The sequence below is a fragment of the Numenius arquata genome, chromosome 8, assembly GCF_964106895.1.
Source record: "Numenius arquata chromosome 8, bNumArq3.hap1.1, whole genome shotgun sequence".
Classification (NCBI taxonomy): domain Eukaryota; kingdom Metazoa; phylum Chordata; class Aves; order Charadriiformes; family Scolopacidae; genus Numenius; species Numenius arquata.
The window spans coordinates 10,067,800-10,211,978 of record NC_133583.1 but is presented as its reverse complement, the minus strand read 5'-3'; the positions used below and the strand labels follow the sequence as shown (position 1 = coordinate 10,211,978).

The 144,179-nt window shown below is 40.5% G+C and overlaps 2 protein-coding genes across 3 annotated transcripts; both read right to left on the bottom strand.

Annotated features, from left to right (window-relative positions):
- Positions 1–10,275: 10,275 nt before the first annotated feature.
- Positions 10,276–14,961, bottom strand: FAM3D (FAM3 metabolism regulating signaling molecule D). The gene is made up of 9 exons (XM_074152161.1): positions 14,949–14,961; positions 14,088–14,195; positions 13,778–13,798; positions 12,984–13,107; positions 12,685–12,743; positions 12,258–12,308; positions 10,846–10,930; positions 10,576–10,702; positions 10,276–10,365 (listed from the first exon to the last, which is right to left on the bottom strand). The coding sequence occupies exons 1-9, from the start codon at positions 14,959–14,961 to the stop codon at positions 10,276–10,278; spliced, it is 678 nt and encodes a 225-aa protein (XP_074008262.1).
- Positions 14,962–40,817: 25,856 nt separating this feature from the next.
- CFAP20DC (CFAP20 domain containing) lies at positions 40,818–110,655 on the bottom strand. Of its 2 annotated transcripts, none has more exons than XM_074152322.1 (16): positions 110,629–110,655; positions 108,303–108,392; positions 107,702–107,795; positions 105,792–105,864; positions 92,889–93,003; positions 89,870–90,026; positions 87,046–87,210; positions 83,622–83,784; positions 82,316–82,461; positions 81,610–81,756; positions 76,224–76,555; positions 70,887–71,300; positions 65,564–65,710; positions 60,195–60,256; positions 46,368–46,459; positions 40,818–40,930 (listed from the first exon to the last, which is right to left on the bottom strand). In XM_074152322.1, the coding sequence occupies exons 1-16, from the start codon at positions 110,647–110,649 to the stop codon at positions 40,818–40,820; spliced, it is 2,331 nt and encodes a 776-aa protein (XP_074008423.1). In that variant the 5' UTR covers positions 110,650–110,655. The 2 variants fall into 2 exon arrangements, with proteins under 2 accessions (XP_074008423.1, XP_074008422.1); XM_074152321.1 differs by having other exon boundaries at positions 65,507–65,710; positions 82,316–82,493; positions 83,648–83,784; positions 110,629–110,649.
- Positions 110,656–144,179: the final 33,524 nt, after the last annotated feature.

Sequence of the window (144,179 nt, the reverse complement as noted above, 5' to 3'; positions counted from 1 at the left end):
TGCTGTCATGCTGCAGAGAGACCATTAAGACACTCTAGAGTGCCTTGAAGAATGGTATTTTGCAAAAACAGAGGCTTATGTTACATGAATAATAGGGACAATATTTATTTCTGGCACTGTGCCATGCTGTCCTAGAGCCACCAGGCTGCAGTGGCACCATTACTCCATTTCACAACTAGGGACTATATGTTAGGGGACAAGGATAGTGCTGCCATCAGAAATCTGCTTTTCTGACACCACCTCGTTGATCTCTTCACCTGGATAGAACTGGTCCTCAGTTTGGAAAAATGGGTTTTTGGAAAAATAAGGGCAGAAATGCCCCGGCATCCCCAGGCACTGCTGGTAGCCGGCGGGGAAGGCACAGAGGGACGGTCTGTTCCCTGAGGGCAGCACGTGCCAGCGGCAGCCAGCTGGGTCCTATGTGGGGGGGATCCTGAAGGGAAGGGGCCAAAAGGGAGAAGGTTAGGCTGTTATCTGGGTTGAGATGCCACCCACCAGGCTGCCTGCTACCACGGGCTGCAAAGGGAGGAGGCAGCAGAGGAAGAGGTGAAGTGTCCCTGTTGTCGCAGGGTTCATGAGGAGGCAGCAAGCACTACTTGAACAAGCCCCCCAGGAGCAGAGTGATGCAGCAAAGCAGTGAAGCCTTTAATTGCTTTAATCTGTTTTTATTTGAGGACCACTGAGCCATCCCAGACCTGGCAGCTGCTGCATTTCCCATGCAGTGATCTTCCTGGTCTCCCCACAAGAGCATCAGGAACCTTCCTTCAGTCTGAGCCCTCTTCCATGGCTCCCTTGCAGCCAGGGATGCTGCAGGCAGCGTTGGCTGGTGCTGGCCTCTGCCCTTCCTTGGGGGGGCTGGCAGCACACTCCTCTGTGTCCTGCTCAGCACCTTCAACCATGGATCTAAACCCCTGTGATACATCACAGCTTCTCGTGCACAGACTGGTGAGAAGTGCTCTGTTGCCTTACTGGGGCTGCATGTCCTGTGCTCGTGTACACACCCCTGTGTCGCCTCAGGACAAAGTCAGCTGTCTCCAGAGTCGGGATGGATATCGTGGTGGCTGGTTTTGCACCGCAATGAAGGGTGCAGCACACAGGCTGCTGATCCGGTGCAGCTGCAGAAGCAGCAGGGCAGGTTGGGGAAGACAAGAGCCTTAAACTGGGGCAGCTGTGCCCAAATTAGTTCCCTGCCTGCACTGAGCCCCTGTGAGCCCTCTCAGGGGCTCACATAAGCCCAAAATAACAGCTTCTCTGGAGGCAGGGAGTGGGTTATGTTAGGCATTGGTTTACCTGTGCTGTCTGGGTACTTGGGATGAAAAGGTAAGAAATAAAGCTGTGATCTCTCTCCAGGAGCTAGAGCAACTCACTGTAATGAGTTTGGCTTCTGAGGGCTAGGATGCTACAGCATTTTATTTTCCTTTCTTTGAAAGCTACAAAAGCCTGGAGCAGTGTCTCTGCTTAATCAGAGTCCCCAGATGTCACTACATGTGGGACTTTAAAGGGTTGAAGAAGAGGAAGGCAAGAAGAGGCAGGATAAAGTCACCTTAGAGAGCTTCTGTGGAGGTTTTGTGACCGGCCCTGGCCCGGCTCTCCCGCTCTGGGCTGTGCTGTGTCAGACCGATAGAAGAACTTAGAGGTTTTTGCTGTCTCATGAACCAGAGCTATTATTTTCTGGGTATATGCTATTTTTCCCCAGAAATGGGCTTTTCATCAATGATCTCCCCGCTCTCATGAGGCGCTTGGGGCTGTTCTGGTAAGCAAAGTCACAGCTTTCATTCCTGTCCCTCTGAAGCAAGGCTTGTTGCAGGCAGCACTCGGCAAACCCTTCTCCCCGAGCAGTGCAACACTTCAGGACACTGAGTAGTTGTGATTCCCAATTGCCATCTGATTTTTGGATGTGCTCCCGGGGCTGGTGCCACCAGACGACTGGTGGCATTCAGTGACTGCTGGTGGGACTTGTTCTGCTCGTGGGCCTTGGCGCCCACAGCCCCTCTTGCTGAAAGCGGAGCGGCAGCCCCGGCCGGTGAGGGGGGATGGCTGCTGGTCCAGCAGCAGAGCAGGCAGGGTCCCTCGGAGGGCTCTTGTGCTGCCCGGGCACAGGGATGATTTGAAAGAGCTGGCAGGGACACCAGCTTTCTGAAATAGCTGTCAGGGAGAGCCAGGAAAATCCCGCTGTGCCTGCCAGTCTGCCGAGCAGGATGGGGCAGCAGTGTCCCAGCCCACTGCCTTGGAAGGCTGTGTCCCTCTCACGTGAGAGGGGCTGCTGGACCACGGAGCCTCTCCTGAATGTCACAAGCTGCTGTGTTTCATGCCTCTTCGTCTTTCTGTGGTCAAGCTCTTCCATCCCTTCTGGGAGCAATTTAGGCCTTATTTCTCATCTCATTTTTGAAGTGGTTTCAATTCCAGCTGCTGCCCGTGCCGGTAGCTGAAGGAAAGATGCTGGTGATGACAGATCCTGGGGCTGCCTCCTTTTGTCTCGTGCTATCCATGCCCCTGTACCAGGACAGCCACCGTGCTGGTCCCTTCGTGGCTGTTTCTTCCCTGTGCTCTGCTGCACTGGCATGAAACAGCTCTTTTCTTTCTTATTATAAAGCTGTCCTCTGCCAGCCACAGACAGCTCCTCTTGTTCATCTTACTTACTGCTGTGCTTCCCAAAACAAGGGCCCAGGATTTTTGTAGTCGGGATAAGAGTTTCTAAGTTCTTGAATGGCGAAAACCAGCTTTTTTGGTCAACCTGGATCTTTCATTTAATAATATAGACTTTTAAAATTTTCCCTTTAAATGTTGCCTTGGCATTTTGAAGCTCTGCTGCCTGTTGAGCCATGGCTTTTGCAGCCAGTCAAGAAAAGTGATGGTGCTGAGCGCAGTGGATGCTGCTGTAGCTGGAGTTACCCTGCATGTATGGACCTGGTGCTGGGGTGATGCCGAGCAGGATAGATGCATGCACAGGTGAACTGTCAGGGTCAGTCCCACAGGAGGGATGTCCGCTCTTGGGCGTTCACCTGTGTGTGGGGAGTCTGGGAAAGGGAGTCCCTTGCGCAGCATTAAGTGATGCTGGGAAAATATGACTGCTGCTTCCTGCCTCCTTCAGGATGGGTGGAAATCCCTGAAAATCACAACTTTTATTGCTTATTATCTCCCTGCCCTGTGGCAGCAGCGGACAGATGCCTTTTTAAGACTGAGACCATTCTCCTGACAGACAAGATGACTGACTTCTACACAGATGGTTAGTGGCAACATGACCCTGCTATTACCCACGGCAGAGCTGCTGGAAGGGCAGTGGCGCTATTTACCAGTTTGAGAGCTGCCTCCTGCTAACAAGGATCAGAGCAAGAGGATTATTCGGCCTCACACCCTTTTGCAGGAGAATTTTTTTTAGGACTTGCTTTTTATTCTGGAGCTGAAGTGTTGATTTTTGTAGCCTTCACCTCCCTTATTGTGTGAATAACATGTGTGATCGCTGGTGAGGAACTTCATGAAGTGCAGTTAAGGGTGTTGGTGGCAGCTTGGCAGAAGCCACAGCTGGTCTGAAATGGGGCTCTGCTCTGGGCCAGGTGTGCTGGGGCAGTTGAGGGACACGGTGCATGTCCTGGGCCACCTCCTTTGTGCCCTGAAGAGAAGGGTGGATGAAAGACCAGAGAGTGTGTCCTGTGTGAGCTGGGACTTCTCTGGCCAGGTCATGGGGAATCCCTCACCAGTGGGGTGAGTTGTGCTTGTGGGAAAATCCCACGAGCAGCTCCCAGAAATGCTGGTCCCGTCCTTCTGCAATGCTCAGATGAAGGAGTTTTAAAGGATGCTCTCAAAGCCCCAGTTTTCAGCATGGGGAGCCAGGTACTGTGGGTTGCCTGAACAAGCAGAGCCTCTCTCCCTGGCGCTGGCGTGCTGCCTCTTGTTGTTCTAAACCAGCGGCAGAGCAAAGCTCCCTGCTCAGCGGCAAGGCTAATCCCGGCTCATCTGACATTGCTGTAAACTGACACTCTTGGGAATTTGGGGACAGAAAACTTTCCCTGGGGAAATGGCTGCTATGCAAACCCTGCCTTGCGAAACTGGGGAGAAAAGCAGCGGAGAGGGGCAGGTGCCTGAAAACAGCCCCCTCCACTGCCTGGGGCTCCCGGAGCATCTGCCTGGGCACCCTGGGGAGCTGCTGCTGGGAAGGCAGCATTATTTGAAGGGGTTTTGCTGTGGTTGGAGGGATGTTAGCTGCATTCATGTGCCCACCGGAGCTGGTGCTCTGCAGAGCAAAGGGATCACGAGGGAATTGGCATCGGCTCTGCAGCATCCCTGAATCAGTGGCCCCTGTGGAAGTCCTTGCCTTGCAGCCAAGGGTACCCCAGCAAGGGACTGTGTCCTGCTGGAGTCTTGCTGTTGGCTTGGACCCACGGGACAGTGGTGATACCAGAACGGGTTTTCTGGGAGCAGATGCAGCCTTTGAAAGTAGAAATGTCCTTGGAGCCACGCTGGCAGCTTTTCCGGTCCCTTTTGTTGCGGAGCTGGGGATTGCCTTGCACTCCACAATCCACTACTGTAATCCCCTTGGAGTGCTGCTCTGGTCTAAGCTTAAATGGGGTGCAGCTGAGACTGCTAATGCAGGCAGTGCTGGCGAGGGGTGCCGAGCCTTCCTCTTGCTCTCTGCTCCTGTGCGGGTCCCCTCTGGGATGTAGCTGGTCGATGGGGTTGTGCCTAGCAGAGCCCCTGCCCTGCCCTGTGCCCTGAGCTGGGCTGGTTCTACAAGGGCTGGGGGAAGGAGAGCTTTCCTGCCCATCGCCTGGACCCAACCTGGTCTGGGAGCACTGGAGCCTGCTGTTCATGCCCACCCTGGAAATGTAGCAGAAGGAGCTGTCTTTTTTCCATCCCCCACCGGCTTCAGCTTAAGGGTAAAGCACTGACCCAGGAGATGCCAGTCAGATGTCCCTGCTGGGTGCCAGCTGGGCAGTGGCACAGGCTTTTGTTAACCCGGGCAACGTTTGGGAGGCTGAAATGGGAGTGAAATCACTGACCTTTTGGTGCCCATGAAAGTAAAACTGTCTCGGAGCTTTTTGGGGCTGCCAGCAAGCTGAGGGTGAGCTGGCGTGACAGGAGAGCCCGAGCTCCAGGGAGCATTTCAAAGCCAGGCCATTCAGTGCCCGGCTGCAGTGGGATCCTGGTGATTCAGAAAGAGGGGGAAAGAGGAGAGCGATGGGGAAAGCCGTCCAAAAGCTGTCCGGTCTGGGGGTCGGGAGGCTGGCATAGATCACTTTGAATGCAGCAGGGCTGAACTGGGTGGCGCTGAGCCAAGTCTGACCTAACCAGCTTATTTCCCTGCTTTCAGTAATGCCCGTACAAATGCGCTGAGGCCTGAAGGTCATGGCCACGTGATCAAAGGTCTGGGGATTAGCGGTGGGCAGAGCATGGCTCCTGCCGGGTCTGCTGTCGTAGCCCTGAGCCTCGGGAACCACCGCCACGGTCCCCTACGTGCTGGAGCCAGCGTGGCATCGGCACCTCGGATGGGTGCTTGAAAAACAGAGGGCTGGCTGGGAGCAGCATCTCCTGTACCTGCTGCTTCTCTGCAATCCAGGAAAATAGATAAATGCTTGCTTGTCCCACATCAGCGCTGATTTTCCTCCTGGGTGTTGGTAACACTGGTCAGTTGCTTTTATGCATGTTTCCCTTGCAGCTCTGTCTAGCTCAGGTTTTGGAAGAAAGCCCAGCAGGTTCGCAAACTTCTGCAAGGCACCTGCTCTGAATGTGCCCACACCTCTGAAGGCCACAGACTATGCCCAGCTGAACATTCAGGGTCCCACCTGGGGCAAAGGGTCGCTGCTGTCCCCATTGCAATAGAAGTCACTCACCTAGTATGGTGCACGAGTGCATTTCTCTTAGCACTGGGAGACAAGCTACATAAGTCTAATACCGGATCAGGGCATCACAGCTGAATAGAGATGTCATCAGACATCAGAGCAAAATGACATCTAACAGCATCCTCAGCATAACCATCTCTAGCCACCTCCACATGGCTATGGCTCCTTAAAGCCCCATTTCCTTTTGGAGCTGTTTGACCGCTGTCCCTGGGGAATTTGGAGGAGAGGGAGATGCACGTGGGTGCCATGGGACCTGGCCTGGATCCTCCCCACCCTGGGAGGGAGCTGGCAGCAATTCACAGGCCAAGAAATGAGATCCCACCTGGAATACTGTGTCCAGCTTTGGAGTCCTCAACACAGGAAGGACATGGACCTGTTGGAACGGGTCCAGCGGAGGGCCACAAAAATGATCAGAGGGATGGAGCACCTCCCCTATGAAGACAGGCTGAGAGAGCTGGGGTTGTTCAGCCTGGAGAAGAGAAGGCTCTGGGGAGACCTCGTAGCAGCCTTCCAATATCTGAAGGGAGCCTACAGGAGAGCCGGAGAGGGACTCTTTGTCAGGAAGTGTAGTGACAGGACAAGGCGTAATGGTTTTAAATTGGAAGAGGGGAGATTTAGATTAGATATTAGGAGGAAATTCTTTACAGTGAGGGTGGTGAAGCACTGGAACAGGTTGCCCAGGGAAGTTGTGGATGCCCCATCCCTGGAAGTGTTTAAGGCCAGGCTGGATGGGGCTTTGAGCAACCTGCTCTAGTGGAGGTGTCCCTGCCCATGGCAGGGGGGTTGGAACTAGATGATCTTTAAGGTCCCTTCCAACTCTAACCATTCTATGATTCTAAATACTTAGGGCTCACTCTGCACCACATCTGTGGGACACAGCCTGCAGGCTGCCAGATGCGCTCGGAGCAAGCCTGATGTTTCTCCCCAGAAAACCAAACTTTGCTTGTCCTAACGCAGTGCTCTGATCCCCTCCTTGCTGTCCTGAAAGCCCCAGCAGGCCCAAATGCTGAGCCCATCAGGTGGAATTACTTAATCCAGCCCTGACAAGTGACACCCCCACCCAGGAGCAGGTCCCTTCCCTCTAATCCCTCACTGCCATCAGCCACCTTAGCACGCGCGGGGCAAAACAAGCAACACGTGAGCAGACGGTGCCTTCTCCACCATCCCGCCACCGCTTCAGCAGCCCCGAATAAAACTGCCCTGTTACCTTTTTCCCGTGAGCCGCCCCCATGGTCCGATGTGTTGGCTGTGCCCTGCTCACCCGGGATGCAGAAGCGGACCGTTCCCCGTGGCCACCAGCCCCGTTACTCCTGGGGGGATGCGCGGTTGTACAGCTCCCAGCCCCTTGGCCGCCGCTGAGGGGAGACGTGGGTGAAATCCAGCCTGTCTGCAGCGGGGTCGGGCGGGAAAGCTTGCTTTTCCTCCCTTCTCCTAGCACGTGGAGAACTCATTTTCTTCGTGCACCTAACGGCTGGCTTGCGCCCAGGCTCTGCCCGGGCACAAAGGCAGCTTTCATGCTGCGGATGCCCAGTTTCTAAGCCAGGATCCGTATTTTGAGAGGCTGTGGAAGATTACAGTAATTGCACTTGACAGGGCAAGATGTCACAGGACATGGATTTGCCTGGCTGCGGGGCCCCGGCACCCATCGGTCTTCTCCTGTGGCATCCTTCCTCGCTGCTGCTTCAGTGTTTTGCTGAAATAAACCCCTACCCCCCAAATAAGTCAGGATTATCCCTCTGCTACCCGCCTGCGTCCTGGCTCTTGGCTCCTGTTGCAGTACTGGATTTTGCAAACTTTGCTCCTGCGAATACCCTGGGCTGCCTGTTTGCTGCCGGAGCCCACCCTGACCCCTGGTGAGCCCCGGCTACCTGGAGCTGTGTCCTGGGAGGCTGGGCAGGTCAGGGCTTGTGTTTGCTGAAGTCTCTGGGGGATGCGGCACTGTGAAAACCAGCCAGGTAGGTGCCTGTTTCTGCAGTAATACAGCTTCTGAAATGCCAAGGCACTAAAAAAACCTCATTTGGGGATTGCTGTCCCTGCACCCACCACTGTTTTCAGACCCTTTTAAAAAACGAGCAAGTTAAATTTGGCTCCTGATGCCATATTTATACCCCTGCCTCCCAGATTCTGGACTTTCGAAAAGCTTTGATTTATTTATCGGGACACAGTGACTTTGGCCGTAATGACTCTTCAAAACACTGGCTGCTGATTAAGGTCCCTGCACAGGAATTGCATTTTGAGCTCTACTTATTTATTGAAAGTAGTGATGTACCATAGGAACAGCTCTGTGATGGATTCAGAGCTAATTTTAACTGTCTGTAGCATGCTGAAACATAAATTTCCTTTATTTTGGCTTTAAACCAGCTTTCTAATGTGCGTTGCAGAAGGCTAGGAAGAGTTTCCTGCGGCTGAAAGGGGCCGGTTGTTTTCTGGGCTGTAGCTGATGCTGTGTGCTGGTTTACCCCATGCAGCCGCCTTTACAGCTCTTAGGCTGTTTTCAGTTTGGCTTATGAGTGAATCTAGATCCTTTGAGGGGGCTTAAAATACTTGGCATATTTATGCTGGCAGCGCGGCGGGGCTGTGTGGTGTGAGGGCTGTTGTGTCTGTTGCGTTGTGTTATTTCTCGCTGCTGCCACGGGTAGGGATGATTCAGTGCCTGGGATGAACCGCTGCTGTTGCAGCAGATTTAGGGATCGATTTACGGCAGAGGCTTCCCTCGGTGCGATCAGGTGCACATTAAGAGCGCAGGAGGATAAGCTGGGATAAAATACTCAGCTATTGGGGAATTCCTCTGTGATGAAGTTTTGCTTCAGTTTTGCCTTTGGAAGTTCTTATAGGTGTTACACAATTTATTCTTGGATTATTCCTTGGTTAGGGAAAACCGGTTGCCTCACTGTTTTTGGATGGTGGTGCTGGGTTTTGGATCCTTAGGGTTTCATCCCTAAGGTGGCTGGCGCAGGACAGGCTGTGTCTCTTCCTGGCCTTATCCTGCCAATGTTCCTCACTTCTTCTGCTCCCCTGGGGTGACCTGGGGGCTCAGATAACTGATGTGAACTGCCTGTTAGAAGCTGTGCTGGGGCAAACCCTGCTGTTAGAGGCAGAAAAGGCTGTGCGGGATTGCCTTGTGTTACCCTACGCAGCTCCAAGCGCTCCAGCGGAACTGCTCCACCCTCACGTTCTGCAAAACTGCTTGTCTGCTTTAAAGAATGGGGGAAACCCAGATACAATCAATCATAGGAAATCAAAGTCCGTGTATGATGCAAATTTATTCGTGACTATGATGACAGATAAGCCCAGGCCATTGCAGCTTACCAGATCTCAGCAGTGCTGGCACTTGGGGAGGTTTTGGGCACAGGTGATGTTTGGGTGAATGCACCTAGACATTGGTAGGGGGGTAGATGCTCCTCCAGGACTTCCTCGGCGCTGGGCAGCAACATGGGAACTACCCTAGAAGGAGGGCTGTGGGGCTTTGCCGGCCTGCGTTTGGGCAGAGATCTCCTCTCCCAGTGGAGTTGGCTGGCCCTGGGTCGGGGTGCAGCTCCTGGAGCAAAGCGGGTGTGTGGGTGCCCACAGGAGGGTGCCAGCCCGGGTGTGTTGTCTCGCTCCAGACTGATGCTGGCTCTGGCTCTCCCGGTAAAAGGCTCCCACCTATTGGTTGTGCTGCATAACTTCAGCTGCCTGAGAATCTTGCACATCCGTCCCTCCCTCTTCCAGGGCAAAGTCAGGTTGGCACATCCCTGGCATTACCCCAACCTTTGATGGGGACGTGCCACATAGGATTTAGCTTGGATTTAATCCAGGATAGATGCAACCGGTGGCAGAAATGCTTTGGTCTGCAAATATTAACCTACTTTGCTGCAAGCTATCCCTGTGGCTTTCTGCCCTTATTGTGGCTGTAGGAGACAGTACGGGGAGGGTGGGGAAAACCACCAAGGTCTGAGCATCCTCAGGGATGACTTTGCCTTGTGTTATGTGGGGAGGGGGAACACCTGTGTGCAGTCCTGGGGGGTGGGTGATGGTGATGCCCAGCTGGGGGCAGAAGATGTGGCATGCTGTGCCTGCAGGGAAAAGCATGGTTTATGCTTGAAAAAAGAAGTGAGAAGGCAGAGTTTTGTAATTAGATATCTTATTTAAAAAAATCTGAAAAACCTTCTTACAAAGTTCTTTAAAGACATAAAAATTGAATGCTCCAAATTGACCCATAGATGAGGACAGCTTGTCTGAAATCTGGCTGGGCATTTGCTCAGGCTCTGCAGGCACTCGTACAGCTCTTCTCCAAGTCCTGTGCAGCCCCTGCTCTGAAATGGCCAGTCCCTGGGAGCAGGCAACTGCTGTTGGGCTGTGTGACCGGGTGATGGTGGGGCCTGGAGTCGGTGTGATGGGGCTGGTGTCCCTGTGAGACTGGTGGCAGTTGCTCTCCATAGCAGGCTGGGGCTTGATGCTAATCCATCTTCCTGGGGGTACAGCCCTCCATCTCTAGCATCTCAGGCCAGCCATCATATTTATTTGTTTTCCTATCATTTTTGATGTACTGCAGGAAATAAAGAGAGAGAAAAAATGAATGAGGAGGCTGGTGGCACAGCACAAGTTTGCAACGTGACAAAACTTGCAGCTTGGCTTGATATGGGGGATAACACCATCGGCCTACGTCTTCTGCAGAGAGTTAGGCGAGACGTGGCTCAGGAGGTGCTATGAAGAGGATGGGAGCCTCCAGAGCTGGTGGCAGGGGAGGGCAATGTACCTCTTCAAAGGGGCTCTTGTCCTTCATCCCTTTGGCTCCCAAGAAGACCCAGTTGTCCCGGAAGCCCAGCTTCTTCACGTGGCTGCTGCCCAGCCCCTCAAAGTGTTCCCGTACTTTGACATTCATCCTGAAAGCAGGTAAGAAGGTGTTAGTGTGGTGCCAGGTGGGTGTCCTCTCCTGTCCCCTCTCTGCTGGTGGCAGCAGCATCTCCAGCTCCCCCCAGCTGTGGGTTTTTGGGGAGCCAGGTGTTGCTTCCAGGGTCAAACTCACTTTGTGGCAGGGTCATCATAGCTGGCTGTCAGCACGATGGTGCCAACTTTGATCTCTTGGAGGAAGGCATCCAGTTTGTTAACGTCTGGGAGAGAAGAGCATTAGGAAAAGAAAAAATGATTTAGCAGGAGCTGCTGCATGGCAGCTGGGGGAACCTCCTCTGGCTCCGTGGGAAGTGTCCTGGCTGTGCTGGTGCTAGCCAGGATTTGGGGTTGTGGGCCTGGGGAAGAACAGGCTCCCAGATGTGGCATTCCCCATCTTGTGTTCCCACCTGGGCTGTCCCGCAGCGCCCGGGGCTGGCGCTTTCCTCCTGCCGGTACAACTGCAGGGGGAATTTGAGTCTGAAGTTTTCTCACTACTGTGAAATCTAGTTACCTGAGTTTACTTCCCAACACAAGAAATGAACTGGCTTGGCCGCAGAGCTGCCTGCCCTGCAATCATGCCTTTGGCTGTGCTGTGGGAATTATTCCTCATCCCGTATCCATGGGATGCTCGAGTCCAACGCCCCATCTAGTGGCACAGGAGCCGACTGCTGTCTCCTTCCCGGTGCCTCTCCCACCGCGCATCTCGCTCATAAACTCAGCCTGAAATCTCATGATATTGGTGTTTCTCCTTAAAACTCCAGAGTTACTAAGAATAGGTTGCAAACCCAAAAAGCAGAAAGGGTGATGGATCCCTGGGGAAGGCTCACACAGCAAAGCATAAATCAAAAGCACCATAGTGGCGTCTGTAGCGTGTGATTTTGAGGAGTCCTGCCATAACTCTGGAGAGTTTGGTAACAGCTTTGCAACAATGATGGGATTTACAGTATCCTGAAGGTCAGCGCCAGCTGGGCTGTGAGTGGGAGCTGCCCCAGCTCAGGGCATCTTCTTGCTGTTAGGAAGATTGTTTGAAGCTGGCAGGCACAGGGATGTGGTCTTTGCTGCCGCCAGACTCTGCTCCCTGTGCCTAGCCTCACTGGGGCTGGGGGCCACATCTCACCTGCCATGCCCTGAGCTCCTCATTTATCCTCCTGCAAAAGGCAGGCAAACAAGCTGCTGCTCAGACACTACTAACGTTGAAAAACTGCGTTGAAAGTTGCAAAATCTCAGGATTAGTGTAACCACCTCATCTCAGAAAGTAACCTCTCTCAGCTCTCAAGTGCCCTGGTTTATTCAGGTTAGTGGAATTATGTTTTTCAGGCTATTACTTACATGTAAAAGGAGCGAGAAGCCAAGCTTGGATGCAGATGCATTAGGAGGACTCCAGGTTTAATGGCCTCAGGGGAAGCCGAAGCTTACCACCTGAGCTAGCAATCCTGGTCAAAGTCCACTAGACTTTATCTTAAATACATGACAGAAGAATAGCCTAAGTAGCCGGCAGCCAGCAGTGCCGCTGTGAGCCCTGGCTGGGAGCAAAGTGACCACACTTACCTCCAGAGTACATGTCGAATATGCCCGTTTTCAAGAGCTTCCCATTTGTTCCTGAAAGGTTAGAATTCAAAACAGAGCACAGTGAGTTTGCACCGGGGTAGCTCTAGGCTTTGCCTGGCCACCAGCTTGGGGTTCCTGCTGCAAAACGCTTTGCTCTTCCCTCAGTGTGTCATATTTGCTGCGACGGCGAATGTGCTGCTTGGTGGAGTTCATGGAGCCGTGGTGCACGACCCGGGGGAGTTTGTTCCCATCTCTCCGGCAGTGCTTGCAACCATAGCTGTGGTTGTACACCCCATGCAACACTGGACCGATGTGCTTTTGGCTCAGCCATGGTGCCTGGGACAGGGTCCCTGGTGGCCTGTTCCCTCCCTGGGGAGGAAGGGACCCCAGGTGTGGGGAGAAGGGGGTTAGTGCCCGCCCAACTCACCATTCACCAGCGCGATGTTCAGGCCTCTGCCAATGTTGTTTCTCACACTGCTCATGAGGCTGGAAAGGAAAGCAGAGAGCACCAGTAAGTGCAGGGATGCCCTGGAGATGCTGGTGCCAGTGAAACTGTGACAGGGCAAAGTGGCTGCAGACAGCAAAATAACCCCGAGAAGCGGTAACAAAGGAAACTCTTTCAAAATTTTTTTAACGACAAATGCACTGTGATGGCCATCAATGTGCTTGGCAGAGGCCAAACTTGCCCTATACAAGCCCAGGCCGTCCCTGCCACATGCTGCTTACATCACATCTTCGAAGCAGATGGAGGGTCCCACCACATTTGCGGCGCCGCTGATGATCTTGAAGGCAAAATAGTTCTGGGGGCAGCTCTGCTGGTTCCCACACTTGTGCCGGGGTGGCTGCTCAACTGCAAGGGAGGAGCAGAGTTGGAAGCCATGGCATTGGCCCCAGAGGGGGACACTAGCTGTGTCCCCAAGGGACTGAGCAGGGCTGTCACTGGGGCACGTTGGGCCACTAAGGGGGCCAGCCCCCTTAGCTTCTTGCATGAAGGAGGCTTATCCTGGGGCTGGGATAACTTCTTGTTTGAGGTTTATGGTGCCAAGGCTTGGGGTAGGGTGGGATGGGCTGTCTGGGGTGCTGGGTGCTGCTCCGGGTGTGAGCGGCGGGATGACACAGCTGATGCCATGGGGACTGCAGAGGGCTGTGTGCCAGGGATCATTTGGAGCTTGTTGAAGGTCAGCCTCGTGTGGCTTGTCTGCCTGGAGCTTCCCTGTTCTTGGCCAGGCTAGGGACCTGTGCCACACTGCCCAGACCAGGGCCCCTGAGTTGCGCCCTGCTGTAGCCTGTGGCCCAGGGGTGATTCTGCTGGGGCAGGGGAATTGTGTGAAGGTTCATGTGCTTGCAGAGCCCACCAAAGACACTGCTGTTGTGTGCAATAACGGAATTCCCCTGCGTTTGGGAGGGTGGGATTTTGCCTTGGGAAAGGGGCTCTCAAGGGCAGCTATTGCACTTCCACCATTGCCCTCGGCCCTGGACCGGTGTTGCACGATGGAGATGAAGCCAAGAGCAGTACTCACTTCTGGCCTTGTTGGTGACACCTGTGGGTACCAAGCGGGAGGGTTAGACACCCCAGAGAGCTGCTGGGTCTTCCCAAGCCATCCATCCCAAACCGCTCCCCATGGCTGTGAGCACCTCTGGAGCCTCTGCCCTGATGCAGCTTCCCACTGTGCTGTTCCCTCCCTGCCCTGATCGTCAGAGCTGGTGGCTACAGCCTTGGCCAGTGCAAATATTTGTGGCAACTCTATGCAGCTCTTGGGTCTGGCTTGCAATGGAGCCACCCACACCCTCCCTCTGGACCCATCCGGAGCCCCACATCCGTTGCCTCACCGAGCCAGCTCCGCAGGCTGATGACTTTCCAGCTGTGATCAAAATATGTCTGCGTGATGAACCATGTGCCCAGCAGCGTGACGAGCAGTACCACCGACCGGATCACACCTGCGAGGGGTGGGAGAGGAGCCAGGTGAGAGCAACAGCAGGGTGGGTCAGGGTCTGGGCCATCCCTTTGGCTTCTTGGGGACTTGATCCGTGTGTCCCCAGGTTACCCAGGCACAGGGTGAAAGCCAGCACTTGTGTGGCATGCTAACACTCCTCCTTCTTCCTCTGAAAGAACTCAGATCTCTTAATTAGTATCTCTGGGGTGCATGGAGATGTTCAGATAGGCATTGCCCTTCTACTGGGAAGCACTATTCCTATTTCTCTCTGCATTAAAGTAAATCTGATAATTAGTTACAAAGCTATGTAAATCCAAATTTTTCTTACGTTCCCAGCTCTGGGAAGGCTGCTATCCCCCAATTAGTCACTAACTACAGCTGAGCAGCTGTTAATACAAACGTGATTGGCATTTGGCTTTAAAGCAGCGCTCATCAGAGCAAAACGTTCCAGTCCTGCATGGAAAGAGAGTAGAAAAATATACTTCTATTGCATCTGAATGGCTCTTATGGAACCAGGAATGTCTCAATAGCCATCTCTTCCCAGCCACAGAAGGTTTCACTGGGAAAAATACAACAGGCTGAAATCTACACAAATCTTTTTAAAACCTGATGTTTATACAAAGGCCCTTTCCCATGGCCCTGGCAGGGGAAGGGCAGGGTAGCTGGGCTTGCAAGCAGTCATGTAAATGAGAGAGAGGCAGAAAGAACTGGAGAAAAATGGACAGAGCAAAGTAAATCTCTCTGTCTCCCTTCTTACCTGTCACTCGCATGGCGGGGAGGGGGGACACAGCACAACCGAGTGGGTGGCCAACGGTCACGAATCACCCTGAGGACAAAGAAGGAAATACTATACCTGTAACCCTCCCAAGCCAGGCAGATATTGAATGAAACAATAATTGCTATTTTTAGGCATATTTGCAATAACTAAGAGGTCACAAAAGATGTATAAAGTCCTACCAGGCACGTCCTTCGTCCCACCCTGATGTTGAAATCCTGGCTCCCGTGCAGTGGATCAGGCTGCTCTGACTGAGCTTACTTAATTTTTAAGCCTCTGAACTCCTCACTGTGTTGTCTGCTGCCCTGTGCATTCCTGTTTCATGTCCTTTTCTCAGTAACAGATCACACTTTTCTACTGTGATGAGCTCAAGGAGCACATTTTCAATCACGGCTTTGCTGCATTTTATTCTGATTTCCTTCTGGGATTATGCAAAACAGGTTTCAAATATTAGGAGCTGCAAAGTGCTGTCTGAGGACAAGCTGCGATTTGGCCCAGCCCAGTCAGAGGAATCTGAGGGAACAGGCTTGTCCTCCTTAAAACCAGAAAGGGAAAGGAAGAAGGGCAGCGCTGCTGAGCTGGGCAGAGCAGTGCCAGGTTTGGGGACACCTGACTGAAGAACAGAAACGTTTCCACTTGTCCAAATCCTGAAGCATCTTCACCCACATAAATGGGGAGTGGTGGTAATTTAGAGTGTAAACTATGGGTTGGAGAACCTCTCCTATGAAGACAGGCTGAGAGAGTTGGGGTTGTTCAGCCTGGAGAAGAGAAGGCTCCAGGGAGACCTTATAGCCCCCCCAGTAAAGAGGGTCTACAGGAAAGATGGGGAGGGATGCTTTATCAGGGAGTATAGTGATAGGGTGAGCAGTAACGGTTTTGAACTGGAAGAGGGGAGATTTAGATTAGATATCAAGAAGAAATTCTTTTCTGTGAGGGTGGTGAGACACTGGAACAGGTTGCCCAGAGAAGCTGTGGATGCCCCATCCCTCGAGGTGTTCAAGACCAGCCTGGATGGGGCTTTGGGCAATCTGGTGTAGTGGGAGGTGTCCCTGCCCATGGTCAGGGGATTGGAACTAGATGATCTTTAAGGTGCCTTCCAACCTGAGCCATTCTATGATTCCACAATGATTTCCTACGTGAGCGAGTCTCTCTGCCCTCCTCCCTCCCACTGCCAGCCCCAATGGATGGGCACCTTCCACCCGTGCACTGGGTTTCTGGGGTCCCCCTCCTACCTTCAAAATTCGGGGATGCAGCCTGGTAAACGTCCGTCCTGGAAACCAGCCTGGAGTCCTAAGGCAAATTGTGACCTGTGGGACGTGTGCTCAGAGTTAAAGAGCCTAATGTTATCTAAAGCAGCCCTTTAATGAGGCTTGACATAGAAAAGTTGTAAAAAAGCTATGCTAAGAGTTGCTTTTCCTGTTTGAAGAGTAAATAAGGAGCAATGGGTTGTAGCAGGGCTGGGCTGAAAGTTCACTTCAGGCTGCTGCGTCATGAGGAAGAAGAGAACATTGCCTCCTGCCCAGCCCTGCTCTGGGTCCCCTCCCAGGGCTTGAGTTCAGGGAAATTACCCATGGACGTGTGGTTTACCATGGCCACGGTGCAGTGTCCTCCCTCGGGCACATGAGTGGGATGCATCCAGCATCTCCCCTGGGTGCCATGGTGGGATGCTCCCCCTTTGCTTTCCCTGCACCCTGGGCTAAGTTGCAGCATCACCGTATTGGGCTTCTAGGCAGCCTTAAAAACAAGGAGGAAGCCAATCTGCACTGCAGGAGGAAAGCTGCTGCTTTCTGGTGGAAAGGCTGTCCGAAGCTGGGGCCCAGCGTCGCTCCCCACGAGGCCCATCCACTGCACCCGGGTCTGCCGTGGGGCTGCTGCAAGGAGGAGCTGCCGAAGCCGCTCCAGCAGGAGCTAGCGGCTTCCCATGGGAGTGTGGCCTCATGGCTTATCTGCATTTTAAAGGAAGCCTTGGAAGGTATTTGTGTACCCTCCTGTATAACGGCAGTGTGTTTCTGATATCGTACCAGCTCAGCACATGTGCTTCCAAGCGGCATCTCACTTCTCTCTGCAGCTATTCCTCCCAGGGGTGAGTGGCCGTGAGCAGGAATCTATCTCTGCAGGAGGGGGCACAGGGGTTCACAGCACCCACAGCGCTTCCCTGTGCCACCTTGTCCTGGCCTGTCCCAGCCCCCCAGCATGGTATCCCTGAAACGGGTTTTAACCTTGTGTCAGAGCTGACATGAACAAGCCCATTTCACTGAGCCAGTGGAAGAGTCAGAGACCTGAAAATGGGCAGTTTAAAGGTTTTAGAGCGCAGATGCTGCCCATGGCAGGATCTGGCTGGACGGCACCGGGCTCTTGCCTTTTGCTCCTTCCAGCATGAGGTTTTGCTTTTTAAGTGCAGGGGGTCTCTCCCACACCTGGCTCCCCAGCCCAGTGCCTGATCTGGTGGTGGGTGTGATGGGAGCAGAAGAGCAGTCCTTAAAATCCCATATCGCAAAGCCTTGTGAACTGGTATTGGTTTGCTTTTGGACCTTGTCGAGTTCCCTTTCGAATCCCGTGAGCAGAGCCAGGAGCTGGTGAGGATTCGGACCTGGGCTGTGATTTGGGCACTGAGTGGAGCAAAACTCCCCTGGGTTTGCAAAACCGTCCCTGCCGCTGCGGGGGACACTGGCCTCACCGGGGCCCGTTGCACAGTGCTCTCCTTTGCCAAATTTATTTTTTTTCTATGCATGCATTGATTTCATTGCCGAGGGAGAAAAATGGAAAAATAAAACTATAAACTCTCCTGCTTTAGGGAAGTAATTTAATTATTGGGCTATTTATCTTCACCTTAATCTCAGGTAAAATTTATTGGGAAAAATCCCTGGGTGGTGAAATTCCTGGAACCTGATTGTGTTACAAGAGGGTAGCCCTGTCCTGGGATTTCTATGATATTCTCTTTTAACTGTTCAGATTGCTTTTTTTTCCTTCTTTCTTTTTCTCTCTCTCTTTTTTTTTCTTTTTTTTCTTTTTTTTTTTTTTTCCCAAGACTGTGCCAGAAAAAAAGACTGGCACCTGCCAGAGAGCGACTTGCAGGAGAGGGAGAAAGGAAGGAGCTGCGGTGGGTGATAAACAGAGTTATTTGTCTAATAAACCTGAAATTTATTTGCATAAAAACCATCCCAGGATCAAAAATGTTCTCAGACAAATATTGCTAAAGAGTTCCATGGCGTTGTAAGGCAGAGGCTCCACCCTGAGTCTGCTGGGGACTGAGGTGCCGCTTGGCAGCGCTGAGTTACTGCTGCGAAGAAGAAACCCAGGCAGATCACTGCCCTCACAGGGAGGCTTTCCAGGATGTGGTGGGTGAATGTTCCTGTTCCCTCCCAGCACCAGTGGAAAACTTTACTTCTGTTCCCCAGAAACTTCTGGCATTGTTGGTTCAGTTTTGTTTTTGTTTTTTTTTTTTTTTTTTCCTGCTTTCGAGCCCCACACATCCCTCTCTCTCCCAGCAGGTCCCTGACCACAAATGAGCCCTCATTTTGGTGCAGGGTTGGGATGCGGCTCCAAAGAGGGCGGCTGCCAGATGTCACCCATGCCCACACCCAGTGAGTCACTGCTCCAAAAATCAGGGTTTTTCTGTGAAACTGAACAGGGGGGTGCAGAAGAGGGGCTGGTGCAGGATGGGCTCACATTCACTGTGTGTCCAGGGCTGGTCCCACCAAAAGGAGAATGGAGGATGCTATGATGCAATTTTTGGTCTCAAAAGGTGACAATCCGATGGAGCTTTCCTGAGTTACTCAGCCGGAGAGCGCTGTTTGCCAGAGGGCTTATAAATTCCTCAGCTCATAAAAAAGCTTGGCCAGCTGCTGCACCCACTAAATGGCTGCAGAGGGTGAAACTGCCTCCAGCACAAATCAATCGTTAACCAGTATGAGGCCTGATCCTCAAACAGAAGCCAAACAGGATGCGCGCGGTGGTGGACAGGGATGCGGGGCTGGGGCCAGCTGCGGTGGCAGGACGGCAGCCAAGATGGGACGTGACACCTGGAAGTGCCGCTAGGGAAGCCGGGCCATGGGGCTGGTGCAAAGGGCACGGGATGGTTTCGATGCCTGCTGCAGGTTCATCCCTGCCCACTGCCGGGCACGGGATGGTTTCGATGCCTGCTGCAGGTTCATCCCTGCCCACTGCCTGCCACGGGGCTGGCATGGCCCACCCTGCGCTCGGCTGCCAGGGGAGCATCACCCATCCGTGGCTGCCACCGATTTGGTCTCTTGTTCTTTTATTTGTCGTTGGCAGCCACTTGTCCAGTTCTCTGTCACTGAGCCCAAAAGCTAAATCATTATCCACTCGCCTCTCCGGTGGGGTTTCCCTGAGCAGTGAATCAAGACCTGTGGCAGTGGTGAGAGATGGAGGTGAGCGATGGCATCCCCTCTGTGGTGGAAATGGTGGCCAGCAGCTCAGTGGCCATCCCCGTGCTGTGGATTGTGCCTTGTACCAAAGCAGTCCGTGACAAAACCCAGGGCAAAAGGAGGGACACGAGTGCCGGTGCTGGGGGGTGGCAGCAAGCTGGCTGCTGGGAAGAGGATGAAAGCCCAGGGTAAGTGTGGGCCCTGCAGGAGTCCTTCCACAGGGCAGCTGTGGCAGAGGATTCTGGTTTTTAGTGATAGCACATATGGGAGGACCTGAAATGCATTTTTGGCAGCTAGAAAAGCCCTAGGTGCCAGCACCGCGAGGGCTCCCGGTTGGCGACTGGGAGGTGTCCCAGCAGTCGTGGCTGTGTGCTGGAGCATTGCATAGTGAACACCCTGCAAATTCATCTAAAGCTGTGAGAGATAAAGAGGTTTGACCTGGACACATCACACAGCTGATTCTACCACATATCCCGTAATGGGTGGAAACACGGATTTAACCCTTGCTGTTAATACAAGTAATTCATTAATTCTGTCTATGAAACCGGCACAGCTGCACTCCATGGAAAGGATGCCAGCGCATGGGGTCTCCCCTTCACCTCCATGCTAGAGAAGGAGGAACAACTCTTCCCTGTGAAACCCTCTAACCTGCCAGCAAGTCAAAAGAAAAGCGCTGCAGAAAGGTATTATTTCTGTCATGCTCTAGAAACCCCATTTCCACGAGGCAGTGGGGATGGGACAAGCCTACCTGCCGCTCAGCGTTCCGGGTGTGCTGTCCCTCTCGGCAGATTGCGTGGGTGCCAGGGCATCCCAGGGAGCTGGGGCACCATGTGCTCGGCAGTGTGGCAGTGTGGCTGCCTAACCTGGCACGGCCCTCCGTGACTCACGGCACCTCCCCGAGACTTATCTCACTGCCTGGCACAGGGCTGGGCACCCCAGCGTGCCACCCCACGGGCACAGTGACCGGCAGTGGTTGGGAGCAGCTGTCCCAGGGGAGGGGACAAAAAAAGTCATTGCTGTGGCCGTGAACTCATGCGTTTCCTTTGGAGGCTTTCCCTGCTCTGGCACTTGCTTTTTTGCCATATCAGAAGAGAAAAACCTCTCCCAGGGTGGTCACCAGCCTGACCCTCTGCACTCGCACAAAGCCAGCATGTTGGGCAGTGTGGCTGGCAGAGGGTGCTGTGACAGGAGCGGCTGGGCACAAAGGCAGGACTAGTGTTCCCCGGCACGGGGTAAATGCAGAATAACCCGATCCATTGGGTTTCCCCCTGCCTGTGCTGTACGCGTGCAGGCTGGCCCCGTGCGCCACTTCACTGCCTCTCGTTGGCAGGAGGCTGGAGGTTTCGTTTTCAAATAAGCATTTATTTATCCAGCAACAGTCCTGAACTCCAGAGGAGTCCTGAGTTAACTGTACATATAGATGTAGGCCTTTTTCTTTTTAATCATTTATTGTTATTATTATGTTTCTGAAGGAAGAAATCACTCCTTGGAGACTCCAGCTCTGCAGTCAGTGCTAGAGGTCCTATACATTTTCCAAAGCTGAACCTCATTTACCTGGCATCCGAGAACAAAAGCGTTCCCATTCCTTTTTCCTTTCTCTTTTCTGTCCCCATTGCTTAGACGAACCAAATGGTTTCGCTTCGAGCTTTTAAAGCAATTTTCAGCCAAGAGCCAGCAGAGGAGACTCAGGGCCGGCAGTGGCAGGGCTGCCTTTGGGACTGCAGCTTGCAGAGGGCTGGAGCAGAGCCCCAGTGGGACCGACACTGCTCTGTGGTAATTAGTTTAATACCCGAGGGTGCCCTCTGCAGAAAACTGCACCGAGCTTTTCTTTGCCTGCCCCGCTCTCCCTTCCCTCCCCTCCCCTTCCCCCCCCCCCCCGGTGCTGTTCCCCAGTGCTGGGCCAAGGGTGCGGGATGCGGCCGGAGTGCTGGGAAATCACAGCCTCCACACCGAAACCTTCCAGGCAGGGAGCAGGAAAGCAAACACAGGCCTGGGCTTTGCACTGGGATAATTATTGCCCTCGGAAGGAAATTTTAGCTGTGGTGAGACTCTGGGCTTAAACAGCGCAGTCTAAATCAGAAACCTCCTCCCTCTCCGGGGAAATATCCTTCCTATTAGTTTGTTTAGCTGCCGGCAATAGCTGGCTCGGCTCAGTAACGAAGCGCCCCGAGCCCTGGCGTGCTGCAGCGTGAGTCTCTGCTCCATCCCCCTTCTTCCAGCCCCACAGGAGCCATCCCACGGCGAGGGGCTTGCAGCACCCTGAGGGAGGCCCGTTTTGTGATGAGTTTGTCCTCCTGCTTCAAGAGACCTGAGGTCTCCTGGGCTGTCTCCAGAGATGGAGACGTTGCTGCCGCTTGCAGAGGAAACAAGCCAAAAAACCATCAATGGGGCCGGGGGCCTCGTCATCCCAGTGAAGAAACCTTGCGTGAACAGCTTCTGCTCTCTGCAACTGCACATTCCACCGGCTGTTTTCCCTGAAAACACAGAGGAGGAGGAGAAGCTGTGTGCTTTTCTTGTGGGACGTGGCTGCAGCACAGCCCAAGTGCTGGTGCTGGTGCAGGGAGCCCTCGTGTCCTGTCCTTGTGCCCTGGGGTATCCCAGGTTTTGCCCATCCACTGTGGCACATGGCAGAAAGGTGCTTTTAAATCACACATAACATTAGTGAATACAGCAAGTGCTGGGAACAAGGCATCAGATTGGTCTTGACTTGGCAAATAATTAACTTGTGCAGTGCAATGGAATTACATCAGTCTCATCTGCAGGCTCCCCCCGGGAGGCTTCTGCATGATACTGAGAAAGAGAAGTTAAGAAAAAAATAATAGATGTGATATCAAAAAGCTGCCAGGCTGGGGGATGAATAATCTGTGGTGCAAAGTCACCGCACTGTGATGAGCACCATGGCAAGATCGGTGGGAGCGAGCTGCTGGACAAGGAGCTGCTCTCCTTCTCCTCTTCTTCCTCCCTCCTTTTGCCAGCACTGGGTGCACGGGCTCCTGCGGGACCTCAGCGGGTGGTGGCGAGGGCTGGGGCACTGGTGGCTCCTGCCCAAAAGCCCCAGTGGCTGCAGGACTGTCCCTCCCAGGAGCTATTTCCTATGAGAGCTCAGTATCGGGAGAAGGGTCCCCCCTGAAGATCCCTTTTCTGTGGGGCTCTTGTGTGCCTGCAGGGACACGCTGCTCTGCAGGGAGGTGCTCGTGGGGACAACTTCATGGCAAATTCTCTTAGGAAAGGTTTGGCCACTGCCACTTTGCAAACTTTGTCCTGAAAAGTGCTGTGGCTGTATGGTTTCAGATAGCTTGTTCTGGGCTAAGCCACATACCCCAGATGTTAAATGCAGCACCTTTAAAAGGAAACAGTCCTTTCCTTCTCTGTTTATCAAGTGTTAAACCCCACCTGCATTTCCTGCACACCATCTGGGAGAGGGCAAAGGTTTTCCCTGCACTCCACGCCTCCCCGCCTGCGTCAAGCAGGGGATTATTCTCCCACCAGTAAACTGCAGCCTGCTCCCGTACGCACCTCTCCTTCCACTTTTGCCCAGGTTAACAAACAGCAGTCTATCACCGACCAAAGAGTGAATCACGCCAACACACCGATAACCCATACCACAGGTTTCACCTGCATCCCGGTGACCGAGCACAGCCCGAGCATCGGGGTGAAACACCAGCGGGGTTACTTTGTGCCAGATGGGCTGGAAGAAGAAACGTGTGGGGACAAAGTCTGGTAGGAGGGACGATAGTGCAATATTGGACAAAACAATGAAAAAGCAGTTTCATAAGAGGGGAAGGGTGGTGTTTGGTTGGCAAGGGGGTTTAGTGTGCCGGGTCTCCCCCGGCAGCACGGCGGTGCCGGCTTTTGGGGGTGCTGTTGTGTAGCACATCCACTGCGCCCGCTGCAGCCCTGGCAGCGCAGCCCACTGATGCCGGCTTTGCTGCTAGGAGAGAAAAATAAATAAGGCAAATCATAACCGCTTTTACCATTGAAAAAGAAATCAGCTCGTGCAGCGTTAAGCCCCCGGTCTGTGGGCCCAGCGCAGCCAATCTGTTTTTATTGTTTTGCAGGACTCCTCTGCAACCGAATGATGACAAATACCAGGAATTAGCACAGCGTAATTACTCCGTATTAGCTGAATTCACAGTATAGACACAGATCATAAACAGCCATTGATTATTTCTAATTTCCCATTTTTAGCATTCTGAATTGCAGCAATTATGCTTGTCCGAGGGAATTATCTTCTCTTTCAGCCCCTCAGGTCTCCAGTCACTGCCCTTCCTTTAAGATACTTTTTTACTGCTGGAAAAGAGGACATTGAACACAAATCCCTCCCTATTTCTATAAAATGCCCCCCTCCCTGGTTCCCTCAAATCCCTCTTTTGCTGCCAGCAGCCTCAAAACACAGATCGGTGCCCAGTGTGATCTGAAACCCCTGGGCTCGTTTCACCCAGGTTCGTTGCAGAGGTAACTAATAAGCAATTAACAGCCCCGGCTCTCAGTACGGGTGTTGCAGGGATGCCCACAGGAAGGGGCCTGGGCAGCACGAAAGCTCCCTGTCCATCTCCTGCTGCTGGTTGGTGCCATGCAAGCAGCGCTTGTGTTTTAAGCATCATCTCTTTTTCAAAACAGGGTTGCAGGCCAGGACATGATTCCCAAATGCTAATTTTCACCTCCAGTGAAATCGTGCTGGGGGCCTCTATCTCCAGCCCAGTAATGACTGCACCTTCCCTGGATAAGATCTTTGAGAGGGGCTGGTAGACCTCGGTATTTTCTTGTTAGAGAGCACATGCAGTATTAAAAAAATGAACGTAGATATAAATTATTAATATTTGCACGGGAAATTTCTAGCCCTATTAGCATCACATCATTAAATTTGTTTCTTACACACAGGCAGTGATTTCATTACAAAGCGTAACGGAGCATAATGCCAGCTCCGCAACACTGGTTCGGCCAATTAATGATTAGAGGGGGAAAGATCCTGTCGTTCACTGATGGCAGAGCCTTTGGGACTTTTCCTTTTGCTTTGCCCCTAGTAAATACTGAGGGATGGTGGGTGACCACCACCAGAGGCCGCAGGCTTCTGAGTTATTGCAGACACTTTGGTCTGACCTACACAGCAATTCTGGTATTTTTATCTATTTTGAGATGATTTGCCCACCCTGGGCTGTGGCAGTGCAGAAGGGACAAGGGTCCGAGAAGCCTCTGGTCCGAAGAACTTCCCGCTGCTGCATTGGGCAGGGAGTTATTTATTCCAGGCAGTGGCTGTGGCCACTGAGCAGCAGCAGCAGCAGCAGTTTTTTATTGCACCCATTCTTAGGACACTGAAGAAGGATTATGCATGCTTCCACCACACCAGCTCTTTATTAGATTGCAGGCAGGGGTTAAACTGATCCTTGTCAGCACAAATATAATGCCCAGGGTGATGGGAGCAGCATAAATTGAGGACAAGAGGTGGCCGCTTTTACCACTGCTCTCAAGAATGCTCTGCTGTTTTACTGCATTGTTTGACTTTTAATTGGGACATTTCCCTCTGGCCAGGGGATGTCTTTCCTTTTTTGCCAATGAGGTGCAATAAATAAATGTGCTAAGACACAGACTCTGAGGGGAGGTGAAGCGCAGAGGGCAGATCTGTGGCTCCACCAAAATCCCTTGGATCTCCCCGGTTTGCTACGATGGCACTGATTTTGGTATAGCTGCCCCTAGCTGGGGACACAGGGGCTGTCCACGGTGGCAAGGGGTCCACAGTAGTATAAATTACACAGGTGCTTCACCTATCTGTCACCTCCATTTTTTCCAGAGTACTCATGTGTTAGCAGAAGGCGATGGTCCTCGGTGCTGGGTCAGTGGGGTGAGTTTATTTTTGGCCAGTTCTGGTACGTCAGTGTCACTGAAAAGCACTATTTGAAGGACCATTGGGCAATCCTGCGTGCTGGGCTGCCCAGATCTGCTTATCGGTTATGGCAGAGCAGGACTATCGGGATGTATCACCTGGATGCTCCAAAACTGCCTGCTATTTGCTGTAATTAGGCAGAGTGAGCCATTACAGGCTGCCTTACGTGGGGAACAGCAGTGGGAAACACAGTGACATCCAGTATGTGAGCCCACAGGTGGGGATGTGGTTTGGGGGGTGTGTGTCGGACACTGTCTGGGCCCTTGGCTGCTCTCCTGGCCCTGCAGGACCCCTTGCTGGGGTGATGCTGACCGGCTGTCAGAGGGGGCTTTGGGGGAGTGTCATTTGCTACATTACAGCTCCCCCTGGAACAGCTTGTGCAGGCCAGGTCTGGTGTATGAGACGGGGCTGTGTTGGGGCTGGTGGCAGCAAATTGCAGTAAAATATATTGTAGTTGTTGACAGATGTATCTTTCATGATTTGGTGGATGATGTAGAACAAAGTCCTCGGAGCTGACCCATCATCCTCGCAGGGACTTCTCTTTTGGGGAGAGCACTGCATCCTCGTGAATTTTGTGTAAGCAGCCCATGCTGGTGTGAACACCCTCCCTTGCTACCAAGGTCAGGTGGGGGATATGGTTTCCAGCTACAACACTATTAAAAAGACAACACGTACAAACATCTTGCAGAAAACCAGAAAAGCCACCTCGTTGCAGCTACCAGGCACAGGTATAGCTCTTTGGGACTGTGGTGAATTGCCACCCTGCTCAGATGAGTAAAGAAGCGTGGGTAAGCAGGAAAACCCACTGGCACAGGTGGTAGGTACCTTGGAGCAATATAACAGCTCTCTTGCATTCGGGAGCTGTCGCACAGACTTGGGATTTGGAGCCAAAGCCAAAGTACTTTGACTCTGGTCTCTCTGAATCTGGTTTATGCTAAAGCACAGCCTCAAAGCCTGTGGCTGCCAGCCCGGGTAAGTGCACCTCCAAATGCCTGCATGCCACCGGGGTCTGGCACACAGCTTGGGACTGCAAGACAGCTGGGGGGGGGGGGGCAGGTAAATAAGGTACTCATTCAGCTGTCCTGTTATTTTATTTCCCTACAGCAGTAGCTGATTAATTAGATATCTTCTACCCCCACTCCCGCAGCCTCCCTGTGCTCGCAGCAGAAGAAATCCTGTCTTTGTGCTGGTAATGGACATCACCGATCCAGTAAACCGTTACGGTGCAGACAAAATGTCTCTTTAAAAAGTGCAATAGAAATTAAAACTCTCCACTGAGAACAAAACCAGTGGAGCTTTTTGCATCTACTGTTTTTATTGTACTCTGTAACATTTGTAAAGTAGATCACTTTTATCGAGAGAGCCTATCTTTTCTCCCAAGCTGTAACTCCTAGACTTCTTAAAGAAGATTTCTGCTCACAAAGGAAATAAAAGATAGAAATAGGATGCTCTCTGACATTTGAACACGCTACTGAGAATCTGAATTAAAAGAAACAGACTCAGAAAGTATCATTTATACAGCAATCAACTTTAAAAAGTCACCATCTGCTAAGAGTTACCACCCGGTGTAACTGTGTCTTTATTGCTAGACAGAGACTAGGAAATAACTCGGGGAACTTTTCTGCACCTGCTGGGTTTTTCTTGGTGCCGTACACACACTGAACTGCGGTGGCCGGTGTGCCGCGGGGGGCCTATTGCAACTCTCCTTTTACTTCAGCTCGCCACAGAATATAAATCTGAATACAGGTGCCATTAGGAGGAATGATTTGGGGTTGTTAAAGTTATAGCATAGTGTCAGCTTTTTGAAAAGTCTAAAGGGCAAAAGAAACAACCAGAGCTGGAACGTGGGACCTGGCTTGGGTTTATATATAGAAACCTGATTTTTTTCTTGCTTGCTCCTCACCTCCTTGCTGCCCTCCACCCCAATGACACTTCTTGGCCTCTCAGAGCTCTTTCTAGTTTTTTCTTCCTACTTCATTATAATTGATCATAATATTACAAAATTCTTTGCCCTGTGCAACTTGACTAGTGCTCACCTTGCAGTTTTGGGGCTCATTTTGATCTTCCACTGCTCATAGCCTCCTAGAAAGGTCGTGAACTTTTTGATATGAAAATTTCCCATCAAATTTTATGTCTTCCACCAAGCCCACTCTGTATTCAGGTGATGCTTAGCATAATTTAATCCTCTCTGCTGCTACTGCCCAGTGTCGCTCTCTCTGTCTCAGCAACTGTGATGGTTTCCCTCCTTCCTCTCACGTGCAAGACTCAACTATGGCAATACAATTGTATGCACCATTTCAAGTCTTGGTCTTTCAAGTTTCTTGTAGCGAACAGGGAACTGAGCTACATTCACACAGCATATCAGCTGAAAAAGCATGGAAACACTTGTGCAAGTTATGTTTTTATTTTCTGACTTGAATTTCATTTTTCCCCACCACGTTTCCCATAACTGTGCAACATTTATGATAGAATTTGCTTGGGTCAGAAGCAAGGAAGAAAGGCTAGGCCTGAGATGTAAATAATAAACATGACAGGAGAAGCAAACCGATGCCCAGTGGTTTGAAATGAATAAAGAAAAAAAAAAAAGTGTACTTGCAAATTTCCCTTCTGTTTGTCCCATCACTGAGCCCCATTGCCGATGGGGCGTGATCGTGTTTTGAGCTGATGCACCAACACAGACCATGGCAGGCAATCATATTCCTCTTCCCTTTCAGGACTTTTAAACCGCTCACCCCCATCCCTCAGGAGGCCACTGTGTCCTCTCTCCTTTCCAAGGTCTTTGTCCTGTTGCAGAGGATGAGTCAGTGATGGTAGAAAGTCTTTGCTACCATGTTGTTTTGTGCCTGGTGGGGAAAAACGTCTTTTGCCATCACCCTCAGTTACCCATCGCTGTGTGTTCATAGCGTTGTGCTGGGCTTTGGAAATGAGAGTGCCTGCAGTCCTGGTTGACTTGCTTTAGGGGTTTTAACTGCATTTAATTACAATGGTCTAATTAAAGTTTAGAGACTTTATTTGAGGGAAGTTAAAAGATACATTAGTTAAATTAATTGTGGTTTGTTGTTGTACAGACATACCCTTGGTTTGGCAGAAGGACAGCCAACACAAGCTCTGATGAGAAGTATTTCCAGCCTGACTCATGGGTCTGGAGTGCCCAAACTCCTGGGGCTTGATGGCTGGTGTTGCAACATGTGGACCTGCGAATGTCTTCTGCTGGCTTTCCATCATCATCATCACTCATATAACCTATTTATTGTGAAAAGCTGAATGGGAATCTGGTGTGAAGCACATAACTAACTTACATGGGGCAATTGCCAAGTGCCTAAATGGTCTGTTCAAGGTAATTTTTACATTTTAAGCTTCTTTTAAGTAGAGGATAAACCTCAGGAAGTTTCAGAAAGCAGGGTGACTGCTTGAAGGACACCAAATAACATCTCTATTTTTCCCTGTAAATCAGCTGTCTTGGGAACCCACACTACCATTTCATTGGTGACCTGCTTTGGATTTATCACCAGGAAAAATCGACATGCACTGAATTGTCTGTAATCTTTCCTCAGACAGAGGGGGTTGAATGAGCTGGGATTTTGTTTCTTTGTTGAGATGAAATGTAATTACTTTATGGAGTTTGCATGGTGTGTTAAACTCTGCCAGTATTAAAGCGTGATACAAGTTATAGAACTGCCGGTTGCTGGAGATTTATGGAATAAAAGGTATAATTTCACACTTCACTGCACTTTATTTTGAAGTTGGATGTTGATGTGCTTTTCAGTTGTTTAGATGTGTTTATTTAGCCTTTACTCTTGGTTAAGACAAGTACACTGAGGGATTTGATGAGCGAGGGGCTGGAGTTGCCTTCCTCACTTTCCAAAGGAGGTGCCCGAGAGAGCGGGAAGCACCGTGCTGGAGCCCTAGCCCCAGCATCCCTCACAGTGAAAATGCACCAACAGTTCAAGCATTATGGTCTTAGAGGGTGAAAAATCTTTCTTCTGCTTGCTGTCAATAGTTTATGTTTTCCCAATAGGTTTGTTATATGCAGAAGGATGTTCATCAGCAATGCAGTTCAAAGCCATCACAGCAGCAGTTTGGTCCCAGAGGGAATGGCTGATGCTACTAAAGGAAATGGTAAAATTTGCAAAGGTGAAAATTCCTCCAGAGGTTTTCACGCCAGACTGGCCAAACACGAGGGGCACTTGTGTAACACACCTTAAAGAAATTCCCTCGTGACTGAGGCAGTGCAAGATGCTGTTCTCCCATCAATAAATGGCAGCTCTAGAGCATCCAAAAGCTCACCACTGGGCTCTCCTTACAGCCGGTCTCCCGTGTTTGGCTCTGCAGAACCAGTGCCAAAGCTAATGACTCTCCTTAATGAGCGCACGTGCATGTGTGTGGGTGCACACATACACCGTATAGCTGCACCAAGCAGGTTGCAAACTGCCTGCACTTCTGTTGGCATCTCTTTGAAAACTGCGTGCCTTTAATATCCATTAACTTCTATGTAGGGCAGCACCATGACCAGTTAATTTTTAGGAACAATTCCACGTGCCATCTGGTACCACTTACTAATTGCCTGAAAAACTCTCTAAATAAATTTTTTTATGCAGCTCCAGAAGAAAAATCCAGCTTTTTTCTCCCCTTTTCTTCCCAACACCGACAGTCACTGAGTATCCATCTAGGAGCTGCGTGGAGAAGTGGTGCAGCTCCTGAGGCAAACTATCCCCACCAGGCGAGAGTCAAGGCCTTTGGGCTGCCAGGGGTCCCTCACCACAGCTCTGTCATTCTCGGGAGGGGAAAGTGCTAATATGGACTAAAGACACTCATATTTCTTCAGCTCATGGAATCCAAGTAGTTTATATTTCACACACTATGGTGAGCTGCTGTTTTTTAACACCTTGACAATTCTTTCCCAAATAACCTAACTTTTAAGACACCGTCAAACTGTGACGGTGAATAAGGTCAAAAGGTGAATAACTGATGTCCCAGCACATCAATGATGTGTGTTAGGGAGCAGCTCTGTTTGCACCAACGCTGCTGGCTGTGGCTGCACGGCTGCATCAACATGTAGCACTCCAGGTTCACACCAAACCATTTCCCCCAGGCTCAGCAGCATCTTTGTCCTTTGAGCGACTCTCCCAGATCTGGCTTTAAACAACTCTTCCAGGAGGAATGCCTGCTATTTCAGGGAAGGCTCTGCTTTTGGACAGGTTTGACTAAAAAAAGCCCATATCCAAGCAATCATTGGTGAGCTTCCAGCATGCCTCAGCCATAAAGCTTGAACACGAGGACATCGTTCCTGGAAGAGCCATCTCATAATGCAGTGCTGGAGGAGAGTTACAGGAAAGGGCCACTGATGCTGCCCTGTTCCCGGCTCTGCATCTGCAGGAGGGCAGCAGGGTAGGAGACAGCAAGCAGCTCCCTGGCCCTGCCAGAGCCTTGGATATGCCTTTGTACGGTGTTGTGGGGCTTTGTGCCCACAGGGGTAGGTACAGAGTGTCAGTGTTGCCACCTGGCCACCAGCACCTCCCCTCCAATGCTGCATGTGCAGCTGAGCAGCTCCTTCAGAGCATCCCGGGGCTCTCCCGCCTGGCCCACCGGCACTCACACACACTGCGCTGTATAAATATCTATAGAGACACAAATCTATAGATTACTCTCTCCTGGCAGTGGCTGCTGGGTCTGACTCAAAGAGAGGTCCCTGATCAAACCCAGCACTGAGTTAAGCTGAACTGAAGCTGCTTTAAAATAAGGGGAAAGGCTTCTGTGAAACAGGTGCCGTGACCATGGGTGAGTGCTGTGCTCCGTACTCGCTCATTAGGGTGTTTGGTGCCTCATTACAGGTAATAAACAACTATTATTAATATAATTTTCATTTTTTTCACCAGTAATTCCCTGAACTCATCAGCTTTTTCTGGTAATAGGATTCCTCCCTTGTGCCCTGTTTCACCTGATTTAATATGACATCATGGGGTTTGTTATATCCTGGAAGACCTTAAACTTGGAAGGCATTGCAACGCACCGGAAAAACGTGGGGGAGAGCTCTCTGGGGTATGTACACACACAGCCCGCTGGCGTGCTTCTCCTACAGGGATCCCTCCAAGCTGACCCACACATGATGTGCTAATGCTGTGTTTCACAGCAGCATCTTGATTGCAACTATTTAATGAGGGCTCACAACTGTTTTTTTAGAGAGTCTGCGGCTGCAATTATCTTCTTCAAGAAGTAATTTTGGTTTCACAGGTAAATACCAATCTCAGCAGTTTCTACTTTTAATATGCAATCTGATTTAGGGCTAAACATCCTCTGCCTGCTAGATAGGTATTTATTACAACCAAGTCTGCCTGACACCCCTCCTCACCACGCAGTTTTTCCCCCTATATAATAATTATCATCTGGGGGGAAGGGGCGGGGGTGGGGGAAGTTACACCACATGCCTGAGGGGGACCCGAGCACATTAACAAGGTTTAATTACAACATTAGCAACGTGGGTGAGACATCCAAGTAAACAAGCCATAAATCAGCCCATAAAATGAGCAAAATAAACCCCATCCATCCATACTGACTACAGATTGCACTGAACAAATGGGTGTCCTGGGTGTTGCTATATGCTGACTTGGGACACCCAGGAAGTTTGCAGACATGGGTGCTGTTGGGCTGGTTACAGCCACAAATGTCCCTGCGTGCTGGGTGTCCCCTCCTATCTCCCCAGGACCTGACCCTCCTGCTCTTGGGAATGGGGTTGTTCCCACTCCCTTGCACCACACGAGACCAAGGCTTTTCCTGCAAGCTTGTGGGGTGCCACTAGGACTAAGGGGTTTCCATCTGCTCGGCTGTGGGCTATTCCATTCATCAACCTACTGCAAACGGCGTGACCTCCCCGGCTTGGTTTTCTTATGGAAGTGGTGACAGTCTGCAACACACAGATTGGTTTTTCAAGAGGAACTTTGGGAATTTCCATGGAGACATGGTAGCAGGTGGCACGCTGCCCATGGGAGGGAGATTGGCACCAGATGCTCATCCAGAACCACTGTGGTCAATAAACCGTGAATTAAGAAGGATTTACATGATAGTCCATGAGAGCTGCTTAAGAGTTGTTAGAGTACGCTCAGTAATCCAGTTACAAAAATATGCCAATACATGAGCCTGATAAAAGACTGTAACTGCTTTAAAATATAGTTATGGGCTATTCATACTCACTTAACTATTCACAGGCATTGAATGTGCTTGACTTTATCATGTGTTACAGTGATTTATACAAGACATAAAAACCAATTGTCAAAAATGTGGAAGAAAAATTTAAAGCCAAAAGTACAGCCATTCGTTCTGAACAGTATATGCTAATGCAGGGGAAGAGAAACATCAGTGCAAGAAATGGAAAGGGACCATTCAGCAAACTAGAGTCTTCACTGGGAAAAAAATTCCACAGAATAATAATTATCCATTAGCTTTAAAATAACCTCCAAATTAATAGCTGTTTTCCTAGCATCACAATGTTGCACATTTTTCCAGAGAAAACAAATCTATCTCTAAGTGCATCTGTATCTCTTATGCTTTTTAGGTTCATGATTGGGTCAAAATAAAAACTTGTTGCAGATAGAAAAACAGATGCCTTAGAAGAATAAAAGGTTATAATTCAGTCAAGGTTCCCTAATGGCACTGCATACCCACTGCAATGGAAAGAGAGCCCCGAGATTGAATTAGTGCCTGAAGATTTTGTGCAAAATCCTTCATTGTTAAGGGCCCTTGCCAGTTCGTATTTACGTGGTTTATAAGGTGCCACATAGTTGTACCTTTTAATCTCACAGCACTGAGTTTACAGCTGAGAGGACTGCAGAGCTGGAGGTATCAGAGGACCGGCAAGGGGCAGCAAATTCATGAATTACATCGTTATCCTTATTTCGCTGGGCTGCTCCAAGATGCATGGGAGCTGTTTGTGCAGGAACCTGCAAACAACCATGGCTGAGGCTTTCTAGGCTGTGGGTGCCCGGGGTGCACATGGATGGGGTCTGGGCTAGCAGAGCCCACGGAGGAGTACAGTGTGTCCCAGGGAACGAGGCTGGGGCAGCAGCTCCCCTGGGCCACCCGCCTTGCTGGGGCTGAGCGTGGCTTCCCTGCCACAAGCAATGGCTCAGCACCGCCAGGACTGTGCCTGGGGTTCAGTGTTGCAACTCCAGCTATAAATTTCATTATAAACATCTCCTTCCCATTTAAACAACGCATCAATAACTTCTAGCAGTGGCAAAGTGTTCCCGCGATTACATTTAACATGATCAGTGCACAAAGTAATATCAAGCCCCATGTTTCATGTGGAAGAAGGTATAAATACCTTCTGTCTGTGTGCGCGGCTTGCAGGTGGCTCTGGAGGGGACGTCGCAGCAGCAGACGGAGTGATGGATCATTGCGGGCCAACACGCTCCTCTCGGGTGTCTCAGCACCTGGCGTGTGTTGGCTTCGCTCACGAGCTGGAAGTTAACAGAAGACGCCAGTAAAAGATGTGTCCTTTGAGCACTTTACAGAGGGATCAGAGATTTCCTTCTATTGGCACATGAGGATTTACAGGTCATATTAAATTAGGTGTAATGCACTGCAAGAAATCAGGGCACTGTGGAGTAATGTATCAACGGCACAATAGCTGCCAGGCACTCACCTCCAGCTCCGCAGCAGCCAGCCATGGGCAGGATGAAGCCATTTCAGCACAGAGATGGAGGAGTCTCAATGTTTTGCACGAGGCTGAGTGTAAGAGTCCCAGCTTTGCTGTAAGTGTGCACGGAGCAGAGGAAGGGTCTGTAGCTGAAGTGACTCCCTTATGAAACATGTCTCTCCGAACAATACATGCCATTGCTGCTCGGGACACGATGCCCTGGGCTCGTGTCTGGGAGCCTCTCAGCAATACAGACGTTTAGCTCTGGCCCCTTCGGTATCACCCCAGAGAAGGCAGCTCTGGGGCCGGGTACCCCAGGACCAGGATGGAACTATGTGGCTCTGCAGGGGACCAGCAACTCGCTTGGGATGGCAAGAACCCTTCCTGGGTGTCCGGGCTCTCCCACACAGGTCCTGCCCAGCCCCAGCAGCATGGTGTGCCGGGGAGGGACAGCCCTGCGCAGGGACATGCGTGTGCACACAGACGGCATGCCTGCATTCTATCACACTAACACTTCAGAGCAGGAACCTGCCCTCTCGGTTCACCCTCCATCATTCACCAGAGTACTGCCAATGAATTGCAAAAGCCTAAGCAGCAGTAGCAGTCTGGCCCTGGTGGCATTAAGCACCACCAGACTCTGACAGCGTAGGGAAGAGAGGCCCTGGGGTGCAGGATGCGAGCCAGGCACAGGGCGGCTCTCCTTGCTCCCAGGGATTTACAGTTCCAAGTAGGAGAACAAGGCTGAAAACTCTGAGCTGGGATAGAGCAAACGGCTGGATGGTACCTGGAAAAGTAGCCAAAGTGAGAAGTGCCAAACCCGCCATGATCTGCGTGTCTCTGAACACAAGGCACTTACCTCAGCGCTGAGGGTGATTTTTATCACAGCTGCTGGTCTGACCCTGGCTCAGTCCCAGAAGACATGGGGATATGTTTGGGCCACAAAGGGGCCACAGTAGTGCCAGGCTGCGGGCTGCACTGGGACTGTGGATGTACATGCGCTGTGGAGGCTCTCCAGTTACTAGAAACGACAGCAAGGAGACCCCAAAGCTGGATCATCTCCTGGTATTCTTGTGAAGGTCACACAGCTTGCCCAGGCACTGGCTGTTCCTGTAAAGCTACTTGCCTTTTTTTTTTTTTTTTTTTTTTTTAAATTCCCCTTGGGAAAACAGCAGCTATTTTAATTTGGGCTTCACATGGATACATGGGAAATGCCATACAGGTATCTGCCTGGCCCTCCAGCCAGAATCCATCTTATTGGGGATGGGAAGACAAAAGGCAGTGCCACCCAGCTGTGTGTTCAGCACAAAACACCTATCGACATGATGGGATTCCTCCTCACAGGCCCCTCTCAAACCCCAGCGAGAAAACAGCAGCCTAATGGAAAGGAAACTCCAGCATGGGACATTTCCTGAACTTTATGAATTCATTAGAAAATTATTCAGCACAATAATAAATGCATCCAGAGCTTTGATATTTTGCACATCGGGTGGTAAAACAGTAGCTGTGCATAGATTGCCTGTACGAGGATTTTGGCCTTGAGTGCTGCGGTAGCAGATGGCCTAATAAACATGCAGTGCCCTAAAAGGACGTTCGTAATTTGCGTGACTTAAGGTTTTTCGGTCTCCCACGCAGATAAAATGCACAATCACCCAATAATAAACTTTTTAATAGATAATTAAAGCAGTGTAATGTAATCATCATTTGAAGTACACTAGCACTACTGGTGCAGTAACAGTTGTACTAGGAGCCCACCTGGTTTTCCTTATGGAAAGTATTTTACTGTGGCTGTACCCGGTCAGCGCAGAGGACACACTGTAGGCATAGCCCGTATCTCTTCTCTGGCAGTGGCCAGGGGAGGACATCTGTGGGGACTGGAACAAGGACACGCTGTCAGTCCCCAGGAACACTCCAGCCACACTGCAAAAGTAAAACTGAATGGCCCTTGATAGCATTTTTTCTCAGTTGTTTTGCAACCACATACCTTTCAAACCTGTCTGCTCTTCAAAACTCCTGGCAAAAGAACGTGGTAACAAAGAAAAAAGCCTGAGATCTGCTGAAGAGGTCACAGCTGCAGGGATGGATCACCAAACGCTCTGGCTTCAGCAAAATGTTCAGCCCCTCTGCAGCCACGCCGGACCATTGTGCCCGATGGCCAGGAGCTATCACCAGCTGTTCAGGTGTCAACATCTCGTTTTCTCTTCCAGTGAGGAGGGTACTTCTGTGCAGAGAGGTTTTAGGGCACCAGCACAGGGGCTGCACAAGCAGAGGGACATATCTGGGCCACATTTTGACAAAACTAGAAAAACAACCTTTATCACAAGCACCATTTTCGTGCCCTTTGAGCAAAAAAAGAGGTGGAACTGCTGGAGAGCCATGCTCAGCTGGGGCAGCTGGTGTTTGCATTGGCCTTGAACTCACCTCCAGAATTGTCCCTCAGCTTTCCAGCCCCCCCCAGCCTAGATCCACTCCCATCTGCCATGCACACTGGATAGCACAAACTTAGAAGGGGATTAAAAGCATCACAAGGTTGTTGATTCACTACTGATTTACCTCAGGAACCTTCATAATAATTCTCACCATGTAGGTGTAATGTCCACAGATTATTTTTCCTCTTAAAAACTGTCAAGCTTGGAAACAGAACTGATTTTAGAGTGGCATGATAAGAACAAAATCCTGCTCAGGTCTTCGCATGGTGGGCGGCTGCAGGTGATCCCTTGGGAGCTCATGGCTGTTTCTGGGGTTTCATCCAGGGCATTTGTGCGGGTTATAACGCCTGCAGCAGGATGCCAAAACATCAGTCAGATCTGCCTGTACGGCTGCTAACAAGCAAGTTAAACACCAAATAAGAAAAAATTCCAAGCATTGTTGTTACACTTACATACTCCCATGGGTACTGTGAAGCCAAGCTTTCAATTTATCTGGGAACTGAATTTAAATAGTTTTTTTCAAGGTGCCAAAAAAGGTGGCGGATAAGGATGCCAAGTTACCATAGTAACCATGAGAAAAGCAGTGATTATCACCAATACCACACAAAAAAGACAGGCTGGATTGTCTTTTTACATGTAGCCCATTGCTTAAGAAATTAAGCCCTTCTCTAAAATAGCAAAACACCATGGAAAAATAACTTAAATATGAAGCGCATTATGCAAAATTACTTTCAAGAATTTTTCAGCCTTTGCAACCTTGCCGTTTGACCCATGGTTTAGAGGATGTGCCCCTAAACAGAATGCTTTATGGCTGAAGGAGAGATGAACAATAAAGCATGACTTTCCATGTTTTCTTACCTAGTAGCCACCACAGCAGAGGGGAAAAATCAATATTGATATCCTACTGTAAGCTCCTTAGGACAGAGTATGTTCTTTGTTTGGCATAATGAGGCTCCCATGTACACACAGCACCTGGGTACAAGTGACAATACTGCAAGATCAAAGATTACAAAAGTCCTAGCAGCTGCTTGGAGGGATCCGTGCTGGTGCTCACATGTACCAGGTTGTCTGTGAGCTGCAACTCAATGGTGCTGCAGCCCACAGAGACATAACGGCTGAAACCTGGTTATTTGGGTGGGCTTTGGAGAAAACCTCTGTAGATGGACCTAAGGCAGAAAGAATGAGAGAAACGAGGAGAATCATTCCACCAACACAGAAACACACTGCTCTAGGCTGTAGCTAATAAGTCTTTTAAAGATTTCTTTTTTCTCCTGAAGTGTCTGAAAGCTCGTTGACAGTGTTTTTTAGCAACTGGAACCAAAGCAGAGATGTCTGTCACACCTCACGTGTGTAAGGAACACAGAAAGGCCTGAGAGACCAATTGATTGATTTGTGATTTGCTGACTCCAGCAGCTCTACCAAGCTATCTTCAATTCCTCTACTTCCTCTATTATGTCTAAGAAACATTAAAGAAGCCTTACTAAAATTTATTGCATTTCGAAATTTCTCTTGTCAAAAATTGTAACTGATACTGGGTCTGTAGAAATAAATCCCTGCAGACAGCTTCATTAACCTGAAACTTTATGCCCAGACACAGCTCTATTTACCTGTTGGAACGCACACTCTAGTGAGAACTACGTGATTCTCACAGACTAAAACATTGCACATGACTGCTAGGAGCAAATCTCCGTGTTCTTCATCACTTGCTACAAATGCTGGCTTTGACAAATTGGCTAAACAAAAAGCATGCTGCGCACCAGCAGTGCTTTAGTTCTAGGTTCACAGGATGATGATTAAGAAAAACGTTGTGAGCAAAACTCACAGTCCTTGTAGCTAAGCCTTTCGTGCCGCTCAACTCACAGCTGTTGTTCCCAGCATTACAGCAATCAATCCCCACGGATGTTGAAGACACAAAGCTGCTAAGCACAACACAAAGGGCAAGGATCCCAAACTGCTGATTTTGAAAAGCAGGACTTAACCTGTAAAATACTACTGTGCTAATGACAGGAAACCCGCAGGTATCTGGACTTGTCTATGAACCTGCCTGGAACGACACTAACCCGGAACCTTAGTGTCACTACCCACCTGCCTCATTATCACATTGAAGGTGGGGATAAGAGCGTGGAGTCTCCAAGGACTCCCTTTTGTCCAAGCTTTGGATGTCCACTGGTACACTTTGATATATGACACATTGGTGATTGCCTGCTGCGAGGCCAGGACAAGCGTATCTACCTGGACAGGCATTGGCCGGGAACCCGCTGGACCTTTGCAAACTTCTGACTCGTGAACAGCACACACCAGTTTCCAACCAGTTTTTTGTTGGTTGTTTTTGTTTTGTTTTGTTTTTTTTTTTTCCCCAAAGTGAGCAGTTATCTCAGCAGGGTCAGTGACCCAGTCTGCATTCACAGTGGTGCCTTTGGACACCCAATCACTCCTGTGAGACATGGAGCTATGAAAGGAAAATTAGTAACGCATTTTAAATAGCGCTTGCCACAGATACAGGGAGCACAGTCCTGATCACTAAACGATGCTAAAAAGGAAGTGGTTAGATATGCCCAAGCATGTACAAGCCAGCATCTGATTTTTGAAGGTCAAAATTATGATCTCATTGAACTTTTAAACTGATTATGGCATTAGCAAGAACAAGTACAAATCTTTCTGGGAGAAACAGGCTAAGGCAGGGTAAGTAAATTATCTCAACACAGTATCTGTCTTCCTGTGGATTTCAGTGCTACTCTTACTTGAATCACTTTGTGATGATATGTTTGTACCTGCCACAGAAGCCAAATACACAATCTGATCTTATGCCAAGTCACTATTAACAACTGCATTTTCAATTGATTCTAGGATATTCATTAACTGGGATCCATAATTACATATAATTTACAGACATATCATTTTAAATCACTTGCCAGTGAGCTTACTAAGCTCACTTTATGACATTCAAATACATTATTCTTAAAAATTCACTGAGTAATCAGCTTGCAAATAATTACAGTGGAATAGCACTGGATATAATCAAGTAGATACTTAGAACAAGAATCACCAGACATGCCTGTAGATCATTTTGTCATGTGATTTTGACATTCCCCTCAACTGTCTCCAGAAAATTGTTATGTACTGAACTGGTGGAGTGCAAAGCTGTTCCACTAACCCCCAGATAGAACTACAACAGAACTCCTTAGACTTCTTGTTTCATGGGCAAGCCCTGCCTGACACCTTTTCTTCAATACCAGGCAGCTGATTTTTACGTTATTAATTTACCCTTTAAGCAAGTGTCCTCTTGGTTGTAGGGGGGAACGCTAGAGGCAAGCAGCACTACACAGTGTTGCAGAACTTCCCTTGCTCTGGGGTGGGAAATGTTGGGCACTGCTTGGAGCCATGTACCACCCATGGCAATGCAGAAACATCAGGATCAGGTCAACTGACTTTTAGAGCAGACAAAGCTCAGCATGTCTCCATGCATAGTATTTTATTCATTTCATATGCCGATTTTATTTTTGAAGGCTGTGTGCGGTCTGGTTTATATCTGTAGTCTTTCTCACTGAACAATAGGGATATTTTATGTACCGTAGAAAAAAAAAATTGCAGTGATGCAGGCAATTTAAATCTCTAAGTTGGAACTTTAGGACCCTCACTGAAAACTGCACTGAAACCCAATACAGATGGGTCAAATAAATCACATTCTTTTATTGCAAGGTTTAAAGGAAAAACTAATACAAACAGTAAAACCTGGACACTGAACACAGCTTCCCATATGAACCATATACATACCTTCTTGCCTTAAATGAAACAAGGCTCCAATTCTTGAGTGTTGAAGGACTCACGCTTAATTGCTCTTCAGTCTTATGTTAAATTACAGCAGTAGACAGTAGCTGATACTCTCAGAGCCTGCCATATTTACTCTTGTGGTTTAGATTTATAAACTGCTCACGTACACCCCTTAAAGTGCACTGCACTGTACACACTGTCCCAACCTACAGCTCTGACATCATCCCATTACTGTAATACGCAACAGTAGAAAATTTCTTGAAGACGAGGAAAATACTGCTTTATCTGGTGACTAAAGGGAGAGAGCGAGCTTATGAGATGGAGGCCTTTGAACAACACACTGCATATCTGTACAAAGAACAAAACAACTCAGAACCAATTAAGAATACACAGTAAGTAATGAAATTTTTTTTTCTTATTTGAGTAAAACCATAATTTACAGACAAACACCAAAAACCTTGATTCAACTTCATTTGTTTCCATATAGAACTTTTCAATATTGGAAATAAATTAGACTAGCAAATAAAAGTTCCTTGTGACTAAGACATTTATGTTATGTGATCTTCCACTGCATTACAACTTAATACAAAACTATAAAAATAAGACACTATTTACAAAATATATTCGTTTGCAAAAGTGTTGGTTAATTCAAGTTTTAAGTTACATGATAAATTATACAGCTCAGTCACACTTTACAAACAGTTAAAAGATAAACGTACTCTGAATACAAAATGATATCCTCTCATGATCTGACTATGCCAATTCATAGTACTTCCCTGAATTTGGATCAAAGTAACAGTTCAGACATGGATCATACAAAAGAGTCAAAACTTCCTCATCTTCTACAGCATTGAGGTCATCTTCACCTGTGTCAAGTTGGAAAAATAAGAACAAATCACTCTTACTCAGACAATAACATGGAAATATTTTTCTTTCAGATGTGACATTTAAAGCGTATAATCTTTTGACTTCTGAATTGTTACCTTCAAGATAACAGCAATTCACCTTTTCATTATATTTCTGAAGACTTCTATTTAGTTGAGGTGAAATGATGTCAGTCAGAGTTTGCCTAACAACCAAACTTTACAAAAAAGTTCAATGAAGCAGTTCACCAGAAGTACCTTTACTGATAGTGGATCAAAGTATCCCTAAGTGATATTTTTCTCAATGACTTTCTTAAACAAAAAAGTTTTAGTATGAACAAAGGCAGCCAGTGTGTACTTAAGGCCTGTGAGAATGAAAGAATTTGAGTATATGGTAACCAACATGTTACCTAAATGGCCAGTATAGGTAAATCTGTACAAAAGAGCTTTCAGTATCAGAGAGGAAATAAGATTCTTTTAGACAATAAAAATTTTAAAACATGGTTGCCTAAAGTTATTTAAAATGCAAGAATGTTTTCAGGTGTCAGAAATGAATCCTTAGCCTAAAATACACTGATAAAGACATACAGAGTATTACAGATGCTTTATATATCGTAGTTCCTTTTCTAAACCTGTCTGTCTTTCATATAAGCTAAATCTAAGTTATGTGACCTATAGCTTTTTGATAGGGAATAATTCAACAGTTGAACACAATCTGTATCTTGAATTTCATCATAAATGTTCATCTCATTCTCAGACTGCTAATACAAACCAAATGTTTTATATGTCCTAACACTTCATAACAAGTAATGGCCTGTTATGCTAACAGCAGCAGTTTCTCAACGCTCAGAATCTATTTACAGCCCAGATCACAGAACGATATATAGGTTACATTATCTAGAGACCAGAAAGTAGGTTGGTGCATTTAATGCATACAGAAGAAGTGTGCAACTTTATCGTTTGGGAAGAGATTTCATTTTTGTTTCCTCAGTAGCATTAACAAATGCCATTACAAAGAAACTGTCTCTTACTGTAACCACAGGTAAAAAGGTAAAGCTAAATTGTTGCTCTCCTTGCTGTGGGTACTTCATCAGGCCTGGTATGTTCAAGGAGGGTAACAGAGATATTTTGTTTGGACAACTCTGGGAAAAATGATGCAGTGCAGAAAGAAGGCATAGAACTGAACGTCTTTTTCTACACTTCAGATCACAGTAAACAAGCAAATGGTATTTGTGCCTCATTCCCTCACATAGCCTTACATTTTCACCTGAAACCATATTGTTATTTCCAGTGAATTCTTCCTTTTATTATTTCACTTCCCCCTGCCTGTGCTTCTCTTCAAAATGATTCTCTTTTCTTCTCTAAGCTTAAATCTTATTCCCTCTCTACCTCAGAACTGGCCTCTCAATATACTACCTGGTTTGATTTAGGAATAAGAAATTCTTCAGACTCTTCAGGGGTGTACCTCTTGGAATTCATACCAAATCAGAATTAGATTGCATCCAGGACTAGCTGGATTTATACATTTATAGCAATAATTCCCTGCACGTATTTTCATGTGAACAAGAAGAGAACCTAGTTTTCCAAATGTATCCTGTTTTTAAAGTTAGGCTTCTTTCTATTAGCATCTCACAATATCCTAAAATGCATTTAAGGCATCTCTAGATGTTGCAACAGATTTCTGGTGTCACCATGGAGTATTTGGTTTTGAATGGACTAAAAAACATACGAAAATCCCAACTCTGTTGTTCTACTTCCTAAAAAGAAGTACTAACTAAATTAAATGACATTCTTCTATAAGACTCAACTAATGTGTAATGGTTGTGTTAGAAGGCATCTTTCTACTTTCAAATGGTATATTGTGTGCAACCTGACCATAGGCAGGAATGAAGTGTCATGGCCAAATTAACAGATAAACAAATCACTTTCAAAGAAAATTTCCATAGCTGTTTATGCTGCCACCATTCATACTTTTGGGTTGAAGCTACTCAGGATTGCATGAAAAAACCTCTTGGCAGTTTAATTTGAATATCATGGTGAAAGCAAAATCAAAGCTTTTGTTCTTGGATCACTATAAAATTAAACAGTATTTTAGGCTAGAAAATAACTTGATTTTAAATGAAAACTGAAGCCTGGTGACATACAATATAGAGGCCTGAGTATTTTTCAGTTCTGAGCTGAAAGAAGACTGAAGATAGATAGTATTTCTGGATAACTGTCATATTAAATGAAATGCTGCCCCACTGAAATCAGGGGAGCTATTGTTTTTATGAAAAAAGGTTTTTACTCAACGTGTCTAAACCTGGATAACAAAGAATGGAAGAGGCATGTAGCAGCTTTTTCTGAACTCTGAAATAACTGTACAAATAACTGTGGTGTTACTTGGGTTATGTTAACACTGTTTACATAGTCACCACAGTCTGGAGAACTAAAACAGTTTCCCTTTTCACAGAAATATATTTTCACTGTATTCTAGGTTTTAATATTAGCAAATGGCTTGTAGCAAATCTCATGTTAACATACATGGATCATATTCTGACCCTGATGTAAGGCAACTGCATTGGATCAGCTGTCAGCAGAAGGGATGCTGAAAAGAACACTGCTAATATTTTTTCTGATATGATCCTTGAACACTGAAGTACAGTGCTCAAATCTATACTGTAATTATGTACTGCAGGGTTACCAGATGACTACTGTCAACAGGTGTACTCTGAGAAAGAAGATTGTTCCTTGCTGTGGTTCCTAGAGCGCTATTTTAAGACAAGCAACTGATACAATAAAGTAAGTTACAGAGAATTTATGACTCTGCCTTTGTCACTTACTGTGAAAACTTTCTTGTATGACTTGTTATTTCAAGGTAAATGAAATTGCCTATAAATCAGAAATATCAGTGTTCAATATGGGAAAAATCTATGGAAATTTATCATATTTATGAGTCTAAATCTTCCTCTTAATTGTCTTGTGAAACCTGTTAAATAGAAGGCTATTTCTCATTACATCTCCCTATTTATGTATGTACTATGAATAGCGCAAACATTAAGAATTGAACTAAAGAGTTCAATTTCATTTCTTAGAAATGAATCACCTTTTTTTCCCCCAAAGTTATGCCCCAACTTAAAGACTTTGTTCTAAATATAAGAAATAATTTTTATAAATATTCGAATACTATCTATTTTTCTTTAAGGATACTTTTAGATAACATTACTATCTTGGATACATTATGACTCACTGCAGATTTTCAGTACTGATAATATGCTTTTGTAATCCTGTGCTACCTGGAACACTGGTACACTGCACACACACACAAAATAATCTTGTGACGCTTAAGTCACTTCCCAACATGAGAAATAACTCATTTTCTAATGTGATATCTAAAAAAAGAAAAGTGAGTAGGGCAGCTGAATTTTCTGGAATGAATTTGAGCATTCTGTTTGTTGATCAGATCTGGTACTTAATTGTCAGTTATAAAACAGTTCTTTCATCACACAAGTAACTAACCTCAAGTAAAGCGATAAAGAAAAAAAAGCTTTTTCCAAAGTGCAACAGATGTATCATGGGACTAGACCTATTTAGCACCTCTTTCAAAAACGATACTCCAAGCCATTAAGTTACCATCTTCCATCAAGATTATTCTAAACCAAGATACCCAGGAAAACACATAGATTGTAATGTTTAATAGGTACAATCTAATTTGATAGACATGTATTACACAGTACTGCACTTTCACACACCACATTATGTCCAAAGATCTGTGTTTCACTTAAGTGTACCTTTTTTGTGAGCAAAACCATGCCGTTTTTTTCTCAATATAGTGCAAGGACATTATTTGCCAAGGACTGTAAACAATCAGAAAGGGAGGTTTGGAGTTGCTTGAAGATGCTGCATATTGTAAAGGTACCCCTTTACTCTGCCAACCAGGCCTCCCCGACCCACAGCTGCTACGATGACTCTGCTGCTTCTCTGCTACTTTAATAGGGAAGGGTGCCTAGTAGTTCTGAAAACATCCAAACTGTCCTGTTTGGGGAGGGAAAGTCACGGAACAGCTTTGCTGTTCTCTCTTATATCCTCCAGCTTCTTGGGGAAATGAAGCTTCATCACTTAAATGCTATGGCAGGTTTTCTGGAGTATTTGGAGACAGAAAAGTTTCTGTGTAATGTTATCAAAATTACAAATATCATACATACACATGAGTCAGAACTCAATTTGATTGAATAAAGGCACACAAATTAAAAGCCAAAAAAAACCCCCAACCCTATAGTATATAGAGATTGTCTGTTCCCCAAACGTGCAAAGACAGACACATGATGTAAAATATTTCAGCATAAAGGACAATGAGTTTTGGAACAATTCACAAACATGTTTGGAAATTCTAGTGTGAATGACAGAAGAAATCCAACAAATTCCCAAGTATACTTCTTTTTTAAAGCTAATGATCCAATTTTTAAAATTTACAGGATTCTAGCCTTACTGCAGCAAGGCTTGGATTTCATAATACTAACATAAAAAAATTCTCAGAGATCTATCACAAATTTATATCCAACATGCTTTTAATTGAAGGACTATTGTCCAAGTCTCTCTAGCTTACTTAGGACCCTTAACAAAACATACTGTTCTTCAAAGCAAGGTCCCTTCCTTACAGCAAAATTCTATTTTGTTGTCATAAACAATTACAAATATACATCTATGAAAACATTCCCAATTTGAGGGGCATAATCTATTTTAGATAGTAAATCACTGAGACATCTTCATCCCTCGGGCAGCCAAAATACACAGGTCAGATTTATGGCATTTCACACTGAATTCCCCAGACTTGAAGAAAAATGTAGCTAGCTATCCTGTTTACTAAGACAATTGATAAGAAAAAAGGGCATTTGAATAAAAGAAGGTATTTGTTTTATTCTGTTGTTGTTGACTTTCCAGTTTCAGCTAAGTTCTTTGCCATTCTCTAAGCAAACACCATTAATAAACAAAAATCTGTAGCGCTTTAGGTGGTGACAACAGTCTTTACTCAGGATATCACACTGAGATTTCATTTATGGCTAAATCTGAAAATTTTCTTCACATGAGAGGTATCACTTACGTAAGTGTAATTGTGCTTCTGAATGTTTAGTCTTTGTGTTCCTTCTTTCATAGGTTCGCCATCCCCACTAGCATAAATTCCTTATTTTAAACAAATAAGATGCATTTTTTATGAGTTAATTTGTATCGAGCCAGAACACTACGAAACCGAAACTGCATAAATTATTCTTGTATCAGAGGCAAATAACACTGTGTGGAAAACTCTGTTAGTTTGAGCTGAGAATAATAAATAAGACAGCTTGGAACCAAAATGTAGCAGCATAGAAAACTACTGTATAGAAGGCAGTACCGGCACTACAGAAACAGCATTTAGAAATGTCTTTCTACCCAGGTCCTTTTCATTGCCTTCATAAATTCCTACCTGGAATACTCTGATTTGCTGAAGATTTAGTGTGCTCTTCCAGTTGTTGGCTTCCAGGAACGATGGGAGGACTGAATGCGTTCAGCCAGTCCCTGAAAAATACAAATCAAAATATCATTCACAAAAGCACAGCTTGTATTCCTATTTGTTCTAATTCTTTTGATTATTAAAAAAAAAAAAAAAAAAATCAAAGGAAATTGCAGCTTTCTGAGTGTGATGAAAAAAAATCAAGCTGGATTTTATTATTATAAAAATAAACTTTACATTTAATACAGTAATACAGTTAATAATCTGTGTTTTAAGCTAGGTTTGCTTTGCAGATTTCAGCTGGTATTGCTCTCTCAGCAAAATGTGTACATGAAGTGTGTTCCGTAATCCACAGAGCTATACTTTGAAAGCCTATGAGACTCACAAGAGTCTTTTTCTGAGGAATAAAGACTTAGGATGAACAACCTGTGTTTGACAAGAGACTGTGGGGGTCAATTTGATTAAAAATCCCTACCCGCTCTAAGGAAAAAGGCTTAAAGACAACCACAAAAAATGTGCTTGGTTACTGCTGGAGCCCCCTGTAATAGCGTGATATAGCAAGTGGTGTATCCTTTACAGTCTGGGTGGCTGGCGAGGTAGAGCTGAGCTTAAACATGAGAGGGATGCCACCAACATCCACTGTATAGTCTTGCCAGTAGCTAAAATTGTTATGCTCAATAACAACTTTTTATTTTTAGCATATAAAATTTTATAAAAATAAAAAATTGTTATAAACAATTGTTTATAATGTATTTACCTAACAAAGCTTTTCTCCAATATCAACAAATATTATCAACAAAAACATCCTGACTCAATCCAATGTTTGCCACCAACAGCGTGATACCAACTCAGTGCTCGTTAACTTTTCATCACAGCTGTCACGTATCTATTTTCCTTCTGCAAAGAAAACAAATTTGATGGGATCTTTATCATGGAGGAGGGAGTATGGACCTTCTTCACCCATTCAATTTAATAGGCAATTTATGTCTCTCCTGAACACTACTTTGTGATAGCTTTCAAAAATGATTTTCACATTATCATACATTCATGTGAAGTTCAATGTTCATTTCACATACACCACTTTATGATGCACTGTCTTTGATTGTTAAAGCTCAAAGAAAGGGAAACAGAACAGTTGTTTTTATTGTTACTGCTTTTTATTGCAAACTGAACTGCAGATTTGTTCACTGAAAAAGTCACTCATACTATACTATCAATCAGAGAAAGACAGCCCTGGAAGGACACATCTAAGTCACAAAGTTAAGAAATTCCTTGTGCAGGTGACCACATCTTGTAATTCTTTTCATATATGAAACTAATCAAACAAATCTCTGTACACTGCACACCTGATGTTTCCCATCTCTCCTCTTCAACAGCAAAGAGCTATAACACATTAAATCTTCCATATAACCGTTAGCTAGAGAAAGTAATTGCAAGTTAACACTTGCACACAGAATTCAAGGGACCTCAGTAAATCATTTCATTTTGATAGAACTAGATCCGACCTTTTTGACCGCCCTATTTCAATGCAAAGGAAAGGGAATGGAAAGGAAAAGGGGTCTTTAAATTCCCTTACGTTTGCTTCATGCTGATGGGAACAGTGCAGCTCTACAGAGTAAATTAAACTTGGGTTGGGGTTGACACAATTTATGTCTGGCCATGGCTGTTCCAACAGCTGGCACAAAACCATTATACATGCAAACTTGTGTGCAAGGCCAGGGACATCGGCCAGAGTTGTAGAGGTAACTTCAACATCCATGGCTTCCTCTAGAAGGGATGAACATTTCCAAAGTTTGACAGATTTCTTTGCATTACCAGACTATAATTGTCTCAACTCAATTGTCCAACACCAAGTAAACAGGTAATGTACTTCTACTTTATGAAAAGCCTTGATGATCTCATGTAAGATTTGCTTCTGACAGAGAAATCTGGCAAGGCTCAGTCATGTGTTATAATTGCTAAAATATGCCAATTGCTTTTTTTTTTTTGTTAGTTTTTCTGCTACTTCTGGACTTGTTATTGATTCCACATCATCTCCTGTTGGCGTGTACGCATAATCTGGGGTGAATCAGGGGACAACCACCTATCTGTTTGCCGTCAAAAAGGAAAAAACTAATTTTCTGCCTCAGGAAACAGAACTGCTGGTGTAGAAATCCAGCAAGTGGTATAGTAGATTTAAAGGAAGAGATATTGAATTTTCCATCATTTCAACATGTAAAAAACATACTTCAAAATTTTTTTACACCATCATATTATTTTCACATAAATAGCCACTTTCAAAAACAATCCTTCTCCTCTTCTGCTGTTCATCTAATGCCAGTAAGAACTGGTACAACTAATCCACACAGCAATGTGCTTGCCCAGAAGACTCATTATTAGCGCTCTCTGTTCTTACTCATCATATTTACATTCCCTGAATACAGCCAAAGACTCTTTGTTCACACTAAAGCTTCAAAAGTTTTTAGGAATAACAGCTAAGTGCATGCTATGATACCCAGTGGCATGGAAGAACGTATTTTCCATTTCTGCTACCTGCACGCGTGGTTTGTGCTGTCTCAGAATCAGCCAACGTTAAGCCTGAGACTAGAATCTGACCACGCTCATAGGATGGGGTCAGAGAGCATGAAGCATTATCACTTGCCTGATTCTCTACAATTGCACTGAACACAATGTCAGCAAAGACAATCTCTTGGAGAAACTGCGGCAATTTTAGAGAAGATAAGGAAGAACTATTGGTGCTAACCTACACCTCTGCTTCCCAAGCTACCCTTGCTTCCAAATTCACTACAGCTTTTTTAAAAGGCAGTGATGTTTTGAGATCGAGAACAACTAGAATATTTCTGCTAGGAAGATTGCTGAAGCAAACATGCTGCAAGGACTGAGGAAAGACAGTGCTTGCTTCTAAAGAGAATTATCTCTGTCAGACCAACAAATGTAGCTGGAAAAGTAAAGAAGCTTTAGAATATATATGCAGTTCTACAGGTCTGGCACAAACCAGAAGAGTTTAGAGAGACATGTTTTTCACATAAAATATGTATCAGAGAATTTCTAAAGAAAATAATTACTACCTGGAAAGCAGAGAGGATGTTAGTAAGAAGGAAAGAAAGATAATAAGGCAATTACCTCCAATGGAAAAGAAAGAGACAATTAATTTAGAGAACATCAAGGGAGCAAGGTAATCATGTAATTAAACCAGTATTTCTGTTAAATTAATAGTTCTTATTACTCAGGAAATTTATGAATTTTATTTTGAAGTCTCATCTCTGGAAGGTCTTCCTCAGAGATCAAGTCTGAAGCAAGTATCAAAATACTACAGTATTAGGGATTCATTGTTACTACTTTTAAGGTTGAAACATTTCACACAATATATATTAAAAACTGCTTTCTTACTTCCACAAGTTAGTTAGCAATGTCTAAACCTAAAATCTTGGAAAAAAATAAAAAAATCTCATGCGTGTTGAAATCTTCTTGGCCAAATTACATTAAATACTGGCAGTTGATTGATAAACTTCTGAGAAGTGGGTTTGCAGTGGTAATTGTGATAGATGCTGTGGTCTAGCAGTCAAGACAGATTTTTCCACAATGAAATCTACAGTTACTTTTAGGAAGCAACTAAAGCATATGTGTGTGTGAGACAGAGTGTGAGAGTTAATTTAAAAAAACCTAAAATTAAAAAAACAACAAAAAATGTGAACATTTTTTAGACCTTGCCTAAAAGTAGAGCCCAGCATGGAGACAATGAGCAACATTCTGAGACATGCAGACCGTGGCCTGTGTTCCCATTTATTGTGTTTGACTGAATAAAGAATATTTTTGGGGGGGCACTTCTTTAAGAAGCTAGTTTATGTCCTTAAAACAGAAAAGCTAATCCCACATTCTGACTAATGAAAGACACTCTATTTATACTATCAATGCCTCCAGCTGTAATCAATACAATCAACATGCAATAAACTATCTAGAGCTTTCCTGATAACAATGTGAAATGCTAATTATTGTCTTTTGACATTGTGAGTTGCGTGGAATGAAGGCTCAGAATAGCATCCACACATGTTCAAAGCGTCATGCACCTTTAACGCTCATTATTCTAAAAGCTAAAAAATATAATAAAAAATGTTATATAAACTTGTTATACTATGGTCTTTTCTTAAAAAATACTTTCAGAAAATAATTGACATATTGAAATATCATGATAGCTGAACTGTGATAGAAAGCATAAGAATGTTTTGGACTTATAAACATTGTTTTCAGTGTTTTGACAGTATGTTAAGTTTTGCAGAAAATGGCATCCATCAATAAAATCTGTTGAAAAAATTAGTGATGCTTTATTAAGTAGCACTTAGCAATGACAATGTATCAAAATTATCACCACCAACAGAAATCCAAAGAATCAGAGGGTTTTGATTTAAATCTTAATGAACACCTTTGATACTTTGATTTTTTACAGATTTTTTTGCTTATTAGTCTATCCTACTGGCTGGACTGAAAAAAATGGCAAACCACTTAGCATAAAGTTTTTAACATTGCTGTGAATTGAGATAGCATACTTTATTGCATTTCTTTTGGATCAGATTTAATTTGTATTATTTAAATCAATGGGATCAATTAATCCACATTATTAACAAAATTAAAATGCTTCAAAGTTTTTGTATGGTTTTGTCCAACAATCTACACAGGAATTAAAAGGAATACTCAAATTAGTCAGTCAGCCTGACAGTATACTTAAGAAATGCAAGGCAAGGACTACATTATATTAAATCAGGGAATGAAAAAACATCAGTTTTGTATCATTAAGAATACATCAAATTGACAGACTATTAAGCATCTGAAGAGTACAATCAATAAAGAACACACAAGATGATATTTAACTGCATAAACTACTTAGTAAATCTTTATGAATACAAGAGGAGAACTGGCTCTTGCCTGAGTGATAATAAGAGGGGCACATTTGCTGAATTATTTTTTACAATGGATAATTTGACTAACTCTGTGAAGGGCCAGAGAATGCCAATGTATGAATCAAGAGAATAAAATATTTTAAGGAAAAAGGGACCAATTCTTGACACCTTATGCAACTATCAGCTAAAATCTCAGCACACACTTCTGTTGTATTAGCAATATCCAATACCACATGAAGCAAATTCTGCTGCAAATGCTCAAAGTGAATAAATAATACCTTACCGTGATCCACTGAATGCAAAGTGCCAGCTCAGATCAAAAGTATGGTTCAGTATAACCTAAATATTCAATTCAGCCAAGATGAAGACCTATTTTTCTCACTTGTTTGGATCTTTAATTATATCTATTTAAGAAAGATTGTAGAGACTAACTCAGTTCCTAGATAAATCAATAAAAAGTCACCTAGCTTTGTAACACCCCACAACTAATCTCTGCTTCATCTTTTTTGGAGTATGCATTACCTGCAAGGCTCCTCTAGATTAGCAGATCTAATTTTCAATTATTTATGTATCTGCTGAATTTCATGTATATGTGTAACTTCATTAACTTAAATCAGATTACCCACACACATCTATTTGGGTTCTGCTTTGCAGTATATTAATGATGTATGCATAATGGGAGGGTTTTTTTAATAGAAGTATTTCCACAGAAATAAACCCTTCAATAATAGTTTCAGTAGTGATGCAAGAACTTATGAAGGCTATTAACAATAAGATGTTTGTTCTACGTACAAAATGCAATCATATTTGAAAAAATGTTGAAATCAAACTTCAGGTCCTATCACTGTATATGTCTGTAATAATTGTGAAGTCATCTTAGACTTAAATTGTCCATTATTGTATCTAAAATGCTTCAAACGATTTAAATTTTTCTAACATTCTTAAAGTTCTTACAGAAGTATGGCATAAACCAAGAAACATAAAATATTAATTTATACATCAGTAACTGTTCAGTGCTACTCAGCTCCAGGTGAGAAAACCAGTATCTTTATAATGGAAAACTGAGTGAATATACAGAAGAAGAATAAGACATACTACCAAAAGAATATAGAGTATACTTATACATACAAATCAAGGATTTTCAAATGCACATTTTAATAAAAATCTTGAAAAATAACATAAATATACATGTCCATATGACTTCACATGAATTGAAAGCTGTATTCTAAAAAGAAATATCCCAAGTATTTAAGGGCAATCTAGCAATACGTTGATGATTAAAAAAATGCATGCCATGAGCTACATAGTATTATTCTCCTGGAGTGTTATTGTAGTTTCAAAATATCATTAAATCAGCACAAACCAACACTTATCATTTCCTGCACATTTTTCACTGTGAGCTGCATTCTGACTATGAGTAATCTGTTAATCTGTTCTTTGCCTCACAATCCGTCAAAGTGACAGACCCATTCCATCCCTAATACATAATATATTCATTTACTGTATGCCTTACTGGAACTTTCTTTTTTTTGCTAGCACTAAGATTTAGAAAATCATGAGCATATTTACAGAATGCCTTTTTCCTTCCTCCAAACCACTTCAGCAAGTCCTGCCTGCCAAGTACCTTTCTTCTAACAGAGGCAGAGGGACTTCCTAAAAAAACCTGAAATATTTAATTTGCAATGAATTAGTAACTAAAAAAAAATCATAAAAGTACCAGTGCAACTGTGCATGGAAGACTTGAATCTGCTCCTCAAAGTCTCAAATCTGTAAATGAACTGGTTTATGGGTTCTAGACTAGATTCCAGGATACCAAAGGAAATGTGAATTCTTCTTATTAAACTAGACATTTAGATAGTGTAAGGTCTATTACAACTGCGTACAGTATAATCACACTGACTGGTATTAGCTGAAAGTTAAAATTGTTAAAGGTGATGCTGTTGAATATTCCTAGTCTGTGAAAATTGCCTTTCTTTTTCAGAAAAGTAAAAAACCCAACAAACTATGCAAGAAAACTCTGACCTTTTAGTATATTAATGCAACGAACGGTGCAGCATGAAGCTGGAAATTTCATCATCATCACAAAATGAGAAGTACGATACCTCAGTTCAATTCTTCAAAAACATCAAGATTTGTCAACAGCAAATGTCAAATAACCTAAAGGAATCAAAACCACCAATCTTGCACCAATAATACTGGAATAGCAGGGAAGGGAGGTGTGGGCACTTGTGCCCTTGGAAACCCAAAGAGTTTTGCTCTGCAAGAAAATGTTGTATGAATATGGGATGGCAGTCAAGGAGCCTGATTTGTCTGTATTTATTTAAACTTCAAGTTCAGAAGGAGGATGGAGGAATAAATATGTATTTCCATAGACAGGGGGTCTGGTGAGTGGTAGTAAGCTTTTTCTCTCCAGAAAAGGGAACAATACAACTGGTACAAACCTGTTTGGAAGCTTCCCTGCCCTGTGAACTACCCTAATCCCAAGGCTCTAAGAGTTGTCAGAAGTTGGACTCAGACGAGATGCTGGCTTGTGGCTGGACCAAAGTGTCTTGTCATCCCTAAACACTGGAGATCCCCTGGAAGAAGACACACTGGCAAAGGGCCACAGCAAGATTTGAGCTGAGTACTGGAGGAGAGATTGTGATACTCTGTGAACAGCGAACCCCTGACCTGATACCAGATAACACCTGTCTATTCCTTTCATTCTAAGAAATCTTCTACTGCCTATCCTCCATCTCTACATACAAGCACAGTCAGACAACTCTGCTTGAATGGTGCAGAAATATTCAGAAAAAGGATGGAACCAATAAAAAATATTCTCAGTAAGTCTTGAAGCTACAAAACCAGAGATAAACTACCTTATATTAATATAGATGCAACAGCATGTTTTATATTCAAACCTTTAGTGTATATGCTGGCTTTTCATGTTCTGATTCCCATACAAGGGAAAGACATTTTTGGATTATTTTAACAAGCTTTTACAAGCCAGCCAATTGCTTCTCAACAACCTTTCTGCAGCTAAGCTTTTTACCATCATGATTAAAATTTTTAACCTTTCCAATTAGATGTTTCCTGTGTCATTTGCTTCTTTTGTCATGTTCTCTTTCACGCATATTATAACCTGACAAATGCAGCAGAACTTCGCTAATTCAGATTAACGACTGGGACACCTATTGCAAATTACTCTATTTTGTGGATGAGTAAAGTAACTCAACAACTACAATGAAAAACCAAAGTACATTTTGTGATACATTGTTCTTGTTCACTTATTTTGACAACTGTTGTGTAATTTTATAATACTTCATAATGTAATACTGTCTCTTCTGCAGAAGTAATGGAGTTGTATGACTGATCTAGTAATGAATCATAAAAATAAATATGCTTCTTTGTTTGCAAAACTGAATCTTTAAAATTGCTTCTTAACTTTAAGTTATTCTGCTATTTAAGCCTTTGATTGGAAATACGTGAGACAAAGACCTTTTGTGCCTGAATTTCACAGCAGGCATGTTGGAGAAGTTCTGGTGTGGTGCAAATAAATGTTATAACTACAGTCCTTCTTTTACTGCACCATTTTGTAGGTGAATTTAATCTTACTGAATCTCTCAGTGGTATAATAACACATGCATCAGGTATTGGAATGTTTAGTTTTCATCTGGGATGGATGAGAGTACTGGAATGGTAGTCTCAAAACTGAACATACTTTTAGTACTTGAGAGTTTGCAGTGGATGTGTTTTTGTGCTGGAATCATACATATATTACGCAAATTTCAGGTGCCGTGATAATGACAACATTTATGGCAACAACACATTCTAAAACAAGACTTCCGTGGCAGAAATTTTTCAAGAAAGTGAATTAAGTAATTAATTTTCTAAAATCAATAGAGTGGTCAGAGTTCTGTAGAGAAAGTGGTGTTCGTTATATTTAACTAACTTACCAGAATTTTACCAATAATCAAGTATGAAAAGAAGTCAAAATGCATTTAGTTAAAGAAACATGTTTATCGATTTAGTGATTGTCTGAAGTACTATACATGCATATCATTACAAAAATAAGAAAATCACATTGTTTGATAAAGTAGTAATTAACAATATGGGTTCTGCTTTTTTTAATCTGAAGGTAAAACCTGCAACTTCTTCTGAAAAGGTTATAGTTACTGTCCTCCTCAAACATGTTAACCTGCAAGCCATCTTCTGGGATGATACATCTCAAATCTGTAACATTTATCATAATTGGAGAGATACCTTTACCAAAAAAGGGAGGAAAATGTTAATTCTGGGGTGTGGGAATGGGGGGGTGTTGGTTTTTTTTTAGGACTGTAGAGGAGAGAAGAACGATGACATCCTGATCAGTCCAATGTGACATCTAGGTTACAATGACAAGATAGTTTGCTTTAGTCAGCCTGTACCAAGCCCATGTAAAGTGAGGTCAATGACTAGTAATACATTTGTCAAAGACTGCAGGCCCTTATCAGCCAATTATAGATACAAGGATCTTTATATCACATCCACAAGTGGCAAAGTTACAAAGGATTTAAACCACAGTACAGTGGTGACACTTTTTATAGATAAAACATAAATCTATTCTGGCCTGAATTGCATCATATTTCCATTTAGCAATTTTAGTAAACACTTCATAATGTCATTGGTTTTCCTTAAAATTTTAGGGACCTTGTAAGTTTCTTAGTCTTAAGAAGTTTCTTTTTTATTCACAACAAACCTGCTGATGGAATCCAAGTTAAACAAAAAATCCCACTGAAGCACCAACTGATTTGCATGTGCAGAGTAGATAAATCAGCTTATTTTACAAGTTAGCAACTGGACTGTCTTGAGGGTGGTCCTGAATCCCACCATTTCAGAGGAATTATAACATACCAGCCATTCAAGCGTGAGCTTCCAGCAGTGCAGAGGAGGTAGAGGTGGAACTAAAAAGGGAGTACAGCTCTATTTACTCCTGGTAATTCTGTACAGGTAACCCTGACCGAGCCCACAGCAGAGGCACAGGTAATTTTAATTTTCATTGATATATTAATTAACTTCTGCAGGTTCCAACCACCCTTGGAAAACTGTCAGCCCAACGTACATGGAGTAGTGTGGGAGGCTGTTGATTTTAGAGCTGTTAACATATGAAACCAAATAGCCACCAACAGGGACAACAAATTAAACTTCACTTTAACAATTAGTTTCATTTGTGAATGAAACACAGCTTGATCACTCATTCCTTGGTTTGAGACCACTGATCAATAGACTTTCTCATAAAATGATGCCTGTGTTTTATGTGCTGATCTTATATTCTTGGCAATAGTCCAAATCAGACAGACATTTACTATCATCAAATCTCTGTGCCCACAATTCAATATGGGAATACTTTTTTTTTTTTTTAACACGTAGAGTCAAATGTCTGGGTAAAACTAACTGAAAATTTGGCTGAGTCCATTTTGTATGAAATTATTTCAGTAAAATACGCTTCTTGTGAAAGGATACCCAATGAAATGAATGAAATGCTGGAAATATTTGTGTCCTGCTTAGTGCAGTTTCTGGGGAACAGCTGTTTGAACTTCAGAGGAACAAATTTTGTTAGCTTAGGAAAAGTTGAGTAGGATACCAGCGGAGGATCTGGTGAGGCAATGCTTACAAAGATAAAATGCTTATAAAAGCATTTATTATAAAGAAAAAAATGCTTATAAAAAATTATCTCTCAAAGATAGAAAAATCAGTTTTTATTTTTCTGGAGAGCATCTGTAGAAGTTCAGAAAATCTTCATAAAATTAGGCTAAAGTGACCTTTTTCAGAGAGAAGCTCTACATTTTGAAGTTCAGTATGGCTGAAATTTCTTCTAGAATATTTACTTTCTTTCAGCATTTCCTTTAGTGAAACTTCCAAACCTTCTATGACAGACAAATATTTTGGAGGACAAATTCTTACTAAGTAGATGCAGGGTACATAGTGACTTCCAGTCCCTGCACTGGAGGAAGAAGTAGCATAGACAGTTAGAGCTTCCTATCTGGAGAGAAGAGAGCAATTCTGCAGTTCAGCTGCGACCATACAGCCCATCAGTCACTGCGAAGTGCAAAGCTAAGGCCTGAAAGACCTCACATCACCTTGGTCACCTGGCTCTGCAGCCTCTGCAGTCAGCCTGTCTCATTAACTGGTTCTATGCCTTGCAAAGCAGCACGACATGGAGGTGATTTGTATTGCAGCAGCAATGTTCTTGGCAGACTTATGACCTTTACCCAGTGGAACCAATGGATCTGGGTCTTTTTATTGACTGTATTTCCATTATCTTCACAGGTACTTTCTTTCCTGGCTTGTTCTTTTATCTTATTATAGACAAAGGTACATTTACTGGACAATAGCTGCCACATTGCTCTCTTCTCATTTCCCAGAAAATATCACTACTATACTTTTTAAAGTTACTTGAGACCTGTCAAATTCTTTATCACTCTTTACAATAAACTATTTCTTGCTTCAGTAAGAGCATCACATAACTGTCTTCATGCCCTGGCATTTATACCCACTCATCTACATATGATATATCAATTTTTCAAATATTCTGTGTGTTCCCTTACATAGCTACAGTAGGCTTACAAAGATTTAGACATTTTCCAGTTACTCATACATTTCTTGTAAAAATTGGCTTTAAAAACAGTTTAGGAACTAAGTTATAGAATTACCATTAATTTTATCTCCCTCTCATTTAGGTACACACCCTCTGTGAAAAACATTACAGAGTTTTCCATTATATATGAAAGGTAATGATGTGAATAATGGTATTCAAGTCACATCACTCTCCAGTTTTTATATCATGATGCAAACTGACCTCATAATTTTGTCATCTTCTGTATTTACAGCCCAATAATGCTTTTCTGGCAGTTCACAAGGGCTACTGAATTTATGAGGCACTTGCAAGTCAGGTATTTTACCAATACTTTGCCTGCATTTCTCGAAAATGATTTCTAGAGAAATTTAAGTCTACTGTGTGTACTGGATTAAAATAGAACTAAGTCATAATTTATACTATTTTGTTTTAAATTTTATTATATGGAATACAAGTTTTCATGGTTGATCATATTAACTTAATATGATGAAATGCTTTTTTTTTTTACAGGTCATGGTGTTTATTCTGTTTTTCAGTATATAAAATGTACGGAGTACCAAATTGCTTTAGCACATGCACAAAAATAACTTAATAAAAACTGACTCAACCAATATATGGGCAAAAATAACAAACAATGTAGCTTGCACTAAAATATAGGCAATTCAGAATTATGAAATTGATTCTGTTGAGGAATAAAGAGTCCTCAACAAAGTGTCAGTCACAAGGTACCCGATCTCTTACTCTGTGGACTGTAGTCAAGTGTCTCCGTCCACTTCAGCCATTGTAACAATTCATAAGGACAGAGATAGTTCCTTTGATAATCAGCACCCAAGGCAGAGAGCTTTTCTAGGTGAACATGGGCACTTTGATTTACATGTGAAAGGGAACAGGGAATCCGGGATTATACTTGTAACTCCAGTGATGTATTGAGTGCACCAGGAAACATATGGCTGCAGGTTGCAATAACTGGTGCATCTGAGTGAACTTGCACAGCAAGTTTCATAGTGTTCAATTCCCAAAATCTAACAAGAAGATAATAAAAATGTGGAAGGCAAGCGAGACAAGTGACTGAAAACATCTGTGTGATGAGAAATGCATATTATCCCCATAACTGACTGGCAGTACGCTACCATAGAACATTACACACTGTCGATAAAAGAAAAAAAAGTACCTGGAATGTTCTTTCCTTCTATCCCTTCCAACACACATACATTGTCCAGTTAAAATTTGGACAAGCAAAATCCACGTTAATCACACCAAGTGAAAGTGAAACAGGACTACTTTTAAAAATAAGTACACCTTATGTTCAGGCTGTTAAAAAATTGTCAAAGTAATGTTGGGGGTTTCACAGGTACAAGGCAGTTCTGAAACTGAACAATTAATTTCAATTGCCTCAATTTGATTATTTCTTGCTAGCCACCCTCTCACAGAATCACAGAATCTTCTAGGTTGGAAGGGACCTTCAAGATCATCTTGTCCAACCATCAACCTAACTGACAAAAATAAACACCCACAAAACAACAAAATGCAACACCATCACTAAACCATGTCTCCCAGCACCACGTCAACCTGTCTTTTGAACACTTCCAGGGATGGTGCCTCAACCACCTCCCTGGGCAGCCCATTCCAATGTCTGATAACCCTTTCAGTGAAAAAATTTTTCCTAATATCCAGCCTGAACCTCCCCTGGCACAACTTGAGGCCGTTTCCTCTAGTCCTGTCCTCTCTCCTTGTCTTATATAAAAGTCACAGGGATTTTGTTGCTGATTCCAACCAAAATGGATCAAGTAAAAACTTGAAAGCTAGAATATGCTGTAGACAGGATCCCTTTGAACTATCCAACAGGACTGTAACACCCTCTCCTGATTGGGCTAAATAATAAAAAAACCCGGTCTAAATAAGTAACATGAAAATCTTTCGTAACAAATGGATTCCCTGACACAGACAGTCATGTACATAATTCTAGTTCTAAGCCTTCAAAGCAGAGAGGGAGAAAGAAATAAATGAGAGTGTATGTATGTCAGATGAAGATGATTTGCTGAATCACGCATCAAAGCAGGTGTAGGAGTGAGGCCTATGTCAGTTACGTTAAATGCACGGTGGTGCATCCAAAACATACAGAATTCAGCTCTGCATTCCAGGACAACGCCGACATAGTGCAGCCAATGACTAAAACGAGCAATAGTAAAGTCCTCTGAGAGGAGATTGCAATTGAAAAGAGATTTAAGATTAAATCAAAGAATGTCACATTTAATATTCAGAACACTCTTAATGGAATCCTTACTGCCTGGGCAATAAGCGGAATCTTACCGTGGGCTGGAATGAGAAAGTGGGCTCATTTCTTTCTGATAGTGATGCTCTTGATTGACGGGCTATGGAAAACAAAAAATAATAGTGAGAAAATAACTTTGCAAATATTCTTTCAGAATGTTTAAAAATATGTAAGAGATCCTTTATGAGAATACACATTTGAGGCTTCTGATATTAGAATTTCACAGTCTTTTTTCTTATCTGTGAAATTTAAAAGGAATATTCAGATCCTAACTGTGCAAAAGTACAATTTAACAGATGATTCTTGTCTAGGTGGAAATACATATGAATTAAGGAGTCGACCACATGGTCATTTCTCTACTGCCTGTGAGAGTGTAGCGATGGTGTCAGCAAACAGAGAGGGAGGGGTGGCAAAGTCTTGTCTGACAGAAAAGCCTGGACTGCGCGTGTATGGGAATCATGGCGCAGGAACTCTTAGCTGGATTTGTGCAGAACCAACCATTCTTAAGACAAAAGAACACTGAGCCAGAGCTCCTAGTGCTGTCAGGCACGGCTCCTCTCTCCTCCATTACACCATTAACAGTCATCTTAGCAGCCCCAAATAAAATTTGCTGAAGCATATATGTTTCTCTATGGCACTGCTAATTTGAAACCTGGATTAAGCTGCTCACGAATAGCTAGTGGTGGACCGCGTGAATATTCATACAAAATATGATCATTTTCCACAGTCTTCAAATCTTACCTACCCATTGTAAGAATGTGCCCCAAGGTTTTAAACTACATTTGGTTTATGGCATTAAAAACAGTTATTTGCAAGAAAGATCAATATTCGTAAACTGGTGTAAAAATTCAAGAAATCTAAAATTCGGAAATACATTTTCTCTCAGTATATATATAATGCTTCCAGAAGAGACCCCCCTGCCATTGTCACACACATCAAAAGCTGATATAAACAAAGCACTGAAGCAAATGCAAATGAAGTGAAAATACAAGCATACATTAATACTTGTACAATTTTGTACATGAAATGCTAAAAAAAACAACTAAGCATTATAAAAGCAATTGCTTTTTTTTTTACAGAAATCAATATAAAAGTGAGTATGTTCTCACGGTTTCAGGAAGTGGGGAGGGATGTTATAAACTATATGTTTAGGATGAATGACATCCTAATTACTGCCAAATATGACTCACTGCCTGGTGGCGGATAGTGCAATTCCCAAATGATGGCTAGTGGAAGACTGAGGATGAGACAGAAAGTGAATTATTCAGTCTATGAATCAGAATATCTGTCTAAATAATTTTTAGTCTCATTTCATAGTACAGAATAGTCTGCCTCAGTTTTGCAATTTGACTTGATGTGAACAGATCCCTGCAGGGGTTGTCAAACTGAGCTCTCTGTTGGAATAATTCTGGGTTTAAATATCAGTCCTCTTGCCTGTCAGACTTCAGTTCTGCCAGACCATTTTTGTGTTAAGTGGTGTTCTTTTTGGAATCACTGAATTTCACTGAATTTTTTAGAGTTGGAAGGGACCATAAAGATCATCTAGTCCAACTCCCTGCCGAAGCAGGAAACTCCCCTGCCGAAGCAGGATCATCACAATCATCACAAAGGAGGCCAGAAGACCTTCCACAAATTAGGTATGAACCTGAAGTACCCTTTCAGGTATTTCGCAGATCAAGGCCTATGTGACTGAATTTACATTTCGGAATTTGCTTGGGGAACAAGTAATCTTTCTTTTCTGTGAGTACTGCTTACTTGAAAGACAGGTCTTAGAGGTGAACATATTTTGGAGTCTGCTAATGGAGCATTATACCACTACGAGCTTCTAAGAAACACCAATGAGCAATCTAGGAAAATCTTCCTTCTCCTTTGCATTTCTGACTGAGAATCAGGGAACGTATGGAAGAGGATACCCTGAATTTTATTCTATATGATCTTGTTCCAGAATGGTTGTGTTATACCTGAAGTAGTGTCTGCAGTGTGGGAAGAGCCATCTAAGAAGCTGAATAGGCCAATTCCCTGACAGGGCGAGATCTTACTGGATCTCTAGAACAAAGCAAAGCATTTAAGCAGAAATATTTTGTAAGCTTTGCAAATTTTCTTGGATAACCTCTATAGGTGTGGGTATAAACTTCACATTATATTCTGCAGGATAGAGAATCGTGTCTTTCATATTGTTGCAAAGCTAACATGGAATTTCACAGACCTTAAAGTTTAAGAAAACATTCAGGTAAGACACAGTCAAACAAAGTCTTTTAAAATATTTAGTTCTACATACACATATTATTGATTTGGAACTATGCCTCACACACATTTTACAAGGGTTTACGATTCTCCTTCAAAGTAAATCCATTTTAAAATAGAAGTTTTTCATATTTATAACTGATAGCTATGCTGGGTAATGTATAATATTCAAAACTATTTTATTCCTTTTTGCCTGTCATAGTTTACAGCAGCTGCTAAACAACTTACATTTTCAACGATTTCTCCTGACAGCATATATTCAGTTCTTGGTAAACTATCATAGGTTATAAAATTCAGTTTTAGTATATCTGTTTTATAGCTGTTTAAGGACATCTGTTCTAACTGCAACTTAGCAATATGATTGAGCTCTGTGCCCTTACATTCAGAAGAGCTTCTGAGATTCATTAGAGAATTTTCAATGAATCTGGAAATCAGACTAACAATGGCAAGTGATGGAAAAAACTCACTAAAAATGTATTTTATATATAAAATATTACTTTGATACATAAGTTCACTACCTAACATGATTATATTGTGCCCTGCCTTGCAAAACATCATAAGTATTTCAAAATGACAGATACACAAAAAGCTGCCTTCTGGTGGTGCTGTTGCCATAGATTCCACCAACGGACAAAAATGTATAAAAGGAAAGAAAATTTGGAATAAAAATACTCCTTACTTATCTTTGAAGAACACAAGAGAAAGCAATAGATACGACTGATTTAAATAATCAGAAAGATACAACCTGGAAACACATGTAAGCATGAAAGTTTAATCATGACAAGAATTTCAAGCTGTCCTTAATTTCTCAAACTACAATATGATGATTATTTCTATTTCTTTTTAATACACTGCATTGCTAAAGATGGCTACAGATATACACAAACTTTTCTGCAGTACATCTGATTTTAGAAGGACCAATCATTTGCAAATTCTCTTGACTCAACTCAAATGATGGTGGTACTAAAGATCAGTGACATAAAAACCAATTGCTTTCATTCTCCACATATTTTTTAGATAATATATATAAGGAACAAATATACATATAAAGAACACTTCTTGGTAAAAACTGGAAGCTGAAGAAGCAATGACTTTACTCATTTTAGGTCTTAAAGCAAGACCATGCATGGCAGAAGAACATGCTGCGGCAGCTATTTCAGAAAATATGAAATGAATCAATAGATACTGTGGACTAACCGACATTGTACTGGTACAACGCGTCCCTTTGGGTAAAGGCAGAGGCATATGGGCAGAGAAGACTGTGGAAGCTGAATTTCAGCAGTCTTTTTTTGTAGCGAGGGACTAAGTGGTTAGTCCTTATCTGAGAAAGATTACATTTGCTTTCTAAATTACCTCTCCTGGAAATGAGGTTCTTGCTATTAAATCCTAAAACCTCAATGACCATCGTGCAAAATGCAGAGGAGAAACCTGACAAGGCTGTACATGTAAAACACACCAATGCTTCAGTCAACTGAATGAGATCTGAAAAGCTGCTCTCTCAAAGACAAATATGTTGCCTTTTACACTTGATTTATGTAGAGAAAGATTGCCACAAAGGACTATTATGAAAAACTACAGCTATATTAAATTACAATTTAAATTACTAACCTATTATATCTAAACACTTTTTTAGAGTGATGTTATTAGTCTGAAGCTACAGAAGCTGATCAAGGCAGTAAGATGAAAGAACTGTCTTTGCAGGCACATTGTGCTTCACTGAATACTGGAGCAGTACATTTTACTCTAAAAGTTCATTTTGTTTTAGTCATGTAATTTGTATTAACCAAACCTGACATGTCTAAATATTCTTATCAATTTCCTTATAATTAAACTACTCAAAAATTAATGAGACTGCTATTCTCTTTATTTGAGTTCCATTTGTCCAGTCTTGCAGATTTACACCACATTTGAGTCTATTTAGTGAGTACTGAGAAAACGCATTGGAAATATGATGAAATCAACTAAATGTGTAATGTTGATGTATCTCGAAAAGTTAAAACCACCTAATGTTTCTCTGATATACTGCAAAATGTTACTCTGTAAACCAAGGTCTTATTTGTACAATTACCCACTATTTGATATATCTAATTTGAAATCTTTATTTACCAGTTCATGTACCACAAAGTTCCAACGCTGTGTTGATCATTCACTATGGAAGATTGCTACTACAGGGCTCTATTTGGGCCCAGTAGATCCCTGGAGCTAATTTGCATCTAACATTTTACAGCATTTACTCTACAATAGTTTATATCGGGGCAATACAGCACTGTTTACTCTTCTGTTATTGGATCTGCCTCTTAGAGTTGTGTTGTGTGCTTTACTTAAGCCACATTCATTGTTTATTATTGTTTCACCTATAATAAAATAAGAACTACGTTGCTGAGATATAAATGGAGTACGAGGTCATGTAGTTTTACAGTAGCTCCTGCAAGTACCTTTATAGTCGCTGAAAAGTTTTTCTGTGATTTCATGCATTCGATACTCTTTGGTGGACTGTAACAAATACTCCTTTGTATCTTTTAACAGTACTCCATTGCACAGCGCAGCTGTGTCTGATTTTGTACCACTTTGTACAGGACAAATAATGATACAAGGTGTAAAATACAGAAGGATCACATACTAAGTGCTCAGAGCTACTGCAGATTTTTGCTGCTGTTCTCCTGCTTCAGTCCTTTAAACAGTTAGCTTTTCAGTAATGAGACTTTATCACTGTAAGAAGCAATTATTTTCCACTACTCACACTGTAATGCAGTTGCTGACTGGTATATCTGGGTTTCATTCATTTTGGAACTATTTTTTAGGTACTATATCACACACCTGCAAGTTGTCAGCCACTATTGTGACAATCTGTACAGCCTACATGATTATGCAGGCTTCTAGGAAGGAATATATATAATAGATTAGCTCTTTGTCCATGGTGGTACCACAGAATCTGCTGGAAGTGCATGTGTTTTGGTTGCGTGCTTTACTTGACAAGTTCTAAAAAAATGTTTGGTAATGATACCTTAAATTTCAAAGCCACTCAAAGAAATTTTAATATTCAAGACCACTGAGTCTCAAAATTGACAGAAACCATACAAAGAAAATACTGTGGATTTAGACTTACTGGTGGGAAACAAGAGTTCCAGGTTGCTGTATCATCACTGCTTGTACTTAAGACAACTGCAATGTTAGCAATCTGTGATGCGCTCAGCCCATGTGAGATCCCAGTATCCCTTAATTCCTCATTTTCTTGTCTCTTCATGCTAGCCAGCATCTGTAGCTCAGATGAACTCAGTCTATTTGACTGGTAGTTTTTCCAGTCATACTCCTGTGAAATAAAATGGAGAAGTCAACAATATAGACAGGATACATGAATGAAACAGATATGTTGGAGAATCTCATGAGGAATCTTCAAGAAGCTAAAATACGAAAGAAAAGCAAAATGTTTACTAGAAAAGATTAGTTAACAGATTTTTGTTCAACTATGAAAGTCAAGCATATTTAAACATAATTACAGGATGGAAGAACAACACAAACACTGCTGTGGACTGCAGTTTGGATCCAGGGTGTTTGGTAAAGTTGCTGTTCCACTGCAATTAAAGACAGAAGATAAAAGCAGGCTTTCAGAAGTTCAAAAGACCAGCAGCTAAAATTGCTTAAGCATTAAATGCAAATCTTGAAATAAACCCAATCACACAGTTATCATAGTATCATAAACACCATCAACAGAACATTTAGTTATTTGTCAAGCACAGCATAAAATTTCTCTGGGAAGCTACATGTCAGCACTAAATTTTAAAAGTTATTTTGGTAACTTGCTAGAGAATACATTTTAAAACAAACCACTATATTTTCATTTTTCTTTATATTAATTGGTTGAATTGTTAATGTAACTCTAATTGTTATATCAAACTTGATCCACAGGCCAAGAGCTAAATACATGTATTAACTATTTTGCAGTTTGTACTCATGCCTCACACAAAATCTCATTATAAGATTTTTTAAGTTCACCCAACCTGCTGTGGCATCATCTTTGTTTAAAGAACTCCGTCTTAAAGAAAAACTTTCCTTTTTTTAAAGGGTCCACATAGATTGCTGTTTCACAAAGGAACAAGTCTAATACTTGAGGCCTCTAATTTTGGTTCTGAATGGAATTGCAAAGCGTTTCTGCTTGAAAAGTTAATCCCAGAAGTGAGCAGGACTTCAGAGGCTTTAGATCACTGGAGTATGGCCAGTGGGCTGCAAGACACCATGTAACAGTATCCCAAAGTGGGACAGTGCTTTGATTCTAGCGAAGAGAATGGGGCTTTTAGACCAGGAGTTTATCATGCTCCTGGCAGAAGGGGCAATCTCAGAGTCTGTTTTGCTGTGGGGAGGTACAGGGTAACTGAAGACCTCAAGCCCACGAGCAAGGCAGCAGCACTGGTGATATGAACACCGCTGCCTTTTCCTGCCATGACATTCAGTGTGTAATGTTTTAGTGTGTCTTCTGGGAGTACAAAAGTCACTGACTCCTGAAGACACACCGGAATTATTACTACAACACACATATGTACGTATTCTAGATTTTCTTGTATATTGCTTAGTATTTCACATGCAAAGTGCCCACTTTTACTAGAAAGATTATATGATGTCACTGCTGAAAAATAAGGTTATTTTCAGAGACACACAGTACTTTTTTCTGCTGTAGGGAGTTCCACATACCCTAATAAAACTGTATTTTCTGAGAATCAGAAAAGCACTATTGTCCATCTGGTCCTCTTTCCTGCCAGCTCTTTTTGTCTTTGGGATCAGAGCAAAGCCAGATAATGAAGGATACTGCATTCCTTATTTCCCCTCCGGAAGTTTAACTGGGGATGTGCTCACGGATTCTTTCTCAGTGCTGAATTCCACTGGGTATAAGGATGTGCAATACAATGCACAGGGGAAGGGAATTTTGGATGAAGGACAGATGGAGAAACCTTCCTTTTTAATAATACATCTAATGGCATCATGTGATGAATAGAATCTTGACTTCAGCTCAAGCTCTAGAATATTTTACTACACATTTGCAAAAATAGTTTTAGAATAAAAACTGGTGGCATATTTTTATTTCCTCATGGCTGCAATAAAGAAATCAACAGTTATTATCTCAATAGTACGTAAAATAATACTTCGTATTTTAATTCTAGATAAGAAATTAAGTACCATTCATTAAAGACTGTTGCCCAACATTAGATTTTGGGAGTAGCAGCTCCACACTTTTGATGTTTCATTCTGATGACAATATTAGATTTCACTTAGAGCCATCTACAGAAAATAACCGTTCAAAAAGAATATTAGCACTGAAAGAATGAAGTAAACCACCTTTGATGGGAAGTGTGTCTGAAAGCTGACAACGAGTGGTAACTATATCACATAAACCAGGATTTATGACTGAAGGGTGCTCACACAGAAACAGTTGCATGTGCAAGTATGCAAAACTTTGCGAAAAATGCAATTAATTTGAAAGCCTATTCCAAACATTTTTGATTTTTTACTACGTATCTCAAATTCTTAAGTCAAATATCTTTGCAAAGATTTTTTTCTATGAACTTCCCTCAAGCACTCAGAGGCTACTTTGTGGCACAGATAAATGTAGCCTGCCATTTTGTACAAGGTATAAGATGACAACAAGCTGTTAGCACAGCTGCCACCCCCTTCTTACCTCTGGCTTTTGAGATCCAAGCTTCATTCCCGAGTACTGTGATTATTACTACCATTTTTAATCCTAAAATAATACATGATGCTTTCTCTAAACCCTTACTGAACGTAAGTTACTAGCTCAGTTACTATTAGTTATTTGTTCACTTCACATGAAGCTTGCTATGTTACATCCGGAAAGTCTCCTTTGCTCTGATGTATTAATATTCTACCAGACCTAAGGCTGATTTTTTATTGATCTTACTGAAAATACTGATTTCCTGTTAATTTTCCTATATAGAAGCCTTCTGCATTTTTTGATTATTATAAGAGAAGCTTCAGCTTATCTTTCTTACCTCATACACAAAGCAATTGGCATGCAGTCATTAAAATGTCAGCATGAACTAGCACTATGCAGAATAAAAGCACTAAGCATTGAACGAACATTTTTCTCATTCTCTTTTTAATAATGGTGAAACATTGCCCAACCCTGTTTGTCTTTTCCTTTACATCTATGAAGGAAGATGCATAGGTTTTTGGAATTCTTACAAAACAATTTGAAACATTTGTTGTTTTTTTCCCCTCAGCTTATTTAAAATTGTCATTTTGTTTTCTTCTCTTGCAATGGTCTCAGTCTAGAAATCCATAATCAGAAAGGAAAATAGATGTCACAGCAATTTTCTGTGTTAAACATGCTGTACAATAAACTTGCAATAAAGGAGAAATAGTTTAGACTATTTATTCTGTAGCTTCAAATGACTACTACAAAAAAGCCTCTTCACAAATTTTATATTGTCTTAGTCAATTTTCAAAGAAATCTCAAATTCAATTTTCAAATTCTTAAGTTCACTTTGTAATTTAGGAAAAACTTTTGATGTAAGAAGTAATTTTGCAATACTCGTAAATTTGTCTAAAATTAATATTTAATTTAGTAATTAAAAGCTTATCTTGTCTTTTTGCATATCCTTTGCTTATGATAAAGAATTTATATTAAGTGCTTAAAACTTCTGCTAGATTGACAAAACCTGTTGTTTAAACATTTTTTTTCATATATAATGACATTTGCATTCTTCTAGGTTCAAATGATTTATTCAGAATTGTCTGAATGTAGTTATACGTGTGGAAAACTTTAATTACCAGCTATCTACATGCTTGCAATATCACCCAGAGGGCTGTACTTCTTTCTTAATTAAAAATATTTGAACTTAATAATACAGAACCCTATTAAAACATGAATGAAACACTGCAAGCAACCAGGTTCTTAAAGTGTATTAAGCAGTTAGCAAATTGATTGCAGGAAGAGTTAAGCAATTTTTTTTTTTAACAGTCCTCCGTATGAGCAGGTTAGAAAAGGCTACTCTGTAAACTCTCAAACTGATAACCTTTCATATAAAACCATCATTTAATATATAATTCTTAAAACAATGAATTTCAAATATGGAATATTTCAAAATGGAAATAAAATAATTACATGCCCACAGCCAACAAAACCACTCCAGTGCTGTCTCACTGTAGTTAACAATACGTCAGCACTTCTTTTCTTGAACCATGTGGAGACCAAAAATACTAGTTTCTTCCTGCAAAACTGCGTCAGCACATAAAAAAAAAATATCTTCGCATATGTATACGGTCAGAAAAAGGCCACATTCAAATAGTTTATTGTATTAATTTTAAAATTATTGCAAATATTCTCAAACCCCCCCCCATATTTGGCTCTATTCTCTTAAGTGTTAGGTGAACATAATTTCTAATGTAAACAATCACTGTTTAAAAGGCCATCAGTGACATGAAAATTTGGCTTCAAATTTTGACCGTGGCCTGGTACAAAACAAAGTGTCAAAGAACTCCAAAGGCCCCTGGATAGGAAAATTTTATTACTTGATGAAATCAAGTATGAGAGCTAAATCTGCCATATAACTTCATGTTATGTTTTGTTGCAATAAAACAAAATCTGTAACTTCTGAGTTTTTCTATGCATTCTATTTCTATAATAGGCTTTGTCATTGCAAAAAACTAGCAACAAATTACATGTGCGATGCATTTACAGCTACAAGTACAGTATGGTAATAACCCTAATGTCTAATTTAGTAATCAACTATTTATTGAGCAAAGGAAAAATGATAGCTCTTTTCTTTCACCTTTTAAAACAAAATATCACAAAAAAAGTTGTAAAATATATCTAACACTTCAAAAAACTTAACTGAAATCCACCTAGTAGTCTATATTTGTTATGTTTTGCAGGACCAGGACAAAGCTGAGCACTGCATTAAACACTGGTAACATCTTTTAGGGAAAGTAATCGGTGTAATTAGTTACAGAAAAATAGATCACAATGACTAGTAATAAATATAGCTGAATTTTAGGTGAATGTAACAATTCCTTTAGTAGCCTGGCAATTTAGCCTATGACACGGCCTTACTGCTGGCCCTCAATCACATAATTTATTACTTTGCAGGGCTGTCACAGAGTGACTATGAAGTATCTAGATTAACGCTCTTTCTATTGTCACTTGTTAATATATCAAAGTCTCTCAATTTTCCTCTGTAATCTTTCAGCCCGAAACTACTTTCTAACTCGCATATTTCCAAAATGTAAGTTGCTCAATGACATCTCTTTATCTATAAACCTCTGTGATTTCTGTTTTATTGGGTGTACTATTTTGTGTGCCACAAAAACCTACGAAATCAAATTTCAACAGACTGAGCTCAGTAAATACTGTTGTGATGAAATCAGAATATATCTGGATGAAAGAGTTATTATTTCTCAATTCATGCAAACGGGTATATCTAATATAGCTTCTCTATACAATCTAATAATTTAATTCCAAAGTAAAAATCACTTACACAAGTCTGCGTTGTTAGACATGGATTTTCTCTTGAGATTTTCTTGAGAGATTTTTTACTGATGGATTGTTTTAATTTATCAGAAACTCCTTCATATCTTTCAGTTTTTTCAGATTCATCTGGAATTACTTTAAAGAATTCAGATTTGCTTCCAGTTGGAGAAAGAGAAAGGATAGGCTTTAAGCTTCTCTGAGAGCTAACAGAATCTGTTTTTCTCACAGTGGAACTCTGTGGTTTTGATACGATGGTGTCTTCGAGATTATGCTTGCTCTCTTCCTTATTCTTCCAGTATTCATTTCCCCATGCCATAATCTTTAATGGGCTCCCTTTAAAAACTGCTGACTCAGATGTTTCTTGCCAGCTGTGGCTGATCTCAAGGCTGTCAGTACTGTGGATGAATTCATTGTTGTCATCCTAAATTTAGGAAACAAAGCAAGAGCGATTCCCTCTCATCATCACACAATACAGTTTTACGTAACCTTAAAATTTCAAAATGGCTATTTAATCTCTGCTGCCTAATTCTAAATTTGCAAGGACTCTGAAAACCAGCTGCCCTTCCTGGCAACTACAATGAGTATACCACAAACATACTCTTACATCTCAAGTAGTGAAAAGTAGAAGGTAGAAAGAGGAGTAGAGGAAAACAAGATTACACTTTTCAGAATGTTGGCCCAAATTTAGAATGCTAGTAACTTCCCAAACCTGTGTTACACGATAATCATAATTTCAATAAAATTTATTACAATTGTAAACCAAAAGTAAGCAAAAACTCCACAACAATAATGTTTTGCATTGAATTATTAATATTCCATCTTTTCATAGCGCATGTTCAACTTAAACATGGAAGTAATAACTCCTGCTGAGATGGCTTTCCTCACCTCTGGTAATATCACTGAATATCATATTCAATACCATTTGAATATAGTCTAAGAATTTTGAAGGTTAGTTTGTTAATCTTGTATTCATGCTTCTAACAATGTCTCTGCAAAATATTCCATGAATCAAGTGTATGACGTTCACTCTTACTCCACCTCAACAACAAACAGCAAGTCCGAGCACGTGGAAAGAAAAACAATGGGGAAGCGCATCTAGTGTTTGCCTCAATGTTCTTATTCTCAAGGAAGAAAGGACGAGAGGCGTCACCTTCATCTCATCATGCTGGTCCTTGCCATATGCTACCACACTGGATGTAAGGCAGTATATATTACAATATTCAATAAGACATTGAAATATCATCTTCAGTGTCTCTCATAGCCAAGGTTCAGTCCTACTGCAAATGCAAGTGATCCAAGTTCGTTACTGACTTCAGCGAGTCCAGGACTGGATTACACAGAATGAAACGCACATTCGAGAAAATAATCCCTCAATTTTATTAATGATACATGTTTTGGAAGTTTATAGTTTTATTCTCTCACTTTGCAATTTCCTTGAAACACAGTTCTGCATTTCCCTCTTATTCATGGATTTTTATTTGCCGTAAGTTACCTTAAAATCCATACTAGAAACCCATACCAAGTCAGGTTAAATTAAGATGAAAGATTACGGAAAAAAAACACTGTATTTTTTTCCCCAAACATTAGACATAAATGGATAACTGATTAATCTGAAGCTTAAATCCCTTCCACCTTTCCATGCCTCTTCAGCCATATGTATTTAGGTTCCAGAATAATCTGTTAAATACTAAATCATGAAATGGTGCCAGAAGCATCAATAATGTTTGCTTGATTAACTATAGTGCAGCATATGTAAACTGAAGATGAGAATGATTTTCCTGAGGAACAAGCACTTCCACTGTTGTATTGTATTCCTTGAAAGAACATGCAGATGGGCAGTTCTGGATACATAAAACTGATTGCTCTTGCTGGGTTGTAATTTTAGGAAGATCATCCTAATGACTGTAGAGGACCACCTACTAGGAGCAGATGGGTTATAGTCCCTTTGTACAATGAGCTTTAATACTAAGGTATCAGAGTGAAATTATCTATCAGCCTTTGCAAGGATACATTATCTTATTTAATCTTATTCCTTTACTCTTTGAACTGTAAAAGAACAGAAAAATTCTCAATTTCTTCATTGAAGGCTTCACTGATGAACTTGCCTCTTACACTTAAAACAGCATTTTTGATAGCACTATGTGACATCTGGTCACACCTGCCTCAGACACACACCTCTTGCAATCAGCAAGAGTTTTGGTTTTGCTCTAGGTTTGACAGAATCCATAAATGCTGCAATGAAAAGTTTAATTATACAAATTCTCTGACAGAAATTTGAGCTGAAAACATGGACACTCACATAATTACAAAATAAGTCACTTCATGTGAATGGTTCCAAGAGAAGTAGCAATTTTTATCCTTTACTGATTATTTGACTCTGATAATTGAATAACCACATTGAACTATTTCAAGGACTAATTAGTAACCACTAAAGGGAATTTATAAATACTTGCTGTTTTCAGTTTGTGGGCTGAAACATTTCCTCCCCAAAAGCCAAAAGCTACATAAACTGTATAATTCTAGCACATTTATTGTGCATATCTTATGGCTCTCAATGTATTCAACATAAAGAATGTTGAATGAAAGACAATGTTCAATTATTTGAAATTTATTCTGATCCATAACCTGGCTATTATAATTTACAATTAAGAAAATATTTTTTGTACATAATACTGATTTTCCACAGATTTAATAAAAAAGTATATAATTCTCCTTTGCAGCTCCACTAACTTCAAATGTGGACTAGGATGAAACTGGGATTTTGCCCCTTTAACTGTAATTTTTGAGTTCACAATGCGGTGACATAAAAAAAACAAGGAAAACTTTTGGACTTTTTACCAGTCCAAGATATTTAAACTAGAAAGATATCCAAAATCTTTTTTTTTTAAAATTAAAAACTAGGTTTTACTTATATTTTCCTGGACAAAGGCAATTTATGCTCACGTGCAATTACCTAAACTGTAGGTTGAGATATTTATCTTATTTGATATAGTTCAAGAGTGTGTACATATCCATGTGTTATACACAAACATAATGTATTCTAATTTCCAAGAAAGCTGTAATACAATGATCATGAGAAACAATAATAGTGGGAAAACCTGTAACAACGTAGCTTATTTCAGCATGTAAAATTAACGTATGTTTTTAAAAAGCACTGTAAGATTCAGCATAACTTAGTAAAATAAATATTTTGTCATATAAGTGAAGTAAACTGGGAAACATATTATGGTTGGGCTAAAGAATTTTAGTAATTTTGCAAAAATACCTTAAATTGCTCTAAAGTAGATATTAGGTTAGCAGTCTTATGTTCAGCTATCACAGCTGATCCAGGATCCTCTTTCCTGAATTTTCAGTGCTTTAAATAAAACTTTTCTAGTTTACTTCAGTAATGCAAAGTAGAACAATCTGAAGAGTAAACATGTATCCAGGCTTATGAGTATAAGGCTGATTTCAAGAGGCGACACAGAATGTATCTCTAGAAGGAAGAGGATGAATATGGGCAAAATATGACTGCTAAGTAATTTGTTGGTTCAGTAACTTCTTTTACGTGAAAGAAAGGCTTAACTATGAATTACTAATGTAGTAGTTAGACTGAGAAAAAAAACCTCTTGATAATTTGTTAGCATGCTGTAGACTTGTTTAAAGTAATTATCTTCTACCTTTGTAAGTCTAATGCATCTCCAGCTGCAGTGCTGATACTATTTAGTGCAGTTTGCATCCAAAGATAATGAATGAAACAAAGGCTGTTCCCTAGCACATCTCTGGCATACAGTCTAAGAGGTGGTTTTAGTTTAAATAATACCTTAAAACTTCTGTAAAGAAGATAGGGATCTTCTATCAGTCTCTCTTACACCAAGCCTCTAGAATGGACATTAAAGTTTTGCCCCAAGGTTTTTCTTGTGCTGTAAAAGCAGGAGTACTTGGCTACTGCTTTCTCTTTGTGCACTTGGCACTGGATCTCAGGGGCAGGACAATCACAGAATGTGATTGGAAGGTTGGCATGGAAAGTTTGCTACCTTCTTGAATAAAGGCTTAAGTACCAGTAAATTTTAATGATTCATTTAAGCTTTTGATTATATAAATTTATAAACGCATCAGTTAAGTTTGCCATATGCACTGTGTTTTGAAAGACACTTTATTTTCACTCATTTATCATAGCATGGCCTTTACTGTTTGGGACGTCTTCAGAAATTTTTGTTTGCCATTTTTACACTGCTTTGGAGACGTATCTTTACAAAGAATGTTCATAAGGTAGAAACTTTTAGCAGTTATTGTAATGACATAACGGAACTACTCAGTGCATTGACAATTTGGCGAATTTCTATATAGTATCAGCTGATATATTTGTTTAAAAAAAAATTTCTTTTTTTTCACTGCAAAATGAAAGGTGTTGGAGCACCTCTCCTAAGATGTCAGGTAGAGAGAGTTGGGGTTGTTTAGCCTGGTGAAGAGAACACTCTGCGGAGACCTATAAGCCCCTTCCAGTACCTAAAGGGGCTACAGGAAAGATGGGAAGGGACTCTTCACCAGGGAATGTAGCAATAGGACAAGGGGTAACTGTTTTAACTGAAAGAGGGGAGATTTAGATTAGATATTAGGAAGAAATTTCACTATGAGGGTGGTAAGACACTGGAACAGGCTGCCCAGGGAAGCTGTGCATGACTCATCCCTGGAGGTGTTCAAGGCCAGACTGGATGGGGCTTTGAGCAAACTGGTTTAGTGGGAGATGTCCCTGCCCATGGCAGTGGGGTTGGATCTAGATGATATTTAAGGTCTATTCCAACTCAAACATTCTATGATTGATTTTATTGCTGAAAGATTTCCACATTGCAAAAGAATTAAAGTTGGTCATGCTGACACAACTCAGGATATAAAGCAGAAATACAAATCATCAAGTGACATAAAAAAGCTGAAATTTCTTAATTCACTTTCAACAGTGTTAGTGAGCAAAACAGTCTTCCTGCTTACAGTTTTAAATGGCACAATAAAGCCTTATTTACTGCACTCTTGCTCAACCATAACGGACTTAAATCTCACTCGAATCTATGATGCAGGCTTTCCTAAAATCTTTTTTGTTGTAATGATGCATGATCCTCACATCTCTCTGTTAGCACAGGGGCTGACAGAGTTACATTACTTTTGTCCACTTGTTACAGAGGGTACACCTGCATTTTCACTCCTGTATCCAGTTAGACACAGCAACCTGACAAAGACAAATCTACCTATAGGTATATGGGGAAAAGACGATTTATCCTCTCTGTCTAGCCTGGAGACAGAATCTCATCCTAGGAGTTTTAGGATGAAGACTACTTTTATCAAGAATTACACATACAAAGTGGCCTACCTCTCCACTGCTGTCAGTTCCTTGAAAGTTATCTTCAATTTGGGTCTTCCCATGTACTCTCTTACTGTCCTGCTTCAAATCCAAAGGGAAAATGCAACATTCTGGTGACATATATGAAGACTTCCCATGAGGCGCTGATCGAGGTGTTGATGAAAATGTGAAAATCTCTTTATTATTCACTTGGTGATCACCTGTTTCGTTGCTGTGATGTTCAACAGAGGCATTCTGTGGTGAGGTTAAATTGTGGCAGGCTGAATCTTCAGTAGCTATGAACTGCTCACTCCTATCCAACTGAATACTCTCAGTGAAACTTTCTGGAAACACCCATTCATCTGGAACATACAATGTTTACTTTAATGCCAAATATGTAAATGGTATATTACCCTGATCATTCTAGTCTTCTCTGGAAGTTGTACACCAAACAGGGAAACGTTCTGCTTATCAGATTCATACAGTTGTAAGAGTGATGAGGATGCAAGGAAGAAGATCAGGCTGCTTTCTAAGTGAGGCAAGGTTAATCAAAACATTTCCAGATCACAGCTCAAAAAATCCGCAGGCTATGATATATGACATGCAAGACAGCAATTTGCAAATCTGAAACTATTTAGCTGTTAAGATCTGAGACTGTTCAACTGAATTTCATTCTAGGAAAACAATTTTATTAAGTTCGGCTATTGATCTTTTTCTATAGGCATTTTTTTGTGGCTGACATTTAAAAAAAATAACCACATATAGTTGGTGGAAAGTTCATAACATTACAATCTGCTGCTTCTTCATTGCTGAAATTCTACACTTTCTTTTATGTCTAGAACTTATGGTTTAGATCTCAATTTCAAACTACAGTTCTGATGAAAAATAGTGTGACATGAAAAATGTATGAAGATATCTGTTTTCACCAAGTTTCCTTGAATACAGGCAGTACTAATCTGCCAATTTTAAAACAAACGATAAACTACAGAAATGGATTTAAAGATTGAATGCGCCAGATAAACATGAAAAGGCCATTTTTATACTCCTATTGTTAACTTATATTTTACTGTTTGGAATGATGGTATAGAAAAAAATGTCAATTTGATTGATTAAAACCAATATCAAATAGCATCTAAGCAAAGGAGAATTGCTCAAGTATACTATACTCCCTTATCTTCATTAAAGGTAGTGTGGTGTGGCTTATTCACTACGTCTTGAAACCTCCTGGCTCCATAAAACAAAGTTACCACCAACCATATTAAAAAAGCCTCAATAAAAAAAAACACTAAAGATGTAATAATAAAGTAGCACTGCAATAATAAAATGCTTGCCATCACAGAAATCAGTAAATTTACCATGGTATTCTATTCCTTTTGGTTTTGTTAGAGATAATTATCTCTTCAGGCAGATTCAGCAGCTTTGGGATGAGGGTGGGAGGGAAGTCTGAACCACAATATTTGAAGGCAAAAGAAAGAAGAGAGCACCAGGAGAAACAGCTGTCTTCTCACTGGATTACTGTGATTTTTCCAGTTTACTGAAGATAACTAGAGTTTGGTAGCTTTACTAGCTAATGGTAGCTTTTCTCGTGGAAAAACTGGCTTCACACGGCCTGGATGAGCATATGATCCGCTGGGTCAAGCAATGGCTGACTGGAAGGTCCCAAAGAGTGGTGCTCAATGGATTTAAACCCAGCTGGCGGCCGGTCACAAGTGGTGTGCCTCAGGGCTCAGTGTTAGGACCATTTCTGTTTAATCTCTTTATTGATGATCTCGACAAGGACATAGGGTGTATCATCAGCAAGTTCACAGATGACACCAAGTTAAGCAGGAGTGTTGATTCCCAGGAGGATAGGGAAGCTCTACAGAGAGACCTAGATAGATTGGATCATTGGGCCAAAATCAATGGTATGAGTTTCAACAAGGGCAAGTGCCAGGTTCTGCACTTGGGCCACAATAACCCCAAGCAGCGCTACAGGCTTGGGGAAGTGTGGCTGGAAAGCTGCCTGGAAGAAAGAGACCTGGGGGTTCTAATTGACAAGCGGCTGAATATGAGCTGGCAGTGTGCCCAGGTGGCCAAGAAAGCCAATGGCATCCTGGCTTGTATTAGAAATAGCGTGACCAGCAGAAGTAGGGAGGTGATTGTCCCCCTGTACTCAGCACTGGTGAGGCCACACCTCGAGTACTGTGTCCAGTTTTGGGCACCTCAATACAAGAGAGATATCGAGGTGCTGGAGCGAGTGCAGAGGAGGGCAACGAAGCTGGTGAAGGGCCTGGAAAACAAATCATATGAAGAGCGGCTGAAGGAGCTGGGACTGTTTAGTATGAGGAAGAGGAGGCTGAGGGGAGACCTCATCACTCTCTACAACTACTTGAAAGGACACTGTAGAGAGGTTGGTGCTGGTCTCTTCGCACAGGTAATTAATGACAGAACGAGAGGGAATGGCTTCAAGCTCCAACAGGGTAGGTTTAGACTGAACATTAGGAAAGAATTTTTCACAGAAGGAGTGGTCGGGCATTGGAATAGGCTGCCCAGGGAGGTGGTTGAGTCACCATCCCTGGATGTGTTTAAGAGCCGTTTAGATGTGGTGTTGGGGGATATGATATAGGAGAGAACTTTGTAGTGTAGGGTAGATGTTTGGACTCGATGATCCCAAGGGTCTCTTCCAACCTGGACGATTCTATGATTCTATTATCCTAAACAGTAGTTTGTACTAGCAACCAGTGAAAAGTAGGGACTTGACACATCTTGTACATTCATGGATTGCACCTACTCGTTCCATCCCCCATCATGAAATCAGATTTGCCATGTAGCATGCTGTCGTTGCAGTTTTCAAATATGCACTGTCAGTTCAGACCACTGTAACGAGCCCTCTATGGTATGGTTATACATTTAGCGTACAACCCAATTTATGAGAATCTGCTAATATTTATGCACAAAGGACGGTGAATGAGCACAGAGGAGTGGCTTTATTTTTATTATGGCCTACAGACTAAGTAACAACCGACTTCCCTAACTGCAGTCTCATCTGTTCTATTCTCATTCTCAAATGACTTTTAATGTAGTTGTTGCTGTTTAATTTGCACAGGTCATTTTATAATGAATTCTGAAGCAAAAAAAAGGTGTTAAACCACTTGGGTTTTGTGATTTTTAAGTCAATTTTGAAGTAAGTATCAAAATACAAAAAAGAAACCTTAAGCAACAGTTTTTGTCAAGAGCTTAGAGAAGAGGAGGCAGTTAGAAGCTTAAACTTCTGACTCCTGGCTCCGACAGAGACATCCAAAAACTTCTTACACATAACTTTACTTTTTACTCACCATTGTGAGTAAAGTAATATCTTACTTAGAGCAAAAGCACTTCAGAAATATAAAGACCTACTTCGAAAGATTTAGTATCTGTATAGTACTTAGCCTGGATATTCTGCTTTGTTAGGTTAACCTTCTCTGTAAAGAACAACATTTGCTGCCAGAGACTTTGAAGAAATATACTTGGGTTAGTAACAGGATAAATGCAAATATTGGTTTCTATACCACAGTATTATTCTTAATGAAATATGCAGGAGGAAGACAGAAAAGTCTGTAAGGCTTTAAGACGACATTTTACGCTGGCTGTGGAGATCAGCAAGTGCTGTAACCTATAGTCAGTGTAGCATTTTTTAACAGTCTACAAGCGAAAGACCCAGAGTGTTTTGGACCAAACCAAATCCTATTATCTCTCCACCACAAACTATACTGGAATTTCTTTTTAACTCAGCATTTCCATGTCAATTGTAATGAACAATTTGCAGTATCTTCTTCGCAAAATATGCAAATTACTATGTAATCACAACATTGCAGCAAACAAGATAAATGCAAGAATGATCACCTAAACATCTAATTAGCTCTTCTACACAGTCAGACTTATGCTAAAGCTTCTAATTGCAGCCTAACATTTTAATGGTTTCAGCATTGCATAAATAAGATTGGCAAACTATAAACAATGCTCACTCATTTTATTTTTTCCCTTCCTTAACTTACCTTTGTAAAGGTACTGCACACCTACTACAGGAGACATGCTGATTTGAGCTCTATTATAGATCTAAAAGATATTATCATGAAAAGCAGTGACTAACATCTAAGGTAATAAGATCTTACAGGGGATCTCGCAGTAAGCATCTGCTACTGACCCCCAAACCAAGACAAAAAGGCCAATGAAACGTTATTTGGGTCACTTAAGCAAGCTTTGCGGCAGCAGAACCTGGTTCTTATGGGTGACTTCAGCTACCCAGACATTTGTTGGAAGAAAAATAGAGCAGCTCACATCATGTTCCTGGAACGCCTAGAGGATCGCTTCCCCATACAAACGTTAGATGTGCCAGCCAGGAATGAAGCACTGCTGGACTTGCTACTCACAAACCAAGAACACCTGCTTTGTAATATCTTGGTAAGTGATGGCCTTTGCTGCAGTAATCACAATATTGTGAAGTTTGGGATCCTGCTGAGCATGCTGAAGGTTAGTACGAAGACAAAGGTTTTAGATTTTAGAAAGGCAAACTTCAGCTTGCTCAGAGCTTAGCTGGGAGGGACAGCTGAGCTCTGAGCACAGCACAGACTGGGATCTACCCGCTGGGGAACAGATCTGTGGAAAGGGACCTGGGGGTCCTAGTGGACAGCAAGCTCAATAGGAGTCAGCAGGGTGCTGCTGCGGCAAAGAAAGCCAATGGGATGCTGGGTTGCATCAACAAGGACATCACCAGCAGAGATAAAGAAGTCATTACCCCATACCCCCACTACCCCACTTAGCACTTGTCAAGCCTTTTAATAGAACGCAACACTACTTTTTCATAGAGACAAGGGCTGGTTTTGCCACAATAATGTACTTTCCAGACACATGCAAGAAAACTGAATGATACTGTATGACAAAAAATATCCACACCTTTTGGCAGATATGTTTGGAAGGGAAAAAAACATAAGCTGAGGTGTCTTTCTGTGAACAAGAAAAAAAAAGTCACCACTGAATTTTAAAAACAAACCCCAAATACCCTTGATATTATTACATGGGTACTGTAATTTCAATCCTAAATTACTTGTCCCATCTGGGACAAGTAACATTTCTTGTACATTTGATGTTTGGAGTCTTTAGCATTAAATTTAATAGGGATTTAAAGAATAAATTATTTTTAGTTCTTTCCCTTTAATCATGAGCATGGAATTTTTCTTTTTTTATCCATTCATTGCTCTGGTACTCTCCTTAATCCTGCAAATCTTTATCAATGCTCAAAAGCAATTCTGTTGCAGGGTGTTTGATTTACATAATCCCCCACAACAGAGACATTTATATTTTATATGAACTGCTTCTGGGTCTTTTGAAATTTACAGCAGAGAGTTCTCCACACCACACATAACTGAGATGTAAAAATAACATAAAATGAGCACCATACCAGTGGTTATCTCCCATGTGCTTTTGGCTGCATTTTTTAGAGATAACGTTGTATGACTGTTCTTGTCTGCTGATGGCTGTTGTGGTGAAGCGAGCTGAAAATCTGCTCTTCCAATCTCAGAGGTTTTCTGAGCCTGAATTGCAGGGTCTGAAACACAAACCCAGAAGCTTATGAAATGCCTGTGAACACTCATATCGTGTGCTTTTCTTACTTGAGGCATGGAAAAACAGCATCATCCTGGGATACAAACACCTTCCAAACAGCATAGGAATCTTGTATGGCAGCAGATATGACTGTCACAAGAAAGTAAAAATTTAATACTAGGTATGGAAGAAGGGCAAACCGTAAAAGTTATAAAAAACACGCCTGCAAAAGTCTGCAAAATAATCAAGAACCACTGCAGTAGCCCTGTTATATACACAGCATGAAGGAAGGCGGAATATATGTATAACCTGTGGCTACTGCCAGCACGTGGTGATCCCTGGCTCAAACACTTACAACAGGAATACCTGCAGAGAGAATGAGCATTTATTCAAGCTCATACAGGAGAATATGCCACGATTTAATATGAACATCTTCAGTAATTAACAAGGTAGATAAAGGATTAGAAAAACAGAGAATTAGGTCTTACATTCTGAAGTCAAAATCATGCAAAAATTTTGGCAGTTTGTGAACTCTTTACATATTCTTTGCTTTATGCTCTTACCATTTTGACATAGCTCTTTAGTTTGGCAAGTATCTCTTTTGCCTCCTTGATCTGAAGAATCATTGCATGGTGAGAACGATAGCTCCAATCTCTCAATGTTTTGTATGGATTCAGTTCTCTTTCCTGGACTTTGAAGTCGGCATGATCTAGTACTTTTGCTACTGCAGATCTTTGTTACCTTGAAAGACGTTATTTTCTTAATGAAAGATAAAAATGTAACAGCTTTCAAAATACTCAAAGGTAAATGCGCATTTTAAATTAAGCTTATTTTTCAAATAAGTGTTCCCAATTTTTTTTTTTTAAAATATTGTCTTTTCAGGAAACTTCATGGTAGACACAGTTCTGTGCGGTATCTTCTATTATTACTAACAGGCAGGGGTTTTTTCACTGAGTAAAAGGAAAACAAGGCAAAGGAAAAAAAAGTTAAAATTCACTATCTAGATAAAAAAAACCAACAGTGAGACTTGTGGCTATTCTAGACCTCAGAAGGAGTCCTTTCTTCTTTGGAGAAAGGAATCTCATTTTACATCTTAGCTTTCAATTGACTTCCTATAGAAGAGTCTACTTCCTTTGGCCAGATCCTTTATTCACAGTGCTAAACTGGGAATTGTAGTCCTGACCAGATTCCTAAAACCTGCATATTGTTTGCTGGCAGAGTGAGATCAGATGCTTTCCCTGGCACTGTAATGACAGCATCACACAAACTACTGTATGGCTCACTATCACCCACCGAGAGCATATCGAAATGCAGAATTTCTGCTCTGTGTCACAGATTTCATCATAAGAAAAAATGTTTACAAACACACACACAAATTTTACCAGTCTAGAAAAAAAAAATCAGAAAATAATTATATGAAATCACAGAGTAATTTCAGCAGGAAGAGATCTCTTTAGGCCTAATGCTGAAATGAGATCAGCTTGTTCGTCAAGTTTTATTATCTTTGAAAGTTTTGAAATTCCACAATCTCCCTATGACCCCGTTCCAGTACCGAACCACTATTACCGTTATACCCAGTTAGAGCTGCCTGTTGTCTTAGAAGACCTGTCTTCTCTACAGTCCTGCATTAGTTGAAAACAGCAACTAGATTCTCCTTTAGCTTTCTCTTTTGCTGACTGAACAAACCATGTCAAGTGCTATAGCCACCCAAGCATTTTACTTGCCCTCCTCTGGATGTTACAGTATCTCTCACACTGGGTGTCCATGACCAAACACAGTACTCCAGACAGCCTCACGCCAGTCCTGAAAAAAACCCTTTAGTGTGTCTCCTCTGCTTACCAATCTCTTCCTTTGTAGGAGTGGCAGCACTTTTGTTGTAATTTAACCCTTCTTACCTCTCCAGATCCCCTTGTACTGACTCTTCTGTTTGAAGATGGAGGTGGCCCAAGGATCTTTGATCCGAAAGCAATATGTGATACATCCTGAGTTTTATTGATGCGTGTATTGCCTCGTCCTCTATTAACCAAGCTACCTAAGTTAAGAAAAATAATAGTTAAAAAAAATGTTACAGTACTTTCAAAGAATAAATATTAATACTTTTTTCAAATCAACTGAAATAAAAAAAATTATGAATACTTAACATACATAAAAAGTATGTTCCTTTATAGCACAATCCCTAGAAATATGTAGGAATAGCAAACACATGTTTTATAAAACTGTGTTAACATAAAAGCAAGAAACTGTCTATTATACAGACATATCTAATCTTCTCACTTTAAAGATCTATTTAAGAAGGGGCTATTTATAAACAAAAAAAAAAATGGTTTGCATGATTTCTTTAGAACTTCAATGAAAATCCAACTTCTGACAGGAAGAAAAACCAACTCTAATTAATAAATAACAGAATAAATAAATAACAGCAAGAAAACTGAGGCAAGAATGTCAAGGTATCACTCACAACTCAGAGCAGAACTATTTACATGTAGCTTGCTTTTTGAAATTATTTTTTTGAATTACTACATTACCAGGGCTGAACACTAACAAGCATAAAGGAAGCCACTTTCTGTCATTACCTTCTTCCCTTTTTCCTGATGTGACATTTGGTTGCTGCTAACAGCTGCCATTTCACAAGATTAGATGACCTGTCTTGCTTTAACATCAATTTCTTTAATTTGCCGACTACCTTGGGATGTTGTTAGCTCCAATTATAAAAGCTGATTTGCATGAAAATCTGTCTTTATGAACACATTAATTGACTGCAATTAATTACTTACATCTACACATAACTGTGTTGATGGCATAATTAAATAATGTGCAATTAAAAGTGGATGATACTAAAAATAATTTTGGCTTTTGATTATCAAATAAACAAAGTTTAGCGGATAAAAAGAATATTTTCCAATTAAAATGTACTTAAACATACCAAAGCTTCCATTTTCAAGGCAGCCAACTTCTGAAATTTGAAAAGCATGTCTGGAAGAACGCATGCTATGTTCATAAAATGCGACTGAAAATAAAGATTAAACCTTAAACTGAAGGCATTTCATTTTCATGCAGGTCAGGGATGTTATCGTTAATTATTTTACTATATATACCTAACAGCTATATATCTTTGTAGTCCAGATGGTAAAACGGGAGTCTTGTTTTAAATGAACATTCATTTTTCTGTTTAGTTACATCATACACACTATTGTACTCATTTAAGTTTTATAGTTGCTTGTATTTTGACAACCCAGCCAAGAAGAATCGATTTTTGAATACAGTCACTGAGAAACTGAATTCCAGTGTTTCTTCTGCTATTTCAAAAGCAAACTTATAATTGAACTTCACAGCAGAACTTTGGCTTGACTACTTGTAGGGCAATAATACTCCAAAAATATTATTTGCCCTTTAATATTACAAAAATGCTACTTGTATGTAAAAAACAGCTGAATGTAATTTAAATAAGTAAATGTACGAAGAGTCTTAGCAAATATCTACGCAAAAATTTAAAACCCCTCCTAGTCATTTCAGCTGCTGTAGGAGAAAGACTGCCATTACTAGCGGTGTATCTCAAGAGAGCAAAAAGTTAACAACTTGAAAAAGCATCAGCAGGGAGCTTAGTGCAGATGATAAAAATCTTTGAGTTATTTTTTTCATATTCCAGTAAAAGCAGAAGAAAAGATGTTTAAAAAGTATTTTCTTAAACGTTTCATATTATCAAGGTTGTTCTCAAAGAAATATTTCTTTCAAACTTTATTTTCTTTTAAGTTTCATGAGATGCTATAGCTTAAATACTACTGTTGTTCGTAATAGTCTTGCCTTTTATAGTATTAATCTTCATCAGTGGTTATCATTCCCTGTAATTTATCTTATCCCTTCAATCAATACTTTGCACATGTATTTCCAGAGCATTTTAACAGAAATGGTGAAAATGAGTATTCAAACGCTAAAGATGAGAATCCTCAAGACTGAGAAAGTACTAAAAAAAGTGGAATAAAAATGTATCTTGCTTACCTACAGCACCACTTCTAACATTGCCTACACAGAGAGAGAATCCATTTCCAATACATCTTCATCTAATTTGCTTGTTCAGACCCACTTCTAAGCTACTTCAGACCTACTTCCTTCGCAAAAGACGCTCTGTTACCCTGTTTAGTGTGATGAATCAATGACTCAAAGGTAGTAACAGAGTAAGGTGAAAATAAAAACATTAGTAAGACACTGCAATTTTATATGGGCCAAATTAAAGGCTTAGTCTTGGGTCTCATTCAGAAACCAATAATAATGTAACAAGAGTAGAGGAAAGAGGGTGCCTATAGAGACGGATTTCACCTGGGCATTTTTTATAAGCTCTAGCAATAAGATGTTTAGGTAATTCTCAAGTTTAAAAGGAAAATAACAATCAATTCAGCATTTTGAAAGTGGCAAAATTATCAGTTCTCCATGAAGGACATGAATCAAAGCATATAAAATATTCTCATCTTAAATTCCATTAAAACCCTCTTTTTTAAGAAGTGCTTGCACATATTCCAGGATGTATACTGTTGCAAATGAATCTACAGAATAAGAAGTCCCGCTCTTTACTAATCTAGTAACTGTATCACATGAAAATTTTGCTCCCACATTATTCACTTCTCTTTTGAGATTATTCATAACTATAAGACACAACACAGAGCCTAGAACAAAAAAAACCCAACAACTTCTGAGGCCTCCTGCTGTTAGCCTTCAGCTATAAAAATTTAAAATTTGATCCTCTGTTTGCTTTCTGTCTCTTAGTTTTTATCCAAGTCAAAAGTTTGTATCTTGGCACATGACTGCCTAGCTTCTCTAATAAACCTCTTCTATGCAGTGCTGTCAAGGTCTAAATTATACATTTTATTATCTTCTAGCTTACAGAAACATTCATTTAACTCCAAGACACCAGTAAGACAAGATTTCCTTTTTCAGAGTATAAACTGAGGGCACGGTCAGACTGTTAGAAGAGTTTCATTAATGTAAACGTACTTTAAAAGGAAGTGTAACAACAGAACAGCCACACTTCAATGCACATTCAGAAGACATACCTCAAATACTGTTACTGTAAATCCCACACTTCAATTAGAATTGTTCAGGCTGCACATAGATCTCTGAAACTATAGAACAGACATATGCCCTATGTGCTCATGATATTGCAGCTGTGCAAGAGTTGTCATGTTTTATTATAAGACACTGGAACTCTTAATATGCACTTTTGCAAATAACCCCCACATTATTTGTATGCATACTGTAGAGATCAGGATTTTAATCACAGTATTTTAATACAACAGAATACCTGTTTCTTGCACTGTTAGTGGATTTCTGCTGCATTTTATTTCTGGCTTATGAATTTTAGTCAGGTTCAGCAATTGTGTAACTTGTGGCACATCTGTATTTAGCTGGCAGGTTCGAGGAATAACATCTGCGGGCTCATATAGCATAAATGGAACAACACACGTATCTAGAATCAAAAAACATGGGCTTTACTTCACTCAGATCACACAATGGAATTAAATTTGCCTTACATTATTCGTTAGATTACATATATTTTGGTCCATATGGTTATAACAATTTAATAGGTTACAGTAAATTGAAAAATTTGCTGCAATTGATCACTTGTAAGACAATAAGCATGTGCATTTCAAAATGATATTGTGTATTTTTTAGGCCAAAAAACTGGAATGTGTTTAAACTAAGAAATATGCACCAATGGCTGGAATAGTCACAGTAAACCAACTTTGACTTGGCAAGTGAACAAGCAAAACAGAAACACAAAAGACATTTAGTTAATTTTTATTACAGCTCAGCTTTAATTCTAGTACTGATATACCGATTTTTCAGACGAAATGAACATCTGAAAATAGCACTGATATCAGTGGGAGTGAAGTAGCAAATACAGAAATCCCATATACGCAAATAAAGAATTGGACAAGCTTTGATTCCAAACTTTGGATGCTATTACACTTTTATGGTAAACTAAAACCCTGTCAATCTATCTACTCTTGTGACACCAGGCACTAGTAGAATGTTATCTGATCGTCTCTGTTTTCCCTTTGATAATCAATATAGACTGAGTTTATGAAAGTTATTGTCTATGAAGAAAGGCACCCAGCCTCAGAACCATTCCTGATGTTCTGATGCAAATTCACTCCAAATTTTGTAAGACTTGAATATAGTAAGCTAATGAATATTAGCCTCTTTTCCAAGGATAAAAAGAGGAAAACATAACCCTGAACCCAAACACAAATGATGGCTCAAGTATTGAGACTCTAATAGAAAAATTCAAGTGTGCCATGTTGTGTTTCAGTAGAGGACATATTTAAGTAAGATAAATGCTAGCAACCATTTTTTTTCACCAAGCTGGTACTTTATTCACTGCTGTAAGACAATACTTAGCGATAAAAAATCCATACGTAACCTCGGGATTACTATGGAAACCAGAAACTAGGTATACATCAAGCTTGTATGCCTCAATATCATAGGGCAGAGAAGATGAATTCTTTCCTCTTCTATCTCAGTAATCTCATACAGAAATAATCTCTTAGTATATGTGGTTTCTCTTTTCCACTTGCCATCACTTTAAGAATGCAAAACATACTGTACACGAGCTATTAAGAAAGAGTAACACACACATTGCACCTTGAAATCACTACTTCACCACCAAGGAGGTTTAAGCAAAGAACTCGACCCTCATTGCAAGTTGCAACGTCATTGCATTCAGTGGAGCTCAACTAACTGGTCCAATCATCTGAGAGGAAAAAAGCTTTATCAAATCATGATTGTTAACTAAAGTTAATTAATAATAATAAAAAACTATTGTTTTTCTGTAATTGGGTATGAAGTACAGAATTATTTTAATACAGCCAAACCTTGAGCTGTAACGTAATTTTAATACTTGCCTAGATAAGGAAATTCATAAGCACACAGAAAATTCTAATGCCCACCAGCTGTGTAATAATCATAGAATTGATAATCCAGTAATTAAAAATGTAGTATTTTACCATGCACACAGTTTATTAAAGCTGTCTGCTCATTATGTTAACTACATTTTTGGAACTCATTTAGAACATTTACACACATTTAAAAACTGTTTAGAATGGAAGAAGATAAAACAATGCACCAACGGGATTAAATTAAAGGCAGCGAGGCCTCTAACTGCAGTTTCTGCTGAGACTTTACCAGATTCTCTCTGTAGTCACCGCCATCACCAACAAAAAAAAAAAAAGAAAGAGTAATCACAATGATCGCATCCTCTCCCTTATTGGTTTAGGTTTTCCAAATGGAAGATACATTTTATTACATTTAAAATACTGCCTACTATCCCTCCTTCAGAAACTAGAACCATTTCTTCAGGTGTGTTCTTTAAAAGCCACAAAATGAAAATTTGAATGAAATTGAAGATGAACTATACCTAGGCTTCCTCTAAAATAAGAAAGTGCCAGCTGTGTTTTTCAATTCTTCCTCTATTACTGCAAATATCAGTGAGGAATGAAGTCCTCTACCTTGGAAAATAATGATTCAGGATTATGACGTTAGTTTGGAGACTGGTAAACCTTTGACCAATATCCTGCTCTATTACAAATTTAATATCTCATTTTTCCTCTCACGACCAATATTACTCTCCCAATGAAAAAGGACACATTAGGATAAATGGACTAAAGATCACAGACAGGTGTTTATGATAATTTCATTCTTCTGTTTCATATAATACCGTTTTGTTATAGTTTTCTTTTGGATTATTTAAGAAGAAATCTTTCATCAGCTACTAACATCCCAAATCAAGCAAACAAACAGTAAATGCTGCTAAGTTTAAGTATTTTTCTTTCATTTCAAATACTCTTGTCTTGGCCAAAACCTGATTCCTATCAGCGTAAGATACGCACATCAAAACAAGCTCTCTACTTGAAAATTTGTGACAAAATTGCCAATGCTTAAAACAGAGGAGTACATATATCTAATTACTTGCCTAAAGTCTAACACTAGCAGATTTAATATGCTGTACTATCACTTTAATTTTCATGAAATTATGATCTTTCAAATTGCCAATCTGATGACTAAGAAGCTTTTGATTTTTTAATATGAACAGTTATGATTAAAACTAAACAGTAATTATAACACACCATCTTCCTCAGCTGTATCTTGAGGCTTGGATTTTAAAGTGAAGATCTTCCTCAGTTTACAGTTAGCTGAAATAATAATTCCATCCAAAGACTGGAAGACAGCTCCTCTGAATATTTCACTGGTGAATGCTACCAAGTCAATACACATATTGCACCACTAGAAAAGAGAAACAATACTCTTTAATAAAATCCAAACACTAATCATTGCAGAAAAGTATTAGCATGTAGTTCTCTATAACTGAAGTCTCTGTGGAGTATTAGATTCTCACAGGCTGTGATTCACAATGTGCAACACTGATAATAAAAGAGATATTGCTGTATTTGCACTTAGAACAATTATTTATACAAGCAAATCAGTACATATGACCTACCGACTGCCAGCCCAAGTGAGCTCTGTTACCTAGCATATCCACAATATATTTTGCAGCTATTTCCAAGTAAAAACTACATTTATTTCTGGGGAAAAAGGAATTGTTATTGAATATAACTTCATAAGTTAAAATTCCAGCAGCTTAAGTGCTCCAAAGTCTATAATTGGAGATTCTTTGATGATTTCTTTCTGAGATTCACAAAAAACCAGGACCTCTCCAAAGCCTGAAGCCCTTCCACACTGAAAATTATCAGGTAAATTTCAAGTATTGACAAGACCCAGTGTACTGTAACATCTTAAATCTACTTATTTATAATAAATGTTATGCATTCCTGGTAAGACGTTTCTGAAACACAAATCAGATAATGAATACTGCCTAGGTTGCTAAAGACCCTACTTATATACATGTTTTAATTCTCATTAGATGATTATTCCATTTGTTTCAGGAAACACTGTTAAGACCACTAACATCAACATGCTACACTCTCCTGTGCTATTCTTGTAGCTCTTTTAAATTCTCTATTTCAAATTTTTTCCACTTAATTCAACATTTGTATATTGCTGTTCTTTATAATACGGAAATAAATAGTTACAGGTGTCTATTTTGCCTGTGGAACATTCTATTACCCTTCTAGAAAAAAAAAGAAGTTTCATATAAAACAAGTAGTATGACAAGCAGAGGAAGTCATAAAACATGTTTTCTTGTGGCTTTATGTTTTCCATTTAGCATCTCTGATGTTTAAAACCACATGCTCATAGTTTTGGTGTTCCTGAAAATTCTTTTCCTCATTGATTTGGATATCTATTGACGGATGAGCTGATGCTACCACATCTTCTATAACTGGGAAAAAAACAGAGATGGCCTCAAGGAGAAATGCAACCGTTTTCATGAAATTTGCAGAACTGCAATATATTTGATATGATTACTCATGTGGAAAATTTAGATAACCAGTGGGTTGAAGTTTTATTAAGGGAGAAGAATATTAAGACATAGTGATTGTACATACTTTATTTTCTTATAAAGTCAACGTAAAAGTACTAGTTTCTAAATGTCAAATAGCAAATATTTTTTGAGAAAAAAATAGGTGCATATATTACTGTTCAGCTTCTAAGTCTGAAATTTGGAAGGAAATACTTGTCTTGAAGGCACCAAGCAACGGAAAGGAAAATGCAATATTTAATTATAACTGATATTTCTATTGCTGAGGTTGAAAAATAGCATAATTTCTAAGACTACAATACAGGAAGCTAGCACATGAAAATGTAAACTATGTTCTACTGATAGAACAAACAACATACTATAACCTTATTTACAATCAATCATACAGATAATAATGGTCAGTCTGTGTATACAATAAGTTAAAATAGCAGAGTCATGTAAAATATCTATCTTATCACTGAAAGCAGCATACTCTCTCCTTTAAGTAAAAGCAACAATAAAAAGAAAGATAATAATTTAAAAGACGACAGATATGACACTAAGAAATACAGACCTACTCTTTAAGGTTGGTCAAGCATTAAGGTTATTAAAATATTTTGACATTGTAACTGATCAGAGCATTTAGACAGATCTCTGATTAATGTTTTACTATCTAAATTAAAACACATAAGTGAAGTTCATATTCTGATTGAATTTAACTTGGTGTACATTAATGCATACTTTAATCCTGAAACATTTGTGTTAGCCTGACACCAAGACAACTAACTGAAATTATACTGAAGAAAAATAATTTCATTTTAGTGGCTCTTGAATTAATGGCAACTTTAGGGGTATGATCTGATGCATATTAATTTGAAAAAAGTCCAACAAGTTCTTACCACAAAGCAGAAAACTCCTGAAATATAAAATTATCACAGATGTCTTCACCTAAACTATCTTAAAAGAAATCATAACTTCAGAAGATTTTGTAAAATATTCTCTCTCATGTCTAGCCTTAAAACCACAGCCGCTTAGTATACTAAGCGTTATCTCGTTCTCTTGGTGCATACTTACATTTTAAGTTATTTGAAATCTAACTGTTCTCAACTCCAAATGATTTTCTAAAGCAGGATTCCAGACTTGAGTCTTTACAAGGTTATATGGTAACCATCAGGTTTTGTATCCTCACAGCTATTACCATATGTTGTGGCTGGGTGTAGGAGAGGGGAACAGGGAGAAGCTAATGGCTATTGTTTTATTTTCATCAGTTTGACATATATATTGTTTAATATAAACCAGAATCTGGAAGAACCTCAAGCACAGAAAGTAGCCATCAGCTACAGTCTACCTGCAGCTCCAGTGAACATAATAAAAGGGTCACTAAAAGAGAAGGCACATATGAACAGAAGCACTATAAAGAAGAAGTATCTCAGACACACAGAACTTAACAAAGACTGAATAAACAGCAGAAGTGAGAGATAAACACATCACAAACAGTATTAATCTGGGAAAATGGGAATGAACTCCTAATGTTAGAAGAAGGGTAGAAGAGCAGTTGTATTAAGCGGTTCTGATACCATCCAGCAGAAGGGACATAAACATGTATCTTGAATCATCAGGAACTGAATTCTAAACCAAATAGTAATTTCAACAGGTCTATAAACATACATAAAACATTTCTGATAAAGTGTGCTCAACTGAAGTTCAAAGAATATTCCCAAGGTACCTACTATTTTGCGCTTGATCATAAACAGAGGAATTTTTGCATGCAGAGGGGTTACAGACAATTCCTTGTGGACCGTTGATAAATACAATCTTCTTTTAATATTTCCTAAATCAGTTACCCTATAAAAGAAAAAGCAGGAGAGAATGGAACAGATCTTTGTCAATTCAATAATCCAGTATCTTTGGGCAATCACAAAAAAACTATTCATATGCAGAACTTTTATGTCAGTGATAGCAAACATGGAATTTAAGAATTACTTCTTTTGCAAGATAAGTAATGAGATTTCTTCCTCAAATACAAACTTGGTGGCTATATTCCTGCACATATAAAATCACTTTACATGCTAATTTTATTTCAACAGTCTATACTCTTCACTAGATTTCCATAGCCCTTCAGACTATGAAAGAATTCAATTTGTACGAACTGAGAACCCCGTAGCCTTTAATAACCACACTTGTTTCTGCCCCTTAAGCTTGTGTTATCTTGGGACGCACTGTCACTTGCTAACTAGAAAAACATTATTTGCTTTCTCTTCCTAAAAATGCCTCTGTCATTTTATATAGACTGTTGGCTTAAAGATAGTCACAAGACATTGATTATCTGTTTTACTTCCTGAGCACATATCTTCAAATGTCAATTATAATACAGAACTTTATTGCTCACTATTCAGGTCATCTCACAATGACACCAAGGACATTGAGTCTGAATACTTCAACAGATTCAGACCACAGCTACGATCGCAAAGATTAGGTTTCCTTTAAACTGACAGAGAGGCTCATTTTTATATTGTTTCCTGCAAGTGTTGTGAGCACCTGTACTGGTTTTGGCTGGGATAGAGTTAAATTTCCTAAGAGTAGCTTGTAGAGTGTTATGTTTTAGATCTGTGATGAAAACACTGATGATATCAAAGGTGTTCTCATTATTGTTGGGCAGTGCTTACACAGCAAGGCCTTTTCTGCTTCTCATACTGCCCGGCCAGTGAGCAGGCTGGGGATGCACAAGAAGTTGGGAGGGGACACAGCAGGACAGGTGACCCCAACTGAACAAAGGGATATTCCATGCCATATGACATCATGCTCAGCAATAAAAGCTGGGGGAAGAAGGAGGAAGAGGGGAATTTTAGAGTTATGGTGTTTGTCTTCCCAATTAACAGCTACGCTTGAAGAAGCCCTGCATTCCTGGAGCTGGCTGAACACCTGCCTGTCGCTGGGAAGTAGCAGATGCCTTATTCAGCTTTGGTTGCACATGCAGCTTTTGCATTATCTATTAAACTGTCTGTATCTCAATGCACAAGTTTTTGTGCTCTTACCCTTGTGATTCTCTCTCCCATCCCACTGTAGAGGGAGCGAGAGAGTGGCTGTGTGGGGCTCAGTTGCCTACTGAGGTTAAACCACAACTTCTATATCCCCCAGCCATCCTACCTTATTATACTGGAGAACAGACATTACTTCACAGGCTGCACTCTGTATGCAGAAATAATGATTAATTTACCTATTATTTTTGAACAAGCTTATTTCTAACAGATGGGTGTTCCTCTGTAATTAGCAGCCCCTCTGAGAAGATGAAAAATAATTACAGTAAACAACTTTCTGTCTCTACTTAGTGTTGTTAAGAATAATTACTCATAATCATTACATTTAAATACTGGGCTTTACTTTAAAATTGTGAGACTGCCCTGCAGACTTTTTATTTTATTGTTATTACTGAAAACACTTTTTCATTACTAAGGACTACTTGTAGCTTAACTAATGAAATGTTGTCACCCAAAATTTGCAAATAAACACCCTGATATGTTCTTCGGATTCCTTAGGTTAACTTAGGAGTGCATTAACTCTGGAGCAAGTTATATAATTTAGCTATTTTTGGCAATTTAAGCATTCAACCAAGGACAGTATAAAATATCCTGTAAGTATGTAAACATCAAAAGGTTCTACTATCTACTAGTAGAGGTGATAAAAACATAGGAGCACCTTCTTGTTTCCCCATAGTCATTAAGACCATCATGCAAAGCAAACAAAGTCCATGAACTTTCCAGAACTTGTTGATTCTTCCTCTCCCTTGCAGACAATCTGACCTTTAATCTATTTATCCCCATAACACAGCTGGGCAAATCAAAAAGTGGAAGAGTCTACCAGCTGTTTCATTTTGAAAGACTGGCAGTTACTCTCATAAATCACATACACTTCAAAGGCAGAAATTTCACTACTGTGCTGGGGGGAAGAATGTTATATCCTTACCACTGTTAGCACTTAACATAGCAGATATTGGTATCAGCTGCAAATATATTTATGTACGGATGAATAATACTATCAAGTCCTTGAAAAGTGATTTTATCATAAGACCTGGGCTTGATCTTACTTTGGAAGAAGTTTAAGCAAGATGTGAAATAATTAACCCAAGATCATCAGAAAGTTCGCTGCATAGCTAAGCCTGTGCCCCAGATCAAGGCTTAGTTCCATCCATCACTTTGCTTCCCATATGCCCTTTGAAGAAAAACCTATGGATGTAGTTCAGAAACTCTCAACTCTGTTTTAAATCCTGATGTTCAGAAGTGCTAAGAAATTGAGGCAGTGAAGGACTTCAAAGAATTGAAGTAGTGGTTGCTTGAAACTCCCCTAGATCTCCTGGTTGTGCATAGAGCTGAACAACTGTGCTGAGGAACCAGGTAGTTGCAGTAACCCGAGTGCTGAAACACAAATAAAAATACTATTCCTGCTGAAACTCAAACTGCATAATTCTCAATGGAGAATGTTCCTTTAAGTGATGCTACAACAAAGCAATAGGAGCCTAGACTTAGTCGTGTTTATCTCCAAAGAACTAGCAATAAAAACTTAAGTTCACTTTAAAGTATTAGTTCAACATGTTTACATTTTATTATTTATTTTTATATGAATAGTTTTATCTTTCTCCCTCATGAAAAATATTAGGTACCTTAGGAATAAAAAGGCCATTAGTAAATGTACAGCTCAGTTACATTCTGAAGTGCAATCCTAAACTCATACATTTAGATCTAAATACATGACAGAGTCTGATAGAAATGTGCGTAAGTCTAAAATAAGATGGTTTTGTGATGGTATGTATGCTGTAAAGAAGCAGCAAACCTTAGATATATAGTTATAATCACACCTAAAGAATCTTAAAGTTTATTTCAGTAAATAAATTTAAAGTAATAAAAATATTTATATTCTTCAAGCAAAAGTAGGTAAAACATTTGAAGAACAGGCACAATTGGAGAAAGAAGATGGCTTTAAAATTTGGTAAAATAATTTATTTCCTGGGAGAAGATAATTATTTAAGAGTTAGTGTAACTTTCAGATTTTTCAGTTACATTGCTTCTTGGAAAACAAGAAAACAAAAACCCAAGGGTCTGATGAAACTCTTTTCTGAAATAGTTTAGACAATGGGAGTTGGAACATTAGAACTCTCACTTGTAAAATAAGTCAAGAGTACTTGTGGTGAAACTCAACCTTTTTTTTCCTGTTATCAAAAGGCACAACCTATGCTAAACCTACAAAGGCGAGAAACATCTGCACCACACATCTTGATTTTCAAAGACGCATTAAAAAAAGATCTATATAGGAGTTAACGTATTTTTATTATGTCTGTGCTTGAGTATTTATATCTAAGGGTCAGACATGTGATAGAAAAGTAATGAGACCATGTTGAGAAAAATGAGGTAGTCAACAGGAAAATCAACCTCATTTATAATAATATTCCTGTGATCAGCAGGTGCATAACTCTCCCAGCTATGGTCATTAACTGCATTCATTTCACACTTAACATCTACATTTGCAAACCATTTGAAAGTAAAATTACCTTCCAATTCAATTTTCAATTTTATTTTATATCCTCAACTCTGATTGACTATTCTCCTCACAATGGTAACGATAGTGAGATTGCAAGTAAATGGTAGCAACTACCCAAGAGCAAAGATAAACTCATCTTCTCAGATTACTTACTCACTTTGCTTCTGTATGTATAATAATTTATAAACATTTGTTAATGTAAAATTCAAGGCTTAAAATGAACTTTAAAAAAAATGATGTTGGACTGTTGAAGGGATGCTTCATTTACCAGGCTCACTTGTGCTTAAAATGAAAGCGTTTGTCTCCTTATAAATGACTTAAACTAGAAGTTTATCAAACATGAAAGCAGGTATTTCATTGATGTTGCTAAGCAAAGAGCAACTCCCATACAATTTATTATTAATGAAAATTTCTTTGTATCCTGGTGAAAATCCAGATAGAATCCACTGGTACAGCTCAACTATTAGTATGTTGGTATATTAGTTCTTTTAGCAACTGTAGTGACATTTTCTCCATTAAAAGCATGTGCTTCAGAAACACTAGACAGTATCATCATCTCCATTTTAAAGACAGACAACCAAAGGAACAGCAGTATCAGCTGATTTGCCATGCTTACAGATTCTTAAGTTTCCTTATTCAGGAGCAGTCTGTACTTCATGTATGCTTTATTTTATGCACTACTCGTAAACTCGTCTCATAGGAGACACCATGTTATTGAACTCGCTGCCTGATCATCTGAAATCCAGAGCATTTCATTCCGACCTCATAAAAAACAGACTTAGCTATGTTGATAATCAATCAAATCTCTGCAAAATAAGAGATCAGGAAGACTGATAGGTCACCTAGACCTAGAGAACAAGTTGTGAAGAACCAGCTTTATTTTTATATATTGGTAACCAGCGGTGTCCCCCAGGGGTCAATACTCGGCCCAGTCCCGTTCAACATATTCATCAATGACCTGGACGAGGGGACAGAGTGTATCCTCAGCAAGTTCGCTGATGATAACAAACTGGGAGGGCTGGCTGACACTCCAGAGGGCTGTGCAACGCAGGGCAACTAAGATGACTAAGGGATTAGAGCACCTCCCTTACGAGGAAAGGCTGAAAGAGCTGGGGCTCTTTAGCCTGGAGAAGAGAAGGCCGAGGGGGGACCTCATCTATGTTCACAAGTACCTAAAGGGTGGGTTGAAGGATGATGGAGCTGGACTCTTTTCAGTGGTTTCCAGCGAAAGGACGAGGGGCAAAGGGCACAAGCTGGAACATAGGAAGTTCCATTCAAATATGAGGAAGAACTTCTTTACAGTGAGGGTGACAGAGCACTGGAACAGGCTGCCCAGGGAGGTCATGGAGACCCCTTCTCTGGAGATTTTCAAGACCCACCTTGATGCAGTCCTGAGTAATGTGCTGTAGGAAATCCTGCTTTAGCAGGAGAGTTGGACTAGATGATCTCTAGAGGTCCCTTCCAACTCTGACAATTCTGTGATTCTGTGAATTTTCTGATGATTATGTTTTTCTGGAGAGAATTAAGGAAAAAACCCAAAAAAGTCCCCTTAAACAGTACCCATAAAGGTCCGTAATACAGGTGGCAGGTGCAAAAAGAGAATAATCAAATCTGGTTGCCAGACTAGAAAAACTTCCTAAATGTGTGCAATTACAAAGAACTGGCGATTCCTGAGCTACCCCTACAAGATACTGACATATTTGCAATCAATTCTAAAACTGAAAGAACAACCTGGTATTTTCACAGATCAAGAATAATTTGTTGTAAAAGTTTCATTACTCTTTGAACTTTGCATGTTTCAAAAAAAAAAAATCATTCTGGAAATGTTCATTACATAACATATTCCAGAAATTTCTATCAATATTTTAACATGCTTGGTTTTGAAGTGTGCACATTTTTCTCTTATTTTCAAGTATTTAGTAAATTCCATTTTAAAGCATAGTGGTATGTTCCTCTGAAGCATGGTTTACTATACCAAACTGCTTAGAAAACCATAATTCTAGAAAATATTTTTTAATTTGTTCAGTACAAAGTAGTCTAATAGGTATTAATACATGGAAAGTTTAGTGCCTACTTCTTTTCAAGAATCTAAACAAATTACCCTTATAATGCAGTTATTTATGCCTGCAACTAATTCTGTTGGCTCTTTCTCTAGTTTATTAGCTGTTGTTTTTTCCTTCCATGAATTTATCTACTCTAAAGAAACAATCTGTCCTTTCATGTTTATAAAGAAAAAGAAAAGGTTATGTTTGCACCTATTTATAACAGTTCACTTAAGTGCAGCCATATTTCTCACATCTAAACCATTTATTCTAATTACTAAGAATTGCTAAGAAGTTTGCCCTTTAAAAAGGCAAAACTAAGTTTTCTTGCTAACACTGGATCATGCCTTTACTTTATTCAGCGTATGGAAATCCTGAATAACAAACTGTACCAACCGAACAGGATTCAGTTTACTCCATATTACTTAAATTGATCCACCAACCAAAATATACAAAATTAGTACTCTTCCTCTCTCTAAAGTCTTAGAGGACAGTCATTTATTCTGTAATATCACCAGGACATCATCTAACACCATAAGTTTCACTCTATTCATTTAATAGCATATTGTATTCTAGATTAAAATAGACTTACTACCCAGCAAAACAAAGCATCTCTCTCATCACTTTATCTTTGTTTAAATATATCTGTGTTGGAAGTGATACTGGTTAAAAGATTACTTTCAGGGCATTTTGAAAATTACACAGAAATCTTGCAATACAGAAAGATAACACCAGAAGGATGCACACTGGAAAATACTGGCTTAAGGCGTTAATTAGGATAATCAGACCTCATCCAGATTTAGGATATTTTAAAAGAAGTCACAAGCTTCAAGACACACCATGGACAGAAATTAATTGTAAATTCATTTTGAAAATGTCCTTTTTTTTATAGATGAGTCAAGAACCTCATTTCAGGACCACTGTAAATTATCTGGCCCAGAATCTGACTCCAACCATCTCCTTTCTGGTTTGAAACTAAGTATGTTACTAGATTATCATAATCTGTGTCTAAGCATTCCTTCTTTTCTGACCTCAATTTACTTGTCACTAAGTATTCAGAAGAATTTAATAGTTTTATCTAAAATTAGAATTCTATTTTATCTTTACAGTGAAAAAGCTTGTAACTCTAAGCCCCTTCCTTCAATTTCCTGCAGGATGTAAGAAAATCATTCTCATCAAGGTCTATGCCATTAGACTCCCACTGCGCTCTTCCTTTAAGAAACAGATTGATACACTGATCCAATGAGTTAAATTATTTTATCTCCATTTTCGCTTTGATGCCTTTTTGAAAGTAATAAGAGAATAAAAGCACATCATGGTCAGAACAGCAAGTGAAATGGTTTTGCCTACCAATTTAAAATAAAGCAAAATACCTAACTGTTGGTGGCAAGATTTAGGAAAGGATTATCAACTGTACTGAGCTCATGGTGAAAGCCTGTCAATAAACACCTGACTGAAAAGAATACAAGGAATCACTTATCCTGATTTTGACCAAATATAGTTACTTGCAAGCTCTAGAACAGAGTATCAACAGTGAAAAAGGTCTTTCTCCATGCCTAATGTTTTATACTGATTAATTGAACAAGGAATGAAATTATTGATATAAGATGACTTTGAACAGTTTTACAGCTGCAGAAGCAATGAAAGGCATAAAATGCGAGAAATTAGAAATATCTGTAGAATAAGGGTAACACATTTATCCTGCCTAGGGGGAAAGAAAATACCTATCTTCTTTCAGACCAAGTGGCTAATCTAACTAGCAACATAATTTTAACTAGGACTGTGAATTTTGTTATCAGTTATAAAAAAGGATTCATGCAATTATTACATATCTGGAAGCACGACACCTTGATTATGGGATATCTTTTTTGGGATACCTGTTTTCTATATGACCACCCATGCTGTGTTGGTACTCTAGTGAAAGTGATGCCTGGAAGAGTTAGTAAAAAAAATATTCACTCTCAAATATGAGGTAATCTCCTTTGTGAGTTATGGAATTTAACATACCCGAATACTTTTAAGACTGTTTCTAGATTTCACTCGTCCTTCACAAAAAAAATTTAAGGAGTAAGCCTCATGCTATTTACTAAACATCAGAATTTCAAGTATTCTCTACAGCTGAATCTGTTCAATGAATTTTACCTTCAGCCTCTATCAAAAAATCTTCAAATACTGTCAGAAATACAGAACAGAATTAGCATCTATGTCCTGCTTCTAATTTTAAAAGGTTGGTTGAAATTTTGCAAGACTAACCAAGATTCATATTTTTATTGTTCTGTGTCTGAAAACATGCTAGGTCTTTAGATTAACATGAATAATTTATTCTATCTGTCAGCCAAGCTAAAATGATGACTAATTATGTTAGCATGTAATTCACATAAATTCAAGCTATTATGGTGTCTATGAATAAATTAGCTATGCATGTAAAATCTAGTATGTTCTGGTTATTAAAAATTTGAAAGTAATAAACTTCTATTTATAGAAACTGTTTGAAAAAAGGAAATATGGTACAACAATCTAAATTCTACTGTGCTGTTCACAAGCCTTGCAATAAAAGTTTCTTATCAACAAGTATGCCTACTTTACAAATGTGGACATTTTAAGCCCTTCCCCCCCCGGCAGATTCCTCTATACATAACTAGCTAAACTTTGTCAGAAAACTTCTTAAACCTTATCAGGTATGTTTCAGAGTTTGAAACTCCACAGAGTTCCCATTTATTCAATAAATCAGGAGCATCTCTTTGTGTTATAAATCCACTAAGCTTCTATGTATGATCAAAAACATCACTCCTCACAGAGTGAAAATAAGCTACAACTGTGGTTTCAGGCCATGCTAATTCTGAGATGTCATTCCAAACAGTTAGGAAAATGCCACATTTTCAAAGCTAATATGTACCAACTGTGTTGATCGTTCCCAAGCTTTCTGAAATTCTTCTCCCCAACAAAAAATAAGGTGAACAAAAAGCAAACAACTGCTTTAATTCTGATGGATTTCAACAACTAAAAAAAACCAAAACCAAACCAGCTTTAAAATACAAAATCTTAACTTTAAATTACACACTCTAAGTCCTGTACATGGGGCTGAATAATCCCATGTGCCAGTACAATCTGAAGGCTGACTGACTGGAAAGCAGCTTTGTACAAAATGACCTGAGGGTACTGGTGGACAAGTTGACCACAAGCCAGCAAAGCACCTTTGCAGCAAATAAAGTGAAGAGCATCCTGGGCTGCATTAGGAAGAGCATTGCCAGAAGGTCCAGGGAGGTGATCTTTCCTATTCAGCCCTGGAAGGACCACGGCTGGAGTGCTGGGTCCAGTACTCAGGTCTGTGATATGAGAGACATGGGCACGATCGTGTGAGTCCAGAACAGGATAATGAAGATGATTAGAAGACTAGAGCATCTGAGTTAGGAGGAGAGGTTGAGGGAGCTGGGATTGTTTAGCCTTGAGAAGTTCAAGGGTGGATCTCACCAATGTGTATAAATATCTGATGGAAGGGAGTGAAGAAGGCTGAGCCAGACTCTCCTCAGCAGTATTTAAATGGACAAGAGGCAATGTGCACAAATTGAAATACAAGAGATTTTCTTTAAACATGTGAAAATAGCAGGATCAGAAATAGATGATAAAATCCTGCAAGGTGACAATAGAACAGAAAAAATCTGGATATCTACCAAACTACTTGTGTAGTCATCCAAAGTCTATTTTACACATTTTTTAGGCAGATCAATACATTGATTGTTAATGTGGCGATGCTCATCTAATCATGCAATCTAACAAAGTCTCTAACATTCTACTTAAATTTATTCTAAATAAAAGGCAAACCAGCTAATTGAAACAGTTGTTTGCACATTCAGTATTTATCACAAGAATCCTCTTGACTGGTCGATAGCAGTAAGTTAGAAGGTTTAGCTGAGCTAATGCCAGGAGTGATAGATGGCCTTGAAGAAATTCTTGTTTGCTAATCAGATCAATCACTGAACAGAATGCAAAAGAGAGGATAAGGCTCAAACTAAATTCATATTTCCATCTCTATGCAGAATGGGAGAGGAAGAAATGTACCATAAAGCATCATGTGCAGCTATTATAAAACTTGCCGAAGTGTTTCTTGCATGAAGTAAATTTGATGGCTTGGTATGCTATCAATTTCACTCGAAGCTACTCAAAGATTCAGTAGTAAGTAGTCAGATTATGTAAGAAACCATTTTCAAGCATTAAACTTCAGGAACCACCAGCACAATCAATATTCTGCCCACAAACAAGCAAGAGATTCCCTTCAAAACATCTGAAATGAAGAAAACTGAATGGCAGTCATCGAAGCAAGAAGGACTTGCCTACGTTATTTACTGGATTATCACGAGTCTGCTAGGATAAAATACTCTATTTTGCAATTCTTGAAGGAGTTTATAGGTACATGAATAAGTTACACTTGATTTCTAATACAAAAATTTAGAACTAGATTTATTTTTAAAGAAGTTTTATTAACTTCTGCATAGAGTTGCACTAGGTGGGGAACAAATGAGATTGTACTTTTAGGCATATATGTACCTTTAATTAGCTCCAGTTACCTTGAATGCATTGATGAACTTATGCTATAATCAAATCATGCTTATTCTGATAATTACAAAAGTAATTAAGCAATGAAACATATACATTTCTATATACTTTTAACAAAAAAACAGATGTTTAATTCAGTGTATTAAGTGAGATTGCTTCATCCACATAGACACTGAAATCACCGCACATAAGAAAAGGAGAGACAATTAGGATTTGTATGAAGCTCTCTGATAATACTAAATTGGAATCAGGAAAGTTGAGGAAAAGAGAAAAAGTAGTGAAAAATGTTTTATCTATGTAAATATATGTTTACAACAACTATATACAGAGTAAATAAACACATGTATTTAAATGTACAGAAGTACATAACATTTCTATAATATTTGTATTATAAGAGGGACATAGTAATGGTGGGAACAGGAAATAGTGAGAAAAGATGAAGAAAAAGTCTAGATATAAGCTGGAAAGAGAAAGGGCAAAGAAAGGTGGGAGAGGTGGTAGAAAATTAGAGCTCTCAGTTATCAAAATATCAAGTGATGAAGAAATAAAAATTAGTAGAAGAAAAGCGAAGAAGAGGTTCTTGTTAAGAGGTATAGATGGTTGGCAAGTACCCCAAAGAACTAAACTCAATACGACACTATAGAAAAACTGAATCCCTGTACCTGGCACTAAGTCTCTGCCATCTGTCTACAAAATGTCTGAGGAACAAATCATGTACTTGGTTTCTGTTTACTGCATGACACACCCTGTTTGCTTTGTCCTTTTTGTTACACACTTTTAGAAGTCAGGCAGCAATTAAAATCATAGAAGCAGAAAGCGTAACTAGAACTACATTCAGGAAATTTACCTAAGAACATAAAAGTGTGATTTGACACAAAAATAAGCTCTTTGTTGCAGAAAAAAAAAAAAAAGGTTAGCTTTAAAGTTGGGTATTCTTAAGTAAGAGATACCTTATTATCTAAGCAAAAAAATGATTCAAAATGAGGTAAGAAATAAAAACTACATTGAAAGGAAAACAGAAGAGGAAAACGTATAAAGGCTGTGGTAGGAAATTAAAGAGAAAGGGAAGTTGCTTGAAAATCTACAGTTTCCTCATCTATTCAACAATTACCAGCTTCCTTACCAACAGTTTCTTCTCACTTTAAATTAGCAAAATGTTAGTATTTTCTGCACCAAGCTCTTGATGCATAGAGCTATAGTTGTCTTTAAAACAAGTATTTTGAGCCTATAATTCCATGCTCCATGGAGAAACAAAAATATGCTCTGGTAAACATCTCTGCTAAATAAGCTATTGTATCCTTTGAAGATTTTCTCAATGTTCACATTCTAAAATCATGTTAGAAATTAAGCATGCCACAGAGATATGCATCATGTTACGGCCATGATGCCCACTAACTCACAAACCACTGAGACTAAAATAGCTGCATGGATTGTTATAAATTGACTAAAGATTTTTAATAAATATGAATCAATTCACACTATCATGTTCTTTGTTAACATAACAAAATATTCCAAGGTGACTACACTTATGTGAAGGCACAAAAGATAACAGAATTACCCAGCAACATAAAATAGCATGCCATCCTAATTTCATGAAATAGATTATTCATGTTATAATGAACAGTTTCTCTACTACGTTATAGCTGGAATGTTATTTTCTCAGCATCTCATTTTACCCTTTGACTTAAACCTGCAAAGGTTGTTTCCCCTTACTACACGCACAAGAGACTTCAGTCAATCAAGAAAAGCTGACACCAATGGATACAGTTGAACGCAAACTTACAGAAAGACAAACAAAAAAAAAATTCTGCATTGACTTTACTCAGTTTAATTGCATATCCTTCAATCCATCTTTTCTTGCAGGGTTTCTAATGGCATAATACACATTTTGTTAATCCAAATCTGAGACGTTCTAGTGGCTACAGAGCTGAGGGGGCTGTGCTGGTTATGAACAGCTGGTGCCACTAGGGTGGAAATGGTCTTCAAAGACTGACAATTGCCCAAGTTTAAAACTGTTTTAAAACATTCCACATTGAACTAATGAAAAAAGGTCTGTTTCAACTGTATCTCTTTCCTTACAAGACAATTATACCAATTGAGCATTCCAAATTGTTCTAGATTTTTACAACCTGTTTGTTTTTTTTTTCTCCCCCTATTATTAGAATATATTTTTCTTTTTGCCCTGAACCAAAGGGCCCTGGATATTTACTTATAAGTCTCTTATGAATTTTCAGGAGACTCATAAGCCAATATTTTCACATTTGACAAATTCATGTCCCATTTCTTCAGATTTTCTACCATCTTCATTCATGATTTTTAGAGCTTGTTCTGTCCTCAAAGGAGTGTGTTTAAAACATCCAAGAAATAATGATCTCATTAGCTTAATTACTTCTTATTGACTTGATAAGTCACCATGCTTTAATGCAAGATCTGCCACTACAATTAATAGCTGCAATCAGGCACTCACTTTACATTAAGTATTCAAGGAAATTTTATGCATCTTACAGTAACTCAGTGGAGAAGTCTTGTCCCAGTGGCACAAAAATCTGGAGTGTCAGAAATTGCTGGATCAGTCCCACTAGAAACAGGAAAAAAATTAAATACATGTTCTGTATGCGTACAGATGCACATTTCATGACCAAGCATTTCAATTTTGTACTATACAGCTATACTACTTTGTACTACAGCAACACTATTTCCCAGTGCTCACACAACATATGAACATGAGAAAAACCTAAAGAAAACCAATTCAAACTGCAATAAAAGTGTTGTTTTAAAAGTCCCATCTGTGGCTTTGATGGTTCTCATGATTCTACATTGTGTTCCAAGAAAATGTAGACACCAAATATCCCACAGAAATTATAAAATAAAGTAATACTCTCCTATCATATTCTCAGTCATATGAAACTTGCTCTCATGGTTGTAACAATGTACACCTTATTACACAACTTCAAAAACCCCCTGGGTAAAAATGCAATCCAGGTCATGACAACAATGCTCGGTGGAGGCTTCCGATTTTCAGAAAAACTGATTTAACTGAGGGAACAAACAGAAGTCTTCCAGGATTCAGGCAGCTCCCTATCAAGGGAAATCAGTACAAAGCTGTCTGAATTGAACTGTATAGGCTGCTCTTTGTTGGCTCAACAAGACTCAACAGCAACATCAGCTCCTCTTTTAAAAAATGCCAATTCAGAACTTCCTTCTTTTGTGGGTCAAATGACACTTTAAAATTTCAAATTACATTTGTATATATATAAATGTCTTATTTTGGAAGAGTATTCAAAGATTACAGTACAACTGGGAGATGGTATTCTTTTCATAAGTGAAATACTTGACATACATACACCTCAAAAGAGGAAGACAGAATGGTAACAGATGGAAATTTGACTGTAGTACTGCAGGACTAGCCAAAGTAAATTTAAACCCAAACTATTTTTAGCAGTGATAATCCACAACAGTAATTCTCAATCCTCATTTTAGGTTCTAGCAGTTTCTTGTAACATTGGCAATAAACAAATTAAAGTTGGGTTTCTCAGAAAGATAATACATTAGACTAATATTTATTATACTGAAGATAATAGTAAGTTTCTTTTATAGAAATCAGATTAATCTACAAGGCCTTAGTGCATGATCAGACTATATAACTTCCTATTTATTTTTTGTGTATGTTTGGAGAAACTAATTTCTAATTATATACCCTGCATGAGAAGTATACTAGAAGATTCCTGTTTCATTTGGCCAAAATAACCATCTCAATTTTTCTTCAGAAGCAAGCAGTTAATTCTAAACCAGCTCGATTCGTTACTGTAAACCTTATACGGTATAATTCACTGCAGTGGAGTTTAAGGCATAAATTATGATTGGTGTATGCCCAGGAAAACAGAGACTGCTTTGATTCTGGTTTATTATGGTGCAAGTAATAGAAACCTGAGGAAACACTCCATATAACCCATCAAGGGCTGATTACGTGAACACAGCTGAAATTTGCGTATAACTTCCCTGTACTGCTAGTGTTTACTTGATGTATAAAGTAAAAATACTTTAAAATATAAAAATGAGAAAGAGGACAAGAACCTATTTCACATTCTGTAACGCAAATAGAATTATTGACTGAACAGAGTCAGAAGTTATTTGCCAGACATCAGCCTGTAGCAGGATCAGGTGCAGAATTGAACCTGGCAGCAGTAGGACAGTGTGTATCAACAAGGATCTTCCCTACAGCACTTACTTTTAATATTGCATTTCTGTACCTTTTAATTATTTTAAACTGATCTGCTAAAAAGTTAATGAAAAACCACTTTGTTAATGCTGAATTAAATCTAAAGTAAGGAGAAAAATGTAAGTTTTACATTCCAATGTAACACTCATTTAATAATCAGAGCAACATCACAGACATTTAATCCTTTGATACTTACAAGTTTGTCTAGTTTCCTTTGGTAGCTGCATTTTGTTGATTTGACTGCTTCCTTCAAGCACAAAAACAAAGCCTTTTACTTCTTTATCATATTCCTACAAAGAGGAACAATAAAACATAAGCATCCTGATATAATTTTTCTCCTCACAACCAACCACACTACTAACATGCAAAGCTACTTTTTCTAAAAAAAAAATAAAAATAAAAATCACAATTAGCAGACAGCACTGCAAGTATGACAGTAGTTCAAAGGTGATGGTAATAATATAATACATAGGAATATGTCCTTTACTTGCATGTTTTGTGAACAAATAACGCTGACGGACAGGACTCATGATCCATTGGGCCCAACTCAATCCATTAGTTAACAGAATAGCAAAATTACTTTCTAAATATTTAAACTATAAAATTACACTGCGACCAACCTAATCTGCAAGTGGGTATAAAGAACTAATTTAAATAGTCATAGTCTGTCATAATGACAGAACTGCAAGTGACAACCCCACTGTCAGGTCAAAGCCCTCATTACTTTCTAATTTTAAGCTTCGTTCACATTTTTCTGTTTTATACTCGAGGTTTTATAAGTTTCTTAAAAAACTTACTTTCCATATAGCTGATGGATTGCCAAAAATCTTCCATTTTGCTCCTGGGTTCTTGCCTTGAGCACTGAATATTTCAACAAATGGGCCACCCTACGATAAAAAGGTTTAAGGATATATGATCCAAGCAGATCTTCAGCACTGAGTCAACAATGGTCAAGGTGAGCACATAAGAACAATCCCTCCCCACAGTCAATATTACTGATCAGACAGCAGAATATTAATAACAGCTTCTAGACTACTATAATGTAGCAATCCATACAGTCAACATTTGGCTTTACTAGAGGATCAGAACATAAAATTGAAGGAATACCATGGAATATTTTAAATTATTTTATTTATAATGTCATTCTCTAAAAAGCTAAATTATTGTAAACATCCTAAAACCATGCAGGAAATTAGTAATTTAGATTTGGATATGGCTTATTTCTACAACTCAACAAATGAAATGAATTTTAGAACATTGCTAAAAAATTGGATTTTGCAGATTGGATGTTTTGTCTGATTTCCTATGGAAGTGAAGTTTAGACATTTTTTCTACATACATAAAAACATTCAGCTCTTTCTACATATGTGAGTATGTCAAAGACATTTCCCAGTAACTTTTCTACTAGTTACCATATTCCAGCCTGATTTGACCAGACTGAGAAACTCACAAAAATTTACTATCTTTTCTAGGCCAAACTATGAGGCTTCATTCAATCCTACAGTATCACCATAAAAAGTGATACCTCCATGAGGCATCAGAGAATTAATCCTGGAAAAAGGTTATGAATGCCCCTGCCAGGTGAAAACACCTTACGCAGAGTATGCATCCTACTGGACATCAAAGAATCTAACCATAGTCTCTTGGGGAGATAAGCTTTATCACCTCTGCTTAGACAATTATTTGCTCCAACATTTTTCCCATTTGAGTCACATTTTTTGTGACATCTGCTGTACTCAGCCTATAGTTTGATAAGCAATTTTTTAGCAGCACAGTCGACCTGATCAATCATTACAGCCCTGCTGCTCCCTTCTCATTCCTAGTTGCCTGCACTCCCCAATTCTCTTCATGTTCAGCTGCCCAAACAATTGGACACAAGTCAGAATGAGCAAGAGGGACAAGCAGTCTTGCCAGCAAAATAAATGCTCTTCAAATTATGCTCTCAGAGAGCAATGCTGCACCATACACAAATTAGGTATTTTCCTGTCCATTAACATGGCTAACCCCAGTCACTAGACTTACTAAGTTCTAAGGAGATTCAAAACAGCATTCCATAAACTGCACTCATAAAATTTTTTATCCATTATAAATTTTAAAAAATATTTTCAAAATATGGCATACCATCAATTTGAAATTTATCTGACATATTTAAGGACTACAAGATCAAGCTCAGAAAGTTAAAAAAAGATTCTTAACTGACAAGTTTCATGTGTTTGTAGCAAATCTTAAAAAAAGTGGCTTTTCCTCCCATATTTACAAATACATTCTATTAATAACTGCAGCTATTGACTAGGCTCTGATTTAAGGTTAAACTAACTGAATAGGACACTGAAAACTACCAGACATGACATGAGAAATTCCAAATGAAAACTGACATAAGAAGCTGACAAAAGCTACTTAATGCCATGGGGGATGGCTGGATCTCATGGGTGGCCAAGGGCAAGTTAAACAAGAAATGGTCAAACTCCATGATCAACTGGAGGGGAGGACGGGACATCTTGTGGGGAGCACAATCCTGCAATGCCCACAGCACCTAGGCAACGGTATCAGAAATACCATATAAAGTTGAGGTAGCCTAGGTAACAGCATCAGAAATACCAATTTCAGGTACGGATGTAGCACATCTGGGACCAATGGGGAAAAAGTAAGTAGAGGTGGGTTGCTTTCTCAGGAAGGGACTGGTACAGAGAAAGGGCGGCAAAGCATGGTGAAAAGGAAGGTCAGGAAACAGTATAACAGACAATAACGTTTGCGAATGATGCAACTAGTGTTGTCACAAAACTGTGCTGGACCAAGAGAATAAACTAATCCCCCTTCTCTGACTATACCTTAAGAGTTGGGCCTGCTTCCATGACTGGGAAGAAGCAGATGGTGCGCCTTCCCTGGCCCATAAGGGAAGGCACACCAGACAAACACATTGATAACTCCATGTTAGTGTCCATTCCAGACCTGACAGCTTCAGCAGCTACCCACTATTTCACAACATTTCTATAAAAATGACGAATAACGAAACATTCCAAAACATTTCTGTATCTGGACTTTTTGGCCCCTGGAATACACTATTTTAATTGAGCTCTCAGGTGAAATGAAAGAGAATAAAAAATTAAATTACTTCTGTTTTACCTGATAGTGATTTTTAAACATTTTACAGCTTTCACAGGCAAAAAATAATTTCAGCTTCTCAATCAGTAAAGACTGTTACAGACACCACTGAAAAAAAAAAACCAAACAAAAAACTTTAGATAGGATTTGACATGAAAAAAAATTTATAATAAAACCCCAACCGCATTTTAAAAGATACAAAAGTATTATGAAATACTTTTCACAAGTACCAAATATATATGAATTGCATCAGATTGCTACCACAAAGAAATTAAAGATCAAAAAACATTAATATTGATGCTGTCTTGGAAAATGTTCTCTTCATGCATCAAGTACTCAGGGCTGCCTTTCTTTGTATTCCAAGTAAAACTAGTAATTTTATCATCAGCCCTTACTTTTAACAATGAAGACTCTCATGCTTTAAAAATGTTTGAAACATCATTTTTAATAAACATTTTTTTATTATTCTTTGTTGTTGAGTGCCCACTAGAAAACATCAGATGCCATTAAAGAGGAGCTTAACATTTAATACAGAAAAAGAGAAACATATGGAGCAGCTGCAATAGGAACCACTCCATCTAGAGATATTTGGCAGAGACTTCTGAGACAAATTATCTTCTTTCACATTCAGCATTCTTTGAGGATGATTAGTCTAAGTCTCAAACCAAGCACTTAAGATATTTGAGGGCTGCTAAAGTCAATGTGAATTAAGAGTTGTCTGCAGTTAGAGAATCAGAACAGTAGAAAGTGAAGGGACCGATACCGGAAGCCTCCGGTGTCCCTCTTCAAGTGAAATTGCAGACACTCAGCATGATTGAAGTCAACAGAAAGTTAAGGGATCCTGAACATAAAAGGTAGTTGTCAGTCTCCAAACACAGGTAGAACCAGTCACAAGAGACAACATGCACCTTCACTGCGAAAAATGAAGGTGCTCATCAACTCACAGAAATCCTTTCACAAACTTTGTCTCTTATTTGATACCTTTATTTACGTTCATTGTTTCAGTTCAGGCCCAGACCACTTAAATGAATTAAATTACTTTTAATTACTGGAAATTTTTTTGGCCTTAAACCATTTTCTTAACAGATAAAAACTAATATGCTGACCAGGAGAATATAAGTATAGCTTCTCATAAAGAACAGTTTAGCTCTCACAACCAGAAAGTGACAAAAAGTTTAAGAATATTTAAGGAAAGATATGACTGCGAATGAACTAGAAATTCAGTGACAACATGCATGACTTCATAAACAACGTACACATTTAAAGGATTAGAGCAGCATTCTATTTTAAAAAGTAGATCATCATTCATTTAGGAAAATGTGATGAAATTTGTTGATGCTTAACTGCAATTATTTTCATCAGCAACAATTATTTTAAGGCTTGAAGTTGTCTGTAAACTAAATAAAAATGGAAAAAAAAAAAAAGACCAGACATTAGAATCTTATCCCATGCTGTTGACAGGAATATTAGTTCATTTTAAACTTTTTGATTTAGGAAAACAAAATTTAGAAAATCATAGCATTTTTAAGAGGTCTATCAAAACCCATAGTTAGTATTTTGATCATATTACTTTAATACTGCCACTGCATATCTAACACACCAGTTGCATTATTCTACATTTTAGACCATTTTCTATACAAGTTTCCTACTTCTTTAGTTGGCGTAACTTCAAGAACAACTACATAAATAGCTATATTGAACTATTCTAGATTATGAAGTAGACATTTTAGAAATGCCTTTTAAAGAACACACTTCTAAAGCAAGTGTATTATTTCTTCCTTCTGAATATATTCACTTCACATACAGAGCAATCGCTTTGGAAATCAGTTTATTCCTCTTTTTCCTGCAGCGCTAACTTCACTATTATTTATAGCCTTTAAGACAAGCAAAACTACTCAAAATTGCATGATTCGTGTCATTGTGAGAAGCAATGGCACTGTACAACTAATCTCAGAGTGACCTGTTGTTTTGATTCACTTTGCCAGAGCTAAATGTGAAGGACCAGTAGTGAAAGAGAGGTAGAAGTGATGCCCTCCTACAGCACATATTTACAACGAGTATACTACTGTAACTTCTATGGTCAGGGACTTATCCTTCTAGGACTAAGGATTTAATAATTCCTCAGATTTTATTTATTAGTACTTTCAAGTGAAGAAGGTACAAAGGAAGACACTGCTTTTTACTTGGAGCAAAGCCCATTCGCTTATTTTTGCTTTAAAAACCAGTTCCAGATCTGCCAAGCATCACACACCTAACAAACGCCTCATGCATTCTGCAGTTCTGTTACGCCTTATTACATCTCAGATAAAAATATTATCAATTTTTGACAAATTTTTTTTATTCTGACAAATATTTTTGAGACATATTGACAATATTTGACAAATATTTAGACTAAATAAATGTGAGTGATTCACTGTATGAAGTTCTGAGACCGAAAAAAATAATTCATCTCTTTCAGAGACTATTACTAATGTTCTGACCAGAAGTCTTCTGCTGACTATAACCATGCTGTATATTTTGGAACAAACATTTAGTGTGTAGTATGTAGAGGCCAAGTTTCATCTTTGTTACCATACCACCTTTCAGGATAGAAAGGCTCAAGCTAGTTTGCCAGGTGGACAGCGACAGTATTTGCAGACACTGCAGTAGTCAGAATTACACATAAGACATAGAAAGTAATACATCATTTTCTTCACTGTTTTCTCAAAAAGTGTACCTGGCTTCCATAAGAGCCAGTCCACTGACAGCACATCACACAGTTTTGAAGGAAGATGCAAACAGCTCTGCATATGGTGCAAGGTGAGTGGAAGCCATGTTGATATATTAACTCGGGTTCAACACTCTGCCTCTCAGCAGTGCTTATTAGCTTTGGCTTGACATCACTAATTTATCTCCACACTGTATTGTATGGAAATAGTTCTCAGTTGGCCCTGAGCAAAGAAAGAACATATATGCATTGATAAAACACACACCTGTATCACAAAAAACTTCTGCTACTAATTAATTCTTAAATTTAAGTGGAGGAAGCATGCACCTGAACTGAGAAGTTCTCATTCAAATGATATACTTAAGATAGAAAAGATGATCAAACAATTAAAGATTTTCATAATGAATCACAGAAAGGGTAAAGGTATATATGAAGAGGAATATCCAGGAAGTACGTAGTAGTAAAAAGAAATACAAAAACTGTGGGGTGATTAAAGCTTATTGAAAGACTAGAAAACTTAAAATTTCAAATTATCAAATAAAGTTCATTCTTACAATCTGGCTTAACATTTGTCACAAATGCAGTTGTTTTTTAACGTGACATACATATGGCAACCTAGGCTACTTATTGATTTGCACAACATATACAGACTCTAAAAACTCATGAACCTTGTAACTATCAAATTCATAACATGATGGCTCTTCCTAACTTTAGTGAAAGCTAAACTAGACCTAAAGTTTGTAAGCAGTTGTGTTAGGACGCCTCATTCATACTACAAAGATGATTACTGTAAACACATCAGTGAAATGTCAGTTTGTTTTCATAAAGGCAAAAATTGCGGCAAGTGACACTGCAATACATTTCTGCTCACATATTGCTTACTTCTAACTTTCCAATTTCCATTAAGTTACTACAAATGAAGACTAGGAATTACTTTTGCTATTAAGATTGGTAGCTACTAAAAACATTAAGTGAATGACATATTTGTCATATAATTACTGAGATAATATGAGGTGCTTTTATTATGCATCGAGTATTATAGTCTTTAGTTACAGTAACCTATGCTTAAAAATGAAGGAGAGAATGGTCTGGAAAATTGATAGTTGCAATATTTTTTCCCTTTTCACCTTCCTCTTAGCCTCTCCAGAAAAAACTCTAAAAATCAAGAGTTCTTAAAATCTAGGAGGACTATTTTATAAAAATCAACAGCATCTAGAAATATGTCCTCAATTTTTTGCATATTTATCAAATAAATAGATATTTTATGACATCTTTATAGAATGCCATAAAGTAAAAATTCTCTCATTTTTCAGTCACAGATCAAACTTATTTTTTTTATTGCCCTGAACCATGCTCTTTAGTACATCTGTCCTACTGGAAATACAAGCTTAAAGTGTCAGTCAATAACAAACCATCAAGAACGTAGCTTATAAAGTTAAGCAACGATGAAAGATGCTTATCTTTGGAAGAATAGATTCCTATCAGGATTTACCTTGTGAGGTCTTGATTTGTGCACTGACTTTGATCATTAGTTTCACAATGTTTCCTACACTGAAAATAAAGTGGCTGCAGTCCAAAGGGCCCTCTAATCCTTCCATTCACAAAAAACCACTTGGGACCCTGCAAAAATATCTCCATCCTATGACATCTTCTTAGGTATACTTTTCCTTCAAACTACAATGTTTCACATTCAAATATTTCAATAATACTTTGTGTTTATGTAGCCCTGCAATTCAAGCAATTGGTCCCTAGTCAGTTACAAGCAAAAGAGTATTTTACAAACAGCAAATGCAAACAGACCTTCATGCTTCTCTGAATTACTTAATACTAAGCACTGTCCTAACTGCAAGGGAGACAGGGATGGACAGACTCGCACAGTCCTAAAAGCCTTCAGAGTCATGGTTAGTCCTTTGACTTAAAAGGGACAACTTCAGTAAGCATATGAACACATTTTTCCAGAGTTGAAAAAGCTGTGTTTTTGTAAGGTTTTCTATTATGAAGTCAAAAGTGTGAAGCAAAATAAAGTGAATTTGCACCTACTGCTAATCTGCATCGAACCACGGCACAAATACACTATTTTTGTCTGGGAACTTAGGCATAGACTCAAGACTGTTAATACATATAACTCACCATCACGGGCCCAAAGCCAGGGCTGATTTATGGTAGGCTGGGACACACCAGAGAAAGCAGTTCATCACTGATGAAGGGTTTTAGTATCTTCCAGACAAATGAATTCCACGTATTGAATATTTAAAGCTGGGTTTGTAACACTGCTATATATTTTCTCAAAATACAAGTTAGCATAATAAATGGACAGAAAGACCATCAATAAACTATACCAAGACTACCGGTGTTCCCATGTGAAAAGCAGCACAGCCAGTCTTTACACACAACTCACAGAATTAAGAAGGAAAAAAAAAATTAAAATCAAGCTTTTCACTTTTTTTATATTTAAAAAAAAAAAAAAAAAATCAATCATACAAGTTTTTGACACAGGACCCAAGCTTCCAGCATCAGCATCCCCACAGACCCTTTTCTCTGCGCCACCACAGGGCCGAGGCCGCTTCCCCAGCGCCGGGCCGGCTCCCCCGCCCCTCCGCCGCCACCGCCGGGGCGGGCCTGGCCGACCTTCCGCCCCGCCACGTCCCCACCGCTCGCCACAGAGGACTGGGGCTGCTCAGACCGGGGAGCTGGGGCCCCCGCCGGGTCTCACCTGGGCGAGGGTGGCTGGGGTCGAGGCCGCACCTACGGAGGGGCGGGCCTCGGGCTCGCCGTGAGGCAGGGGGCGGGTGGGGAGAGAAGGGGCGGGAACCGTTTAAAATGGCGGCGCGCGGGGCGTGGCTCCATCGGTCAGTCATGACGGGCGGCAGTTACCTGCAGCCGCGCCCTCGTCCGTCAATTCGAGTTCCATCGGCGGCGGTTCTTCAGAGGATGAGGCGGGTACTGGTCGTCGGGCGGTGGCAGGGCTGCCCGCCGCCCGCCCTGGTCTCACTAAGTGAATAAAATCGGGCCAAAGCTGGAAGAGAAGGCTGTGCTGGCCCCCTCACAGGGTGTCCCTCAGGGCACCCGAGGCCGAGGGTGGCTGTGAGAAATGACACAGTGTCACCCAAGGCCTGTGGAGGCATTTCAAATGCAAATGTCACCCAGATCTCAACTCCCAAAACACGTTTGCCATTTACTCTTTAAGGCGTCATCATGTAAAGTGTTTTTTTTGACAAGGATGTAGGAAGCTGTCGTGGTTTATGCTGTGAGTCAGAGCAGCCACATCGATGTCCCTGGTTTTTAAGGAATTAGAATGGACTTGCAGATCTGGCATTTTTCTCTAAGAGAAGGAAATGGGAAGAACAGCCCCAGTAGTTTAACAACCCTGTCAAAAATAAGCGAACACCTCCTGATGGCTTAAAAAACTGCTGGGAAGAAGCTCAAAGGGAACCAATTTGATCCTGTTTTTTATTATGAGATATTAATCAAAGAAGATCTTTCCTTGAAGTTTTTTTTTATCAAAGCATTTCTTCGTGAAACTTTGTAGCCTTTTCACAAGAAAATAATTGAATACTTCTTTCTTCCTCAAAGTGCGTCTTAATGTTTCTACAAAGAGCAATTAAGAACCCTGTAACTCATCAGAGCGTGATAAAATACATGAAGTGAAGGTGCTGAGCCACTGTTGAGTCCTGCCTTGTCTTGACCCACCACCCCCCTGCTCACCTTCCTTGCTTTTGCTCCTGAAAGGTACTGTCCTCGTATTGCCAAGGAAGGGAATGAGTTAAATCAATTATAAGATTTATTTAGCTTTCGTATTTTACCTTGGGATTTTCAAAGAAATCACATCCAGTGTAATTTTATCATACGCTGGATTACACTGATTAGAGTTCTTGGGTACTGGAGATAAGGAAAACAATAACACTAAAATTGAGATACAGGTTATTAAATAAAAACAGTTAATAGAACAAGGACAAAAGAGAGATGATGATAGCAAAAGAAAGGTTAAAAAGCTGTTGGCGAGTTCTATAGCCAACAGAAACTACAGAGTTCATTATAGATGGTTTAACCTGAAGTCATCTTGAAATTTGTTACACATAACTCTGTATCTAAGAAGCCTGAATCCTTCGTGACAGGAGTTATGCTAAGGCGTGAGGAGTTAGGAAATTCCAGTTAAATACTGAGATTCAGGCTGAAGAGCCTAAAGTTATAAAGGCATATGAAGCATCCAGCTGTGGGTGTAACGTGTGGAAGCAGCTACCTGACTGCTCAGGGCAAAACTGGGCTGCACAATTCCCCTTTGCCAGCTGCGGGAGAAAACTGGTTTTAGACATACTGTGAGGGGAAAATTTTTCCTCTGTTTCTATGAGTTTTACAGAAAAAAACCCATATTTCTTGTAGACACTATGACTCAAAAATTGCAGGTAATGTAAAACTAACAAAGAACCTTGCATTACTGCATTTGGCCCATCTATGGCCTGAGCCCATCGTACTTCCAAGGTCTGTTTTGGAATTATGGTAATGTGGGAAACTGTAAAAGTAGTGATCAGACAATCACGATGTTTGTTGTACTGACTTCTTTAAGGTTTTATCTGTAGATCAGCTGCTATTGACACCTGAGCTGCTGGTTTATGTATTTTTCTTTGACTAAACATTTTAGGCTGCTGTGCAGTGTACATTTACTAAAGCCCTGGAAAGATACGATGAGTGTTCAGCAAGTGCTTGGGTAATAGTTTGGGGAAAACTGTCAGAATTCATACGCGTTTATCTTCTAATACAACCCATCTATGTTCTGAACTTAACTTCTTACATGGTACAGCAGATTTCAGTGAAGAGATTTTTACTGTATCTTGGAGTAGGAAATTGGAACAGATGGACATCCCTTCTTCTTGTAAATGCCCTAAGCCCAAGGTGTGGCTAGGTCTCCTGTCTTAAATTAAAATATCAAGATGTTACTAGTGTCATGCTGGGAACTGAATTGATTTAATTTAGGAGAATATTCAATGTGCACTAGATATTTGATGTGTGGTATTAAACCCAGCCATTTTTAAAGGACCCCCACTGACATATCTTGGGTTTATATCCATAGGAATAGTACTGTAATTTCCTTCATCTATTCCTGACTTATTGCACACCATTGCTCACACTTGGAGCAGCCTGCCAGTTGATATATGGCAAGCGGCTTCCCTTCCCTCCTGTGTAAAGCTCCATTTCAGCTCTAATGACCATTTGCCAGTCTGTTCTGTGTTGTATCGTTCTAAACTGGTTTGTTTTATGCCTTTTTAGATGGTTGGTTCATGTACTCTGGAAATCTCGTCTTTCTAGTTCATACTATATTTCATAAAATGCTATGTTATGTTTTGAGAGTGATATGAATTATAAATACTGGTTAAGCTAAGAAAGAAGATACACAGGCATCTTATGAAATTTTCTGTAGAAAGTTCTTGCCATTATTGACTTACAGGGAGGGGAAACATGGTGTGCCTTCACTTGGTAACAGCTGCCATGGAGCTGAGGCATATTTGCCCCGGTGCCAGGCTGATCTTCATTTCCTTTGAGCATTCCTCCTCAGCCAGTGACCTTCCAAGGAAATTGTTGGCCAAGATTTACGTCATGCAGGGTAATTTAGCTGCATGGTCACCTTTGTATCCATTGCTGTTTGTAGATCTCTGAAAATTTTCCAACAGAAGGCTTCCTCCTTCAGCTATGTACATGAACTCTGAATTTTGTTTCATTTTTATTTGTACCTTGGTCTGATACAAATACTGTTCAAATAAATAAAATAGCGGAATTCATTAGTTATCCCAACTATCTCTATTTGAACTTCTAGAACAGAATAATTTCTCTGAGACATGCATCTGTATAATCTCTCCATGAGCTTAATGCTTTTCTTCTAGAAGAATGGGGTAACGCCTTTGATTCAGAAAACATAGTGTTTTGGCGAAGACAGTTCTTGGGTAAATATGTTAAAACTGAGAATGAGTTCCCAATCTGTTTTCCTAAGCCCCACAAATACTTCATCAACAGAGCTTCTGTAGAATCCTTATTTGAGGATTGTGGATGGTTACGAAAAACCATAGTTGAGCCGACTTCTGTGGCGTGTACTTCCAAGATTAAATTTGCATCAAGTTTCCTCTCACTGCTATGCAGTCTTGTGGCTCAAGCTTGGAAGGGGACCAGGCAGGGCCATGGTCAAGGGGACTGTTGAGGTGCTGGATGCAGCTGCAGCAGGGATGGGAAAGCTGTGGAGGCATTCCTTCTGCGTCTGTCTTTTCTTCACACCACACTGGACAGTGCTGAGAAGAGAGCAAAGACATTAGTATACCGCTATCACCAGACTAATTCTGTTCATGACGTGTACAAAAAATCATATTCTTTCTGTGAAATAAATGTGCTGTACCACTCCAGAAAGCACTGAGTGCTCAAACAGTAATACTTGAAACTGGAAAATTGGCTACTTACGTCTTGTCAGGCTCTATAGGAATCCACCCATGTGATCGGCTGGCCAGATTTCAGTTCTGAGCAGGCATTTAAACCCTGAAAATTATGAAGACATATTTATTGAGAATGCCTACCTAGTTAGCCAGTATTCTTGGATGTAGAAAGACAACCAGCACAGAGCTGAAAAGAGTATTAATTTGTTCTTTTTTGCTTTGTTTGGTTTTAAATGGGGGAACTGGTATCTGTGTACAGATAAAATAAATGTGATAACGTGAAAAAACGCAGTAACTTCTTTAACTGAAAGGCCCATCAGCTTTATGCAATGTGTGTGCTAACGACCTTCATTCCTTCATTCCTTCATTCCGTTCATGGAAGTTACATAATAACAATGAAAGCGTACAGGAAAAGTTAAAACCTGCCTCGGTTTGCTATAGTATTAAAACAATCTGTGCTTAACTTTGACATGTTATATTAAAGTGAAAAAGTTCTCCTTGGACCTGCTAGTGTGCTTTGTAGTGTTTATAGTCTTCAAACACTCTGAACTATAGTGATCTATTGGTTGTTCTGTTTCAGCTTTACATCGCAGAAGGAGATTTTGTCTAATGTTTCTTATAGTTTGTTCACGCCTCTTTGATTCAGATAGTTTTTGAGAAGGATTAAAGAAAAACAGCCTCTGGATGACTGGTGGGAACTTTAAATAGTGTAGCCACTCTTCTTTGTCCATTAAAGCCATTAAATGATAAACTATTGATTTTTATAATACAACTAAGTTGCCAATGGTTTCTTAAGAACTCATTTTACATTTTCTGTACTACACACTCAGCACATTATCTATTCTAAATGGGATGATAGTGTTCTCAGTCTGGAATGAAACCGTTCTCAGAATTCTCAGAATGAAACCATCTTCACACTAGTTGCAGCGCTGCAAAGGATTTCACCTCTGAAATGAACTGACGGCCTTCATCAGTTTGTTCATGAAGTGTACGTATACAATAACATTTTTAACCACTGTAATTTGCTCTTATTGGGACATTCTTAAGGTACGTAGTTTATCATGCCTAAAAAGTTTTAGTGACTTGCACAGCCAAGAATAAATATTGCAATTTCACAAGGAGCCTCATGATTCAGGGTTAAAATGGATGGCTATCTGGACTCACAGAAGAATTTCTTCATCTCTCTATCACACAGATTGTATAATGAAGGAGAATGCCATATAATATTTCCACTGAAGTAGCATGAAGTATTAGAAATCAAGATATTGGTTGTGATGGGTCAAAATGGTCTCTTCTATTCTGACATTTCTTGTGTTCTTTTTTTGTTGAGACAGGATAAACAGAGCCTTTATTCTTTTTGATTACTGTGGGGTTTTTTTTTGCTTTCTTTCCACTTTTTACTTTATTTTTACTGACAAGATAGAAAAAGAAGTCAATATATAGTTTGACATTACTCATCCAGGTTGTCAGATTTTTGTTTAGTGTTTTGATACTATTTTTTCATTTATTTATTGTTCATGTTGTTAGGGTTTAAGGTTTTTCCCAGTATGCACCACATAAAATGCCTCTGTTGAAATATCTCTTAAATTAATCTTTTTTATTTAATATTGGGTTTTGCAGAAATGCAAGCACTTTCAAATAAATTTCTTTGCAGATTTGGAATATAGATAAACTTACAAACCTGAATACAAATTTTGAGAAATGAAGAACATCTGCAGTTTTCAATGTTTTCCTTTGGGCTGAGACACTGGATTCCATACAGCATTCTCCATTTGGGCTTTATGAAATTGTTCTGTGGACAAAAGTCTTCACAAAGACAGATTTCATGCAGTTCATGCCCAAGTTACCCATGTCTAACAACCTCAACTTTCTCTGTCTCTTGTGACTCCCTTAAAGCAACAACCCCTGTCTGTCCTCTTTCTTCTATAGTATTTTCACATTCCTACATCTTTTGTCACCAATCCTGTATCTCGGCCAGTTTTTGTTTTCCTAAAACTCTTCTTCCCCCAGTGCAGGGCTCCCAGATGTCCTAAGTCCTTGATGTGCGTTTTCTGCTCAGCAGCCAGAAAAGAAAGTATGTGCTGTGGTTTTTCCAATGCAGTAGATGATCCGAGTGGACAGCGGTAAGTGTATAATAGCCTGGCTGCTGCCAAAGAAAATTATTCTGACTTAATTCTTCCCACCTTTCACTAATGGCAGCATTAATAACATCTGTTCTCCACCCTGCTGTTGATTTTCGTAAAACTTGGAGGAACTTAATATCTTAGGATATTTCATATGAAATAAGGCTAAAAAATGCCACAAATTTTCAGAGGAAGATTTTGAGAAATTGCAGGGAGTACTTGACATAATGTCTTACATTTCTATGTAATATAGCGTGTTCTGGAAGTTGACTGAGTATGGCTTTTGTTTGTATTTTTCACCTGAAATATAGATCAATATATACTGTGTTATGACTGAGTAGTTGGTTATCCAAAATCCCAACATGGGTAAGATTAAAGTTGTGTTCCTCTTTCAGATACAGTCAGGTCTATTTTGTGTTGTAAGCAGAGAGGACAGGGGGCATGTCTTAAGATAATTTCTTACTAGATTTGTTTTGAACTAGTTGAAACAAATGTTTCTATAAATTTCTAAGAGGGAGCTGACAAATCCTTTTGTCACAAAGAGAGCATAAACAAACCCAAACCTACCGAAATGAGTGTGACATGCCTTTTGTAAGTTCATATGCTCGCTTGCGGAGACTTTGTAGTAGACAATGCGACATAAGTACATTGCTCCCTTCCAAGGCATGAATTCTGTATGACTTTAACTGATTCCTCTTAAAGAAAAAAAAGCAACATAATTTGAATTATTCTATCTTTCATTTTAAATTAATGAACTAAGTGCTGTGGGTTACCTGTGGAGGAGCAGCCAGACTCATAGAGGATAGTTTGCGGAGAGGTTACATTTATTTCCTTCTTACCAGTATGCATTGCTAAGGTGAGCACACCGTGCTTTTGTGTCCAGTGAGGATCTGAGCTTTCATAGAGTTTTAGCAGAACTCTGCTAATATAGTTTGTATGCTTTCATCATTAGGTGTTATGAATAAAGCACGGTAACTGGAGACAAATAGGCTTTAGGGAATTGCTAAAATAGGAGAAGATTTTCAGTCTCTTCAACTTCTGTTGTGTTACCCCTGGCTTGTGTAGAAGCTTGGGATACAGACCAGAGTGATTTTAGAGATGGAGCATCTTCTCAGCTCAGGGACTATGCCACAGCATAGAATTTGAGATGTCAATCACTGTATACAGTAATACTAGATTTCATTATCACCTCCTTCCTCCATATTTCCAAATTCTTCCCAAGAAGATATATCCCGAAGAAACAATTGTACCTCAGATAAGTCAAACCTGGGTAGTTCAGGAGATAACTGTTCACAGGAGTCCTGCATCATAATAATATGAAACTCTGTGTTTATTGGCTCAATTCTTCATGAATGTCATTGTGAACCTGGGAAAAGAGATGGTGTTTTTACCTTGTCCCTTCCCTGACTGAACTTTTTGTTCTTTTCAGAGCTTACTGCTAACGATGTAGTTTTCTGACTGCTGCATAGTATGCTGCACCTTGATATAATGTGAATCTAAAGACAGGGAAGATGGAGAGGTTCCCTGCCCCTGGGTAGCTGCTGAGATAAACAGGGTTACTCAGGTCCAAGTGATGATGGAATTTGGTTTTGCTCGGCAGTTGCAAACATTGGCACTGATGTCATATTTGCCACTAATAGAGGTTTGGATTATGAGCAATGAAGGTGAACTGGGCTGGATGAAAAATATAGCACCTGGCATTTTCGCAAACAATCTTTCAGCAACTTGTCTTTTTGGCCACTGCTCAGCACTGATTTGATGGAATACATTGAGGATAAATCCATGGGGACATCTTTGATAAGATAACTCATTTTCTATATAACAAAATGCAATTGGACTCCTCTAGCTGGACTGCGGTTGTGTATGTGATTTGGCAACTCTTAGGGAGATTAGAGATAATGCTCATCAGAAAGAAAGTTGCAAAGTGAGTAAAGCATGATGTGAAGGTCTGAGAACTGCAGGAGACACTGGAGAGTTTTAGTTGAAGGGTGAGGTTACAGGACAATTTTTAAGGACTAATCTTCTGACTAATCTTTTTTTGGTATTTTTGTTAATATCATTGTCCCAAAAAAGAGATGTGTACTTGTAAAATATACAGATGACTGAACTCTAAATAAGAGCAGCCTGTCAGATAGGAAGAACTGGATGAACTTAGGGCCTGGAGGAGTAGAAATCAAATGAAATTCACTGCTATGTGGTGCCAGGTCATGCATCTGGAGACTAATAAGCAAGATCATATATGGGAAATGACTGAGGAAGCAGAAGAAGTGCTGAAGCTAAAGAGCAATGCTGGCAAAAGGACAAATGAGTATAAAGCAATCATGAATACAATTAAATTTGGAAACTAGAGGGACATTTTTAGTTGTTGATGAGGAAAAATTCTGGAACAGCTTTTCCATGAAAGATGTGGGGGCAAAAAAAATTCTAATGGCTTTTAAGACAAAACTGTGTAAAGGAGTTATTATAACATGGTAGCTTGAATGAGGAGGAGACTAGACCCCACAAGGTTCTGTCTTCTTTTTTCCTAAGAATAAAGTTTTATGTCAGTTCAATTTATTGTATCTTTTTCACTTCATTTCTTGGGATTAAGACCCCAAGACCTGATCAGCACCTGACCTTGGATAGATATAAAAAAATGGGAAAGTATTGAACCATATATAAATCTTTTTATTAAAGTTATTAAAGATGCATGGTAAATTATATTTACCTAAATGTACTAAGTCCTTCTGATTCCTCAAACCTTAGATGCAGCTTCTACTGCTAATTCTTTAATATAAGCAAAAGCAACTAAACAACTTTCTTTGCAAAAACATCCCACCACATGCAGCGACAAGTTTGTGGGACATCTGTTTGCTCTGAGGTGGAGTTGGATATTTGAGAGTAATTGATTAATACTTTCACAGTGTTTCTTGTGTTTCTTGCCACCACTGCAAAATGAGAGTGAAGGAACGAAGAATGCTTTCCATCTGTCAAGGCCAACATGCCAATGTGCAGAGATCACAGCGGGGAGAACAGCACAAGCCACTACAAAATGCTTCTTTGCTCTTGTATCCTTTTAAAACATTCTTTTTATGTTTCAGTCCCGTGCAAAGACCCAGCCCCTCATTTGTGGCTGCACGTGAAGGTGGCATAAAGGCTGTCTTTTATGCCACAAGTACCCTGAAGCCATCCAACTTCTGCTGCAGTTCCTAGTGAAAGCTCACCTCCCATGATTTGTCTGCTGGTGTCTATAGAGGCTGTGCTGATAGCTGGGGGCCGCAGCCCATTCAGGGTGCACTGGAAATGTCCGGTTTCCTGTAGTAATGTAAAACCTGCATGGGAGGCTACTTGCCAGTGCCTTCCTAACAGGCTTTGGGGCTGCCTGAAGCCATTGGAATAGTGAACGGCAGCTGGCATGCAAAGTGAGATCAGGCTCAATGGACGTGAGAAAGGTTTTTCTGAATATAGCCTTAGGTGATTGCGAGGAGAATGAGGCCTCTGTCTCCTGTGGCTTCTGTGCAAGATGTTGCAAATCATGTCAGCGTTTTCCCCTAAGGATGACTAGGAATGCTTTGGGGGAATACTCTGAGGGTCAGTCAACAAAGTCAATTGCCTTTCAGGCCGTATTTTGAACAGTTACATGAGGCCATTGGCACTGAACTGAGACGTGAGAGAGATCTCAGTAAAGAGCTACAAAGCCAAGAGGCATTTTGCACTGGCTTTTCCTGCTTCTCCTGCTGTGATCCTACACAGTGGCACTCGAGCCATGGCAGATGCAAGGCATTTTGGTTCCCTCATTTTCAGTCAGCGGCTGTGATATCTACTACCTCAGACACTAAGCACCTATTATATTCTCTTTCTCAAATCCACTTGGTTCCTTCTCCGAGTAAATATGTTGTACAGATTCTGTCTTGTTTTGGATTATTTTTTTTTTGTTTATAAAATTATATTCAGGATATCTAGCCTTTCATTGTTTAAATTACTGACAATTAAGCTAATCCACAAATTTATACGCTACTTTATTTGCTTCTGTGGTGTGTTCATGTGTTCCATGATTTCAGTCATCCTCACATCAAGGTCACACATCTGTGCAGAAGAGGTCAGTCTTTCAGACCGCATTTTAAAATATAATGTTGCATGTTGTATTTGTGCCACACTGAGTCTGTTTTTGGATACAGCTTTTCCAGATTCAGCCCTGTTAGTTTGCCACTGAGGAGCTAATAGGACCTGCAGTACAAGACACGTTCTCCTTTGGGGTTGGTCCCAAAGCCGAGCTCCAATTCTTCTGTCAGCTTCCCAGCTCCTAGAGTTGTGGATGCCCATCATTCAGTCTCATCCTCAGAGTGAAGCACTTGCCACGAATAACAAGATCTTGAGACCTTAACAGTACTCTGAGGATTAGGAAAGTTTTGCAATAAATCATTAGAAAAACTTGGAGGGGCTGGGGCAGATGACTCACAAAATATGAGTTGAATATTCTACCAGAAGAAATATTTTAATAGCTGGAATGAAGTTCTGTAAAACTTCTTTACAAGAAGGAAAGGTTGTAATACTGGGTAATCTTAACCAACAAGTGGAATTCAGCAAGGATCTTTTGTTTTTGTCACTTTGTCTAGAACAGTAGCATTCCTTAGCATCAGCAGCCCCTAGGATATATAATCAAGGTTCCTTTCTGTTTAAAACGTCTGTTTTAAACTTATAATTCTTCACAATGCATAATTAAGTATTCCTGGTACAGAACAATAATTAAAATAATAGATAATTGGATGAAAATTCTTACAATGATGTATTGTAAATGCATGGGGCTGATTCAAATAAATATGTTTGGCGTGTGGTTGCAACGTTACTCAAATTTCTTTCTAGCAGGTGCCTGCAACACAGTAATCCTCATCCTATGTGATACTAAAGAAAGTGTACTTCAGCAGTTTTAGAAAAGAAGCTACGGATCTAAGCGGGCAGCAAATGTGAAGTGTTCCCCATACTCTACCCTTGAAATTGTCAATACAGGTGAAGTCTGAAAAACTTGAGAAGAAAGTGTAATACTGATATTCCTGCTCCTGCTGCTGCTTTGTATCTGTCCAACAGATCACCCTTCTCCCACCCCTGCAGTCTGCCCTCCGTGACCCTGTCTATGATCCATCACCTCCCTAACATGCAGGGGGAGGACCCTTCGCCCTCCACACTCTGGTTCACAACAAAGAAGGACTCAAAGTAAATGTGAATTTCTGAGGGTCTGCCTATATTGTGTCTCACTAGCTCCTGATTTGCTCGCTGTAGATTTCCCAAATTCTGCTCTCAGCAACACTTAACAAGCTACATCATTGTATCGATATATGCCCCTACTATTATCCAAGAGATAGTGCCATAATTACATTCATGGTATATAGCTGTTTGTTTTCTAGAGTCTGTAACAATTCATTTGTTTCCTGTTTATACATTATAATGATTTTGTTGGCTGTTCTCAAAAAAATTTTATAGCTTATTTTCTAAGTATTGCCTCAATTTTTAAATCTTACATTGCAAAGGTAAAAGGTAGATGCAGTGAAAAATTTTTACTTTAAAAAAACCAAACATATTCCACTCTTACGGGACTGTTGACATCACTTGTTTTCCAGATGTACGCTGATGATTTGCAGATGCCTCAGTTTTCATGGCTGCTACATCTGACTGGGTATCAGTTCATGAATTATGCATTTTAGGTAGTGGTGATGTATTAATTTCATACTAGAATCTGTAAAGATATTATATTTACAGATAAAGCATAATTTCTCACACTTCCAGAAATGAACATTAATTCTTTTCACCTCAGAAGGAAGAAAGGACTTGTTGCATTTCATAAGAAGAAATATAAATCTGGCACCTATTTGGAAGATGAAGTCTATTAATGTACCAGTAAAGTTTTACAATTTTTTTCATTATTTTATTTTAATATAGAACTCTGAAATGTGAGGTAATTCTCTACAGAAATATGGGATGTATTTACTTAAAGAAACCCCATCCCAGAGCCCTCTACTACTTCATACCGTCCCTTTAGATTGGGTTCTTCCAGGTGAAAGTAATTGCATAACTATAAAATATTCTGATATTTTATCATTTGTCTCCAGTTGAGAATGAACAGTAATTCGTCTTGTTTGTTGAGAATTTTGATGGGAAGGATGCATTTGCATAAATATACCATCACTATTTCACTACATCACACTAGGTTTTTTTTTTTCCTTTTTGTAAGCAATGAACTCTGAGGTAAGAAAAGCGATATACATATTAAATAGCATACCATGATAACACATGACACATTTCTGACACTTGAATCATTCCTTATAAACCACTAGTCATGTAATCTAAGTGTACAAGTGAGTGCTGGTCAAATGGCTTCCCCAACATTCTGCATCTTTAAATCCTAGAGATGTTGATTGATTTCCACTTTTAGGCAGCTCTGCTCTCCAGTGTAATAGGTAGCACTGGGTTGCAAATGTTTAGCTGGTGTGGCTGATCAACTATTAACAAGATTGATTTGAAGTTATTTTGGTAAGTGGAAGCTTGGAGTTTGATTTATATTAATTTTGGGGACAAGATTCCCAATGTGTGCACTCTGAACAGCTCCCAGAAGTCTGTGAATCCTCACTTTAATTGCAAATCTTAAAATATAAGTAATTTCATTACAAATTGAAAGCTTCCAAATGTTCAGAATGGACATGTTTGTTTGCTATTTGTCGCTTTCTAATTTCAATAATCCAGTTAGGGATCAGAACAGTAGCAATATCTTGGGATTTAAATGATCAGTGATCCTCTGTGAATATCCAATAGAGCATTCCTGAAGTGGACAAGTTGCAATGATCCAGACAAAAGGTGGATTATTATTTTTCAACTGGTGAATATGGTAATAGGGATTGGTTTGTCAAAGAGAAGAGTTCATGCTCATAGCCAAAATTATTTGTAAAAATATCTCACTTGCAAACAGTTGAATTAATCTCTGTCCTTGCTAGTTGTGATACTCCATTGTAGAAAGCATCCATCATATCTTTGCTACAACGGGAAATGTGTGCTTTTTCAAATGGTAGACTAAGCCCATTAGACCTTTATACTTTTTCTTTGGCTAATTTAACCAGCAAATTTCATTATCCAGTGTGCATTGCAGTAATACCTCTTACAAACCCTTACCTCCCTGTCTTTTGTTGACACATTTATACCTACATAAAGACCTTTCAGTAAGTCTGAATCTTTTCGGGGAAATGAAATTTACTTAAGGTGACCGTTACAGAAGCATAGAGGTAGAGAGCTCTATGTATTAATCAGTTCATTACTGCTGTTGCTTCAAAAATAATTAATCTGTCATATGAATGTTTTCTACTCATGTTATCAAATGCTACCTTGTTTGTTGAGAGGTATCTGTCCCTAATATAAACACAGCTATTATTTTCTACAGTACTTGACAAGGAAACCCTCTTCCTTATCATGTACTTGTGGTATATCACTTATTAGATATTTGCACTTGCCTTTAGGTTTAGAGGAACCATACTTCTTAATCTTCTTTTCTTTCAGCTAAAGCTTTAAGATAAAGGGCTGTTCTAGCCCCACCTCTTACAAAAAGGATGCAGTTTATGCAGAAATCTATTTCAAGTATGTCAAAATTGTCTTGGCCCTTTTAATTTTGGTGTAACAGTATGTGTTTTTCCACACCAGTAAATCTGTCCATAGAGATTTCCGGAAGCACCAGTAGTGATTTTATAGTTAGGGTCTGCACTTGAGTTTAAATGAAAAATTCAGCCTTTACCTTATGCAGAAAATACAGTAAATCTTTGAGTGTGATAATTTATCTGAAAACCCATTAAAATAAATCCATTATTATTTTAGGAATTAACATGAAATGAAAATGGATTTTGAATAAAATTTAGTGCCCAGTTTGAGACTTGCTGCCAGACAGAACAGAATAACACTTTGAACTTCTCCAGCTGCATAAACAGTGATTTCTTACTTCTTGGATACATTTGAATTTTTATTTAGGATAAACGGCCATTTTCCACATTGTTCCTTGTGCTTACTGAATTTGAAAGTGGCTGAGGATATTATTCTGTGCTGTAAAGAAGCTTCATCTTTCCTCATGGCTACAGACTGTTACTGCCCTTCCTGGCATTGAAGTAGGAGGTGGCCCCCAGCTGTTTTTTTGGGGAAGGAAGGGTCTATCTGATGAGTGGGAACTGGAAGGACAGGTGGTGAAGGTATGGTTGTCCCTTAAAAATGAGGAAAAAAAAATCCAGATGAAAATAGTTTGTCTTTGTAGACACGTGATGTGGTGGCACTGGAAAAGTGGGTACAACTGAAAAAGAACTCAACAGTCTGTGAATTGAGTAGGTATAAAATACAGTACAGAACAGATACTTCTTATCACACTTTGATGTTTCTAATGACACAGAGATGGAGTGATCTGCTGGAGGTCTCTGTCACGGTAGTAAAAATATACACTAGTCCCTGGCAGAAAAGGTAGTGGCTGAGTGGAGACATGCAGGTGTATCGGTAGATTAAGGAAATGAAACTTATGTCTGTTGTTAAAGATTGTCATTTTCACTTGGGGGCATTTAACAATGTGGTATTTTATAAACTGTTCTACATATGTATTTAAGCATGTGGAAATAAAAAATTACTTATGTTTAATGAAACAAAAAGAGACTAAATTTTTTTTACATCAACAAATTCTCTCTGGTCATATACTTTTCATACAAATATGACCTATATCAGATTTAATATTCAAAGATATTTTGTACAGATCTACTGTTCACTGACTTTAATTATTCTATCACTGTTCTGTGTAAAATAAATGGTAGGGTTCTCATTTAATTTCTATTAATAATATTAATTATACTAGCAGAAATGTATATATTAAAATGATACATGAGTCCATGTTGGGATGAGTAGAGTTTTGTTGGACTAAGTTAAAAAGGGCTATAGTATTAATTTCATTGGAGTCAGGTCATGACACCAGTCATCGTAAAGCTGCTTAACAAAACTAATTCCTGGGTGATGCATAGGTGAAGTACTGAACAGTTTTGAGGGAAATTGTGTCCTGGAAATCTCACTGAAGGTCCAAGATATTTACAGAAGATAAGGCCTGTGAAAGTATATTGCTTCTGATGGAGGACAAAGCACTGCTCACATTTTAGACTGACAAATTACAAGTGCATGAATCCAGTTCCCCCAGCTCAGAAATGCCATTACACACACTGCGCATGCAGTTCTCTGTGGACCTTTCATTCTTCAGTGCTTAAAACACTATCCCTTTGGGTGGTTCTTGCCTCAACACATCTTGACTTTGATACGTGACAGCTGTTTTATGTAGCTAAAAATCTGGTTCCAGAGATCTGGTTACCAGCAGAAGTAGGGAGGTGATTGTCCCCCTGTACTCAGCACTGGTGAGGCCACACCTCGAGTATTGTGTCCAGTTTTGGGCACCTCAATACAAGAGAGATATCGAGGTGCTGGAGCGAGTGCAGAGGAGGGCAACGAAGCTGGTGAAGGGCCTGGAAAACAAATCATATGAAGAGCGGCTGAAGGAGCTGGGACTGTTTAGTATGAGGAAGAGGAGGCTGAGGGGAGACCTCATCACTCTCTACAACTACTTGAAAGGACACTGTAGAGAGGTTGGTGCTGGTCTCTTCTCACAGGTAACTAATGACAGAACGAGAGGGAATGGCTTCAAGCTCCAACAGGGTAGGTTTAGACTGAACATTAGGAAAGAATTTTTCACAGAAGGAGTGGTCGGGCATTGGAATAGGCTGCCCAGGGAGGGGGTTGAGTCACCATCCCTGGATGTGTTTAAGAGCCGTTTAGATGTGGTGTTGGGGGATATGCTATAGGGGAGAACTTTGTAGTGTAGGGTAGATGGTTGGACTTGATGATCCCAAGGGTCTCTTCCAACCTAGATGATTCTATGATTCTATGATTCTATGATCTTTTATTCACATGGCTTGGCTTACCAGCCTCTTTTCCCTTCCTGAGTATTTAAGAAGATTTTTTTCCTTTTGAGGAGAAGAGGAAGGAGTCTGAAGTAACTGGCAGTTTTGCTGGCTAAGTATTACAGTAATGTTAATCATGTATGATGTGCCAGTCCTCCCTGGCATCAGTTCTGTTTGGTCACCACATTCTCATGGCTGTTTGTCGGCACTGAGCCAAACAGATGAACTTTGCACAATTACTAAAATGAAGTAATGCAAATGTTCTGTATAATTCAGGATCCAGTCTTGCTTCCATGACTATCAATGGGAAATTTCTCACTGAAAAGAGTCTAGATGATTGCATATGAAACTTTTCCTGCACTCTGGAAATGTAGAGCTTGAATGGGAAGTATTTTTGTAAATCTTAGTTGTTTTCTATTAATTTGATTTTATGCCAAATAGATATTTTTGTCACACATAGACTAAAGAAGTGTGAGAATGTGGAGAAATATTCCAAAACACACTTCCCACCACTTGCACTTACCACTGCTAGGACTTCGTAATAGATTGTATTTTGGCATATTTACTCAATGTATTTTTACCTATATTTTTAAAAATCTTAAAGTGAATACGTGAATTAATCAGATCCTGTAATCCATTCATGTGCAGCTGCTAAGTTCAGTGAAGGCTCTGTGACAATATGGAATCACATGCTGCAGCATTCACTCCTACCTTAGATATCAGCAATTCCAGAATGTTTTACTGTCTTAAATTGCCCTCTTAGCAAGGTGTGTTCACCATTGTCACTCTTTTTCGCTCTCACCAAAGCATGCGCATCTACCGACCCATATTTGAAAACAGTAGTTGACATAAACTGTATAAAGGATTGTTTCTGTCAGTCAGTATTTTTGCAGATTGAGTTGTCTGTAATGGTTTGCAAAAAACTTTGTCTCCTAAAATTCTAATCTTTGAGAAATCCAACACAGTTTCTCCTGTTTTCTTAGGTGTGTGGTGACTTGCAGATTGCTTTATGAGCCATCTTCCTGGCTGCTCCATTGTGTCCCAACTGATCCTCAAGCTATCCAAACCTTCCCCCCTGAAATACGGAAAGCTGAAGTGAGTACATGCGGGTCTATCAGGAAGTCACATCACCTCATGCCAGGAGCAGGACAATTCTCATAGCAAAAATTTTGTATTTTGGCATGTTGGAAAATTGACATGTGATACAGCTGCAGAGTTGTGGGGTCTACCTGGCTGTCATGGAGAAGAAGAGTAGAGCAGCTGATACCTCTGGAACTTTATTCAAACTGTCCACATATGCTGACAGGTAACTGTGACATATGCTTTGTTGCTCCCTAGATTGCTAAAAAAATACCTATTTTACATTCAGATTCTGGATGCCAATTGTATGGTCCAGTGTGGTGAATGTGAGGTGAAGATCCATGAGAGTTTGACTTTTGTTTAGTATCGCTTCTACAGAAGGAAATGATTTATTTAGGTGTCATAAGCTCAAATTCTGCATCCACAGATAATTTACCCATGTCTTTACAGATGAGAAATGGAATCAAACTACATGTCCTCTTTTCTCTACTAGAAATTGATGAAATAAAATTACAAAATAGCCCTCATCACCAGCAGAGAAATTATTAATAACTGGTTAGGCCAAGAGCAGAGTTGTGATTGGATGGCAAAGAATTCAAATTTCGTTCTCAGGCTCCAGGGTTAATATTAATTCATTAGGGTTGCATATTTTTACTGAAATTCAGGAGTTCTGACACTGCTAAAGGTTTCAATAGTTTTTTACTCATTACTACTGTAATTTTAATATTCTTTTATTAATTGAATTGCTAAATGCAATAGCATTAATTCCTCATGGCACCTGTTCTGCAGAAACTGAAATTAAAGTTAACATCAGAAAAGTATTAGTAGGTTTAATTCTCATTAAAGAGCCAGCCATAGAAATAGGGATGGACGAGGGTGTAATGAGAAGGTATGGAGCTGAAACTGAAGGGCAGTAATGCAAGATGACGTTCTTAGCTGCTGTGGGGGAGCAGGAGGTTCTGGCTGAAGACTTGCAAAAAGAGCATGAAGTTATTCCTTGCAGAGCCCAACGCAGCGCACAGGGAGCCGCCTGCCACCTCAGGGCCGTTCCGACACGCAGCTGGTGGCATTCCTGAGCAGCCAAGGAAACCCTACTGCACTGACACTTTTCTTGTGTTCCTCTAGTCATGTGTTTTGTGGTTACAATGCAGAGACAAAAATCTTTCTATATGCTCTCTAATTTAGTAACTGGGGTGGCCTTCTGGGGAACATTCCATGCCTTTTGGTAGCTATAGTCAGGAGACATTGCAGCAGGACAGGCTCACCAAATTCATAGATTCATAGATTCATAGATTGGTCCAGGCCGGAAGGGACCTCCAAAGGTCATCTAGTCCGACCTCCCCGCAGTCAGCAGGGACACCCCCAACTAGACCAGGTTGCCCAGGGCCTTGTCGAGCTTCACCTTGAATATCTCAAGGGAAGGGGCCTCAACCACCTCCCTGGGCAACCTGTTCCAGTGTTCCACCACCCTCATGGTAAAGATTTTTTTCCTAATATCCAATCTAAATCTCCCCTTCTCCAGCTTAAAACCATTGCCCCTCGTCCTGTCGCTGCAGGCCTTTGTAAACAGACCCTCCCCAGCCTTTCTGTAGGCCCCCCTCAGGTACTGGAAGGCCGCTATGAGGTCTCCCCGGAGCCTCCTTTTCTCCAAGCTAAACAACCCCAGCTCCCTCAGTCTGTCCTCATAGGAGAGGTGCTCCAGCCCCCTGATCATTTTGGTGGCCCTCCTCTGGACCCGCTCCATCAGGTCCATGTCCTTTCTATATTGAGGGCTCCAGACCTGCACACAGTACTCCAGGTGAGTAGTGAGAATTCAAAGTTCTAATACTGCTTTTTTCATAATAATAATTTTTGTGGTTATTAATGACAATGAATTTATAGTAATGCAACTGCTTGTTAATATTGCAGTACTTAGCACCTGGCATCCCCTGAACCCAAAGTGCTTTACCAAGGAGACTGAACATTTTCTTTCACAGTTTACCAGTGGGCCAAGTGGAGCAAAAGAAAGTTAAAAACATGTATTGTAAGGCTATGTTTTGTTCATAAAACGTTTTCAAACCAGTTTGCCCTGCTTGGTTATAAGCATTTAGGACAATTTAATATCTCCCGTGAGGATGAGGTCTTAAAAACCAAGAGCACACTTCAGTCGGCAGCCCTGACCTGCCGCTGTGCTGCCTTTGCCCGACTCCCCGTGAGCTGCACCTGCAAACGGCAACAGAGAAAGAGTTTATCTAGTTGCAATAAAAGTAACAGCTTGTTTCGTAGCATAAATAAGGCTTGTACGGTTTCATTACCTGCACATCATGGTTCAGAGCTTGTAATGTCATACATATGGGTATTTGTTTGGTTATAAATTAGAATCGTGGCCTTCAGCTATGTTAGCAGAGGGATCATCCTGTATATCTTTCTTTAGAAGGCACTGCTTCGATTGCATTTAATTGCTTTCCCCTGCAGCTTTGCTTAAAGGTGTGTGTGATAAAGAAGCAAATATTGTACTAAACAAGAGCAGCTAATGAATGAAGGCAAAGTCTATTATAAACTGTGCTGTAAGTAAGCAGCTACTAAATTGAAATGGCGACTGATCAAGGCTATTTCCGTGCATAGCATTGTAGTCTGTAAATCAGATATGCTTACACCAAATCTGCCTGTGCCACTTTATTTATGAGTCAGTTCTAATTTCAAGTGGTCATGGATTGTAATAAATACTTCAGCAACATGGCCCTGTTTCTTTACGCCAGTGCAAGAATGAAGTCAGAAAGGAAATAAAGAGCAGAAAGGGAGAGGTGGCTTTAGGCCATATTTGCACTGTTTTTTATTGAGAAAGCTTGATGCTTATGAGACTTACAATGAATCGGAGAGATTTCAAGACTGCTCTGGCTTGCATTCAGGATTCCTGTAACTTCCATGAGATTTTCCAGTGGTAAAAAATAGAGTAGGTGGTGTACCTCAGTCTTTTCCTCCTTGTCTCTAGCAAGCCCTTTAGCCATCATCCAGTGCTAGAGCTTGAAAGGGAGCTAGGAAAGGGACAGGGAATAAATCTGTTACGTCCTTTGCTACCCAAAAGAAATTACTTGCAATGAAAACATGTCTCAGAGGCCTGTGAGTCACCACAACAGTGTAAAAGATGCAGGTTACCTTCCAGAGCTAAAAGATGTATAATTTCATTAGCACAGAGTTATACCTAAGCTAACCGGAGCGAGAATGTGCTATAAAGTTGCTATGGGGTACAGATGCTGGGCAAAATAGCCTAGGAATGGCCATACATGACAGTTCCTAAGAAGTTAGCCCTAGGGTCCAAATTTCCAGTACCTTCAAGTACTCACTTTGCCCACAACAGGAGTATTTTGTAACCTATTAGACACAAATCTACAAAATTCAAGCATACTTACTTCATACTCATAGATGAACTTTGTTCATATTCTCTCTCCACCTGCTGTAAACTTATTTAAGCCTTCACAGCTCATAAGTGCAAGTGGTCTCTCATTGCAACAGAAAAAGCTTGCACCCCATTTATATCAATGTGTAGTTGGGACTAGTGAATATTGATTGGTGGGTCAAAGTTTTTGTGAACACAAACTTGCCCTCTTAACAGGCAGCTATTAATACAGTTTAATTCCCCAGTTCTTACAAAAGCAAAATACGTACAAAGCACATACAAGTTAACTAAACAGGAGTTAACATTTCTCATCCCCTACCAATGTACCATTAATAAATCTCTCATTTTTCTGACAGAGCTACACAAACCTTGACTGTTTTCATTATTGACTTAATTGCTTTTCACTTACAGGTACATGGCCTTTTCCTGTTGAAGGCTAATGCACATTTCCTTGACAGGTAGAATAACCAGAAAGGTTTGAAAAATGATGGAATAGCCAATGCAAAGTGAAATGTGAAACCAAGGTAATACAGGAGAAGGACAAACCTTGAAAGATCCAGAATTCTGGTTCAATGTCCTTTGGGCCAAGGTGAGCTGCTTACAAATGTGTATGGTGGCTAACACAGCAGAGCTCAGCTTGAAGGTAGCCCGTAAATATTACCAGGGCATCAGAATTTAAGAGTGATAGGCAATAACAAAAATAATAACAACAACATCTGCAAATAATTAATAGTAATAACAACAACAATAAAAATAATAATGCACACTAGGAAACTTAACTAAAAATTTAGTAAGCTACATAACTTGCCAAGCCTGACTGTATATTGTCTTGTATCTTTTGAATTCATTTATGAAATGTGCTGGAAACTGTGGGTATGCGTGGATGTGACTGCACAAAATCAATCTGAGAGTCACCTTGAAATTATATTGTAGGAACGGTACAAAATTAAGATTTGCCAAAGTATGTACTTGACTCTTCTTGAATATGCCACGGCAATGGTTCTATGGTAAGGTTATAGCCACAGTGAGAACAATTAAAGAATTGGCAAGCAATGTTAAAAATTAAAAACTACATTTGCAGAAAGGTACCAAATTCAAAACTGGCCAGTAAGAGGTATAGTTTGAATTTTGAATTGGTCCTTATCTTAAGGGCTGATTTCAATTATTTGTTGTTGAATCTCTCTTTTGCTGCCTGTTTTTCATATAGAATTGCTGCCGTTGTGTTCTAGACTTTCAGCATCATTGAATACCCTTTCCCACATTGCTGGTGGATACAGTCATATTAGATTCATAACACTGATTAGGCAGGTGATATATAAATTAACAGATAATTTTCTATTTGACTTGGTAGCCTGATATGTGCAATCCATGTTGCTGGAGTGCTAGATACAAATGTCAGAGTCCTTGTTTTTCCCATTGATGCATAATGTTCTAGGGCATATGAACAGGTTGGCAAGAGGGAACCGTGGGCCCTGACAAAGTCATGACCATTGTCACAAAAAGCATCTATGGAAATAACAATCACCAATTTGTTTTAATGAAAATTAAAAACAGGCTGGAGAGGTGGGCTTGTGCAAATTGCATGAAGTTCAACCAAGCCAAGTGCAGGGTCCTGCACCTGGGACGTGGCAACCCCAGGCACAAATACAAGTTGGGTGGAGAATGGCTGGAGAGCAGCCCCGAGGAGAAGGACTTGGGAGTGCTTATGGATGAGAAGCTCAACATGAGCAGGCAGTGTGCACTGGCAGCCCAGAGAGCCAACCGTGTCCTGGGCTGCATCAGGAGAAGTGTGGCCAGCAGGTCTCGCGAGGTGATTCTGCCCCTCTACTCTGCGCTCGTGAGACCCCTCCTGGAGTACTGTGTCCAGCTTTGGAGTCCTCAACACAGAAAGGACATGGACCTGTTGGAACGGGTCCAGCGGAGGGCCACGAGGATGATCAGAGGGATGGAGCACCTCCCCTATGAAGACAGACTGAGAGAGCTGGGGTTGTTCAGCCTGGAGAAGAGAAGGCTCCGGGGAGACCTTACAACAGCCTATCAATACCTGAAGGGAGCCTACAGAAGAGCTGAAAAGGGACTCTTTGTCAGGAAGAGTGGTGACAGGACAAGGGGCAATGGTTTTAAATTGGAAGAGAAGAGATTTAGATTAGATATAAGGAAGAAATTCTTTACAGTGAGGGTGGTGAGGTACTGGAACAGGTTGCCCAGGGAAGTTGTGGATGCCCCATCCCTGGAAGTGTTCAAGGCCAGGCTGGATGGGGCTTTGAGCAACCTGCTCTAGTGAGAGGTGTCCCTGCCCATGGCAGGGGGGTTGGAACTAGATGATCTTTAAGGTCCTTTCCAACTCTAGCCATTCTATGATTCTAAGATTCTATGAAAATCCTACTCACACAGAACTCAAAAATATTTGAGAAGATTCCTATTCCAGTTCTGCTGTAGGTGCAATGTTTAGAGTTGATAACATCATTATATATGATTACCTTATCCCAGCTGTTCTTCTTAATTTCGATTGTAAACTGCTATCGTCTAAAATATGAATGTCCAAAGACTCACGCAAGTGCAGCCCCACAAGGACCAGATTCTAAGAGGCATAATACTACTTACTAAGTAAATTTTGATTTATGTTTTGTAAATTTTGATTTATGTTTTCTAAATTTTGGAAGAACAGCCCAATGCGACAGTTATGTAGAACTGAAAAGGAAGAAGCGTGTTCACAGCTGCTGTTGGTTAACAGAACTGATGGCAGAGACACAGGAATAGATTCCTAAACAGAGAATGCAGCCCTCTGTTAATTCCTGTACCTTGGTTTTGGTGTGTGATAGATAAACCATAGGTTTCACAAATCAACTGTTTTTCTTCTCTAAATCAAGTTTACAATTAATAAAAAAATATGTAGGTGTGCAGCAGTACATAGTGTATCTGAGAATATTCTTCCGTGGTCTGGCATGCCAGGTCAGTGTGTGTCTGGGAAAAATAAAAGCTTGCTGCTGCTGATGTACTTTAGAATTGTTGTGGGAGTTTATCAACTACAGACATGCTTAGTGGGGAGAAAACATTTGGGGTTTTTTGAATCGGTTTCTTGCGCTATATACACACATACTATAATACTCTTAAAGTTCTAATCTAAATTGTATCTTTAACAACACTGGGGCTATTTGTAAGCTTTTTCAAAGCATTTCTTTGGTTAGCACCGCTCATTATTTAAGCCATTCTGGGTTTGGTGCTGTATGTCTTTTACTTTACAAATTTTTTCTGTCCAAGGACATGACCTTTCTGTTCAAACATCCTATGCCTTTCCTCATATTGGCACTCCATTGCTACCTATTTGCAGTTAAGCTCTCGAGAGTGTTAGCTGGTAAGTGGTACTGGCACAAGTATTCCTTTTGTATGTATTTGCTGCTTGTTCTTAGGAAAACATGCTTCCTCTTTCCGTGCTAAATATGATCTATAAAAGAGGTAGTAAGGCTTTCACATCTGGAAAGTGTGCCTGACCTATCAGTTATATCTTCATAATTAGTGCTTTTGTGAGCATAGAATCAATGTGTTTCAAGAAATCATCACTTAGTCTTACCACTGTATTCAGAAAAGTGTCTGAATATCCCTTTAACTGGAGTAGAATTTCTCAGCTGATAAATTTGGCTCTAAAACATCACGACTTACAATGCGGTAGGCAAAACGGTTTTGTACACCTTCAGTCTAGTGTAAAACTTGATCTGGATGCAATAGACTTGCAGAATTAGCACAGTTGTTCAAAACTCTCACAAGAAAAGTGAACAGTTAAGCAGGCAGATGTTTAGATCTGCATATGCGAATGGTAAAAAAGAGGATTGCTACGTGGCAAGTATTGAGCATCAGTTCTCCATCCGTTGAGAATTGTGTTAACCTGACATGTTAACCAAACTTGTGGCAGTTCAAAAGCAAATCGTGATATTCATGATTAAGTCACTGTGATCCAGCTCCGCCATATAAAATAATACAAGTAGGATAGGGCCAGAATGATCCACCCTTTAACAAGGATGCTTGTCAGAAGGAGAAGGTGAGACACCTTTTCTGCTGTGCAGTACATTTGATTGCTAGAGTTACCTTAAAGCTGATTGAAACTTTCTTGCATAGTCATAGAAGTGCAGCTGAGCTCCCCAATTTAATTAAAACTTGAGCACTTCTTCATTTGCTGAACCACAAAATACATGTAAAATGTTTTATAGTTTCCTTAGAGCTACCCTGCAGTCCAGAACTTTCCTCTTTGTCAGATGGAATGACAAATGATTGCGGAGAATCTGAGAAAGATACTGGCTAGGGAAGGCCAGTGGCGAGATTGATCTCTGCATGGTTTCTCTCCTTCCATCTCTTGATGATGTATCTATCTTTGAAATATTGTGGAGTGATACCTGCATCCCAAATCTGACAAAAAAAAAGATGGTACAATCATTTAAGCAGAGCCCGGCAGCTCACACTGTGTGTTTCAAGAAATGATGTCATTTATCATCTTGCATTAATGCTATTGTATTGCTAATTTGGCTAGAACTGGTAGCTCAACCAAGCCTCCTCAAAAGTGAGTCCAACACATTCCTACTGGTGGTTGTGCTTTTGCAGAACAAATACTGAAATTGTTGGGCCCTGATGCCTTGGAAATCTGTGATCAGAGCATTTTTTTTTCTGGTTATGATCAGGATTGTCATGTTCTGTCTTGGTCCATAAACTCCCTTGAACCCATCATAAAACAAGCACATATGGTGCTTGTCAGCATTTGCCTGCCATTCTTCAGCCTTGGCTTTCCACCACTGACCCTTTATCTGACATAACTGATTTGGACTTCATGGTGAATCTTCCTGGAAGCCAGCTTGTCTGTAATTGAATCTGGGTGAGCCAGCACAATCTGACAAGTGCTCTGAGCAGAAGCTAAATTGCAGTATGATAGCCATTCATCCTGTTTTGGTGTTCCCCACATAGAAAGGCAACAGTTTGCTTGAAATCCAACACGTCCTATATGGTCTACCATACCTTCTGGAGAGGGCTTCCCCAGAAGAGAGAGCAGGAATCGGTTCATACACAGCTTTTCACATTGGCCTTTCCATTTGGTTTTTCCACATTAACCTGAATAGCTGCTTAGCTGCTGTGGTACAACATCTAGGAGGCTCTTTGTGGAGTCGTTTTATACTATGTGGTTGACCGTCTGTCAGTCAGAAGACTGTATTGATTCAAGCCCTTCCAGTGCTCAGTGATGTACCTGCCAGTCTGTCATAAACAAAATTGTAGATGCATGCAAGAGAACTTGAACTTAGTTCTTGAGACATGGCTCTGGTGATTTTTAATTTCATGCCTGATACACAGAGTAAAAAGTGAACTGTTTTGGCTGAAAATCACTTCTTCTATGTCTGCTCTCCATGCGAGGTCAAAAAGCGTTGTTCCACCTCGTGTGTACATTTACATCTCTCAGCTTAAGAATGTCAGAATTGGGGAATACACAGGGTGCGGTGGTTGACATTGGGTCAGCTTGGTATACAATTCTAGCAACAAACTAGCTCTTCTGTTTGCTTCAGACATTGCCATCCATGCAGTATAAAACAATGGTAACTAGAAAAGAAGGTGGACTTAAAATAAAACTCAAATAGAGGGCAGATGGAGAAGTAGATAGGAGTTTGTAAGATAGAGAATGCAAGCAATGATCTTTTGTGATGCAAAGTAAGTGCAGTGTTGACTACTATTAAATTAGTACATACCTACATGCATACTATATATGTGTATGTATATGTTTGTATGTATATATAGTAATACAAAGAGAAAGATAATGTGGAGCTTGCACGTGAGTAAATAGATGGATGTATGGATTTTCAGGTTGGGTTTTAGGAAGCACATAGCGCGCATGTTAACAGGCAACTGGGAAAATCAGGATGGTGAGATCCTTGAGGGTATAGACACGATTCTGCTGTCCTGATATAAATTTCCTTCTAGCCAGTATTACTGTGCCCCTGCATGCTTAACCTTATTTATAAATATTGTGACTTTTTTTTTTTTTTCCCCTGGGTGGTTCTCTGTTCTCTTCCCTCTTTGGCATTTGGCAGAATTGGTGCACTAATATTTCCCATAATTACATTAAGTCCTCATGGATTCAGAAGGTGCATATGCATTAGTCATCTGTGTCCCTGAAGGCTGTCCATTTCAGTCAAACCCCCATGTTCTGCAAAGCCAGCTTTAGCAAGATGGTGTTCTTCAGCCAAGCCCTTTTGCCATTAGTAGGTTAACCCTACAGAAAGATCCCAGAGCTGTTTCCCTCAGCCAGATGAGTTTCACTCGGTGGTGCTACGCTGAGTCTGTAGGTAGTTACTTCCCTGCTCCTAGCACTACTCTGTTCTGGGCAGCTGGTGTTGGTGATATTGGGGTGTTTGGGTATTTGCAGGTAATATCTGCGATACAGGTAATATTCCCACTGGATGGCAGTTAAGAGTAGCAACAGTGATCAACTCTAAAACTTACTTTTGCTGTCGTTAAGGAGTAACTATGGTAACTTTTTGCTACAGTGACTTTGTCTGGGTGATAAAGACAGCCAATTTTTGGGCACCTCAACCCTTCCATTTTAGCGATGATTTGCAGAGTCCAACACAGGACCACTGAGTCATTAAAAAATCATTGAGAGGGTGTTCTAGTTTTGCATCAGCAGCTGCCTTTCAGGCACATTCCAACTTGTCACTGCAGCTTCTAGTGCTATTACTGATTGCTCCCTGTATCGTTTCTCCCTGTGGTTTGTGATTCACTCTTTAGTTACAGAGGAGATTTTATTAAAGGCTGTTTTTCTTGCTGAGAAGTTTTTATTAAAGGTTGTTTTTATTGCCCCCTCTAAATGAAAGTCTTTTCAAAGACAGAATTGTCCCCTTCCCAATAAATGTTTTGGCACATATGAATTGTCTAATGCCGAACTGATAGATGAGCTGTCATCAGGGTACAAACCTGTGACTGTTAGAACAAAGGTTGGCAAATTCAAATGGGAAATAAAGTGCAAATTTTTTAATAGCAAGGGAAATTAATAATTGAAACAACTCACCTATGGATCCAGTCAGGAACAGATGTCTTCCTAAAAGACATGCCCCAGTTCAACAAGAAGTTATTGAGCTCTGCGCAGGAATCAACTGGTGAAATTCTCTGGGCTATGTCTGGCAGAAGTCCAGAGCAGAGGATCCAATGGTATCTGCTGAATCACTAAAGCAAAACCAAACTGCCTGGGAAGGAACAGCAAACAGGTTTCCTCTGTAGATCAGACATCAAAGCAGGGAAATGTAGCATTTGACAAGTGTGCTGTATATGGTAATTAAATTGCTTCTATGCTCATTTACAACTTTCTCTTCCCTCCTCTCAACTGCATTTTTCATCCTATATTTTCCCACTCTTTTTACTCTGCTTTTTTATCACTTTCTACTCCAAAGCATTCAAATTGTAGCTGAACTTTTGAACCACACATGGAGTTTGTTTATCTTTAATCACCAACATACACTGTAGTGTTCCACCACATAACAATTTTAGAGTAGGCACCCCAAAATTGCAATATAAGGAGGGAATTGACAAGTTTTAGGATTAAAACTGTTTAAAAATGTCTCAGAAAAAGAAATTATGGCAACAAATCATAATGACTTAACTCACTGGTGGCAGCCAAGGGCATGTGGTAGCAAGTGCAGCATATGCATCAAAGGTAAGTGGGCTGATTTTGAACTGCTGGAGGCGGTTCAGCTGAGTTTCAACTTATGAGTAGGGTCCTCTCCTTCTGCAGGGAACAGGAACTGTCAGCTTCCTCTGGAGCCTTGGCTTCTACTGCCCAAAATGCAACCGTTCAGCCTGCACGAGTGCAGACTAATACAGGTTCTCAAGCAGAATGATCTCATTTACATTTTGCTACCCTTGTGCTAATATGCCTGAGCATTAGGGCTGGTTTACTAGAGGCCATTGGTATGTGAACAG

Coding starts and splice junctions, on each gene's coding strand:
- FAM3D (XM_074152161.1), bottom strand. Junction 12,309..12,684: donor GAACATCGCGCTGGTGAATG/GTGAGTTGGGCG, acceptor CTAACCTTTCAG/GAACAAATGGGAAGCTCTTG. Junction 10,366..10,575: donor ACAAGAGCCCCTTTGAAGAG/GTACATTGCCCT, acceptor TATTTCCTGCAG/TACATCAAAAATGATAGGAA.
- CFAP20DC (XM_074152321.1), bottom strand. CDS start 110,649: ATGTTTAAAAATCACTATCAG. Junction 82,494..83,647: donor GTACAAGGGGATCTGGAGAG/GTAAGAAGGGTT, acceptor ACGTCTTTCAAG/GTAACAAAGATCTGCAGTAG. Junction 71,301..76,223: donor GAACTGACAGCAGTGGAGAG/GTAGGCCACTTT, acceptor TCCTAAATTTAG/GATGACAACAATGAATTCAT.